Here is a 144,179-nt window from a genome sequence, read left to right as displayed (position 1 = left end):
AGGATAAAACTACGAGGTTTTCTGTATAAATAAAAATGTTAATATTTTGAATTTCACAAAGTCTTTTGTTTTATCAACTGCTGTTTCACCTCATGGCTGTCATCTTCAAATCTTTGTAAACATCTCCTCACCTGTTGTTTCTGTAAGTCAAATTGTTATTTTACATACTACTTGTTATGTCCTGTCTACCCATTGTACAGCGCTATGTAATTTGATGGTGCTATATAAAACAATAAATAATAATGACAATGTGGGTTTATTTGATAGATCTAGGTTAGCTATTGTCTTTATCTTTTGCTTGAATTCTTAGGTAATGTTCCTTTATATATCTTTTATTCTACAGTCAGACTTTGTTCCCTGTTTTATTTATTGTGTTCGGCTCCTGTTAGACAAAGCATTTCTTAGTTATTATAGATTTTCCTTCAATACCTTGCCTTGTGCTTTTATGTGCCTCTGTGACCTGATCTTTTGACCTCTGACCCCTGTTTTGTCCATTGTATTCTCTTTGACTGCAGACTGCCTCAAGCTTTGGTCTCCGTTCACATGTATCCTTCAGTATCCACCTAATTATAAGCATGTCCTTCTTTACCCAGGTTCTTTTCTTGGACAACTGAAAATGATCATACAGAATTAGAGGATTAAACAAACAGTATAGAGTTTGGAAAACTAAGCAGAGGTTGTATAAATCATATTTATATTCATATTCATATAACAACTCAATATCAGTATTCTAAATTATTTTGCCTTGTTAGGATACAAAATCTCTGTAACTGTTTTGTATGTATGTTAAGGTGCTCCCTGCTTTAGCCGTTTTGACATGTCTCCTTAACTGCAATGAGAAAAATTCCTTAAACACTACACTATAAACATATGGTAAAGCTTTAATGAAAATATATAGGAAATATATTTTTTTGAGCTCCCAAGCTCCCCATATAGAATGCTGGACACATCCATATTGCATAAAATATCGATCAGATGCTCATCCCTATCTGTATGTGGCGGTGAGCTAACACATGCACACAAGACACAGCATCTTTGGTTGCCTCTGACCATTATTTTATGCAATATGGATGCACCCAGCATGCTAGATGGGGAATGTTGGAGTTGAAAACTCCAACATTCCTACAATAATGTAATTATTAGCATTTATGGATTTTTTCTCACTATGTTTGTCCTTTAAAAGTAGCTTTTTTGTAACTCTTATTTAATATTATGTAATTAATAAGCAGTGATGATGTAAATAGGTTAGATTATTCATTTAATCTACCAAAACATGATAAACCAGACTAACAACACAATGACCAGCCCTCCTTTGTGGAAAGCGGGCAGAGAGTCGCATTGACACCGGTGTGGGTGGGAGGTGGTCCAGGCATTCCTGCAACCCCAGAGTTTTCTGGTGGGACCCGGAGAGACCTAGAGAACTGGGGGTTCTCCCAGAGTCTCCAGGTGAAACTCAGAAAGTTCCCAGGTATGTTCATGTGTAATCATGTGTAATCATAAACATGCATGTAGTGATGGTAGCCCAAGATAATAAACATAAAAAATAAAGTTAATTTTGTGTGATTGACATGGAGTTCATACCCCAGTACAGGGGTACTATCCTATGTCTACCCTTAAATCATATATGATAAGCAATACATTTGCCATAATGCCACATTATATATACATTCTAACATTGCATTTTGGAGCTGTCATATACATGAAAAAACATGCAGTTCTTAAGCAAAATTTAAATAAACTAATTTAACAAATTATATTGATTTCAGTGAATATTTTACTTTTAATATTATTATAACTATATTTTATTTATGTAGTTCTGCTAACACACTAGTCAATATGTGTCAGCAGGTACATTTAAATCTTGTGCAGAGTGAATAATGGTGGTTAATTATTTTGTATACATACTGAGAAGGGTTATCTGATTGTCATTGCTGCTAGAATCAAAAAAATGGACCTGCAGTCAGGAGGAATTTCCTAATTGACCTAGTAGATACGGTGCATATCCTTTGTAATTTCAGCTGTCTGAAAGTGATTTGAACTGCGTGTCTCTTTGAGTATCTCTTTTTTTCTTTGTGTATCTCTGTTTTCATACTTTGCACCTGTGTTATGTTTGGCACCACTTTCCTCATTACCACCCGAATCCTTACACACTAGAATTACATATATATATATATATATATATATATATATATATATATATATATATATATATATATATATATATATATATATATATATATATATATATATATATATATATATATATATATATATATATGGCACTTGTACATTTTAAACAACTTTTCCATAATGACACTGATAAATAAATGTAAAGCTATGAAAAAAGGCACATTTCATCCCAGAGTACATTTAAGAATTGGGTTTTTTTAAGTTTATTTACTACAAATGAAAGACAGAAATAAATAAAAGAAATTCTCCAGATTCATTGATTGCTATGATGTCCTCTACCATCAGATTCAACCAGACCTGGACCAGTCAGGCAGACCAGGGAAATGTCTAATGGGACAGTGCTCAATAAACCTTCCCACCCCTCCAATACCTTGGAGGCCACTCACATTGTGAAAGTAATGTTGTAGCATCTGTCTATATGTCTTTATCATCTGTTGGACCTAAAGTGCCCTGGGTGATTTGTGGTCCCTGTCTTGTCATTAGGGTAACCAAGGGCGTGGATGCTTGCTTCTTTGAGACATGCTCTCATTAACTTTCTTCCTCCTTGATAAATGGTCAAGGTTTTTCACCTTAATTTTTCTGCAGTAGCTGTATGATTTAAATTCAAATAGCTATTTGTTTTTGCTTCCATGCATCACTTTAATCTTTCACATATATTTTAATATAGTAAATATTTTTGGTATATAATATTTACTTTGAGCATCCAGCACAATGTCTTTTCTGCTCGTATAAATGTTTACCGATCTCATTGAAGACCCAAGATATTAGAAACCCCTTTAAATGTGGTGTTTATATTTGTAAAAGTAAAGACGTAATATATAATTGTGTATTGATGCATTTTTAATTTTTTTTTATTTTTTATATGCAGCGTGTCCTTAACTTGATTTGTTAGACTGGTAAGTTGAACTACTTTAAAAATTGAATGCAAACATTAGCCTCAGAGTTTGGTTAAGTTAATTCCTGTGTTTGCCGTCTAAACAAATACAGTTAATTTGGACGACTTATTTTGCTTTTGCTTTTTTGTAAACTGATTATGAAAGATGTTTCTGTTCAGACGTCGATGCCAATGGTGTCCTGTAATTGGCCAGACATTGTTCTGAAATGCCATTTGACTTGCACTGGCCTAACAAATGCAAAGATAAAACCACTTAAAAGCTACAAAATTCTTCAGACGGCTTAAAATGTTTAAACAAACTGTGATTTAAAAGTAACAGTAATTTTAGAAAAGAATGTTTACCTTCTTCTTAGCTTTCTTAAAACTGTTTTAGCCCAGGGATTTCCATTTCTATTAATGAATTGCAATTTGAGCCATCTTGATTTTGCTCAAAGGTTACATGCTAATTCAAAACAACTATTTGCAGAGAGAATTATTATGTTTAAGCCCTGTGTCTGTTTTTTTTCTTAAGCAATGTAGATTTCACTGCTTGTAGTTGGGTAAAGCTTAATCAGTTTTTAATGTATTTTAACAAACTTATTTATTGAAAAATAATTAATTAAATAAAAATAATAATAAAACTCAATAGTATGTTAGTTGATATTATGTAGTACAAAGTGGATAATATTTCCAAAATTGTATCCTGCTAATAGTGCTAATTTGTTCATTCCTTCCCTTTGTCAAATAAATAAGCCAAATAAAACACAACATTAAATCAAGAAAAAAAAGCAGTGACTAGAACACGGATTCTGGGAACCCTAGTTTCTTTTTATATATGTATTCTTATAATTTTAACATTTTACATATTGATGTGCTTTGTTTTTAACGGCAACTTGAGCTGTTTGTGTCAACTCATGCTGTATTCATATAAAAAAAAATAATATGGTCTACACATGATCACACAGATCTGAGTGTGATGCCACGTTAAAGTAAAATCCGTTATAACTGGTTTATCCAATGTAGGAGTTAGTAATTTGTATGAAGTGCACTTGAAAACACTCCAAAATAAAACTGGCAGGATCAGAAGCCCAAGTAATTGTTCTTAGAATGAGATAAGACTTTGCTTTGCATGTCCTGAAACCAGTGTTGGTTGACATGGTTCAACAGGAATGGATAAAACAAAAATGGTGTCCAAAATGAGACTGTGTGGTTCATCCATGGAATGCTTGATCATAGCCTTGTTAACACAATAAGGTATGGTATAAAGTATATTGGTAACGCTGCCTGCTAAAGGTTTTCTACCTCCGTTAACTGACCACTGTCTTAGGCACACATTTTGGTTTGTTCCACATAGCTCTGTACCAAGAACATTTCCTAAATGTTATCATGTAGCTGCACAAAGCAAGCAAATCCTATGTAAGCACACTGGAGCAGTTTTTGAACATTTCTTACAAAACATATTGTAAGGCAGGGTCCATGATCCATGAGCTCTGTCTTTATTAATTGGCATAACACAACTTCTCTTTTTGCCATATTTTTATAATAATATTTGACTCAGACAAATTAAGTAATTTGCTGCCATTGAACATACATAATTTCACATACACCCATCCATGAAAACACAACAAAATGTCATGTAGAGAATAAAAGATAATCTAAAAAAAAAGAATTAAAAAAATAAAATTATTTCTATTTTGGATTTAATCCCAGAAATATCTGAGACGCCAGGGGACAATTAATCTTATTTTCATGGCTATAATGTAACTCAGCACATATTTGAATTTGGGATATTTCTTGCATTAGCTAATCTATTCTTACTTAAAGTTCATATATCAATGAAGAATGATGATATATATTAAAACGATAGCTTATAAAATATCTATTTTATAAACAGATATAAATTTAATGAATTATGAATTCTTTATTTTACATATCCGCTAAACATGCATGCTTTTCCCAATAAATCTGTTTTGTTTGCAAGGATGAATTAAGATTTCCCAGGAGTCTTTATGTAAACGGAATTATGCACTAATATATGGGAACAGGTCTCTATTTGTCTTAAATAACACAAAGGGGGTTTGGTAAGTGATTAATTTGTTTTGGCAAAGGCTGCGTCAGTAAAAACTTGATTTACTGGCAGAGGAAAAAAGACACACCAAATAACAATGAAAGATAATTCTGTTAATTAACACATATGGAAACAAAGGATATTTATAAAGATACAGTCGGTCTAACGAGCACAGTATTCCTACATGACCTGTCTTTAAAAAAATCCTTTGTTAATGAATCTTGCCAAAACAACAGTTTTTCACTGGGAATAGGACTGAATAATAAAAAGAACATTCTCCTAGGGTGTGCTCTGGAAATCAGTATATGTACAACCACAGTTCAGGTGCAGTACCATTAGTAATCAGATAGCTCTAGTTTTCATATGTTCTTGTACATGCTACATAGCAAATACTGATAAAAGGAACACACCAGTTGAGGCTGAATGTTTACATACACCTAGGGTAAAGACATTTAAACGCAAGTTTTTACAACGCCACAAATAGAGACACCATAATACACCATTAAGAGACTCCTAGAACACCATGGCCTGAAATGCTGTCACATCATTTGAACAAGCTTTAGCATGAGGAAAATGAATGCGCGATAAAGATGCAAGATCTGAATAATAAGAAGAAAACGAAGAAGAAGAAGAAGAAGAAGAAAAAAGACATGATCTTGAACGCTTGTGAAAGTATGCATTATCACATTATATTTAGAGATGAAAACCCTGGTGACTAGATAAAATAGGACATTTTGGGGGTTTTCTCCCCTTATGAGACAGAAAATCTGTAAACACCTATGCTTTATACTGAGATAAACTAGATATCACTTTCTTGGGAGACTAGTTAAATGTTTTTAAAACTAAACAAAGGTATGCAACCCAATTCTAGTTATTCATTAGCTGGTTTATTTTAGTAAACTGCATGGACATGATTATGGCCATGTTTCTCACAAAAAAAGTAAAAAATAAAAAACCTTTCCATGGTCAAATTGAATAATGATGTGCTGTTTTAGGGGGTTCCAAATTCCCATTCTCTCTTATTTTGAATCTTTACAATTAACTCCTAAACCAAGCGAAAAGAAGGGTGACTAGATTTTCCTCTAGATTGCTCCTAAATTGACTTTCATGGCTGGAATAATGAAATATATTTCTTAACTTTAAAACTTCTGAGCCACTGTGAAAAATAACAAAGCATTGTTTTTTTCTACTATTCCTTAAAATAATGTTTTGCCACCAGATCTGATTAAATAGGGGTCTGGTCTTAATTTTGTATAAATTGACTTTTTATGCATGCCAAATTATAACTTTGTTGAATGAGTAGCATTCATTGCTAGCAATTGGTGTTTACTGCAGGGCAGAAATTCTCCATTTATGCTATTTATTCATTTTACATTAAACATTGTATGGGGGCTTTGTAAAAGGGCAATCAGCTGTGGAATATTTCCTTCATTAACAGCTTACCAGGTTCATTTCTAAAATCTGTACAAGAATACCAGAGCTGACTACAGCAATTATGGTGACCATTTTCCCGGTCTATAATCCACCTTACTCCGCACAAAAGACTACACACAGTCCTAGCTCACAGGTTCTGTGGGGACACCATTCAATTAGTGAATCCCTCTTACAATCAAGTGAGGTAATGGCTACATTGCTTTAGCAGTTTAAGGATTATATGCAATTGAGGGTATCGTTTTTATGGCCACATGAACAAATCTGCAAAGGTCATGGTTAATGAGCACAGCGACAGTACCATTAGTTAAGAAACCACACACAGTTTGAGAGAAGGTTTTCATTTTCTCCTTTATACGTATCATGTGTGGAGAATTTCTCATAATGTTTATAGGAAAAGAAGTATTTAGTCTACATATTTCATCACTTTTTGAATAAACAGATGAACATCTCTCTAGTGCTTTTTCAATATTGAATTCATTTACCTTTCATCAAGTTGGAAAGCAGCACTATAATTAATATATGTATATAAGATAAATGATTGAGAAGGGATTTTTAAAATGTAAAAACTTAGCTATGTTTTTCTGTGGCACAATCTTTAAGTATTAAATACTTTCTATGCGTTTCTATTACGTCCAAGCATTCACTAATTTTTCCAAATGCAGATTTAGAGGGAAACTCAAAATCCAATATTGTATTTCTATTATTATGTGAAACGTTTTTTTTTAACCCACTGACTCATGAATGTCTATAGAGTAAAGGACGTAATTAGTATTAATGGTGACCTTCCAAGCCTACAATTAAAGTTTATTGAAACAAAATTATATAACATATATCTCCTTCAGTGCTAACCATTACTATTTATGAATGGCTTAGGCAGTGGCTGAGTGACAGATAACAGAGGGTTCTAGTCAATGGCATATATTCGAAGCAAGGTCTTGCTACCAGTGTGGTACTGCAGGGATCTGTACTTGGACTCATTCTCTTTAATATTTTAATTAGAGATATTGCAGAAGGTCTTGATGGTAAGGTATGTCGTTTTGCTGATGACACAACGATTTGCAACAGGGTTGATGTTCCTGGAGGGAGAAGCCAAATGGCAAATTATTTAGGTACACTTGAAAACTGACATTTAATGTGGATAAATGCAAAGCAATGCATCTAGGGCAGAGTATAGAATATTTGATACTGTCCTAACCTCAACATATGAGGAAAGGGATTTAGGAGTAATTATTTCAGAAGGTTTAAAGGTAGGTAGACAATGCAATAGAGCAGCAGGGAATGCTAGCAGAATGCTTGGTTGTATAATGCTTGGAGGTATTAGCAGTAGAAAGAGGGAAGTGCTCATGCCGTTGTACAGATCACTGGTGAGACCTCACTTGGAGTATTGCATACAGTACTGGAGACGGTATCTCCAGAAGGATATAGATATGTTGGAGAAAGTCCAGAGAGGGGCTTCGAAAATGGGTCATATAACTTGCCAGGAAAGGTTAGAGGATCTTAACATATATAGCCTGGAAGAGAGATGTGAGAAGGGGATATGATAGAATCATTTACATATGTAAAGGGAGCTAGAGGGGCAAATGTTTAAAAGTAACATCAGGAAATATTACTTTACTGAAGGGGTAGTGGATGCATGGAATAGCATGTAAAGCAAACATGGGATAGGCATAAGGGTAAGCTAGATATAAGATAAGGCCAAGGACTAAGCAATGTATTCAGAGGTTGGGCAGACTGGATGGGCCAAATGGTTCTCATCTGCCGTCACTTTCTATGTTTCTATATGCATCAGTATATTTAATGTTAAAAGAAAAACATTTTGTTCTATGGCATACTGCTTACCAATATGCATGTGCATTAACACCCAGCAAGCAACAGTACTGCCTTGTGAGAAATTAGTGCTTTTTTATGTAGGTAAACAATTAATTCTGAAGTAGTTACAAAGTACTTTAATGTGCATTACTCATCGGCAAGGTATTGAACGTTTAAGTGCCCCTTTAACATTAGTCACTGTGTAAACGCTTATATTTATAATTATTATTTTTATAAGACAAATACTCTTACTATGTGTTTCAATTTTATTTAATTTTTTCTTCTTAATACTCACTAGTGCATTGATTTTTGAGTATTGTATTCCTATCTGGTGCTTTAACTTGTACTATGTACACAATAAGTCCATTTCACCATAAGCGTGTGACCCTACCACTGCTCCCATTTAAAACATAGAATGGATCTCTGGGGAAAACAAAACACTCATTATTGCTATTAGACTTTCCTAAATTGCATGCTCACCATTTAAATACCCTGGAAAAAAAAAATAATAATACATTGACCCAAGCTAAATTAACTTCTGCCTCACTGGAGTGAGCTAATTATACCCACATAACACTCTGTAATAATTTTTAGGCAAAGATGCTTGCCTGAGGAGAACTGAAAGCAGGGGCGGGCTGGGCCGGGGGGCAGGGGGGCAATTGCCCCCCAGGCCGCCCTGAATCTGGGCCGGTGGGCTTAGTTTGCGGCTGGATTGAATGCGCCCGTCGTGCCGGTAGCGTACCTGGCGGGGGGGCGGCCCGCCCCGGCTGCCGCTCATCTGAGGGGTGCTGGCGCGGCAACTGTGGCTGTGCGCCGGGATTTGAAGCCACGCCCACCATCTTCCTCACCGGAAGGACAGGACACAGAAGAAAGGAAGAACGAAGAGGAGGAGGAAAAGTGACAGTGACAGAAGAAAGGTAGGACAAGATTCAGGGAGAGTGGATAGTGTGTGAGAGTGATGGGTGTTATGCTGAATGTTTGTGAATGAGGGTTTCAGATAGCATGGATGTGTAAGTGTTGGATGATAGCATGGCATAAGGAGGCTGTAATCACATTCCTTTCATGCCCAGATTCCAGCATATACTGGCTGCCTAGGCATGATAGGAGTGTGATTGCTGTTATCAATTTTTTTTTTGGTCCAACTTTGGTGTGTTAACAACACTTTTATTGGACAGAATAATTATATATATATATATATATATATATATTGAAAACAGCAATCACACTCCTATAATGCTAAGTCAGCCAGCACATGCTAGAACATGGGCATGATAGGATTGTGATTGCTGTTAATTATATATATATATATATATATATATATATATATATATATATATATATATATATAAATTAATTAATATTGTTGTTGATTTTTTTTAGTCTAATTTTGGTGAGTTACTTTTAATAAAGTATTTTAAAGTTTTTTTTGTTTTTTTTTTTGGTTTTGGCCAAGTGAATGCTGAATTTTCAGTTTAGGTCCACATCAATGTTTGGCTTAGTATATAGTGATAGGGGTTGTAGTGCAGTATTGTCAGTGTCTGGCTCAATGTATAGTGATAGGCACACATTGACGTCAATGTGTGCCTCAGTATATAATAGTTATGCTGTACCCCTGTCAATGTTTGCCTAACCATGGAAACTATGCAGTTTTAAAGTGTGTGTGGGGGGGTGCCACATACAGTATATGCCACAGGTGCCAAATACTCTCGGTACGCTCCTGCATCATGCGGCAGTCAGACCCAATGGCTGTGCCTCAGCTCTTTGTCCCACATCTTAAAAGGGGTGGGATGAAGAGCTGAGGCACAGCCATTGGGCGGCATGGTGCGTGCACGCCGGCCACTTTGATTTAATTAAGCGCCGGTGGAGTGACTTCCGCATGACAGCCGCTTTCAATGTTGCTCGCAGCCGCTTTGGTGGCGCAATGGGCCAGTTGACTAGACTTGCCCCCCAGGCCTTGGGCTGCCAGCCCTCCCCTGACTGAAAGTATAACTAATTAAAACACTATCCATTTACAATAACACTAGCTATATAAAGTATAATAAGTAATACCGAGAAGGACAGTTTAATGGTAGCTTAGTCAAATCTCAAGTTCCCATCACTATACCAGAAACACTGGTATAAATTTGCACTGAAAAGCAATGTCAAGAAGTTTTCATTGCCATGATGCTTTTTCAGCATGGACAATAATATGCTTCCAACTTAGTGGGAACAGTTTGGGGAAGGCTTTTTCTATTCAAGCATTACTGTGCCCCAGTGCACAAATCAAAGTCCATAAAGACATAGTTGGATAAGTTTGGTGACTGGCCCCCACAGAGCCCCAATCTCAACCCATTTGAACACCTTTGGTATAAAGAGATTGCAGGCCAGGTCTTTTTGTCCAACATCAGTTCCTGACCTCACAAATACTCTACTGGATGAATGGGCAGAAATTCCCACAGAAACACTCCTGCGTAAAGCCTTCCCAGAATAATTGAAGCTATTATAGCTAAATAAGGGTGGACCAACTACATATGAATGTCTACGTATTTAAAATGCAAAAGTCCCTGTTGGTATAATGGCCAGGTGTCCCAATAGTATTCTCCATATAGTGTATATTACTATGAAAACAATAAAATTAAAATGTAATCATGGCCTACTTATCATACACAAAGTGTATATTATTTTAAAAATGGGCAGATTTGCTAGTTTAACTATCAGGCAACCCAAAAAGTATAAGTTATAAGAACCTACTAATATAAAATACAACTTACATAAAAAGTCCATATCGGTTAAGTTATTTCTACAAATAACTCAATACAAATTAAAGAGTGATTATATAGCATTTACAATGTATATTTGGAACTACTTCTAATTGTTAGTACAGATAATGCAAAAAACTGTGATTTTAGCACATTAAAATAATGATGCTTTTTTGCATTTATTAGGTTTTTACATTTCAGTTTAAATATTACCCTCCAGGTTACTCTGTCTCTTAATCCATAATATAATACGATGGGCTTTTTGATGAAAAGTCATTTTAATTTTCTTAAAATTCTGATACTTTGTTTCTATCTTGACATTTGCTTCCCAAGACTTAAACTGCTGATGTGTCTCTAATGTTCTTTGCACCTTTGTGCTAGAATACCTGAGGGCTTTTCGTTCATCATATTAGATTATCCTTCACCAACCTTGTTCTGAACAAGTAGACTATGATGTATGTTTTACCGAATGATTTACATTCATTTTTTGGATTGGAAGAAAATAAAGAGCATGTTAAAATTGGTTAATTAGACTTAGTTACATGTTTTTGTAGTTGCAGAATCCATAACATATTTCCACAGGAAAGATTGGTTAAAACATTGTAAATTGAAAAGGTTACTATAAAAGAAAATAATTTGCTTAGTAAAACAAACCTCCCAAGTGTTACTATTTTTTGAGAAATAGACTCATCTTGGTACGAGACAGTATGTCCCTCTCTCTTTCCAGGTAGTTTATTTTCTCCCTGAGCTCAAGATGTTGGTATGCATATACGAATCACAACAATCATCTTAGTAAGAATGTTTATTTAAACTAGAGAAAATGTGTTTATAAATTAGGCTATATAATCACAATACTATGATTGTGTTCAGATTGACTCACATATTTATGTAAATAAATAACTATATGTAGGTAAATAAGTCTAAACTGTTACATAGGGCAATTTTTGAAGGGACATTTTTGGATTATCCCCTTGGCTTGATATTTGGATTGCATATCTGGTCTGACCCCAAACCCAGGAATATCTGGTCCAAAAAGCGAGTGATTGGACGAAGGGACCCCTAGCGGCAGTAAATCAAAGTTCCGCCGGAACAAGCCCCGAGGTAGCAGAGCACGGGCTCCACAACCGCGCCGGCTAACCTCCGCTCTCCTGGAAGTCCCGTCGGCCGGGAATCTACAAGCGGCTCCCTCCCCGGACCACTCCTGGTCGGCACCCCCACCACCCATGGGGTATCTCCGTATGATATTGCTTACCTCCCAGCATGTGAAAGTACTTACTACTTTGGAGATAAATAAGTGATACTGGATTGCCTTTAAATCTACTGAGACTCTGCTTCAAAGTATAACTCTCTTTCAATTCCATTAATAAGGCACTTATGTGGTGGGAGGGGTGCTAACCCAAAAGTCTGGTCAGGACCTCCAAATATGCACAAAAATGCAAAACGGAAGCACATTTAACCCCTTAAGGACTGGGCTCATTTTTTCTTTTTGTACCCTGTGGGACCGAGGCTGTTTTAATACTTTTGTGGTGCTTGTGTTCAGCTGTAATTTTCTCCTCACCCATTTAGTGTACCCACATAAGTTATATATATTTTTTTCTGGACAAGATGGGCTTTCTTCAGATACCATTATTTTGATCATATCATCTTACTTACTATAAAAAAAATTAAAAAAAACATGGTGAAAAATTGGAAAAAAAACACATTTTATGACTTTTATTTGAAAAATCTTTTACTCACCTAAAAAAGCAAGTAAAAAAACTAGCTAAATAGATTCTACTACTTGTCCTGAGTTTATAAATACACAATGTTTTTATGTTTTTTTGCTGTTTTTTGTAAGTTATAGGGCAATAAGTACAAGCAGCGTTTTATGATTTCCAAACCTTTTTTAACAAATCTGGTCAGTCTGCCTCCATCTCCTCTTTGGAACATCTTTGAAGCCGGTTAACTCAATTTAACCCCGTCAAACCATATATTTTTGAAAACTAGACACCCCAGGGTATTTCAAATGCTGTTAATTTAACCCTTTCCATGCAACAGTTATACAACCACACTTTGTCAAACTTTGTAATAGTTTTTTTTTTATTTTTTTTTCACACAAATTGTACTTTAGTTATAGATATACAGGTTCTGGTATACGTCACTGTCAAACAACGCCCCAATGTGTGTTCAGGAACGTCTTCTGAGTGCAGTGATACCCCGCATGCATGGGTTTGTCGTGTTTTTTGAGATTTAAAATGCCACATTTGGGAAGTGCGCTTTTTTTCTCCATTTTGGTCAGTCTGTACCTATGCCCTATCTTTGAGCTCGGCCACTCTAATTTACCCCATCAGCCATTTTTTTATATATTAGACACCCCTTGGGTATTTGAAGTGCTTTTATTTTAACTCTTTGTTGAGATTTTTGAGAAATTTTAGCACTTGCTCGAAATAATAAACTTTATTTTTTTATTTTATTTTTTTTAATACTTTTTTTTATATAGATCAAATACATTGTTCTACTTTTTAGCCCCATTTGTTCATTATGTGAAATTTAACCACCAAGCACAATTTGCCTTTATGGCACGAGAATGCACACACACATAAGAAAAATACATCCTTATGCTGAGCATTTTTTTTCTGAGCTTACTTGCACATATCTGTTATTTAAAACTTAGTCCATTAGATTACCTTTTCCATTACACTGACTCTTATTTCATGAAAGAGTCCAGAATTATCCAAAACAAAAACTAAAGTTCTTGTAGGTGCAGTCAATTTAGGGTTAGACAACAAATGATACAATACACATCCAATGTATTCTTTACAGAATGACTTTTACCATGTGTCTCGAACTTGACTCTTATGTCCTGGAAAATAGAAGTGGAGAAGGGGCTCAGCGGGATCACTTAATGTGATGTCAGTGTTTGGCTGGATGTGAGTTCCTAGGTATGTCTGTTTTACTGTATGTTAGTGTGAGTGTCAAGGTATGTAGTGGTGTCAGTGTCAGTGGCTGACTGTGTGTGACTGTCAGTGTCTGTTGATGTGAATGTCTGGGTGTCTGTTGGTGTGAATGTCTGGGTGTGTGGGTTAGTCGCTGGGTTTGTGTGTTTGTGTGTGAGTGTCAGGGTACAGTATGTTTATGCATATTAGTGTAAGTGAGTGTTAGTGTAAGTATTTGTATGCCTGTCATAATGTGAGTGTCAGGCATGTTTGTAGGTTGGTGTGTCAGTGTTTGTTAGTGTCAGTGTTTGTGTGTGCTTTTCTGAGTGTGTTAGTGTCAGGGTGCATATTCGTTTCTGGGTATGTTAGTGTATGCTTGTTAGTTTGAGTGCATGTGTGTTAGTGTGAGTGGGTATGTTTTGTTGTGAGTGGCAGTGTCTGGGTACATGTGTGAGTGTCAGTGTTTGGGACTCTGTGTTAGAAGGACTGTGCGTGTGTCTCTATTCTTTCTCTTTCTTTCTTCTCCTCTTTCCACACACCCCTCTTTTTTTCTTTTCTTTCTCTCTTTTCTCCTTTCTATTTCATTTTCTCCCTTTTCTCTTTTATCACTTCTTTTCTGCTGTCTTCCTCTCTATTCTCACATACAATTCCTTTAGTTTTTGCCTTTTTTCTCCGAACAAAATATAAAAAAATCTATAAATTATAAAACCACATCCATGACCATGCACTAGGGAACGACCCTTCAAAGACTGTACAGGAAATGGCACGCTAAAAGACATTACTTATCTTCTGATTAGGCTACAGTTTGGAGTTTCTAAATAAGCTTCCCAAAGGGTTTCTTTTTTTCTTACCTTCTCAAATACCCAACCAATTTATTTGCCGTATCGATTTCAAGATGTAAACGGTCCACTAAACTGTAGAAAACCTGTCAGCCAATAACTTCAAGATCCAGGATCTCCCTTTACTCTTGTGGAAGGAAAGGTCCTCTTTCAGAAACATCATGTCTCTCCTCAGCCTAATGACCTTGCCCATGTTTGACCCTTCGACTTCCTGCTCAGGACTTATCTCTGAATTTCTTTGATTGACTTCTACAGATTCCTGTATCCATAAAAAAAGTCTCTGAATTGGTGGCTGCTCCCAAAACATCTTTTAGGAGGTCTGCCCTGGCACATTGGAGACTGGGTGGTCATCACTACCAACACCAGTTCCTTCGGTTGGGAAGTGTGCCTAGGAAAACTTTCAGTTCCTTGCTGCCTGGAGAACCCGACAGAGACTAGCTCTTCAGATTCAACACAAGGCTGTGCGTATCCTGTCAGACAACAGGGCTGCTGTGGCTTATTTGAACAATCAACGTGGAACAAGAAGCCCTGTCCTTCTATCATTGACCCTCAAGTTTGCTCATGGGCCGAGCACAACTTACTTCATCTCTCCACTCTTAGCATCAGGGGAATCCACAACACTCATGCTGATTTCCTCAGCTGTTAGACTATCCTCCCAGGAGAATGGAGTTTTTACCTATGTTTGCAGGAACTACAGTTGTGGATGTGATGGCCACCAAGGAGAATGTCAAAGCAGACAGTTTTTTTCTCCCTATCCCCTTGACAGAATCTCTCAGGAATAGATGCCTTCATGAGAGCTTGGGACTTGGGCCAAGCATTATTTTTTTCCCATCTCCTTCATCACAAAGGTTTTCAGAAAAACCAAGGAGGATCAAGCATCTGTCATTTTGGTTACTTCGGAGTGGCTAAGAAGGATGTGGTTTTTCCGACCTTCTCCGACTAGCTTCAGACCGCATCAGGCTGTCCTTACGAGACGATCTTCATCAAGGACCAATCTTGTATCCCAGTCACTAAGATGGAGACTGGAGACTGAGCGCAGACTACTTCAGGCCAAGGGTCTTTCCTTTTCCATCAGACACTTTGCTACATTGTAGGAAGCAAGTGACCTACCTGAAATATATGAAGACATGGAAACATTTTTCCCCTTAGTGGAGGATTCCTGCCTGATTTGTGCCCCCTGGCTAGCATATTGGGCTTTTTTAGCACACGACCCTAAGACCTTATTGATCAGAATCAATGTTCTACTGAGCATGTACAAGAATTACTGACAAATGTTTAGTATTGGCAGCTGGGGAGTAGTTATATGAGTAGTTTCATTTTCTAGCTTCTGTAACAAAAGAATGCATGCTCCAAATGTATGAAGGAAAATGCACTGGAGTAAATGCAAAATGGATTTCAATATGTGTTTAACATAAAAATAGGGCTGGAGGGCACCTTTAGATGGTTGGCATACTGTAAGAAATTGCTCCCTAAATATAGTCAGATGATGTCATATATTAAGAGCTTGTACATGGTTGATGAGGTGTGTCTGAGTTTAAGAGACTCAATTTGCCTGGTATTAACTACTTTAATAATCCAGATTGATATAATTTGTTGTTGGAACTTCATGTCACATCTTTCATTACCTGTTAAAAGTCTACATTTGGACATCTGGTTGCCATAGGTTAGCAGTAAATAAATGAACTGTCTTTAGACTGTCATCACTGATCTACTGAAATTCCAATCACTACTTACACCATGGTGGGTCTGCAAAGGTTATCTTGTGTACTTGCTCCATCATGCTTATTGCTTGTGCAAATAAACATGGAGCTGAGATACTCCTATGCAATATCTGAAGTTTGTTTATTTGGATTTGCACTCCTTATATAACAGTGTTTGGTAACAGTTGAGAGTTACTGTCATGGTTTTGTAAGCATTGTCAATTGACATAATCTGCTTTTGCCATAAGAAAAGGATTCTACAAGTACTTTTGTATCAATTGGGTGGAAATTATTTGTACTTTGTTATAAAGAATTAGAAGGAATCTTGTGGCAATATATTACTTTACATAAACTAATAAAGCACTAACAAAACTTTTTCTGTTTTGTGCTCAGTTTTGAAATGGTTGAAAAGTCTTTAAGGTCTACTCACCAAAGGGAGAGTTGACAAGAGAGTTTGCATGAGAGGTGTGTTTCAATTCCTGTGACTTCCCTATACATTCTATTGGTCCGTCCCCAGTGCTCTTCTGCTGCACATGGAACTTGGCTGACCATGTATAATGAATAGTTAAATCAGTGAAATCTCTTTAAAGTCTTCCCACTCATTGAACTTACATTATACACGGTCAGTTCAGTCTTTCTTGCCGGATTAACGTGCCAGTATTGGCCCTTCATAGTGAACATCGAGTTGGAAACACAACGATCCAGCCTTTTTCCCTTTAATGAATAAACCCTATCAAGATATATTTAATGCAAAAATCACTTTGCTCATAGCTGTATGTCCTTCCACAGCTTAAACATATTAGACATTTATAAAACCAAAAGTTTTTAGCTCTCATTATTACATTGGCTCAGGCAAAGAGCAGAATTTCTTACTTATATGGGGACATTAATAAGACTAATTATCAATTATCATATATTTGTTTATATGCAGTTGTGGCTATATTTATGGAATGCAAATACAGTACTGCCATGATGACCTTGTTTTTTTTTACTTGTTTGAAATAATCAAGTTAATTGAATACGTTAATCAACCTAAATTAACTAAAAACAATGAGATGCGTTGCAGCTTAGCAATGAAGGTAATGTGGTATTGCAGTGAACACAGCATGACTAATTTCATTGAACTGTTAAGAGAAGTGTGTGTGACGATGGTACTAATGTGAACCAGACAATAAGAAAATCTACATCTTCTCAAGTATTAAAAATGTTACTGAGCTGCAATCAATTCCACTGCAGATGCTAGTGTGTGCCTGAAATTTATATTTAAGGGCAACTCTGCTTCCAATTATGGATATGAGAAGAATGTGATATCAATGCTCTTCAAGACGGTCCAGTGTCCTATGTTAACACATTTTAGCATGGTACATTTTTAAATGAAATAGTTCAACTTCAACATTTTGTATCAATGAAGATAGCCAACGATGATATATGCAGCTGATTTAAAATCTAATATACAATTTATGACTACTTAAGTTAAATCAAAGACTTCAGCAGAGGTTATGATACATGTTTTGTGACTTCATTCAATTAAGAAAAAAACTTCTTTGTGGGGGAACAACACATGGTCCTACTTTTGACACCCAATAAAAAAGAACAATATTTCAAGGACTATGGCAGTCTATGTTTTTTAATAAATGTTAAACATTTTGAATAATAGACCTTCAATAATAGTATTGCTCAATCCTGTTATTTTTATTTAAACATTTTGCTTCTAAATAAAGTACTGCATGCCTTATTTCCATGATTGTTGTAAACAAGCAGTGTAACATTTAATGGTAACTTTTCACCCAGAAGTAATCTTTAGATCTGCTTTATTTTATGTTTTGTCCATAGGACTAAATAAACATTGTTCCATTTGACTTAAAGATAAACCACTTGTAGACAATGATTATCTTGTATATTATACTATGCCTTTAATGTCTATAAAAATCTGTAAATAGCCTGAAATTAGGATTTGGCTAACCATGGTAAAGCAGGTAAGTATGGTCTTGCATCCAAGCTAACAAAACGGACTAGTGCAGGAATAGTCAGATTTTGCCAAGACTAGCATTCTTATAATCCTTAGCCAGCAGTGGCAGTCAAGTGATTACTGACCATGATGTGCACCATAGTCTACTGGAAGTACATGACTGGCCTAATGTTTTTTTCTTTTCAAAATCACAAAATGTTTTAATTGCTGTGGGTGGATAATATACCTTATTAAAAGTGGAATCAGTGTATGGGATGAAAATGTAATATTACACATATTGAATATGAAATAGTACTTTGGGTATTGATTCATAAAAAAAACATGAAGTATTGGTAAAAAGTTCAGAGACTGGTACCAACATTTATTTAATGAATGGAAGATTTCACTATGAAGTCAGACTTTCCAAATTGGGCTTGTTTACTTTAGAGAAGAGAGCCTACTTGAGGATTGCTAAATACATGTATACACCTGTCTGAGGATCTTTCATACATAGAACTTTATAGACAATACAGGGACATTGTCTAAGGTTAAAGTAGGTTTTACGATAAGCAAACAAAATATTACATTTAGGGCAGTTAATATTTGAAATATACTTTCAAGTGAAGTGGTTTTGGCAGGTCATTTAGGAAGTTCAAAAAAGGATGAATATAGGCATTCAAGATTCTAGTGAAATAATAATTCCCTTTTTTATCCCTTGGGACAGTATTGGATAAAAGATTCACTAGAAATATTTGGCTTCTATAAGTAATGTTTATGGCTTTTCCGATCCATTTGTTATACCTCATTACCTGGTGTTTGCAGTTGTTGTACTCTTCTGGCTCTAAGGGTACCGTATTCACAAGACTTGTAGAACACACAAACATTTTACATGTTACTAATGACCATAAGTACTGTATGTGGGATTTATTAACTCACAGAATGGAATGCTGTGATGTGGTCACCCTACGTGGTCCTAGCTTTAGCTCCATCACGACAAATGACAGGCTTTTAACAACACCACAAAATATGCAGGAACGCCTACGATAGCTTCTTTCGCTGAGCTGGTGTTGCTGAAATGCCTCTCCAGAGCTACCCCATCTATAATTCCAATGGCATTCAGCCAGTAATGGCTGATTTTATATCATGGGAGCTGGCACCACAATCCCAGTCTATAACTACAGTTCCTATAAAATTCAGCTAGCAAAATGGCTGGCCGAATATTATGGTAGAGGCAATCAACACAAAATATTAGTTACTTTTCCCATAATAATAACTTAGCAATATCGCTAGCTGAACATCATGGAAGTTGCCCTGTGATGCGCAGATAAGGAAAAGAGCAGACTAAACCACTCTGACAACAGGGAGTGAACAGAATTAAATGAAAGCTTTTTTGTTGAACTTCCCTAACTATCAGGTGTTTTTTATGCTCTCGACTACTCTAAACAGCCTACTGATTCTCCCTTCCCTGCTGCTCCAGTCGGGGCAAGTGACCCCCCCTTCTTGCCTCACCCTTCTGATGCCCATGACCACTGGTAGAATAATGTCTATTTACATCCTTCTATACTAGAGCTACATTAAATGCCATCTACATTTCTAAAATCCACATTAGACCCGTTTTTACTGACCATCTGTTCAGTAGTCTGACCTTAATCAGTAAAGTGACGCATTTAAATGAAAAAACAAAACAAGGAACATTCTCATAATACTTATGTAAACATAGTTTGGCGATAAACCGGATTGAATTTCAGAGAAAATGCTTCTAATACCGTATTTGCTCGATTATAAGACGAGGTTTTTTTCAGAGCAAATGCTCGTCTGGATCCTCCTGTCTCACCCCCCCCATCATACACACACTTACCGGTGCTTCCTGCTGTATTGCCGGGGCAGCGGGTTGACGTCTACGCGATTCGCGAAGACAACGTCCGCTGCAGCTGGAAGGAGGTGTGGCTAGCAGCGGGGGTTGTCTGCATCCGTCGCGTAGACCTTCCCCGACTGTCAGAGATCAGAGTTCCCCGCACCGGAACCGCACCGGTGCGGGGAACTCTGATCTCTGACAGCCGGGGAAAGTATACGCGACGGACGCATACAAACCCCCGCTGCCAACTCCACCTCCTTCCGGCTGCAGCGGAAGGCGACGTCAACCTGCTGCCCCGGCTGGAAGCACCGGTAAGAGAGGGCTGAGAGGGGAGAGAGGGGTGAGGGGGGGGGAGAGTGTGTGTGTGTGTGTTAGTTAAATGGGGGTATAGGGTGTGTGTGTGTTAAATGGGGGCATAGGGCATTTCTGGAGTGGCGTTAAGGGGGCATTTAATAGAGCACTCTGCCTCCTGAAATGCCTTATACCTCCCTATATGCCACTCTGCCCCATAATATGCCTTTTAACCCCCTAAATGCCAGAGTGGCATATAGGGGTATAAGGCATTTCTGGAGGCAGAGTGCTCTATACAATGCCTTGTAACTCCCTTAATGCCACTCTGCCTCCTAGAATGCCTTATACCTCCCTATATGCCACTCTGCCCCATAATATGCATTTTAACCCCCTAAATGCCAGAATGGGATATAGGGGTATAAGGCATTTCTGGAGGCAGAGTGGCACATAGGGGGTCAAAAGGCATACCATGGGGCACAGTGGCATATAGAGGGTTAAAAGGCATATCATGGGCCACAGTGCCATATTGGTGTGGCAAGCCTGGGGGCAGATGTGCGTAACTGGGGGACAGGTTGGAAAATACAAGGAAATAAAAACAAAAAAAATATTTTTCTCAATCATAGCTTTTATTAAAAAAAATAGTTTACATGAATTAACATTTACTGGTAAAACTTTTTTCCTTTAGGGTCGTCTTATATTCAGGCTTTTTCTTTTTTTCCTAAGTTAATATTCAGATTTTGGGGGGTCGTCTTATAATCAGGGTCGTCTTATAATCGAGCAAATACGGTAATAGTTGCCCCAGTAAAGGTCACCTGCGATTTTTTTTACTAGTCAGCTATTTTTGAATCCTAATTATGTTATGATGTCTTCATATTCACTTGACAGTTTACTGTTGCTTTTTCTTTTAGCTGTAACACATAAAACACAACATTTGTGGGATCTATGTGATAATTACTAATAATTATATACACCTGATTTGGCAGTGGATATACAAGGGCCAGGGCTAGCCTTTTGTTTTCTTGATGACATATGCCGCTGCATGCTTTTGATTTATAACGTAGGACAGAACCTCATGGTTGTGCACCCCAACAGCACAGTACCCAAGGCAGCCACCTACTTTACCTATAAGACAGGGCCAGCCTTCTCAAAATACGACATTAAAGTTAAAACATTAACTTTACTTTACTTTAATTAGTATGATCACGGTATGATCACTCTTGCAAATGCATGGGGGATTATACTTTTGTTCTAAAATTCTACCTCGCAAATGGAAAAACTAATAAAATTACGTAATACCATAATATTAAAATTATGTTTTTAATTTTTTGGGCAATTATATAATGTATTTGTCACGCACAGCGTAAGGTAGAACCTGTAATCAGGTAGAACAGCGTGTGCAAGTCCCAAAGACAGAACACCAGAGTCCAGTATAGAATAACCAATGAGCAAGCCAGGGTCAGGAAGCCAGAAGTCAGGATCGTTGCAGGGTAAGCCGAGGTCAGGAAGCCAGAAGTCAGAATAGTCGTAATGTAAGCCGGAGTCAGATGCCAGGAATCAATAACAGGAACGCGTACTGGGATGACACTATACAAAATAGGTACAACCATCAGAAGGCAAGGTGAATGGTTTCTGAGGCTCTTAAATAGAAAGAGGAAGTGCAGACTTCAATTAGCATTCTCCCGCCATAAATTCAAAATGCCGTTACGTCACTTCCGGTCCGCGGCCATCTTGGGGTTGGCGAGACCTCAAATTACGAAAAGGACCGGTAGTACCGGCTGGCGCCACTAGGTGGCGTGCGGAAGAGCGCGTACGCGCGGCAGGACCAGACCAGGATTCAGAAGGCGGCGGCTGCCGTGTGGAGTTGCGGGGTCTTCCCCGTCCTCGCGGCGGCAGAAGCTGTCTTGCGGAGGAGGGGGGTCTTCCTCTCCTCCGCGGCGGTTGAAGCTGCTGTGGTAGGGCGGGGGGTCTCCCCCTTCTCCTCGGCAGCTGTGGCTGTTGCGGCTGAGGTTGCTGCGGCAAGGTGGGGGGTCTCCCCCTCTTCCGTGGCGGCTGATGCTGCTGCGGCAAGGTGGGGGGTCTCCCCCTCTTCCGTGGCGGCTGAAGATCCGCGGACCCGGAGGGACCGGCAGCCAGGTACGTTACAGTATTACACTTATCAGTGTATTTCACTGTATGTCCTTTTAAACTTTTGTTGCTTTTTGTCTATAATATTCTTTGAGTAATTTCTGTAATTGGTGACCCTAATTTTAATATTTCAACTTTTTCACTTTTAATACGTTGCATCTTTGTTTTGGCAATTTGAGGATCAATGTACTCTCCCCTAGACATTGATACTTGTTGTGAACATCCTATTTTTTCATTATTAATTAAAAGCTAGCTAAAATTGCACACCTCATAATAATAATATAAAAACACTTTGTATATATTACTAGTCAAAATTAGTGTCAACTAAATAACTTCACACCATTTTACCTCTCACCATTTAATATAACTATAATTGTAATACAGCTATTTTTATGCCCATGGTAGGGTCAATAGGACAGTCTCTTTTTTTCACCTTCTAACACTGAATGCCATGAAATGGCAACATTCTCATTTTGTTTATATAGCTGTTGCATTTTGTAGTATTTTGTATAAGGACGTATTATTACCGTGTAAGGGATATGTGCAGCCCAACAGAGCCTTGTGTCACGCAGATCACATGTTTTTCCTCCTTCTGACCCTCAAGAAGAAAGAGGGGGGACATTAGTTCCACCAGAATTGCTCATGCAGTCTAGGCAGTATAGCACCCATTGTGATGGTCCCAGCAGCCATCTGACTGACTGGCCTTAAGGTAGCATGGGACCTGAGCAATAGTAAACTATGTCTAGAATGCTTATCTGTCCTCATTTCACCCTACTCATTTCATGACCAGAGAAACATGGTTAAAAAGAAATTTATAGCCTTGTCATACCTATGTTGACATGTTATCTTTCCAGCATTACTCACTTATCTTATTGTAACTGAGAATTCAGATTTATGGTTCAGTGAATGAGAACACTTAGGCATCTGCATATACCTTGCGGGTTTCAGCACAAAAGACCACTTGATACAGTACAGTTATTCATAATAACATACCCCCTACCTGTCTGCCTTTATATCTCATATAAAATGATTTAGATTTAAAATCCAAACAAGTATAAACTTGTTCTACCTTTGATGACCAAGAACTGTACTTTATACCGCTGTATGAATACAGAAAAGTAAGCAACTGAGGTAAGGAAACTGAATATTGTAGATCTATTATACAGTTTCACCATCATTTTTAATTACCTGAAAAATTATGGGAAAAGCATGAAATGGTTTAGTAAAATGATATAATTATGGAAATGGTTACCTGGAGGTTATTACCAGCCAAACATTTAGAATAATGTATATTATATATTAATACATTATTCTAAATGTTTGGCTGCTTGCAGGTAGTCTGGGTTAGAAAACCAAAGCAATCCTCATATAAAGTGCAGACCACAATACATTTCGTTAAATCCGTAGACAAAAGACAAAGGGGGTTTTTTGGGGGGGGGGCAGGAAGATGCCTTTATACCTTATGCATTACAAAGTGAATACAACTATTACAAATATTTCTACAGGTATTCTTTCATTTTAGAATTAGATTTTGTTTATAATATTGCACTTAAATCATTGGCCTTTCACTGTACATTAAAAGAAATAAATTTATTTCACAAGATGAAGGATTGCATGTTACATAACCGCAACACAGACATATTCTTGTTCTTTGAAGTACCATATGATTATATTATAAAATATAACCTACAACAGAAATGTGAGACATTTGAACTGCCCTCTCCTCTAAATAATTGAGTACTAAAACCTCAAGGTTCATCCAGTGGCTACAGTAGAAGTAATATAAAAAAAACCCTGACACAGCACGACTCTTTGGCTGGGAGGTCATAAAGTTCTTTGATAATCATTCAGACTCAAGGAATTCCAGAAACATTGCAGATTTTTCATGGCTATTACATGCAGGGAATTACTTATGTTTTATGAGGAGCATAATCGCTTTCTTTATGTGACAATGTTATAGATTACCCTTGAATCCTTCAGATTTAATACTTTCCTACATGTCTAAGGCACATTTTCATGACATACAGAAAAGAATTGTGATGTTGACTGAAAACGTGACAAATGAAAGGCAAAATCCAAGGAATTATTTTTTTTAATAGATAAATTGATACATTTTGTTGTCCAAATGGCAATTAGATCGATTTTTTTTGTCATTTACTGATATACACACGGTGGGATATTTAGGCCCCTCACAAAAATATCCAAAACACAAAGGAATAAAAGATAAATACATTTAAGAGAAGGTTTTAATGAAAATAACAGAAATTATTTATGTTCCAAGTTGTGACGCCCTGCTGCTCTGGAAACGTCTTTTTTTTTTTTTTTTACAGAAGCTGCAAAACCTTTTGGTATAATTTCTATTAACTGTATACATCACAGCGGTACAATACTTAACCATTTCCCCATTATAGTATTTCTGTGCTCAAACAATAACATGCAATAATAATAATATATTAATATTATTGTGAGCAGTTTCATGTTAGAAATAACACAAATCTGGCTTATGTGTAATAAATCAAAGTAGAGGTGAACAAACCATATGTCTCAGTAGCTGAAGGTCTTCTCAGATTTGATTTACCTGTTCAGGATTGGTGAACATCAATGAATACATTTTGTTTGCACCCAGTTTTTTCCCCTCAAAATAAGGTTGTACACCTTCCTATGAATGATGGAATATATCTCAATGTGAATAGGACAATTCTGTTAAATTTTAATTCATCAAATAACTCTTATGCAATATTAAAATATGTATTTGCAGGAAATTGGTTCTACAAGTAACTACAGGGGTTATAACTGAGTCAGCATGTGACTCACAACTGTTTGCTGCTGTCTCCAGGGAGGCATTACTAGGGAAAGATCATTATCCAGTTTTTCTGGAAATTCTCTGCAGACCATGATAATTAACATACACGTAGGCAATGATCTAATTACTAACCAATTTAATAAAATATTTCCTATGTTTCTCTGGTAGCTTGTTGACCCTTTATAGAATGAAACAAGGACCCTGATTCTTTGCTGTTTATTTTGCTATCTGTGACCCCTTGATTACAAAACAGTTCCCTTGCTTTGGCTCCAGCACTTTGCAATCTATAGCTTGTTATGACCTTGCTGATTGCTGGTTGTCTGTCTTTTGGCCCAAGTTGACCACAGTTTTCACACTGTTTTGATGTCTTATTTAGATTGACTTCACATATGCTATGACTTTTAGCTAATCAAGCATCTTTACCTCTAAGCACAGACCAGTGAGTTTTTAACTTAATCGTAGGAGGTCTGTTCCATTGTCAATACATATGCTTGCTATATATTACTGAACATCGGAGCACAATACTATCACAGATGTTTTTGTTTTTGCAGGACATATAACCAGTTTTTCATTGCATTGTCCACACCAGTTCTTCCATATCATCTGGCAGCTATAAAAAGGTAAGGATATTAGCTAATGAATTATGATTGTTTTGGTTATTACGTGTCTATGCAGATGCACTCTGAGATAGATGCCAACTGCCCAGGCACTAACACAATGCAGATGGCAGGGATGGTCTCAAAAGATCAGAAATCACCCACAGACCAGCCTCCACTGTAGTAGAGGGAAAGCAACATCTTACTGATATGTCAATATTTTAGACCTTGTCAGAAATTTGTATATTATGGATGAGTGAACAGGTATGGTCTTGAGCCAGACATGAGCCTAATGGAGCAAGGGAAGTATGAGAAAAAAATGTCATGGGAGTTGAGCCATCACAGCTCATGCATGGGCTTTGCAGGCCATGCAATGGGAAGCTTATTAACCTTTAGAGTATGTTCCGCTTTCAGTAGTAAAGGTTAGTTTTTTACTAATGTCAGCTTGAATGCCTTTCCTATAAGCATGTTACTTTATTCAATGGTTGGGATTTCTAACCAAAGGGGATTGGTGGTCATAGTTGTTTGCTGGTATCTGCTAGTATAATATTATATGCCTAAACAGGGCAATCACAGCACAAATGTTCCCAATACTCAATACCATAGACTGAAATGAGCAAAACCTCAGCTCTTCATGATTCACTTTACCAACACTATTTCCAAACAACTAATAGATGTATTAATTGTATGCCTATACAAAAAAAGGGCTTGAAGAAACATAAATTAAATTGAATTTAATTATAGCCAAATACGTTTTGTGTAGTATCACAGGGTTACTACTTTTGTTTATATATTGTCAGCTGTTAAGATATAACTATATAGTAATTATGTTATTCTAGGTTTAATCACAAAATCAAGACATAGACATAATGGGTAAATCAGATATTGCGGTGCCTTAGAATATCTGATATATTTTCCAATTACAGCTTTAGGAAACAACAGAGTACTGTTAAAGTTATATAGAGACATACCAGAGATCAGAAGGAAGAGATTTTGTGCTAGTTAAGCCTAATTTAAAGTATTTGTAAGCATATGCTTAACACAAAATACTTCTTAAGTTCACGAACTTGATTTAATCACTGTTTCTGACTCCAGTAAGAACATTCCAGCTCTCCTGCTGAAATATTTGGGGAAACTCTAAGACAAATGACCCTTTCTGAGGTGAAACAGGTCAAATGAACCACTGACACACAGTGTAATCCAAAAAGTAGGACTAGACCCCAGGACAGTAATATCTTAGTGGATATGTTTGCATTTTAATGTGTTTTTTAACATAAACAGTGGAAACCATGCTGTGATGATGAATTTCACTGAGCATGAAGATAACCACACAGCTGGTAAATTATTTCAGGAACCAGCTAATTTTACACTTAGATCCATTCACATAGTTTTCTGCGTAGATATGCTGCTTTGATTGAGCATTCAAATCATTCCTTTTTAAACATAGCAAAGTTCCCCGTCTGCAAACCTTGTTTTTATTTAATTTATGTTCAAGGAAAAACATTTACGGTCAGATGCAAAAACAGGAGTACGTAGTGCATCTAATCAAGAAGCAAGCATGATGTAACCTGTAACTGTTTTATATAGTCACATAGCTGCAGAATATGATGGTGATATAATAAAACCATAAATAATAATAACTACTCAGTAGCTGGTATACTGTTTTGTATTGTATATGTATTCCACACTCCATGTGTACAGTAGAAAGAAAAGATTGCTTGATATATTTATGGCCAATAAATGTTCACTAGGTATTCCATAATACTTTAAACACTTATACAGATACATTTGCTGGGCTCCTAAGATGTTCATCTGTAGCTATAGTATCTGATTTTGTTATTTGGCAGCCTATGTCGTGTAAGGTCTCTAAAGAGACTGACTCTCATCCTCTTAAACGTAAGATGTCATGCCTTACATAGTTAGTTAGGAAAATACATACTTTAGTTTATATGGTTTTCTATGGTTTTCTCGTACACACGTACACACATAAATATAAAAAAATAAACAAAATATACCAAACGTGTGCTTAGGTGAAAGAAATCTAAAACATATACCGATATACTGCCTGATCAAAGGCTTATAGGCCGGAAAACGTTGTGATATTGGAGCTGTGCAATATTTTAACTTTTTATAGATTTAGGCTAGGTTTCCACTTGGGTTTTTGTCCTGCGTTATTTTCTTGATGAAAAACCAAGATGCCAAGAAAACTGCCACTGCATTTACCTGCGTTTTGGCGTTTTATCTGGAGTTTTTTCTGGCGCCTTTCTGTGGAAATTGCTTTTTTGACCTTAGGCAGTTTTTCCAGCCTTTACACGTTAGAATTGTCACCCAGCTAAAAGGGATTAGGATAAATGGCAAGTATCTGCCCCCTCCTGATGTCATTTTCTTGGTAGAGTTCTACTTAAGCACGCCCCGGCGGACCCTTTTGTCTCTTTTCTGTGGTTTGTAAGGCATGCTTTATTCCGAATGTCTGCTCCTCTAGGAAGATTGGCCCCAAATAATGGTGCAAATTGCTGTTGCTTTTGGCACGCAGGATCCAGTTGGGTATGTTTGTTTGTAATGGCATGTTTGTTCCAAATGGTGTAAAATTCAATATGAACTTTGTTTTGTGTGAAACTGTTTGTTTCCAGCCTATTTCTCGTAGGACACACAGATACTGGGTCCATCCTCTGCATTGTAACTGTGGGAAAAAACGCCATAAAAAACGCCAAGGCAAAACCCACATGGCTTTTTCATGGCATTTTTTCTCTCCCATAGACTTCTATTGGAGAAAAACGCCAAGATTTCCTTGCAAAAAACACCAGAGTGTCAACATGCTGCGATTTTTAAAAACTGCCACAGAGCCCAAAAAAGCAGAAAAACGCCACAGAGGACTGAAAAAACACCAAACAGAAAAACGCCAAGTGGATATGGCATTGTGCGATTTCCTATTGAAGAACAGCTAACATCTGGCCGCAGCGTTTTTTCACAAAAAAAACGCCGTGTGGCTGAATTGGCGTTATTATGGGCGTTTTTAGCAAAAAAAACAAACCCAAGTGGAAACCTAGCCTTATGAGGATCTTTTCAGATGTGAGATACTGTATTTATGAAAATGTTTTCAAAGAAACTTGGTATTACTCTTGGTTTTGCAATTTTTTATCCAATTGAAAGGAAACTATTCCTGCTGATGTTGAACCTGGGCAAACCTCCCTGGTGATAACCTACTACTACACCTGTGATATGACTACAGCATTTGAGGAATATGTGAGTGCATAGAAAAAGCACAACCATTAATATTCAGCCTTGATTTTTCTTTTTTTGCCGTGTCCAAAAATGTCCATATACAAGAGAAATTTAAATGGTTATTTTTTATATATGTTTTAGATTTCCTGCAGCTAAGTGCACATTTGGTATATTTTGTTTATCATGTTAAGACTGTTTGAAGATGTTACAGCATGGCATTTAGATTTATATTATTATCTGGTGTTAATAAAGCACAACAGTGGCTATGCAATAAAACTAAAACTGGATAAAGCATTACTGAACAGGTATGACACTTTTTTTCTTCAAAATAAACCTGTGAACCGTTTGAGACATCCTGCATGAACTCCTGCCTATGTGGGGACAGTTATTGAAAATGGAAAATAAAACCAAAATAGCAGGCAGCACTGTTGTTTAGAAGAATATTCTCTAGATTGTAAGCTCATTTGAGCAGGGCCCTCATCACCTGTTGTCTCTGTAAGTCAAATTGTTATGTCCCGTCTACCCATTGTACATCGCTACGGAATTTGATGGCACTATATAAAACAATAAATAATAATAATAATAAGAAGAATACTGTTAACTGGAAAAATAGAATACAATGCTAGTTTATATTTTATAAACAAAACTTAAAATAGTTCAAATGGTTTTTTTTTAAAACATATGGTAGAAGATATATATGATAACGATACATACAAAATGTAACTGCTTAAGAAAAAATATGGTATCTCAAATAATCCATCAGGTGCTAGGGCGAATTCCATAGCAATGTTCCTAATGTTTTAATATGCATTCAGCCACCCATTACAAAATCTGAACTTTCTATATAGGATAAGGGCAGACTACAGTAGCTCAAATTCTGTATGTCTACAGCTTAACGTGTTCATACATAGTAGCAAGATTAAAACAATAGATACATTTAAAATAAAAATACATATGTAACATAAGTTTTTAATTTTAAATGTAACAGTAATGGGTTTTTCTTCCAAAAAATATTTCTGCTAAAGTAATCAATGTGTAACATTAGTAAATTCCACCATTTCCTTACCCTCAGTTTAATGTACCATTTGGTGGAGGTAAAAGGCATTATCACTAAACCCAGTGGGTAACCTTGCATTTATTGGTCCCCTCACACTATTAAAGGCACAGTTGTCAAAATTGTAACCTATTGGTGTGAAAAATAGGTCACACTTAAATCCTGGAAATGATGTTTAAAAAGAGTTCAATGGGGAGTGTTATTCAACAGATTATTGACCACCAACAAGTATGTTTCTTTTCTTAGCTGAATAACCAAAAAAGTCACAATGCTTGTTGTAAAGAGTTCACAGGGCAGCTCCCACTGTTTAAAGTCTGTTCATACAGACATCAAAGCGTTATAATGAAGAAATTGGGTCCTCTAGTGATTACTAGTGTTTAAGAAGCCAGTGACATCAGCTAAGAAATATCGGTAGTCATATTCATTTCCATAATGTCCTTGTCTTAGAAATGCACACAAAAAATGAAACAAACAGGTGGTAGTAGGAAATAATTTTGTTAAAAACTCTATTGTTAGATTGTACAAAGACAAAAAATCAGAATACATCAGACACATTAAATGTAAGCATTCAAATCAGTAAACCCTCTAATTGTAGCATTATAACCAAATGTATTTCATTTGTTAAAATAATAAATGTCTTTATCATGTAATAGTTAAAAATATTTTCCTTTCTATCCTCACATTATAATCCCACACATTTTTGCTTGTTTGAGTGGCTATGAGGTGGTTAAGATAAGGAGAATGTAATTTCTCCATGGAGCATGGCACACATATTTCTAGCTATCACCTCATATTTTCCATCTTTCCATGGAAATATTGACTCTTTTCAGGATGTCCATCGTGGTTGGAGATTTTTAAGACCTCTGGGTTCTTACTCTGATTACCTCGTTTCTCAGATGATGTCAGTAAAAGGAGAGACTCTATAATTAAATATTAATTCACAAGGCTCTCTGTTTTATCATTTATATGTCCATATTTTAATTTTCACTTTTTCTTATACTTTTGAGACAAAAGCAATATATTTAATATAAATAATCATTACACAACTAATATTATAAGTCTATATTTTAGAAAATGAATAGAGTTTAATTTCAAATATGAATAAGTAAGTTGGCGTTGAACAGTGCAACATTTTCCCTTTTTATAGTTATATATATATACAGTTTAATGTGAACTAAATTAAAAAAAGTTGTGTGTAGCCCTTGCAACCTACAAAATTGGGTATGAATTATTTTTTAGATGCCTTGGACAAACTAAGAAATCCAAAAATAAGTATCTAATTCCTATTGTCTGGAACTGGATAATTCGATTATTTTTGGATTGATTCCTTATAACTACTGCCAAGTATAGCGGACAAAACTGATTGACAGTTTATGGAGCCAATAAATTTGCTAATTTCACACAGGTGATTTGGACATTTAAACACAGAGGGTTTAGTATCTTTGCTCATTGATTGTGTTGCCTATTTGACTAACTATACATGCATAATATGTCTCATGAGGTCATTGGGGTATCTTCTTTACTCTTGTCTACATATACTGTCTCCTTCAAGTAATACACAAAATACAACTCTCAAATGAATTTTTCCTGTACATTTTATCAGCAGGGCTTTGACTCGTTAATGTACATATAGATTCAAAGATGAAGCTGAGGATAGTAATGACCCATCTATACTGCATTCATTTAGTTGGTTAGAATAAGATTTTTCATTTAATATTTTTTAGTGGTATAATTATGTTTTTAATAATACTGAACCGAACAATATAGTTATATGTATGTGTGCCTAGCTGGGCAAACACAGACATTTTCCTTTGAACAATTATGAACAACTGATATTTATTGTAAGATGTAAAGATGTAAGATGAAAATATTGGGCTGTGCATTGAATGCTCATTTGCTCTAATTTATAGCTAAATGTCAAAGATTAACAGTGCTATTTCTAGTTCAAACTTGTGGTTGCATAAAAATATTAACAAGTGGAATTTTCCTTTTTTTGGATAAAACCTTGTAAAAGGGCACCACATTCTCATTTTAGCATTTCTTTCACATGCTTTTATATCCTTCCTGCCACATCATACCAACAGCAGCTTTCAATATAATTGTTAATAAAGGCTTAAAGAGAAACCAATATCAAAGTATGCACATTAATCCTTTTGCATGTAGAAATGTCCAGGTCATCCAACCAGCTGCCTGGTTTAAGGTAAGTAGTAGTAAGTAACCTTACAAAAAGTGACTCTTCTTTATACAATACTCTGCAGTTTCAGGATTAGGGAGGTAAAGAAGTGAAAAAATAATACATAGTTACAGTTTTATGACTATTGCATTCACAATGAAGCCTATTTATACCATGGTTTAGGTTTTGGATCATGTAAATTGAGAATCCCCAATTCAGGTTAAACATGGGTCAGTCCCAGAGGGTGACAGAGGTTAGCAATAAGTGGTCTGGGGTTCAGTGTAGAGAACTATCATTCAATTAATTATTCCCTAACCCTGTTTGAATGATTGTCACTGAGTAAGAATAAATTACCTGAGATTTTTGCCTTTGAGGGTGCTAAGCATTTTCAGATTACCTACCTAGTATATATTACCTACCTCTATGTATCATAGTGCACAATTTCACCTAATAGAATAATAAAAAGTTCCAGTTTAGTCAATAGTGTAAAATAATACCTAAAATGTTGTATTCAAACATAAAAAGAGTCTGTATATCTGATGGCTGAGGAGATGTGCACTAATGCCAAGGAAATTATTTTGATAGGAGACAATAAGGTTCATACAATATTTCATGAATTATTTTGAAAATATATAGTTCCATAAGGAAGATATAGTTGTATTAACATGGCCTATTTCTCTTTGATCTTTTTTCTAACATAAGCTAAAACAAAATAATTAGGAGACTGCACATTCTGGCCCCAGCATGCAAGACCTGTTCTTGCTATGGATCTATTGTAAAAATGAATTTCTTATATTCAGAACATGTCTTCAAATATAAAGCAGGTTACAACCAAACTGTTCTCTCTTCCGCTAGAGAATTCCCTAATATACTGTATATCTGCTTGTAAACGTGCAATTGTCTAAAATCATCCTACATTGATTTTGGTTTCATATTAATCAAAATAAAGTTTTTTTGTATCCATTTTCAAGACAAGGTTAGTCTCATTTTTAAAAGCTGTTGCAACTGTCCCTTTTAATCATCATTATGACCATCTGTGTCACTTGACCAGTAGCTGATACTGACCCATGAGAAACACCACAGATATCAAAGAACATTCCCATGCATACATGTTCCATATTTTAGGATTATTTAAATTAGATTAATTGCTATGAAATATAACTTCACTGCAAATACAAAAGTTTGTATGAGTTAAATGAGTTTAGTTTTTTAAAAAAAAAAAGGTTTAGTCTAAATTCTACTTGAAAGATAAACATCTGATAAAAGAGTGACAAAAAACCCCAAAACATTAACCAGTAATTTGTGCTGATAGAATAAGATTTCTTTTATTTATACAGAGTCATCAGATTCCATAGCCTCAGTACAATGGTTTTTACAAATGATAAATGTAAAAGGTAACCTCCCACGTTTTTTTGAGATCAAGTTTATAATCTGTTACCAACGCTGTCTCTGTAAGAGGGGGGGACAGGGAGAGAGAAAATGGGAAATAGATTTTTATCACATAATTTCAATGATAGCCACATACATTATTTAATAATAATAATAATAATAATACTTTTTATTTTATCATAACGCCTTGTATGGAGAGCGTAAGCATTATTATAAAAGCATTGCCAGAGAATAATTTGTGAGGCCTATGGTCAAACCATCTGAATTCATTTCCAAATTCAATGTTTCTGTCCTTTTAATATGAAGGGCTCTATCCAGGCCCAGACTGGCCATCTGTGACACTGAGCAAATGCCCAGTGGGCTGCTGCATGGCATTGATCCATATTGATCCTTATGGCTACAACCACTGGTTGGATATGACCAGCAACACAAGACGTGAGATTAAAAATGTAACGTGTGGCCTGTTATATCCAGCCACACTTACGTAATTGCCATCCCTGGGAACTCTCCGGTTCTCCAGGTCAACACCCGAATCCTCTGAGTCATGAGAGCAGGGTCTTGAGATGCCCTCACTCCCCACCCATTTCCCCCAAATGGGGGTGTTTCCTGTGATGTCAGTGGGAAAGCCCACTGACGTTGGCGGGACAACCCACAGTCGTCAGTGGAAACGCCCACCGATGTCATTGGGTAGTCCTGGCAGCTTTCCCAAAGGGTGGGCTCCGGCTCACAAATTCCCAGGTATGGTCATTGCCAGGACCATTTTATTATAACCAGCCTGGCCTTGGCTGTATGACATTTAGAATCATGGTGCAGGGCAGCACAAATTGCTGAATTAACTGTGGAATAAGAGTATAATAAAATAATTATAAGGTAGGGCCACAGAGGCAACCTTCAGATAATATATTTTTATAGTAAATGCATGCTCTGGAGTGCGGGGAAGAATTAGAGGAAAGACAGCATTGAGCAATATATATTCAGAATAAGCTAAAATCTATAAACTAGCAACTAAAGTAAATTTGCTATAATAACAGGCATCTCTAAATACACTCCTAACTGGTCTCTCCGCTCATCCAATAAGCTCCTTCAGTCCTCTCCTCTGAATTCTAGCTCTCATGCACACTTGCAAGATTTCTCAAGGGCTGCCTTCATCCTCTGAAAAGCCCCTTCCCAGCGTAATCGACTTTCCCCCTTCCATCAATCCCTCAAGACCCACTTCTATAAGGACACTTATGAATTTACACGTTAACACATTTCCTCTCATATTCCTTATCTCACCTTTCCTAGTCCCTGTTCTGCAATACCAGTGTAGCTGGTCTATCCCTAACAGTAGCACTTTTACCTATTGTGTAATACACCCTAACGCCCTCCTGATCTGTTGTTACTGTGAGCCAAATTGTTATGATATATACTGCTTGTTGTGTACTGTCTACGCATTGTGCAGTGTTATGAAATATGATGGCCAGGGCCGGACTGGCCCACCGGGATACCGGGAAATTTCCCGGTGGGCCGGAAGGTCCGTGGGCTGGGCGGCCGGCAGACTTACCATGAAGACAGCCGCTGAGCGGCTGCAAATGGCAATGAACGCCTCCCTCGGTGCCAGGGGCGGGGTGGGCAGGGGGGCAATTGCCCCCCAGGCTTCCCGAAATCTAATCAAAGCGGCAGCCGTGTGCGATGGCCGTCTAGTGATGGGAGCAGTGTGAGGGGTGAAAGCTCCGCCCCCTCGCACTGACCTTTCACCCCTCACGCTGCTCCCATCACTATGCGGCCATTAGATTTCTGGGAAAGTAATCTGAACGACCGGTGCGTGCTGATGCCGCCGGCCGCCTCTGCTTCAATACTTTTTTTTACTTTATATGGCAAGCCGATCCAGCTTACCATATAAATAAAAAAAAAGTGTTAAAGTAGCTCCGGCCGGCGGCATCAGCACGCATCGGCCGTTTAGATTACATTCCCAGCAGTCTGATGGCTGCATAGTGATGGGAGCAGCGTGAGGTGGAAGCTCCGCCCCCTCGCACTCAGACTGCTGCAGCACCGGATGTCAGGTCAGTGGCATCCTGTCAGCATAGAGGAGAACAGTGTGCAGCTACCAGGAAGTCAAGAGAAGTAGAAGGTGAGTAAAATAATGTATTTTTTGTACTGTATAATGTTTTTTGTATTTGTTAAAAACAAAAAAAATCGGCATGTGTGTGTATGTAAGTGTGTCCCCCTATATGCCACTCTGCCTCCAGAAATGCCTTATACCCCCCTATATGCCACTCTGTCCCATGATATGCCTTTTAACCCCCTATATGCCAGAGTTGCATATAGGGGTATAAGGCATTTCTGGATGCAGAGTGACATATAGGGGGTCAAAAGGCATATCTGGAGGCAGAGTGGCATAAAGGGGGTTAAAAGGTATATCATGGGGCAGAGGAGCATATAGGAGGGTATAAAGCATATCGGGGAGGCAGAGTGGCATATAGGGGGCATAAGGCTTTTCTGGAGGCAGAGTGCCCCATGATATGCCTTTTAACCCCCTTCATGCCACTCTGCCTCCAGAAATGCCTTATACCCCCTATATGCCACTCTGTCCCATGATATGCCTTTTAACCCCCTATATGGCAGAGTGGCATATAGGGGGTTAGAAGGCATATCATGGGGCAGAGTGGCATATATTATTTTTTATTTAATATGGCAAGCTGGATCGGCTTGCCATATAAAGTAAACAAAAATGTCCCATGATATGCCTTTTAACCTCCTATATGGCAGAGTGGCATATAGGGGGTTAGAAGGCATATCATGGGACAGAGTGGCATATAGGAGGGTTGAGGCATATCAGGGAGGCAGAGTGGCATATAGGGGGGTATAAGGCTTTTCTGGAGGCAGAGTGCCCCATGATATGCCTTTTAACCCCCTTTATGCCACTCTGCCTCCAGAAATGCCTTATACCCCCCTATATGCCACTCTGTCCCATGATATGCCTTTTAACCCCCTATATGCCAGAGTGGCATATAGGGGTATAAGGCATTTTTGGATGCAGAGTGACATATAGGGGGTCAACGGCATATCTGGAGGCAGAGTGGCATAAAGGGAGTTAAAAGGGATGTCATGGGGCAGAGGGGCATATAGGAGGGTATAAAGCATATTGGGGAGGCAGAGTGGCATATAGGGGGCATAAGGCTTTTCTGTAGGCAGAGTGCCCCATGATATGCCTTTTAACCCTCTTTATGCCACTCTGCCTCCAGAAATGCCTTATACCCCCCTATATGCCACTCTGTCCCATGATATGCCTTTTAACCCCCTATATGGCAGAGTGGCATATAGGGGGTTAGAAGGCATATCATGGGACAGAGTGGCATATAGGGGTATAAGGCATTTCTGGATGCAGAGTGAGGGTATAAAGAGAGGGTATAAAGCATATCAGGGAGGCAGAGTGGCATATAGTGGGGCATAAGGCTTTTCTGGAGGCAGAGTGCCCCATGATATGCCTTTTAACCCCCTATATGGCAGAGTGGCATATAGGGGGTTAGAAGGCATATCATGGGACAGAGTGGCATATAGGGGGTATAAGGCATTTCTGGAGGCAGAGTGGCATATAGGGGTTAGAAGGCATATCAGGGGGGCAGAGTGGCAAGCCTGGGGGCAGAGGTGCATAACTCGGGGGTAGGTTGTCAAATGAAAGGAAATAAAAACCAAACATGTCTCAATCATAGCTTTTATTAAATATGGAAAAAATAGTCTACATGAATTAATAAAGAAATAAAAGTTTCTTACCAGAATATCATGAAGAATAATGTGATCAGTGTTTTGTTCCACTAAATAAAATGGAACTCTTTCATCTAAAAATGTTCGCAGTAGTAAATGTTTTGATCCTATTATGTGTAATGTATTTCATTTATTAGGGCCTTTTAACACTTTTGCTTTCTGGCATTTTAATACAAATAATGAGATAAAAAGAATGGCACATAGTGTGACTCGGGTGTGAATAAATGGTGCGTGTGGGTATAAGAGCTTCACCGTGAGATAAACTATATGGGGCTGGTCTCCAAATTTTTCCAGGGCTGCTTTTCAGTCCCAGTCCGGCCCTGATGATGGCGCTATATAAAATGATAAATAATAATAATGTTTAATGGAACTATTGTTGCAGCAAAATCAAAAAGTACTTTCAAAAGGGGGAAAAGAACTGACAATGATCTTGCTTCTTTTTACTGTTCATATACATCTAAGCAGCAACGTAAAAAATAAAATTTTAAAAAGGCAATTAAGCTTCAAAGAAATGGCATGGTGTACAATAGTTCAAAGTTCATTGTACTGGCAATGCACTAAATACACGATCTCAGATCGTTAACAGCAGCAAGGTAAATTGATCTGTAAGGAATGACATCAGCTGGCTAAAAAGGTGATGCTTAATAATTTTTAGATATTGCACAGGCTGTGGTGCACAACTGAAGAGTATCATTTTCTTAAAATTTTAAAGGTCCAGTGACAAGACTAACAATTGGGTCAAACACATTATGGGCAGTGCTGTTTGAAAAGGAAGTAATTTAGATGGTTCTTTAAATTTGTTTTAAGTGGCTAGAGGATTCCAAAAGATTGTTTAAATATGGTTTAGTTAAGACAAGTGTCCAGCTATATAAAGTATCGTATGTTAAAACGAAATTACACTAGTTCTACTGTTATAATGCTAAATGCTCCAAAAACGTAACAATTATTCGCAAGTAGATGTTCCACAATTTAATCATGAAATTAATATATTTACATTGGGTTATCATGGTCTTTTCAACAGTAAGGGCATGATACCTCCCTGTTATGTGTTCTCAGACTGAGGCTTTTACGGATAACATAGTCCATAACTCCATACAGGGACGTAACTAGAAACCACTGTTGCTAAAACTGCCCCAGGGCCCCCAACTTCACCAAGCAACATGTCCCACAGTGCCACCTTTGTCCCAAACAGTTTGTGAGTGCATTTGTTCCAGGTAGCTCATCAGTGCCATGCTAACTCCAGCTTGTCAGTGCCCCCAAACAGCTTATCTGTGCCATTTTCCCCCCAAACAGCTTGTCTATGCCTTCTTTGACCCTACTACCCTTTCCAACATACATGCTGGCACACATATGTAAGCACACTTACACAAATTACACACACTTACTCATACTCACAAACACAAATGTGCGCATTTATTCTAACACACACTCCACCACACCCCACGTACACATCCATGCACACACAATTACACATCCATCCTCACACGCACACACAATTAGACATCCATGCTCACACACACACAATTACACATCCATGCTTACACACCCATAATTACACATCCATCCTCACACACACAATTAGACATCCATGCTCACACACTCTCAAACAGTTACATGTCCATGCTTACACACACATAACAAGATATATATATGTATATATATATATATATATATATATATATATATACACACACACACACACAAATAAGTCTATATTAGAGTGTGCTGGCAGAACAGGAGAAACAGGTCACTAAGCGTGATAAAGGCAGATGCAACACGGCAGGATACGGACTTCGGATAGGGGACCACGTAGTGGACTTCGGATAGGGGACCACGGAGCAGACTTTGGTTAGGGACCATAGAGCGGACTTTGAATAGGGGACCACGGAGCAGACTTCGGATAGGGGACTACAGAGCGGACTTCAGATAGGGCACCACAGAGCGGACTTTGTATAGGGGACCACAGAGCAGACTTCAGATAGGGGACCACAGAGCAGACTTCAGATAGGGGACCACAGAGCAGACTTCAACACTGGAACTCCTCAGATAAGGAACACGGCCAGCACATGGCTGGCACATGGCAGACAGCCCTCAGGCAGGGCACACATAGTCAGGCAGCCCACAGGCAGGCCACACGTACTCAGGTAGCCCTCAGGCAGGCCACACGTAGTCACCAAAAGCCAAGATCGAGGTCAGGGCAAGCCGGGTCAAAACGGGTAGAATCCAACAGAGAATTGCTGGGAACAGCACAGGACCAGGAAGCAGAGAAACAGCAAAGCTGAATACACTTCAATGCAAAGGCCCAGACTGAAGGGCAGAGCAGGTATATAAGGGCAGGCCTAACATCTGGATAATGTGGCTCAGCTGTCCCAAATAATTAGAAAAGGGTGCTCCTGAGAGGGAAGGGTGACCACTAGTGGCTGCGGTGACAATGAATAAGTAATACATAGTCCAGACTGGCAGGGTGGAATCCTGACGCAAACAAACAAACATCCATACCCCCATCTTGCCCACCACTGCTTATCTCTCATTTCTCCAGCAGCTTTCTCTCCAGCTTTTTTTACTGTGGGGTCACATGACACCAGTGTGGTCCAGGTCGAAAGGGCCCTTCTTAAACAATTTTGAACCGGTACTGGAGATAGGAACAAGTGGTCGCAGGCGACCTTGCCCACCAGGTCAAAAGTAGCATATTTATCTGGGACAATTTCAACAGCTTTTTATAGCATCCTTTCGGTTGTGTTTGTGGCCTGTTTTTCTGTACCCAGGGCCGGCCCAAGGCAAAATGCCGCCTGGGGCGAATTTTAAAATGCCGCCCCCCCTTATCTACCCTTCCTCTCCCTCCGTCCCTGCCGCCCCCCCATTATCTACCCTTCCTCTCCCTCCGCTCCCCCCATTATCTACCCTTCCTCTCCCTCCGCCCCCCCCATTATCTACCCTTCCTCTCCCTCCGTCCCCCCCCCTTGTACTTACCTTTCAGCAGTCCTGCGGCGAGTCTCCCTGTTCGGTCTCGGTGCTGGCTTGTAATGCTGAGCGCCGGAAATCTTCCGGCACTCAGCATTACAAGCCGGCACCGAGACCGAACAGGAAGACTCGCCGCAGAGGAGAGAGAGGGGCGCGGAGAGGGTACTGACAGCTTGGTAAGCGAAAACCACTCGGCGCCCCTTTCTCTCTTTCGCTTTTTTTTAAAAAAAGTTGCCCCACTTGGCTCCATTGTCGGGCCGGCCCTGTCTGTACCCTGTTATTCCAAGCATTAAAAATTATCATGAAATAACATCTGTTATGCTTTTGTTAAGATGATTACTATATTTAGTGTGTTACCTTTGATATCATATCTATCTTTTAAGTCGATCACTCGACACTAGACCATATTATTAAGATTTAAACTAATATTGGATTCTAGAACACTGTTATAACATTTTTACATACAAGTTGTGATTAGTTTGGATTAAACTGAACATAGATTCAACCCTCAGGGATCTTCAGCTTGCATTTTTTTTTTTACAAAATCTTTAAAAATAAGGTATGTTAATTACGTTACTTGATAGACCATGAAGAACAGGGATTCAATTTGTATGAATGATATAATATATGGTCTACTTTTTTAGTTTTTGACTTTTTATTTTATTTTATTTATTAGAGCAGGACTTTGGAAAACGGTGCGAGAATAAAAGTAAGAGTGTAAGAGTGAGTGAGAGAGTGTGACACAGTGTATGAGAGTGAAAAAGCAATGAAATGCAAACAAACATAGAACTTATACTGCACCAGTGTCAATGTCTGGTTTCATATATAGTGATAGGAATTATGCTGTACCACTGTCTGTGTCTGGATCGCTGTATAATGATTGGAGTCATGCCATACCATTGTCTGTGTCTGGCTCATTATATAAAATCCAAATGGATGTAGAGTAATCTGTAAATCCACATCTTCGGGTTCCGGCTTTTAAAGGAGTTTCGGTGGCGTCCTTGCGGCTGTATCTGGTGTGAACGCGTCATCGCGTAACCGCGGAATGACGGGATCACGTCCGCATCATTCCCGTCATCCGCACCGATCTCTGTCTTCCTCAAGGATGTATTCAATAAAGTTCGTTCAAGTAAACAGAAAAAGTAAAGCGAACTTTATGTTCTTCTTTCATTACAGGTTTCGGACTCGGATATGTGGAGATAAAACCCCCCGGAAGAAGCCAACGGAGCTTGGCGAAATGCGTTGAGACCGAGTTCTTATATTAATTTGGATATCTTCGATCTGTTGGACGTTTTTATCTTGCGCTTTTGCATAACATTTCGGTTATGACAACCTATTTGTAAGTTTTATGAGCTCTTTCTTTATTAAATATAGTTTCATATTACTGCACCATTTGTGGTTTCTTCATTTGCATTCCAGATTCTAAGAAGAACTACTTTTATCTGATGGGCCTCCTTTATCCATATGCAATACATTGATTATCACTCATATTATTTTGAATTTATTACACTATTGTATTTTATTTTCTCTTCACATGTTTATGCGCCCCAACCTTTGATATTTTTGTTGCTGTACACTTGTGAGGAGTGCTGTTCTTGGGAGCTGCAGACCTTATAGGGGTATTACATATTTGAATTATCACGTGAAGGTGTTTTTTCTGTTTCATTATATAATGCTGGAAGTTATGCAGTACAACCATCAGTGTCTGGCTTCTTATATAGTAAAGGATTTATCCTATACCACATATGTCAGACTCATTATGTGCTTATTTTTACTATGAGTTGCATTGTATCATATCCATTTCTTGCTACCTGTATGCTGATGAGGGCTATGCTATAACACCTGCATATGCATTATGGGGATTATTGTACACAACCTAAAGAATGCAAAACATTACTTTACTGTCCCATTGTCCCTAATGTCCCATTAAGCTCATGCAAAACCCTTGTTCGGGCCCAGATCAGTACAAAACATGAATAAATCATTAGTTTTAGAGAAATTTGTTTTACTATTATTTTTTTAATTCTCTGCAATTTTAACATGTTTAATATCTTTAATGTCTTTAATACTTTCCTCAAAACTGTAATGCTTAGGAGAAGTTTCACTAACAAGCTGCCTGGGCACAAAGATGTCACTGACAAGCTGTTTGGGTGCAAAGATGCCACTGACAAGCTGTTTTTAAACAAATATTGCACTAACAAGCTGTTTGGGCACAAATGTGGCACAGCTGTTTACAGCTTAAAAGATGGTACATATATGCTTTTTGGGGGCAAAGATAGCACTGGTAAGTAGTTTGGGGGGACTGGTACTGGTATGTTGTTAGGGGCAAAATATGGCACTGGTAAGTTATTTAGAGGCAAATATGATACTGACAAGCTGTTTGGAAGCAAAGCTGACACTTTGGAAAGTGGCTAACATCTTACTTGGTGAAGTCAGGGGGCCCAAAGAGGTGGAGTGGTTGCCATAAAAATGTGTGTGGTTATGTGTTATGTTTGTTAAGGGGAGGAGTTATCAAGGGAATCCTTGCACCCAGGGGTGAATGACCCTAGGCTCTGCCCCGAGTTTTTGATATAGTAAGGAAGCATTCCTGCTCAATCATTGTAGTTGTCAGAAATCCACTGATCTTCCTAGAATCGTTTCAAATTGCTTTGGTCAGACATGCATTACTTAAGTATTATCCAGCACTGGCAGAATATGGTACTGAGATGTATTGTAAACCATGTAGAATAATTAAGAAATACTTTTACTTATAGTGTTCAACATTGAGAGAAAACAAATGATTTTTAGTAACCTTAAAATATCTATCTGAATAGATAGAATGCTGGTTTTAAAAAGTAAATGGAAAAAAGAATAAATGTAGTCAGACATTTTCAATTTCACTAATACTATTAAATGAAAACACTAACATTTTTTGGAAGGCCTTAAGACCATGGTTGCTAAAAAACATGTTAAACTGTAGGGAAATTTAAAAGACAGTTCAGTCAGTGTTTGGAAACTCCTTTTCAATGTTTTCTTTGTTAAATGAGCAGGGCCCCAGAAAAACCTTACGACTAATGATCAAAACGCTTTTCTCAACTGAAGTAGAAAAAGGAAAATCTTAGTAATGTCTTAATGTTGTACTTCATTCAACCTTGGTACATGGACCTTAAAAAACACATTAAAGCATCATTAAGAAAATATTTATACCAGACTACTGGAATCATTATGAATAATTTTCTATTACAGACCATTGTAGAAGTAAAAACAACACGTGTATTTCATCAAATGGGAAATCCTGTTTAATTATGTTATTTTATGTTTAAAACCCATACAAAATAAGTATATAATGTATACATAAAATGTGTAGTGTGTTATGTGCAATGTGTTATGTACAGGTTTTTAAATGAAAAAAAACCCATATTAACTATTTTGGTTCCAAGCCTTTATGTCTCTTTTTTACTACCCTTTCACTCCCCCCTTTTTGTAATGCCTCTGAATGTTTTCTGTGCATTACAGAGCTACACTACACCACACAACATTAATATTTATTGACTGCAACTTCCATGATGTTCACCAAGCAACGTTGCTAGTTCATTATTATGGGAAAGTAGCTAATAATGTTTGTTGACTGCATCTACAATAATATTCAACCAGCCATTTTGCTAGCAGAATTTCATGAGAACTGTAGTTATAGACTGGGGTTGTGGTGGCTTACACTACACAGCAACATTTTTGTTTACTGTAGCTCTTATGATATACAGTCAGCCATTACTGGCTGAATGTCATTGGAATTGTAGACTAGGGTAGTTGCGGCTAATCTTTAGCACCCAAATCTATTGTAAACTAAACTTCTCATGTTGGGCAGGTACGTGCTGGTCTGTTAGCTACTACTACCATGGTCATATATTTTTTCCTATTAACATGTTACTAACATTTGCCTCCGACCAGGAAACCTCTCTCTTCACTTCAAAATGTTGTGGAGTATTCATCCCACAATATAATCCCAGAGCAGTTCTGATGTCTCAGAATGATGAGATTAGATTTAAAAAAATAATGTATATGAAAAGTAAGTAGACAGACATTTAGTGTAATAGTGTCTTCAATGTATAATTATTTTCCTTCAATATTGCACTTACATTTGTAGAATAAAATAGAGGCACATCAGAAAGCTGTAGGTTACTACTCCTATAGTCCACAGGCAGTACTCCAAAAGTCCCAAAACAAACAAACAAAAATAAATAAAAATAAACAATAAAAATGGATCAAACAAAAAGGATAATAAGATAACAGCTCACACGTGCACTTTGATCATTACAAGTTTTTTTTATGTTAATTTTTTCAATATATTCTACAGGTTACATAAAAATAGTGTATGTAGTTGTGAGAAGAATGATGTTGCCGTTTATGTGCTTTACCAAGACATATTGTGTGTATGTCATATTTTAGTACAGCAGAGTAAAAATAGTGGTTAAGGACTGGAAATGAAATGTTTTTAGCCAACACCTATGAATGAGATTTTTCCTGGCGTTTTGTAGAAACCACATGGAAAAATAGTGTATGTCCTGTTAATAAAATCAGACATCATTTATTAATTCATTACAGCTGACTAGTTGCTGTAATTTATGCTATATGAGTCAAATCCATTTAAATACACAAAGGATGAGCATAGGTATGTTGTTCTGAATGCTCTAAATTTATGATGTGATGTGATAACACAGGATTTAATGGGTGGAGGAGTAGATATCAGGGTGTGCATTCTTCACTGATGAAAAATGTATCATAAACTATAAATAAAGTTTGAAAGAGTTCTCCTTGTCATCATGAATGAAAGTGCAAGAAATGCATAAGGGGATCACATTGTCTTAATGTGTTCAAAAAAATGACATCTATAACAACTTTAAAACCAATCAAGATAGCATAGTAAAATTGTTTTACAGAGGAGTATGTTGTCTTATCTTTTTAGAGGGGAGTATGTTGTGCTATCTTTTTAGAGAGGAGTATGTTGTGCCATCTTAATCAAAAGTGATTGTTATAGGCTTATGTTTAAAATAAGATGTGGCATTTTCAACATTAAATTGAAAACAGATTTTAACTTTAAAAATCAGTATTCAGAACTGTCAAAAGAACCACTTGATGCTGAGGTGAAAGGTTTAATAAACAGAGCGGAAGACCAATTTTTGAAACAAAGGCCTCAAGTGTGTTGCTTATTTACAACGTTGTCAGTCTGCAAAAGAATCTATAACTCTCGGGGGAGAGCAATTAATTGTAGCAGGGCCCATTTAATTAAGCATGAAACAAAGAGTATTCTAAGAGCCTTTGTGTGACTATAATATTGCACAAAGCTGCTACTGAAAATGACCTGATGTCAACAATAAGCAGTGAGTTCTTTACTTCCAAAAAACTCAAGCTTTGACAGATGATATAATAATTTTTAATACCTATTTTTGTGGCAACAACTTTCCTCTCAGGGGTCTTCAGATAGTTACATGACTATGGAAGAATTTCTGCTTAATTATAATACGTAAGAGCAAAAAAGTCCATATTACTGAATATTTAGTGATTTATTCTTCTCCATTCAAATATATTCCCCAGATGTATATATTTTTTGGTAGGTTTAAAATCTTTGTGGTAATCTTGGTTCACATTTTAAATAAATTTCATACACTATAGACAGATGGCACACAAACCAAGAGTGGAATTTCATATTGGTCATTAGCTTATGTGGCTTTTTGCCTACTATGTGATTACAATCTAAAGTATGTTGTTATTCATAATGTATTTTTAATCACCCTAGTACAGGATATTGAATTGTTTCCTGGTTTTGTTAACGTAAACCACTCGCCCTGTGTTTTACAGTTGTTGATGTTAAATTGGATGCCTGCAAGCTCCAGTAATTGCAGGTAAGCATTTAAGTTAGGATGTTCTACACTTATCAGTGTGGATGTTGACATACCTGCAAATGTGAAATGTGCAGTGTAAAAGGACAATTCAACATGTTACCTGCAGTAAGAAACCATTACCTACTTAGTTAACAATTAGTCCACCCTTGCAGCTGTGTTTTTCGTATCATAGTATGCATCACATCTCATGTTCTCTGGGATTTTCACTAATTTATTTAGTGTTTCCAAAGATGTCAGCATTAACACTACTAGAACACAATGCCAGAACAAGTTTGGAATTCAGGCTCCAGTTAAGTGTATTCAGCGCTTGTGAAGAGCACAATCACACTTTATCAGTCATCAAGAAGCCAGCAATGACCATAGGTAGCCATTGGTAGCCTAATCTCTTGTATGCAAGCAGTCTGAGTGGTTGTTTGATCAACTTATTTTAGTGTACAATAGTGCATCCTAAAATTGTTAAAGTGCTAAGTGTCACATTTGTGCCACATGACAAGCGCATAGTTGAGTTTGTGCCCAGGATGACCATACCCTATACCCAATAATGACACACACACTTTATTAGGTGCAAATATAATTTCCACAGCTTTATTAACATTTACAATATTTAAAGGTCATTGTCAAAACAGACCACCACGGTTAAAACATTAATAACAGATTTCCCTTTTATTAAGAATGCAATGACCCTCCATAATAAATACATTAACCGTATAACAATGGCACCAACACGTACCAGTAGGGGCATACCGAGACACCCCTACACCACCAACTTAACCCAAAAAAACAATGCAGGGGCATACTGAGACACCCCTACACCACCCCAGGTTCTGAGCCACAGGCCAGCTCGAAACTACCAAACTAACTTGAACCAAGTCAAATTAGTAAACCGAACCAAAAAATCCACAGTACTAAACAATAATCCCCAACTATCCCCGCCGCTGTGACAAAACGTTGTAGTCACCCCCACAACCCACTAGTAAATGGCGGGAGGGTGGACAACCAGGATTTGGAAAAGCAGTTAAGTGACCGTTTACAAAATGGTTGCCACTTATATACCCTTGATAGTGACCCCACCCATAACAAATTTGAACCAATTAAATGAAATCACTCCTTATGCACACCACCTAGCTCTGTCAAGGCCCACTCCACCTAAATTGCGCTGTTCCATGGGCTTCATCCTGCATTGTGGATATTAATATTGTACACAAGACATGACAAAGGGTTGCATCACACATCCTGTGGATGTGACAGTTTGTCTTTTTTTACAGATATCATGGTGGTATGACCATTGCTCCTACCATATTGACACTGAATATCCTCAGTTTTGTGCTGCTTTTGGTTATGTTCCCACCATCCAAAAGTGTTTAAACCTATGAGTGTCCTATGGCAAGTTAGCCCGGACTTTACACTTTAGCACAATGGATATATTTAGTGTTTAGTGGCTTTTTCATATATGTAGGGAGAGATTGCTTATTTAATTTCATCTTTAGCTTTATGAATTAAAAGTTGTTTTTTATATCATTATATGTACATTATATCAGGGTTTTGTTTCTTGAACTCTTTTCTCTTCTTTTGTTTTGGACCCTTCCTACAATGCCTCTATAATTTCTATATTTCTGCTGCTGACTCCTACATTAGATATCTCCCATGGCTCTGGAAGTCCCTATGGTCTACTTTCTATATTTCTGTCCAACGTTGCAAATGAGCTGCTGACAAAAAATGCTTTACTATTCCAGTTTTTCTTGTGGGTCATTTGGTTTGGCTGGTCACTTGCAACCTGATATTTGCCTTCCTTGTAGCGTGACCATCTTCAATGCATTCCATGTCTCGTGACTGAAACGCTAGTGATCAGCTATGTGATTCTCTACTCATCTGCGCACCATGGTTCCTGTTGTAATTCATAGACTAGAAAGACCAGGAGTTAAACAAGCTTGCTTGGTAATGTAGCTGCACTGGCCTCATCCCAAGTGGACTCATCATACGTGGATACAGCATTCCACAGAGACCGCACCCCTAAATTACAGACAACCTCTTCACCACTTCTCACTACTTATACTATTGGACCTCTCTACAGCCTTCGACACCCCCTTCTACAAATCCTTCATGCCCAAGGTGTCCATGACATAGCACTTTCCTGGTTCATTTGCTACCTCTCTGACAATACCTTTAGTGTCTCATTCCCTGGAACTTGTTCCTCCACACTACTGCTATCTGTTGGTGTTCCTCATGGCCTCTACTCTTCTCCATCTACACCTCTTTACTTGGTTTCCAATACCACCTATATGCAGATTTCCCCTTCCTCTCCCGACCCTCCACCCTCTCTTCTAACACACTTCACTGACTGTATTTCTGGAATCACCCATGGATGGCATTGCATTAGCTGTAGCTTAACATCTCAAAGACTGAGCTTATGGTTATCTCGCCATCCCTTTGTGCTGCCTCTGTGCAGGCCAGTCAAGTTCTTCCACACGAAATTCATCCAGTCATGTCTTTATGGACCTTGGGCCACAGTAAAGGAAATAGCATTGTCCAAAATGTTTTGGAATACTGAAGCATTGAGATTTCCCTTCACTTCAGTCCAACCCCTGAAAAACAACCCCATACCATTATCCCTCCTACACCAAACTTTACAGTTGGCACAATACAGTGAGGCAGGTAATGGTTCTACTGGCATACACTAAACCCAGACTCGCCCATCAGACTGCGAAACAGAGGAACATGATTTGTCACTTCACCGAACACGTTTCCACTGCTCCAGAGTCCAGTGGCACAGTGCTTTAATCACTTAATCTGACGCTTGATGTGAGACTCATGCGCAGCTGCTTGGTCATGGGAACCCATTTCATAAAGCTCTTGATGTACAGTGCTTGTGCTGATGTTACTTCTGTAGTGGGTGATGCTTAAGAGGACAGACAATTTGTATGCACTGGGTGCTTTACCACTCAGCAGCCAGGCTCTGTGAATGTGCGTGGCCTACTGCTTAGTTACTAAGCTTTTGTTACTCCTAGACAGCTTCCTTTCACAATAATAGCACTTACAGTGGACCATTGGCACATCTAGTAGGGCAGAAATTTCACAAACTGACTTGTGGCAAAGGTGGCATCCTAGCACAGTGCCATATTTAGTCACTAAGCTCTTCATTATGACCAATTTTTCTATGGAGATGACATGCCTAAGTGCTTGATTTTATGTGCCTGTTAGAAAAGGATGTGGCTGAAATATATAAACTCTTTAATTAGAAGGGGTGTCTGCATAATTTTTGTGATATAGTATATGTTACTGTATGTGAGAGAGAGTGATGTGTTATATGTGTAAGGAAGTTATGTGTGATAAGTGTCATGTGAGATAGGTGTGGGGGAGTTATGTGTGATATATGTGATAGCTGTGAGGTGTTATGTGTGAGGGAGTGAGGAGTGATAGGTGTAGGGGAATGTTGCGTTACATGTGACAGGTGTGAGGGAGTGATGTGTGATAGGTAAGATGTGTGATAGGTGTGAAGGGGTTATGTATGATTGGTGGGATCTGTGATGTGTGATAGCAGTGAGGTATAATGTGAAAATTGAAAACACATATGGCACATGACTGAATTCTCCCAATCTTAAAATATTGTAGGGATTGATTCCCCAGGGTAAGGAAGGAAATAGAGCAGTAACAGTAGCAGTCAGTCACATGGCCTGGGCAGGTACTAGCGGATAGGCCCACGTAGCCCCTTAGTATAGGACAGAATTTCCCTAGTATGGAAAAATTATCACCCCACAGTATGGAAGGAGATAGAGGAGGAGCATTAGGACACTAGACATGTCAGTATCACTTTATTTGACTGCTGCTTTGATATGCCACTTGAAAAGAAAGTCCTACAGTGTTCTAGGGTACGCTGGTGCTGTTGATGTCCCTGCCCCACCTGTATCTGGGAACCAGTTACACACCTACCTCTGACAGCTGCTAGCTGTTGGGGCTTTGCTGTTGGCAGCAATGATGCCAGTTTTCCCCTAATGCAAACCTGCACTGTGTACATACTGTAGGTGTTGGTTCATACGAAAACTGGTAACACCTTACCTCGACTCTTTCCTCATGATTCAGTTTGCACCTTGCAGTGCATTTATCTCCCACACTGTCCAAATGATTCCATGCTTAACTATGATGCAGTACAAAAGATCTGGTTGTATTTGTATTTTTTGGTGGTGGTGCCAGTGCATGTAGGGGAACTAGTGGCATAGATGCTGCAGCTTCTGCAGAGTAGAAGGAGCGACACATGTAACAGACAAATTACTGAAAGACGTGTTATTTGACAACTCATCCTCTGGCTCATAATCAAAATTCAGGTCATCATCGACATTGTTGATGACAATATCCTTTTTCACATTTGCACAAGGCAGAGCAAGATCTACTTTTGCTGCAAGGGTTATCTTTCCCTTGCTTTCCTCTGGCCCAAAGACAGATCTGCTGCTATCATCTGACAGTGTCTGTCCATCTTTACTATGGGGCGTTCTTGTGCTGGCAATGCTTAAGGTAGAATAGCTTACAAGCAATCGTTGCCTTTGATCCCTCCAAGGCAGCAGAACATGACTTGTGAGACCTTCTTAGCAACTAAAATTGCCCTCAGTTTGGTAGGTTTCTTATTTAGAGTGATTTAAGAGAATGAAAGATATTGATTCAATTACGAATCAATTCTGATCTCCAAAGTACCTATAAATTCGAAACTTCAAAAAAGTAAATGAATTCCCTGTAGATAGGTTTTATGTGATGATTTTAAAGTGTCAGTAGACATCAATAATAATCAATACACACAATTTAGTCTAAAAATAAAGCAGTGCCTATTGCTGTACTAAACATGATGGCAAGAAGCACATTCATGTGTATCCATTACTTACTGTGGATACAAATTAAGATAGCCTTCATAAGACATTACAATACAGGGAGAGAAACAAATTAGACATCCAATAGGACTTTAAATTTAATTCCCATATTTCATGTTGTTATGGTTCTGTTAAGAGTCATTTAGAATTTTTACTAATGGCCATATGTCTCCTCTTGTTTCTTGCTGCTATTTCAATTGACAATGGATATAAATGAACTGTGTGTTCCAAAAATGACATGGATACAACCAACCTTGTTTCAGTAAACTTCCAATATAACTTTTACATTTAATTTCCATATTCCTACTTAATTAACAATCTAAAAGTCTAGCTATTTATATTCTTATTCTTAAAAGCATTGTGTGACAGAGGCTTTACAGATTCTAAAATGTGAAGTGTCGAGCCACAGATGACCTCCCTCTGTTCGATTATGAGATAAGTATAAGTAAAGAATAGATATTCAGATTTACAGTATCACAGTGAAGAGAATTAGCAAAGTTAATGTATAGCTATAACCTGTTATATATTTCATTTATATCCTGGATAAGAATTACAAGTTGATGTAATTATGTTTTTGAATGTGTATAATTGATGGCGAACTATTAAATCCAGATTAAAAGCACAAATTGTTACATATATAATGTTTAAGAGGATGTCAGTTGAAGCCAGCCATTACAAAGAGCAACTTCAGACAATCCATCTTTGTCTTCCACTTCTAAAACATCAAAGAATAAGTCCATTATATCAGTTTTCACCAAGACGTTGTCTGTGCTCCTCTTGCCCTTCCAGCCCTGTCTCCTCCCAACACTAATGAAGATGCATAACATTTTAGAAGTGAAATGTCCTTCCTGAATTGCCCATCTAAATGTTTTTTAGTTCACTTAACATTAAATTAAGAGTTCCTCACACTTAAACCTGAACAAAGGAACGGTTATGGAAAATCTCACGCTAAAGTTATAGCTTAGAGAACACGTAACAAAAAAGTCTCCTATTTAGACAGATGAAAACAGACAGATGATCAGTCAGCTAACCCATTTTTAAATCTTTCTATATTTTGTACCAACAATTTACACCCTATGGACATTCTTTAACATAATTGTATACAGGCAATGTGCATTGATTTTAACAGAAATTTTAAAATACATGACATATATGTATAAATGACTCTAAAGGTTACCAATCTTAACTCCCTTTTGAAAGAATGGAATATAAGATATGCTAAACCAAACTGGTATATGTCACATTTTGTATATGTACACATGCATCAAATAATTTCAGATATTGCAAGGACACTTCAATATTGGATTTGTTGGCAAGCCAATTGCTCTTGTTTTAAACAGCACATAACAAAATTAATTACTTATTAATCTTCTTGTTGGCCTAATGCAACATTGATAAAGTAAATCTGTGTTACCCCATTACTAATTAACCAAGAACAATGCTAATATGTCATGAGTCCCCAATGAAAAATCACACACAAGAACTAATAATAATGCATTCTTCATCTACTTGTTTCCTAACTCATGAGAGAACATTGCCCACCGCCAGCTAACCTCACTAGACAGCCACCTTGTTCACCCTTGATTTGAATGATCACCACTATTTCCACCACCTATTAATCAAAATATTTGTTAAAATAAGAATACAGCTTTGACCTTAATTTTCCAAAAAAGTAACAATTAATACTATATTGAATACTAAAATTCCTTGTAGAAGCACCACCGTACAGTAACAGTACTTAAAAACTATATGACATACCTTAAAACAGATGTTAATATAACCCTTACAGATAAAATAAGTTTGCAACATTATCTGTTGACTATTATTTGTGTTGTAAATAAGAATTGTCACATAATAAGACTTATTTTTTTATAGCATGCAATATTTGTGACTTTACTTTTTTGGCTCTTCTTTATAAGAAAAGCTTTTAGCTAATATAGTGCCAGCTGTTTTTGTGGGAGTGCTTGAACACAAGCAATTACAGTCAGAAATGAAAGAGTTTTGTTATATCCATCTGTCAAGTATCAAAGACACTAAAATTACCACAATAATGTTCTATCTTTTGCAGCAGAGTCATTATCTGACCCACAAGATACAGCAATGTCAAACCAAGCTTTTATGGCGGCCTTGAAGGAAAATTAAATTAAAAAGTTCAATAGCCTAACAAACTTTCAACTCCTACTTAGCCCACTCTGACTGTTTACAAAATAAAGAGGAAAAGGCAAACACAGTGAAGGTATCAACATCTCTATCTACACAGTTCCCCCTCTAATAACATAAGATAAACGTATTGGTTTTCATTAAATAATGTTATATATGTTCGTTTCCAATGTTGTTTTTTTAAAAATGTGAATAAAAATAATCACACAGGATACAAATTGCTTAAAAGATTGAAACATACTTCAAAGGAAAGTATACTCATAAAAACCAACATATAATTAGTGTTAAAATACCTTTCCTGATGTGCTAATCCACTAATGCACTACAATTTAATAGTACTTATTATGTCATTTATTATATTATAATATTTCTTATGGTATTAAAAATGGTTGGTTTTGTTCATTTGGATTGTATATCTATTTGTATTCACAAATTAATTACCAAGATGGGGAATTTAGACTATTAAGACTAGATTCATTTTCTACTCTGAAGGGGCTTTGGGAACAGTTGTATTATAATAATAGCTTTGTGTATTTGCATACATGTAAAGAAATGTGCATGTTTAAGTATAGGTATCCTAGAAATCTTGCACAGATATGTTTTTCTTTTTTTATATTAACTAGAATAAATGTTGGTTATAACACACATAACCAGTGTTCACCTTTTACCATAAGGGATATTATTAGTAAAATTATTGGTGGGATATTACTTTACACACTTCACAATTGTCCATGTTATAAAGATACTTTCATCACTACTACTACTACCTCCCTCCAACTCCTGTGGTCAAAGTAAGCCCCAAAGTTTCTAGTTCCCTTGAAGAACTGTCTCTAGTGACCCATACTAACATAGGAGGGAACCTGTGGTGGTGACGTAACACCACCTCAATGCTATAAGCGGCCATTTAGTGTGTGTGTGTATGTGTTTGTGTATGTATACATCTGTAAAGCACAGCCTGTCCAACCTGTAGTTTTACCAATGCACATGAACCTTTATTTTAAAATGCTTCTCAAAGGAAACTGTTATGGTCTAGCTGCTTTTCTGCTGCATTGCTGGAGGCTGATACAGCCTGGCTGGGTTGCCATGGCTACACTCCTGTCACTCCTGTGACTCAGCCCATTGTCCAGCCCACAGCCAGCCCCTTTTGGCTATTTAAGCAGCTAGACCTCACTTCCTCCTTGCCCTTGTGTTGTTTCTGGCTGCAAGTGCTATCTCTGTGTTCCTGAATTCCTGTGTATGACCTGGCTTTCTCTGACATCTCCTGATTCCTGTCTTGTTCTTGACTTCGCTGATCTCCGTATTCCTGACCCCGGCTTGTCTGAGTACCCTTCTTGGTTCCTGACCCCGGCTTGTCTTTTGGTATATGCTTTTGGATCACGATTTGGCTTTGTTCACTATTGTCATTACAATAAAGGTGATTACATTTTACGTTTTGTGTCCGTCTGGTTCCTGGTCCCTAACAGAAACAAACTTTTACCAATTTTAAAGAAAATCTATTTCATTTTAAATTCCTAAATAAAAAGGCTGCCTATATGAAGATATTTTAGTTCGACCACTGGTCATGTGGGTTTTATTCTTGAAACTTGCAAACATTTACTGTATTACCATACTCGATTAGTAATAACAGTTGTGGTATATGATATTCTGTCTAGACTTGTCCATATATAAATGTACTCTTTAAGTTAGCTCTTTTCCAAAACCCTTCGCTTTTATCTATTTTTTTTTTTATACGTTCCCCTTATTCCCCTTAAAAATTCATGCTTTAATTTTACATCATGCCAAAATATTTCAATAGGAAGAATTTTAAATAATACCATAACTATTTTGTTTGGTCTGATCATATTTTTTGCGGCACTGGACATTTAAACCAAATGTATTTAACTGTTATTTGTTTTATATCAAAATGCAGGATATGTGATACCTGAAGCCAAGTTTAGCAGCAGGAAATCAGTTTCCATTCAATTTACATGTTATAGGAGTGGAGTGGAATTCTTGTAAAATGTATCTCACCTCATTGGAAATTTTTCAGAATTTTTTCTTCACTTGGGTAGCATTGCCAGACTTTCATTTGCATTGATAATAAAACCAGCATAGAGTTTGTTTAGAGAGAAAAAAAAATGTATATTTTTTCTTTTCTAAAATCGGAGGAAACTTTTCAAAGTGTGTATAAAAAAGCCACATTTTATAAAAATACATTTCTCATTATCATAACACAGTTATAACTTTGAAGAATGCTATTAGATAGAATGCCAGAACTGGAAATGAATGATTAGCCTACAACTGGTATATCCTATCTATCTATAGCTTGAAAAATTCAGGACAAAATAATAATCTTTAATGGAAATATATATGCATACCTGGGAATTTACCAGGCTGGGCTACCAGAGTTCTCCCTCTTCTTCGGGAAGTAGCTTTGTATAGAGGCAGTATGTAGTAGCAGGGCCAGCCCCAGACAGCCTTTAGTAGAGAATGGGAGGGAAGTGGGCATGGTCAAATACCACTCTCTTTCCTGCAGAAAGGACAAACTAATCTGGAGACCAGGAGAAGCAGTCCTTCACCCATAAGACTCTTGGTCTCACCGGGAGAGATTTTTTAGGTATGGGTACATGTATGGACACTAATCCTCCACCTAATGTATCGGTAATACCCCTTTAATATATGTATTGTATTAAGCGCTGTGTAGATTGTTGGCGCTATATAAATAAAAGATAATATTAATCCTAATACAGTACAGGAAAAAAAATGGATTTTTGTATATCTCTTTTGAAAGCTTAATAATTTATTTAAACTTGATCATTTTTATAAATTTTGTTTCCCATTTATGTTTCTGTTAACTTGAACCACAAATAACTTCAATGTCATCTGTCTTGTTTGTAAGTTCAGCCTTTTACTTTGATTTAAAAATGTAAGGTGTGTAAAAGTGTTATTGATATTTGTTTTTACTAGGAATCATCTGATCTCTTAAATCTCTAACTGTACATATTCATATAGGCATTATTGAATTACATTTTAAGAGGTTTTAACTACATTACAGATGGCATTGATTGTGGCTGGAAAAAACACTGTTAAAAGACTAGGCCTTGCAAGAGGGCAAGGTGGGCAAGTGCCCCCTTGAGCTGCTCTGATTTAAAGGGTTTCATAGATGTCTGTCTAACCGTTCCTTCACTGTCAGCCTCTCTGGCAAGCCATCATCACCCCTTCCACTCTTGGTTGCTGTTCCCCAAGGTTCAGTCCTTGGCCCTCTGCTGTTCTCTCTTTACTTCATCAACTAATCAACTCATTTGGCCTCCAGTATCATCTATATGCAGATGATACCCAAATCTACCTGTCTTCTCCTGATCTCTCTCCATCTCTCATGTCCCGTATTACTAACTTCATGGATGTCACAAACCTGCCTCAAGCTTAATCTTTCTAAAACTGAACTTGCTATCTTCTCTCCTTCCATCTCCACTCCACTACCTGCATTCTCTATCACCATTAACAACATGTCACTATCCGGAAGTGAGCTGGTAAGTGAAAGGTTCCTAATAGCAAAAAACTCCAATACACACAGGACACAAATCCAGGCGAGGTACAATAGGGCACGAGCGGAGGCAGAGTCAAAAAACAAGCAGGGGGTCAGAGGCAGGCAGCAAATAGATAATGGTCAGTAAGCGAGAATAGGGTCTGGTACACAAAGGGTCAAAACACAGAGAACGCTTCGGTATAGGAATCCAACTTCAACTGATACTTCAGCAAAGGATACTGGGACTGAAGCGTCTAAATACGTTCGAATTTGGCGCCAAAATGACGTCAGTATTTGAAACGTGTTGCTATGGCAACGGTGGAGCGTGTCCTGCGTCTCACTGGATTCTGCCGGCAGCTAGAGAGAGACGCGTCTCCCTGGCAACGGAGCGAGCGCCCCCTCCCTCCTGTTAACCTCCGGCTGCAGCTGCGTGGGAGTGTAGCTGGAGAGGCCCTGCTTGCTGCTGTGTCAGTAAGCCGGGAAGGAGCAGAGATGTCAGCGTGGGAACGATGGCTGGGGTAAGTACTTGCTTTATGACAGTACCCCCTCCCGAACGGTAACCTCCGGGAACCGATAGGACCAGGTTTAGAGGGGTAACTCCTGTGAAACCGACGAACCAAGACAGGTGAGTGAACTAAAGAGGCCGGTTCCCAGGAACGGTCAGCAGGTCCGTAACCCTCCCAATCCACTAAATAATACAAACGGCCTCCCCTAAGACGGGAATCCAAAATGTCTTGAACGATATATTCAGGATAACCTTCAACAATGACAGGAGGAGGAGGTAAGGAAGACCGTGTGGCCAGTCTATTGGCAATAACTGGTTTGAGCAGAGAGGTGTGGAAAACCGGATGGATTTTGACAGATGGCGGTAACGCAAGTCGATAAGTGACTGGGTTAATACGGTGAGTGATGGTATATGGACCAATAAATCGGGGTCCCAACTTTAAAGAGGGTATGGCTAGTTTCATATTTCGAGTAGATAACCATACTTTATCCCCGGGTTGATAGTCAGGGCCAGTACGTCTATGTTTATCCGCTTGACCCTTATATCGTTGTTGAGCAATCGTCAGATTTTGTTTTGCCATACGTAATGCTTTATGTATTATTCGCAGTCTTTTCGCCGCCTCTGGCACCATTACTGGGGTTATGGATATAGGTAGGTCAGGAGGATGATAACCGTATAGCAGAAAGAACGGGGTTTCTTGTGTTGATGAGTTCTTAATGTTATTGTGTGCAAATTCTGCCATAGGTAGCAAAGAGGACCAGTCCGATTGGAGGTAAGATGTGAAACAACGAATATATTGTTCTAGACTTTGATTTATTCGCTCCGTCTGACCATTAGTTTGAGGGTGATAACCAGAAGATAGGGCTGGTTCAATCTTCAACCCTTTACAAAATGACCTCCAGAATTTTGAAGTGAACTGAGAACCCCGGTCAGTCAGTATTTGAAGAGGAACTCCATGTAAGCGAACAATCTCTCTTATGAACATGTCAGCTGTCTCAGTTGCTGATGGGAGGTGTTTCAGTGGTATGAAATGCGCCATTTTGGTCAGTCTGTCTACAACAACCATGATGGTATTATATCCGTTAGATAAAGGTAATTCCACTATAAAGTCCATTGATACGGAGGACCATGGCGATTGGGGAGTGGGAATAATTTGTAACAAACCCGGAGGGCATTGGTGTGAGGTCTTGTTCCTTGCACAAACTTGGCATGAGTTCACATAGTCTTTTGCATTCATTGCCATGTTAGGCCACCAGAAGCGACGGCGAAGCAAACTGAGCGTTCCTGAGATCCCTGGATGCCCTGCCAACGGGGCGTCATGGCAGATGCGGAGAGCGTCGGTCACAAAAGGTGGAGGTATTATCAATTTATTTTGATGGTAAAAGAGTCCTCCTTTCCTCTGCAACGGTTGAACTGTAGGACGATGAACTCTGAATTTGAAGTAGTCCCTCAGGGAGCTAATAAAATCTTTCTTGGTGACCAAAAAATGTCTCGGGGGAATTATTGGTTGGGTGGTGTTGGGGTCATCCTGTTCATTGACGTATTGGCGAGATAAAGCGTCAGCCTTGCCATTTTTACTTCCTGGTCTGTAAGTTATGTGAAAATTGAATCTTGTAAAAAAAAGAGACCAGCGCGCCTGACGAGGTCGTAGTCTCTTGGCTCGTTGAAGATATTCCAGATTGCGGTGGTCGGTAAAGATAACAAACGGATGTCGAGACCCCTCGAGATGATGTCTCCATTCCTCTAGTGCACACTTTATTGATAGCAACTCACGATCGCCTATGTCGTAATTCTTCTCAGCCGGTGAGAGTTTGCGAGAGAAAAATGCTATAGGGTGAAGTAGATTTTTTAGGTCCTTGTCTTTGAGAAAGGATAGCCCCCACCGCTACTGTAGAGGCGTCTACCTCCAAAATAAAAGGCAGATCAGAATTGGGATGTACCAGTATAGGAGCAGAGGTAAATCTTTGTTTAAGCGTGGCGAAAGCCTCCTCGGCCTTTGTGCTCCATAAAAACTTGGTATTTTTGGATGTTAGGGTTGTGAGAGGAAGGACGACTCTGGAAAAATTATGAATGAAACGCCTATAGAAATTAGCAAATCCAAGGAATCGTTGCACATCTTTACGTGATTGAGGCTGTGGCCACTGTTCAATGGCCTTCACTTTAGTTTTGTCCATTTCGATGCCTTTGGATGAAATGTGAAATCCCAAGAAGTCTATATTATTAGTTTCAAACTTGCATTTTTCTATTTTGGCGAACAAACGGTGGGCACGAAGACGTGAAAGAACCTGGTGTACATGGCTGCGGTGCTCTTGGAGGGTAGCGGAAAAGATCAATATATCATCAAGATAGACAACCATGAAAGTATCTAATAAATCCCGGAAAATATCGTTGACAAAGTTTTGAAAGGTAGCTGGAGCATTACATAGTCCATAGGGCATCACTAAGTATTCGAAGTGTCCATAACGAGTACGAAATGCAGTCTTCCACTCATGACCGTCTTTAATACGCACAAGGTTATATGCTCCTCGTAGATCTAGTTTAGTGAAAATAGCGGCTTGCTTTAAACGTTCGAATAATTCCGGGATGAGAGGAAGAGGGTATCGATTTTTTATGGTTATAGCGTTTAGTTCTCTGTAGTCCACGCAGGGCCGTAAACCCCCATCCTTCTTTCCTACAAAGAATATTCCTGCCCCGGCCGGAGAGGTGGATGGACGAATAAAACCCTTGGCTAGGTGTTCGTCGAGGTAATCTCGTAGTACTTTCAGTTCTGATTCCGACAAGGGATATATACGGCCGTAAGGAATTTTAGATCCAGGTATGAGGTCTATAGGACAGTCGTATGAACGGTGTGGCGGAAGACATTCAACTCCCTTCTCATCAAACACGTCCTGGAATTCCATATAGCATGAAGGCAAACCCGGTATGGAGGTTCTGGATACAGTAGGGGACGTTTGAAGAGAAATATGTGCAGTACTGAGACAATGGCGGATGCAGAACGGAGAGGAAAATGTTACTTGTCCTGTAGTCCAATGAATGACGGGATCATGTTGCTTGAGCCAGGGCAGGCCCAAGATTAATGGAAATAAAGGGGAATTGATGACATCAAAGGTTATTCTCTCTGTATGCCTATTCCCTATAGAACAGGTGAGTGGGACAGTTTCTAAATGCACTGGTCCGGAAGACACGGGTGAGCCATCAATGGTCTGGATAAATACCTCATGTTTCTTAGAAGAGGTAGGGATCTTCTGTTTGGCGAGGTATTCTTTATCAATTATATTGCTGCTTGCCCCGGAATCGATGATGGCTTGGAGATGAAGTTGATGAGATCCCCACTGTAAACGCAGAGGAACAGATAGGTGAGTAGCGGTCTCCAGAAGTATGGACGAAATACAATAGGATCTGTTTCTGGACTCACCTCTAGGTGATTTAGGACAGATAGGGCAGGCCGACAGGAGATGGGAATCCGCTCCACAATATAAACATAAATTATTGTCCCTACGTCTGTTCTTTTCCTGAACGGACAGAGAAGATCTGGCTAGCCCGATCTGCATAGGTTCCACCTCCGATAGAGGTGAGGGTGTAGGAGTAGGATCCTGTGAACGAGGCATAGATGTTCTCCATGAGGGAGTCCAGGGACGTTGTTTCTCGGCCCTACGTTCTCGTAATCTCCGATCAATAGAAAGAGCCAAAGCCATCAGAGGTTCAAGTGAATCGGGAACTTGGCCATGAGCCAATTCGTCACGAACAGCATCCGAAAGACCCAGGCGAAATTGGTCAGCAAGGGCGTAATCGTTCCATTTAGTATCTGCAACGAGGCATCGGAACTCGGTAATGTACTCCTCCACTGGACGGCGGCCTTGCGATAAGGTACGGATAGCTGAACATGCCGAGGAGTGGAGGTGTGGGTCATCGTATAGTGAGGACAAAGTAGCAATAAAGGAGGTGTAATTATGAATAACAGGATCATTTGAAGATAATAAACGATGTGCCCAACTTGCAGGTTCACCCTCCATTAACAAAATCATTGAACGAATCTTCACGGAGTCAGAATTATAAGTACGTGGTTTAACAGAAAAAATGAGTTCGCAATTAGTAATAAATGCACGGAAAGTCTTTCGGTCTCCGGAGAATTTGGTTGGTAAAGGAACTTGGGGTTCAAACGACGGTCCTAACTCTGGAGCTGCAACGGAGGGAGCAGGTGGTGGAGAAGGGTTAATAGGAGCAGCAACTTGGTTTTTGAGGTCAGCTACTTCATTATGAAGATTTCCATATTGAGCTTGCATGTCCATCATCATTTGGGCCAGCTTCTCCATCTTGTCGTTCATATCTGAAAGTGTGGCTTGGAGTCCTGCAGGAACCATAGTAATGGCTGAAGTATACTGTCACTATCCGGAAGTGAGCTGGTAAGTGAAAGGTTCCTAATAGCAAAAAACTCCAATACACACAGGACACAAATCCAGGCGAGGTACAATAGGGCACGAGCGGAGGCAGAGTCAAAAAACAAGCAGGGGGTCAGAGGCAGGCAGCAAATAGATAATGGTCAGTAAGCGAGAATAGGGTCTGGTACACAAAGGGTCAAAACACAGAGAACGCTTCGGTATAGGAATCCAACTTCAACTGATACTTCAGCAAAGGATACTGGGACTGAAGCGTCTAAATACGTTCGAATTTGGCGCCAAAATGACGTCAGTATTTGAAACGTGTTGCTATGGCAACGGTGGAGCGTGTCCTGCGTCTCACTGGATTCTGCCGGCAGCTAGAGAGAGACGCGTCTCCCTGGCAACGGAGCGAGCGCCCCCTCCCTCCTGTTAACCTCCGGCTGCAGCTGCGTGGGAGTGTAGCTGGAGAGGCCCTGCTTGCTGCTGTGTCAGTAAGCCGGGAAGGAGCAGAGATGTCAGCGTGGGAACGATGGCTGGGGTAAGTACTTGCTTTATGACACAACATGACTATCTCTCCTACTAACCAGGCCCGATGCCTTGGGGTCATCCTTGACTGTAACCTCTCCTTCATTCCTCACATTCAGTCCCTCTCCAAATCCTGCTGCTTGCGCCTAAAAAACATCTCTCGCATCCGCCCATCCCTTCATCCCTTATCATTTCCTGTCTTGACTACTGCAACAATGGTTGGTATTCTACTGGCACGACTCTCTCATCTACAGTCTGTCCTAAATGTTGCTGCTAGGCTTATCTTCTTTGCACGCCACTCCTCTTTTGCATCCCCACTGGCTCCCAGTTACCTTTAGAATTACATTTAAAATTAAATTTAAAATCCTGGTACTAACATATAAGGCCCTCCATAACACTGCTCCTCCATACATTTCTGCCCTCATAAGCAAATACTCTCCTACTCAATCCTTACGTTCCCATGGGCTAAAGCTCTCCTCACTTATCACCGCTTCCTTTTCCTTTCTAAAAGTTTTTCATTTATGTTGCCCCATATCTCTGGAACCTACTTCCACCGAATCTTTAGCTTTCACCCTCCCAACATTCCAAAAAATCTTAAAACCCACTTCTTCAAAGAAGAATATGACCTTAATTGTTAGAACGTCTTTGTCACTGATACATCCATCCCACTACCTCCTACCTTTCTCTGTTCCTTATGTTTGTCCTCACCCCGTTCCTTCAAGATTTTAAGCTTGCGAGCAGGGCTGTCTCTACCTAAAGTATCGTTTTGTCTTAGTCTGTCAATTCTAGTCTTGTCATACCTCTTGAATATATATATATATATCATAAGAAGCGCTGCGTTAATTGTTGGCGCTTTATAAATAAAAGATAATGATATATATAATAATTATAGTAATAATAATAATAATAATAATAATAATATTATGTGAATAGAAAGATTAAACTATACTTGTTGAATACCATTTATGAAATTAATGTATATAGGCATTATAGGAGCACCATCTATAGTTCTACTGTCTACAATACTCCATTACATTCATGCCTAGCAAAGCAATGGTTTCATTTTACATATTTTTAATCATATGTAAAGTATTTTAGGTTTGCTACCGTTCTTCTGCCATGGATAATACTTGACTTCCAATACATAAATCAAAATGTAACGTATCATGTTTTACATAAAGTTCTGATATAGTCACATTGGCACTATATTAATATAATTATGTAATTTAAATCCAGAGAGTTAAATATTTTGGCCTTTGTAAAGTGGGCACATTCTCACATAGTCTATAGAGTGGAATGCAAAGAATAAGACATGTGATTGGCACACTGACAATCAAAACTATTGTTTTGTTTTTGTAATAGTAGGAGTTGGAAATAGCTTGGTCAACTAAAAAACTTAAATACATTGTATATTATTTTCTGAGGCAGAGTAATAGGGTGGCGTTCTTGTAAAGCCCTGAATGCTGAGGAAACATTAGGGAGATATATTGGAGACTACATTAACTGTCTATGATAATGTCACTGAAGAACATACTGAAAGCATCTGCAGACTCTGAAGTACAAGTGTCAAGCTTAGCTCGCCAAAGAACATAAGCTCACTAGTTGTATGATACCTTAATTAAGTATATTTCTCTTAACAAAGTGATTCAAATGTGGTTTCTGGGCTATACAGTGATTTCCCATTTTGAGTTTACTTTTTTTCATTTAATAATGAAGCAATGCTCTCAAATTATATATTATGTATAGATTGTACTCTGATTATTATAGTCAGGGTAACCAAACAATAGGTTTAAAAAAAGTGGAATGCCGTTTTAAAAAAGGGACACCATACCATTGAATGGCATTTACAAGAGGTTTTGAATGAATAATTATTTATTTAGTAAATAAGTTTATCTATGCAGAGCCGGCCTTAAGTGTTCTGACGCCCTGTGCGGACTACTCCTCTGGCGCCCCCTTCTCACTACCCCCCCTCTGCCCCTTCTCACTATCCCCCCTCATGCCCCTTCTATCTACTCCCTCTCCCTACTTCTGATTATCCTCACTTACCTTGTTGATGGAGTTTTGCGGTGGGAGTATTCCGGCGGTCAACATGAAATGCCGGCACCGCAACGGAGTCACGGAGAGTGAGGGGGGCCGAGCGGTTGCTGAAAAGAGACGGTCTAGTCCACAATAATTTTTTAATGCATATTGAAATCCATGTTGATAAATGCAAACTGGTGCACAGGTTTTCAGTTATTGGATTCAGAAAACTTCTGTACCATTTTTCTCCTCACCTTTTATCAGAAGAACACTTTGTACACAAGCACTTTAGCTCTCAAACAGGCCAAAAATTATGTGGGGCTTGCCTGAAAACATACATCTGTAATTGAGATACCTAATGTTCAACATGTTAAAAAATGTGGCATCTTTACAGCACTCAAAGACTGGAGTTGTGTACCATTGTACTATATTATTCCTTTAACATGCTAAAAAACGTCAAATATTATTTTATCTAACTGTGGCAGAATCCTTAAAAGGTTTCTTGAAAATTCACAATTTATGTAATTGGGGTTAAAGTTAATAACCCATAAAGACCAATAACCTCTTTTCTTCACAATATAAAACAATAATATGGTACATACATAGCCAGAATGTTATTCAGGGCCGGCCCAAGGCAAAATGGCGTCTGGGGCGAATTTTAAAATGCCGCCCCCCCCTTATCTACCCTTCGTCTCCCTCCGTCCCTGCCGCCACCCCCCATTATCTGCCTTTCCTCTCCCTCCCTATTATCTACCCTTACCCCCCCCTTGTACTTACCTTTCAGCAGTCCTGCGGCGAGTCTCCCTGTTCGGTCTCGGTGCCGGCTTGTAATGCTGAGAGAGAGAGGGGCGCCGAGCGGGTACCAACAGCGCCCCTTTCTCTGTCTTTCGCTTTAAAAAAAAATAAAAAAATAGGGCCGCCTGGAGCGGTTGCCCCACTCGGCTCCATTGTCGGGCCGGCCCTGATGTTATTCACATATGATATTTACAAATGACAAATGAAATATCAATGCTCATTTTAAGATATGCCATGTGTACTTATTCTTGTCTGTAACATCCACCTGCAGTTAAGGAAAATGTCTTTGTTTATAACCATTATGTGACATAATTCGATGTGGAACATGTACGCTTCAGTAGGCTAAACTTTGGTTGTCATCATTGCTGTAACAACCATTCAATTTCCCTAAATGAAAGGATTATTGAAATCGTGAGTCAATCTCTATAAAAATAAAAATCAATTGGTATTTTATAACTCTTGGTATGTTCTTTAGACTGTTAGAAGTATAAACAAAAACTATGTAATTTAAGCATTAGATACTGTGCTGACCATAAACCATGCCTCCTAAAGCATTGTATGTATATGTATATGTATATATATATATACATATATGTATATATATACATATATATATACATATATATATATATATATATATATATATATATATATAGATAGATATATATATAGATATATATATATATATATAATCCCAATAACAAAAGTTATGGTTGGTAAAGGTGATGGAAAACCTTTCCTTTTAAAACTAAGGGGGTAGTAGAAGCATTGCTAAACACTACATCTACAAAACACCAGACAAGCCAGAAGGCTTGTTTTTTCTCAGATAAATCTCATGGTGCTCCCATGGTGCTCCCACAGCCACAAGGGATTCTGACAAACAGACAATATAATTGGATCAGGAGTATAATCCCATCAACAGCCTAGAGGCTCCTATGGCCAGCAATGCCACCCAACAAAAGGGTCACTATTCAGGAGCGGTGTCAATTCCAGGGAACCAATGGAGAGCTCAGGGTCTGAGGATGTTCAGACTTGTTCTGAGTGTTGCCCACCACGAGCATAGTGTACCTCCAAAAGAGCAAAGTGGCGGGACCGCACAGTTCCCTGGATTCGCAGCTAGGTCCCGGTCAGACGTATGGAGTGTTTCCGGCCATGTAGACCGCCCATAGCTGGCTAGTTTATGGGAGTCTGGTTAGGGCAGACCGGACAGAGTTTTCCAGTCACTGGACCTGTGCCTCTAATAACATAAGAGGGGACTGGGGAGGCAGGCAAAGAGTGTCCACAGGAATCCATCAGTGCCCCCCTCCCAAACTCAATTCTACCCCCATGTATCTTCAGCCTCAGCCTATATATATATTCAGTATATATATATATATATATATATATATCTGTTTAAATGCCAAATGAATACAACTAGCAGATCTTCCTGTGTCCCATCCACTTTCATATCAGTGATTGCAGAGCATATGGACAACACAGATGTGCCTATTTAATTCATGCACCCTATTGCAGGGCCTTAGGTGGCTGGTTCTGAGCTGGCTCTGGTAACAGGTAGTGCAGTTTATACAAGAGCTCTGCAACTGTAGCAGGTGGGCTACAATTAACTATACTATTAATTCATTCCATTACCTCTGTGGCTGGTGACAAAATGCGTACATTCATATTGTAATTCTTTAAATTGGCAATTCGGTCTGGAAATGTGAAGCCTCCTGTGGTTGCTTAAAGCTTTTCTTAAACCACATACACTGAATATGGATTACACAATTTACACCCCTTTCTGTTAAACCACAATTAAACAGATCTTTTGATGAATGTGGGTACATCTTTATCTTCATTTAATTTTGTTGGCAAGACACTAACCAAACATAATATCCAGTATGGTTTCTCGTGGCAGAGGTGTTTTAGACTTAAATAGGAAGTATTCCAATCCCATGGTTTCCAATACTTGCATACTGAGTGCATTGATTAAATCAGGACTGCACAACTTCAGTAATTGAGGAACGTGAACAGACCAGGAATGCTGTGTATCATTGCCTAAAAACAAAAAATGTAATTATATTTTTTTAATATGCCTGTTATCATTTTGAATGCCAAAAAGTTGTGGTCTGTTTGTGTTTTTTATTTAGAAAAGGGAGGCTTTGTCTCTCTAAGTGTGTTCCCACAGGAAAACCGGGCCCCTTACAACTGTAATAATTATAACCCCTGATGGCGACCCTGTGTGACAGAGCACAAGACAGGGAATTTATTAATGATGATATAGCATAATGGATGTGACCGTGGTTTTGGTGGGAGGTAGGCAGACAATCCGGGTCGGTACACAGGAATCATGGGCAGAGGTGCAGAATCATAAGACAAAGAGTAGTCAAGAAATGCAAGGGTCAATATACCGTTAAATACAGAGGCGTATCTACCGAAAATAGCGCCTATGGCAAGCACTGAAATTGCGCCCCTGTCCAAATACCCAATCTAAAACCCATTTATTAGCCCCTGCTGCCCATATATATATAAATATTAGTCCCTGCTGCCCATATATATATATATATATATATAAATATTAGTCCCTGCTGCCCATATATATATATATATTTATTAGTCCTTGCTGCCGATTATATATATATATATATATATATATATATATAAATAATTAGACCCTGCTGCCGATAGCAGGTATAGATCAACACACAAACCCAGATCACTTGAAATTCACTTGATCAAATAAATACCTGGAAACAGCATTGCAGGTATTAATCAACTGAATAAGACATATTAACCCTATATTTGCAGGTATATATAAATAATGTACATAGCATAGCAGATATGGATCTACAGAAGAACACAGAAACCCAGCTTTGCAGGTATAGATCAATTGGAATTCACATAAAAACACGGCATTAAAAGGTATATTTAAAACCCCCTAAATTACAGACATAGATCACAGGTTGCACACCCCAAAGCCAGCCCTGGCATCCACACTGCTCGCATACAACCTGACCAGCACCCAAATTACACACACATAAGATTTGCCATCTTTGTCCCCAAATAGCCCAGCACAAGTCAACTTTGTCCCCAAACAGTCCGGCCTGTGCCATCTTTGTCCCATATACACCCTGCCTGTGCCATCTTGGTCCCCAAGGCTCAAACCTCCTGCTAGTGCCATCTTTGCCCTTCCACAATTATACATCTATGATACACACAAACACTTTTACAGTCACTCACTAATTCACACTTTCATTCAGACAACTCATCCACACATTAACTCATGCTCTCCCTCATTCAGACAATTCATCCACACATTAACTCATGCTCTCCCTCATTCAGACAATTCATCCACACATTAACTCATGCTCTCCCTCATTCAGACAATTCATCCACACATTAACTCATGTTCTCCCTCATTCAGACAACTCATGCTCTCCCTCATTCAGACAACTCATCCCCATATTAACTCATGCTCTCCCTCATTCATACAATACATTCACGTATTAACTCATGCTCTCCCTCATTCACTCAATGCATGCACACATTAATTCACTCTTTACTTATATCACTTTCTAACCCCTCTCCTTCCCTTATCACTTTCTAACCCCTCTCCCTCCCTTATCACTCCCTTACCCTTCTCCCTCCCTTACCCCTCTCCCTCCCTTATCACTCCCTAACCCCTCTCCCTCACTTATCACTCCCTAACCCCTCTCCCCCTTTTCAGTTCTCACCTTGAGGTCCAGCGACGGGAGCACGAGGCTTCAGCGGCTTTTAACGCTGTCTTTTTTTTTTTGATGCGGAGGAGAGAGAGGGGCGCCGAGCAACCACGTTTAAAAGCCGCTTGCTGGTGCCCGCTGCTTCACTGCTGAGCGCCGAAATATGACGTCATATTACGGCGCTCAGCATGAAATGCCGGCACCAGGACGGAGGCAGAGGCCTCGTGGAGGAGAATGAGGGGCACCGAGTGGTTGCTAGGGGCCCCTCTCTCTCCTCCGCATCAAAAAAAAAAAGACGGCGTTTGAAAGCCGCTCACTGGCACCCCTTTGCATGAGCCATAGGTGCCATACCCTAGATACGCCTCTGAGTAAATAGCAGCAAAACTCACAGGAACACTAAAGAAGACCACAACAGAGTGCCTGAGAGTAGCACAGACTGACTTTTAAATCTGGCGCCACTCTCAGGCCCCACCTCTACAGACGTCATGGCCGCGCCTGCAGCCGTCCATCAATTCCCCGGGTCCTGCCTTGCCACACAGCAGCGCCTCTAGAGGAGCGATGGACGACCGGAGGAGAGGTGAGTACACTACTCTGGGAACTCCAATGCCGGCGAGCAATCGTAAGATTGCTCGTTGAGGAGTTCCCTAAACTGCTCCTCCTTCTCCCGTACCGGTGGTCGATCCACTGGTGCCTCGGGCATCCGTGCGCAGCGAGCAGGGAAACGTCCGTGGCCCATAGACCCCGGCGTGATCGTATCGGGTCTCCATGTACCGCGGGCAGACCCCCACCTGCTGGCAACGGAACCCGAGGGCGTGACACCAATGAAGACACAGGTCTAGCTATGACCAATTGTAATTGTGAAAAATACTGTATTTGCTCTGAAAAACAACCATCGTCTTATATTCAAGGTCATCTTCTAATCAGACCTCAAAAAGAGGTCTGACTACAAGTCTAAGATCCAGATCCCCGCAGCATTGCAGGGGACCTGGATCCTCCCCTCCTGCAGCCGGTGGAGGTCAGATAGTCTCCACTGCTGCCGACAATTCCTCTGAGGCTTCTATGACGGAACCCCGGCATCACATGACCTTCCGATGCTCCACCGTAGAAGCTCTGGCAGAAGTGCCGTCATCCCGCACAGGCAACCTCCGCTGTTGCCGGCACTTCTGCCGGGGATTCTATGACCGGCGTGACATGAGTAGCTGAGGTTTTTTGCGCGCATCCCAGAGATCTCCACCGGCTGCCCCACTAGACACCAGGAAGTCTGAAGCTTGGGGGACAAGTCTAGGGATGCACTGGTAAGTCGGGGGGAGGTAAGAGTGGCATGGGGGGTATAAATGTTTTCTGCAGGCAGAGTGGACTATAGGGGGGTTAAAAGGCATATCAGGGAGGCAGAGTGGCATATAGGGGTGTATAAGGGATATCTGGAGGGGGCAGAGTGGCACATAGGGGGTTAAAAGGCATATCAGGGAGATGGAGTGGCATATAGGGAGGTATAAGGTATATCTGGGGGGAAGATGTGCATAACTGGGGGCAGAATGGCAAATAAAAGGAAGAAGATAAATAAAGTGCAGCGCTCAATTTACAACATATGTATTATTAAAGAAAAAATAAAGTGCGATACAATCTTTGTGGTTCTAACAATTTGAATATATCTCTTCTTACAAAGTAACACCCATATGAATACTCATTTATTTTATTTGTTTACTATTTGGACTTATAGGACAGAAATAGGTTTTGTTACTGTGATAAATGCATTACATTATGTAATATATATATCATATATATAAACTGCTGTCATGTGTGTTAGTTTACTTTTAAGTAAGAATCTCAATTTCTCATGGGTCCCTTCTTTCCACTGTCACCTAATCTTGAAACACTTTGACTCTTAAGTCAACCAAATTCATTTACATATGTCTATCATTTTATCACACTGGTCCATTTTGACCTTTGCAAATAAATAGAACATTTTTTAAAATTTAACCCTGTGCCTTTTTTGTCAGTCATTTTTGCCTTACACCTTTTTAATTAACTTTCCGACAATCATTAAAAGATATCAGAAGCAAAGGGATTGGAAGTTAACCTTTCAATCTTTTTAACATCTCACTGTTAATCACATTATATTCTGAAACTAGAAATAGCTAATAAAAAGTTTATTACAAGTTGAACATTTTGTAATACATATACAAAAATAAACCTCATTCTCACAAATGCTATTCAGCATATTAAACAAGGAACAAAACAACTCTGCCCTCCTCTGATTTAGAACCATACACTAAATTCCAGTTTTATTATGCAGTAATCATCGGGAAAGTTTGCTTTGTAATATGTTTTGTTTAGATCTTTTAATTTGAAATAAATATATAGGTTAAGGAAATTAAGACTAAATTAGATGTTAAGACTAAATTAGATGTTAATTATGAACAATGTGCTGAGTGACTCAAATTTTATATCAAAATGTCAAAAAAATGGCGTCCTGGCAGAGTCTGTAAGTTTGAAAGGTAATTAATTTAAAATTCTAATAATATGTTTTAAAAATAATCCTGCTTTACTGTAAATAATTACTTGCTTTACCTACCAGTATTAAAGTAAAAGGTACACTTAAGACAAGTTTATACAGCTTCAGAAGCCACATGAAGGCAACTTAGGTCATAAAACCAAGCATAGCCCCTGGAATAAAAAAAATAAATAAATGGGTGGAATTTGAAAAAGCATCTTATCAAAACCGTAATAAATTGTAATAATTAAGTTGAGAAGGAATTGCGGTGGGTCTTGCAATACAGTTTTACTATTTATTCTGGTAAAAAAAAAAACCACATGTTAAACATTAACTGACTCCTATGATCATTCAAACCACCATATAAGAATGAAATAAAAAGGTGCACATTGGGATTTTGTAGGAAAATGATCTATAATATATCAGGGTAAGAAGCAAAATAGCTTGATGTTTCAATCCCTATTCAGTACTTTTATAAAAATGTTCAGAATAGTTATTTTGTTTCTTGTCATGTATAATATATATATGTTCTAGTTTGCATATTTACATTGAGAATGTACTAAGCATAACTAAACAAAAGCTGAGCACTTTAACTTGGTCATGATTTGGGACATTTTCGGAACTACTTATAATGTAAGTGATTTTCAGCATCCATCAAAGAGATGATCCTGGCTTAGTTCCCAAGAGCATGTCTTTAAGGGGTCAGTCCTTTTCTTGGTCCCAAAACCCCATGCGCCTCCTTCCACCCCTAATATCCCTCTTTTCTATCATCTGTGCATGAAAGAAAAGAGGGATATTGTGTATGAGTGTATCCCAGTGTTCCACAGCCGTAAATGTTAAAATAATGGGTTTAGCAACAGCAGAAAATGTATTTTTAAATTAGATTGTTGTAAATAAAATGAACTATTCTTCTTTGAAATACATTACTTATTTCTAAAAATATATAGAGGTCCCAAATTTACCTTAAAAGTCTTGGTAACACTGAGCTATGTTACATAGTTTGCACCCTACTGGTTAAACATAGGGGTTCAGCACGCCAAATCAGGAAAAATACATCATGGAAGATATTATGTGAACCAGGGGTGATCCTAGGCAGGGCCAGATTAATGGCCACGGACACCGAGGCCCTGTAGAAATTGCTCAGGTGTTCTGACTGGTCCATACCTCTCACCTGTCACACGAAACAGCAATTGGAATCGGTCCACAAAGTGTGGCAATCATTCTCCCTCACTGACACTGTACATTTGGAAATGTGTATACATATATATATATATATATGTGTGTGTGTTTGTGCACTCATAATCAGTGCACTTACATGTGCATACACACATTCTTTATCTTACCTCATGCAGAGCTGTCTTCACTGCACCTCAGTGTCCATTTTGTGCTGCTTCCTCCTACTACTGCAGACTCATATAACACTTTCTAAGTGACACAGCTGGGCACATTGGTTACAGGAGCACCCGGATGCTTCAAAATGTTGGCTTTGTTAACTTAGGTGTATGTATTATTTTATTAAAATCAGGGCAGTATATTGTTTGGGAGTATATCCCCTAGCATATGGAATTCTTTTTCAAGTTGCTTTTGCATTTTTCTTATTTTTCTCCATATGTATTTTAGATTATTATATGATAGATTTCAAAAGGAAAGCAAGGTAAATTGGTCGTGGCCTGTTTAGTTCTGTTTCTGAAGGGATTAAAGAAATGAATGGATTTAATCACTCGGCACATTATACCTTGAAAATGGTACAATAGACTGTATGGATATATATAAAACAAATTCAACTTTAAAGAAGTTCATGTTCACAAGACCGTTTTCAATGAGAAGTGGAACCTATGTGTGTCCTTTTCCTGATTTCTACAGTATCTATGGTTACAAAAAGAGGGAATAGTAATTATTGCCTTTAATCATAGTTGGGCAACGTAGAATGAAGCGGAAATGTACATTAAATTACACATTAGGAAGCAAAATGTAGACCGTAATATAACTGCATCTTTAGTGCTACAATTGTATGACAGTGGAAGGCCACACAGGAATGATTCCATAAATAATATAATAGTCTGTTCTAACAATAACTAAACCGTAAAAAGATGCAGAAATATTCCCATACTCAAAACCTTTATATTGTTCTATAGAGATAATTCATCATCTTGCATATACAGTATCTTGAGTATTTTTTTAGCAAAGAGAAATCTCTCAATCCTCAGTTGAAACTTTCAGAGGTCCCTACTTACAACACCAACACCATTAAAACTATTCATTCATGTTACTTAATTTTAATCTACTTAATTTCAATACTTCATTTGAATCCACTAAATGTTGGATTGAGCGTTTAATTTCAGTGTATCCTTCCGTGTCCAAAAATGTTCAAATGCCTTAAATAGATACTCAAGAATCTCCAAAGCATTTAATGTTCTGTAGGGGTTGATTTTATTATTTAGCAGTGAGTTAGGCAATAGACATGTTCGATTTTTTTTGGCCCATTTATTTTCAGACAACAAATTCCTTTCCTGACCATTCATTTTGGATGAAAATCGGGGGTCGTTTCAAATCTGAGTTACATAATTCATTGTCAGACTCTCTATCACACTCTCACACTCTCATTTTCGTTCACTCTCGCATGCTCTCTGAATGTCTCCGAATTATGGCGAGCACTTCCTCTTCCGTATCTCACAATTCCACTTCTGTGTTTCACATCTTCTTGTTCTCCTTTCTCATCTCTTCTATCTTCTCTATTCCTTCTTCTCTCTTCTTTCTTTATCCGCATCTCTTTGGACATAACTTCCGAGCGAAAAATGCCAGAGCTTCTGGTTACATCCTATCTTCTGACCCTCCAATCATGGAAGAGAAGGTCATCAAAACTTGAATTTTATTTGAATTAGTAAAAAAATATCTCTACTTAATATTTCTGGGTCCTTTTGGCAATGATCTGCAAAGCGAAGGGAATCACTTTAATCAAAATTGTTTTCCCTTACTATTATATTTTCAGTAAGAATATATGGTGATACATAACTTGTATGTCACACAGTTTATTCAATTCTATATTTCTTGGTGAGATATTAGTCCATTGTAGGTTTTTGATGCCCTCATTATGATGCCAGAAAATTAAAAGATGATCAGTTGAGCATTTGGAGAAAGGAGACCTTTCACCATTTCTACGTGGATTGATTCAGAGAAATGCGTCACATGATACAACAGAGCTATGATGCACAGTTGGGATTGTAGAGATGATTTGCAGACTATGTCCTCTTATGGGTTAAGGTAGTTCTAATACTTCATTGTGGAATTAGTGTATATTACTGCCCTCACATGGCGATACAGCTGTGCAAACATTCATTGGCAGCCAACAGTGGTCTCCCATAGAATTAAGTTTAATATACTGTATGTAATGTGCTGGCATTAAGACACTGGGAGGGGAGGGGAGGGGAAATGTCCTGCTCTTGTGTACTTAGAATCTGAAAAAAAACTAGGTTTATATGATTGACAAATCTAAGGAAGAAAAACATATATGTTGCATAATTATCTCCTTCTGTTGGGATGCTGTTGATAAAGTCCAGATTCAACTATGACAATTTCCTTCTGTGATTTGACAGAATGCAACTTTGAATCAACAAAGATATCTTCTATATCACAAAAAGTCTGCAGGTCAGCTTGACACAATTATTGAAAACTTCCACATAAAAAAACGGACACTGCAGACGTAATTGTGCATGATTTACAGAGGTTAGAGGTTAATTAACAAGCATGGTTCATTTAGGGATAGCATTACAAACAATTGCACACGCAAACTCTGATCTGTTTGAGAAAAAAGTCATGCGATATACTTCATGAGAAATAAGTAACTGGTGTTTTTATCAACAAATCAGTGTTTATTTAAACTTCTAGTTTCTATTTTTAGATTTATTTATAAAATAAAGAGGAAACTACTAATCAGGCACTATGAAAACAGATCTCTTTTCCTTCTTTTTCTAAATATGTTGATAGTTGTCCCTCACTCTAGCATGAAATATGAAAAATATGGCATGTGGTTATGATGTTTAATATGTTACTTCTAGGATTGTACATTAAAATAATGCTTCACAATTTGATGAATTGTAGGAAGAAAAATGTTATCATTGCAGGCACAAAAAAGAAAGTTAAAGGTGTAAAGTTATTTTTTTTAACACAGCAAAAAGGGCTTTAAAAATTAATCTCGCAATGCTGGTACCTTTTTAAATTGTGGATTATGATATTTATTAAGCCATTTAGATAATTTGCTTTAATGTCCCTCTTTTTGTTACTTATTAAGGTTAGTTATTGCAGTTATTAATAAAATAGTTTTGTGGACACATCAAATTTTGTTTAAATATTTCATTTGTCTATCTTAAAGTGAATTTATACTTGCACTGAGTGTCTTGTTTTTTACTGGTACATTGAGTTTGGATCTGGCTACACATTTCTAGATGTGGTTTTTGATCATTGAGAAACACAATGTATTGAAAATGTATTGCTTATGCGCAGATGTTTCCATTAGTATTTACTGTAGCATTTTGTTATTGTTTGTTGCCTAGGATTTTCATTTTAGACAGGTCATTGAATCACAATCCATGCATTTTTCAACTGTGTTAAAACCAATTAAGGTTTAGATGGGCCATTGAATCAAGTTCTATATCTTTCCTCTACCACTCTTACAAAACATATGTGTACTTAGCACAGTTTTACTTTTGTTCTACCGTGCTCAGTGCACATATTTATTGCCAATAATATTCAAGGCAATTCGTTTTAGAACTCTCTCTAGTATGGCTTTTTATCAGTCGATTTTTTTGACTGTCACCTATTTGTAGAGCAGTAAACAGGTGACAATCAAAAGACAATGGTAAAAGCCTTAACAGACTTTTCCCATGGTCTATTCTTTTTCCTACTATTTGTTCCATTGGTCTTTCTATGGCATTAAGTTGTTACACATTTGAAATTACATGGCTCAACTTCATACAAATATGACACGGTTTCCAGTATAACCATTTCCTTTTCAAACAGGAAAGGATGTTTCTTTAACCTAATGCTGCCTCTCTGGATAAAATAGGTGTCTAAAAATGTCAGATCGTGTTTTTTTCCTTTGTTCTAAAACTCTTACCACCATGCACATGTAAAGTTGTGTTTCAAAGCATGGAAAAATAAGTACACCCATTGGAACTAATGCTAGTGTAAATCTGAGACCATAGTAATAAAACCAATATATTAAATTATTGTACAAATACAGGTTATAGGGTTATAGGTCTATAAGGGCAATTACTGATCACATTTATAACATGTTTTACCTTCACTCATGTCAAAAGAACATGAAAGAAAATATGTTTGTCCAGAGAAGGCTTTAAAAAAACTTGAGAGTCTCTTTGGGTTAAAATGAAAAGCAGCCCCACTGATTAAGCTCTTTGGTGAGCAATATTGCCATAAAAATTAGATTGGACTCTGAAAACTTGGGGTAAGCAATATATAGTCATATAGTGTGACGGAGCCCCTAATATGTATGCCTTAGACAGGTTTCGTATTTGTATTCACTGGGTATGCTCTGAATTCTTGCTATAATTTGCAATGTCCCTAATTGTATGTTTGTGACCAGAAATATATGTATATCTAGGAGTTTACAACATTTATAGTTAATTGTTTTAGCTCTCTGGTATCACAGTATGCAATATATAGTTTTCTGCATATTTCTTTTCTTTTTGTCCTTTACAATGTTCAGTGATATCAGAGTTTAAACGTATATCTCTGCTTCAAACACCTGGGTTAGTGAATACTATCTCTACTCATACAACCCATTAAAAATATCCTCTACATAATAAAAATGTAAAAATTAATGTTTAAAACTAAAAAAAAAAAGTGTTAAATCAATATTCAAAAAGGCTTAGGTGTATAAAAAAAGAAAAAAGAAATGTTCATGGGATTTTGCAAGCACGTTTTTTTTTGCAGAGATAACACTGACAGAACTTGGCACAAGCCAAGGTGATAACATCCCATGTGTCTTGGAAAAACAGTAACACGTATGCTATACTGACAGATCTTTGGTTTTACTTCCTATCTTTCGGACACATCTGTGGACTATTGCTAATCAATTATCGTGATGAATGACATAATACCTTTTGAATCTCAAAACTAGGTACATGTTTTCATGCTCTAAACACGGCAAAGGATTTTAATTTATAAAGCTCCTTAGAGTATTAAGTTCAAAGACTGTTATGAAGTTAATATTACACTTAACAACACACCAAGTCTTGAAATGAAAATTGAAATCTTTTATTACCCTGTGTGTCATGCAGTTGCTTACTAGTCTGTGCCTTCTGCTTTTTCATCCAATTAAATAGGTAATAATTACCTTACCTGTGTTTCACATGTTAAAAACATCTTGATTGGGCACAATACACTATCTGAGATATTCCTAGCAATGCCAGTCCTTGTTGCTAGATCTTGATTGTAATGATAATAGGTGTATTTATTTGCTATATACTGATTAAACTTGTGCACATGGACCAACAATGATTCAGACACTTTTGGTGAAAACATTTTGTATTCTGCCCTTTCAGTTTAGATGACATTTGGAGGGATTTTTTTAATTTGCAAAAATAAATTGTTACTCACTTACACTCCCTCTCTCAGTATCTCCCTACCTTCTCTACAACTCTGCTTCTTGTTCTTTGTTTTCTGTTTCTTCATTCTTCTTTCTTCTCTAGTGATCTGCTCCTCTTGGTGATCCTCGGCATTACCCTGGCCTCTGTAGCGCCTCGGTGCACAACACAGGGACAACCTATCCCCAGATAGGATTTCTGTGGAGCAAGCCAAGACTCCAGTTGATTAACGGAAAAGAAAGAAGAATGAAAAGGAGAAAACACAAAGACGCAGAAGAAGCAGAGAACAATAAGTGGAGCTGTGGAAAATGAGATGGAGAAGGTCGGGAGAAATTCAAAGACGGTGAGCGCTGAAAACACAGCTTCCTCTTTTTTTTGCTTCATTGGGTCCTTCCTCATTTTGGGGCGTTTGTAAGAATTAACAAAATTGTGTTAAAATTTAAATTCATACAAATGGATGTTTTATATATATATATATATATATATGAACATGTATTGTTTTATTAGATTTCAATCATTACATTGGTATACAAGTTATCTTTGTTCCACAGAGATGTTCTTATCTCAAGAAAAACCTCACTACATGCCTTTCTATAACCAACTTATTGGTTCAACAGTTTTATTAGACCTATTCTTATCTAGTTTGTCTAAAACAAAGCAGAGTTTACCCTAGCTAAAAACACATTTTTCTTGGAGTTTTATATATGCTTTTGGGTTATTATAGTGCTTGATTATTATTAACGGCCTCCATCTATCACTACCAATTATCACACCAGTTTATTTAGCCTTGTTATTTTTTTATACTGGTTTGCAGCTACCTTCTGGTACTGTATTGCAATTATAGCCCACTTGTTAGATTTCTGGGCTTACTGCCAATACTACTTAGTTTCCTAACAGTTCCGTTTTAATTTATTAGCAGTTGCAGGCAACACACTTTAAGTGTAATTCCTTCAGTGAGCTCTGGAGATACAATTTTTTTAATTGGTTACTTTTAGGACATTAACCAGTGAGTTCCCATGGTAGGTCTCTTTTTTGGGGCTTCATATCAGAATTTTGCATATGGATATGTCATGGATACCTAGCTAATCCTTCTTTGCTGCTGCTGCTGGAGTTTAAATGTTTAGCTTTCTCTATATGTTGGTGATTCTTGTGGTCTGTTGAGATAACATTGGGCTTCTTCTTTTTATTTTTAAGTATGTGTTTCCTCAAGGGCCTCAAATAGTTCAATATTTCTAACATTGTCATTTCTTTCCAGCAGGTAAATATTTTAAAAAGTAGCAACAAGGATAAACCTGACCAGAGAAAGTTCCCATCCATTCCTCTGAAGCATTCACTTCAATAATTAACAGGCAGATGGGGTCAGTATAAGACATCAAAGTTGCCGAGGCAAATGCCCTTTTGTAGTTTTTTAAAGGCCTTTTAACCCCTTCGTGACAAAGGCTGATTTTACTTTTTGTACCCTTCGTGACAATGGCCGTTTTAACATTTTCTTCTTTCCCGTTTACTGAACCCACACACATTAGATATTGTTTTTTTCAGGACAAGAAGGGCTTTCTTTAGATGACATTGTTTTGATTGTATCATTTTATTTACTATTAAAAAAAGTATAAAATATGGTGAAAAATTTTGAAAAAAATGACTGTTTCTAACTTTTAGTTGAAAAATCTTTTACTCATCTATAAAAGGTAATAAAAAACCTGCTAAATAGATTCTACTATTTGTCCTGAGTTTAGAAATACCCAATGTTTTTATGTTTTTTGCTTTTTTCTGCACGTTATGGAGCAATAAGTACAGGTAGCGTTTTGCTATTTCAAAGCCATTTTTTTCAAATCTGGTAATTCTTCCCCCCATGTGCCATTTCGGGTATCTTTGAAGCCGGCCAATGCAATTTACCCCATCAAGTCATATATTTTTGAAAACTAGACAGCCCAGGGTATTCCAAATGCTGGTATTTTAACCCTTTCCAAGCACTTATTCTACCATCAGCCTTTGTCAAACTTTATGGTAGTAATTTTTTTGCATTTGTTTTTTCACACACATTTTACTTTAGGTATGAATAAACAGGTTCTGGTATATGTCACTATCAAAAAACACCCCAATATGTGTTTAGCAACATCTCCTGAGTACAGCGATACCTCACATGAATGATTTTGCCTGGCTGTTTGGGGGCAAAAGGGCCACATTTGGGGCATGCACATTTTTCAATGTTGAACTTTGGCATTTGGGGATCCACTGCCCATGCCCTATTTGGTACATCTTTGAGCCGGGCCATTTCAGTGTGCCCAACAAAACCATATATTTTTGAAAACTAGACACCACAGGGTATTTTAAATGCTGGTATTTTAACTCTTTGCATGCACACATTTTACTACCAGCATTTTTTCAAAGTTTGCAGTAGTATTTTTGTGTGTGTATTTTTCCCACACACACACCTACTTTATGTATGAATTTACAGCTCTTGGTATATGCCGCTGTCACACGACACCCCAATATGTGTTCAGCAACATCTCCTGAGTACAGCGATACCCCACATGCATGGGTTTGTCATTTTTGGGGGGAACTAAAAGGCCACATTTGGTACGTGTGCATTTTTCTAATTGGAAATTAGATGTGTGGCCATCCTTCCCCCCGTGTTAATTGGGACCTTGTTGAACCCGGCCAATTCAATTTACCCCATCAAATCATACATTTTTTAAAAGTAGACACCCCATGGGCATTTAATATGCCAGTATTTTAACTCTTTCCATGCGAGAATTGTTTTAAGCTAATATGCTAATTTTAGGACTTGCTCACAAAAATATATTTTTTATATATATATATTTTTTTTTTGCCTTTTTTTTTATTTTTTTAACATTTTTTTCAACTTGAAAGTTCCCCTGATAGTGACATCAGTGGGAAATTATTTTTACATTTTACTGTTTTTTTACTATTTTTTTCTAATTATTATTAATTTTATTTTATTTTTAATTTATTTTTTCTAATCACACTGTGATTAGAAAGCTGAGCTCCATTGACTTGCATGGTTGAATGCAGTACCTGTATTCAACCTGCAAGTGGAGCCAGAGTTCTCTAGAGGGTCAGGAGACCGTCTAGCGAACTTTTTAGACTTTATTGTTTTTCTTTATTGAATTTTCCCGGACCGCCGCCATCTTGCTGATGGCGAAGATCACCGGCAGCTGCGGCTGTGACCGCTCTCCGGAGCGGTCACAGTCCATCCCCAGGTAAGTGTTTGGTGTCGCTGGATGCCTCCTGATCGAGGCATTCCAGCGACACCATTTAAGTTTAGGAGGCGATCGTTTTAAAACGGGCGTCTGCCGCCATACAAAGTATGGCGGATGTTGACGCCCCGGGGAGGGGCCAGAGATGGCCCCTTTGTGCCGATAATGGCGTTGCTGAATGCCTCGAGGTCGAGGCATTACAGCAACGCCGTTTCGGTGCAGAAAGCAAAAATAGATCGCTTTCTGCACCCGTTTAATGACGTGCCGGTCCTGGCACGTCATTTGTCGTTATCGACTTGAATTTCCGTGACGTGCCCGGACCGGCAATTGTCATCAAGGGGTTAAAGCTTCAGTTAATTTATTTACACGTTAGAGTAGTGATAGGTACTACTACTTTAGAGAAATGATTTAATTATCAGCAGTAATTGTTGGTTAAACCAAAAATATACTGTAAGAATTTGAAATCCTTAGCTAAAGGCCATTTAGCAACAGCATACACCAGAAGCAAACAATATGTACCATGGATAAGAAATGCTTCATTTTTTTAAAAAATTTGCACTTTTCATCTCTAACATATAATTGATTATCCCAAAGCCACTTTAACATTTTGCATTTTCATTGTACATAGAAACAGACTTAAAGTAAACAAGGATGTCACCGAAGTAAACAATGATATATTACAGCAGTTTTCCCTTAAGGTGATATAACGGCAGATGACAAGCTTGAAATGGGATTGCAATGCCCCATGGCACACAAGATGTCACAGAGATTGTGCCCTTGCACAATGGAGAAAGTTATGGGAAAGACTACACAAAGTTGATTTACATACAGATTACCATGATATTAAGCATTGAAAATGTAAATGATTAATAATGGCACACATTTAATCCCCTCCACCGAAAGCAGGGTTATTTTACACTAGGTCAAAAACATGTCTGAATGCTTATGTTCACCATACTTGCATTACTTGTCAAGTAGTGCATTACATTTTTTTGTTGCCATAATAAATACTTATAGGTATGTGTTATCCACCAAAAACTCCACACTCAGCTTCTACTTCCCACAATTTACAGCATATAAAACAATATTTTCCCCCTTTTTAGAAAACTATATTATATAAATCATCAGTGTATTTCCAGCTATACATAACATTTAATCAAATGGTATGAATCAAATGTCCAATGACAATTTATATACAACTAAAGTAGCCAAAAGTGAAATAAAAAATACATGTATTAGTGCTTCAAAACGACATAAAAAACATTAATGATACTAATAAACCTCATTTATTAGTGCCATTAGTGATTTTTAATATTCAAAAAACACAGACACTTTTAAGAAGCATTTTCTGTTTCTATGGCAGCAACCTAGCAATGCTTACTTTTGTAATGTGTGACAATTAAGTAGGAACAAGTTTGAAAGAAGCCAAATTTTAGAAATTAACATGTCATTTACGTAAAATAAAAAGATAAGAAACGTATTTTGCATTCAATAGTACTAAGTATAGTGTTTCTAGTAATACATTACCTGTGGCTAGCTTCATCCTCCCAAAGAGGGAGAGCTCTGGGTAGCCTACACTAAGATCTTCCCAGATATGACTATGAGCCCCAGGGATCATCATTCCTGCCAGAAAAATCAGCCATGACATCACTATAGCAATGTGGAATCATCATTCCTGCCAGAAAAATCAGCCATGACATCACTATAGCAATGTGGAACATTTTGCTAATTTGAGCATTACTTACAATAAAAACAAATGTAATACCATCTGACAGAGCGGGAAATGATCATGATATTATGGGTCTTTATGAGCACATCTGGGAACTTCCCATGTCCGGCTACTAGAGCTCTCACTCTTCATGGGTGAGGTTAGCCCCAGATAACATAGAATTATATGAGATTGGGATTGGGAAAAAAGCAGAGTGGCATAAAGATGTGGGAAAAATTTCCAGGGATATTTATAAAGCTCGTTACCAATAGTGAAAGCATTAAACTCATTTGTGGTATACATATAGTATTCTTTTCATTTTCTTAAAGGCACTTTTAAACAGTTTGTTTCATTAACCCCAATCTTATTTTGTCATATACTTTCAACGGTTGGTTCAATTGAGTATTAGTGTACTGTGGTATGGTTGTGATTTAAAATTGAATGTACACCAATTACTTATTACTAGTGACAGATTAAAATATATTTTCGAGAGCATTGTGCTGTTTTCTGTTTTTTTTTGTGAACATTTCTAGTTTTTACATGATATCATGTTTTTATACAGCTGCATATTAGCCACTGATATGTATTCTATGTGTTATCTAAACCTAATCTACAAAACAAAAACCCTGACTCCTGATCAAACTGCCTTGTGGTTAGCAATAGCATGACTCAGCCTTAATCGCCAACTCTGGTTCTCTGACTACTGAAAGTCTTTGGAGGTATATATTTCATTGTACAAGCAGGGCTTTATTAACATTGCCATAACGATTCAGCTCAGTGTGGTGTTTGAAAAGATAAAGTCTACTAAATTATCACATGACTAACAATAATGGCAGCCTCTATGATTGCAGATAAAGTAAGTTTATTGGAACTAACTAAATAAAACCAAGTTATTGTTTCAATGAGACTTCTCTCTGAATGATTATTAATAAAAATCAGTGCATCTAAAGGCCATTGTACAAATGCAGACTTTGTACATGCTTTGTGATTACTATTTGTTCAAGCTACCACTATAAGTTTAGGGATTCCTTTTCCATAGAAATGTCAGTTTTCAAACTTCTGATGTAAGGTAACTTACATTTTGTTGAGTGTTGGGATCTGTTTTAAACATATGAAAAATATGACTAAATCTCCTGTGCTTTTACAGCTGACAGTGGAAAATGCTGTTAGTCTTGTCACTGTAAATCTTTATTGGGAAGTTTATAAGGAAATGCCAGGGTTCACTTTGTATATTTGACTTGGTAAACAGAAACTCAGCCATAATATTTAGGACTTAAACCAGGATGAAACGAAAACCTAAGCAAATCCAAAAATCTCATAAAACATATGTTGGTTTTCATTAAGGCATTTCCCTTACTGAGATAAATCCTAAAGGAGCTACACTATATAAAGTATTGGGACACCTGACCATTACATCAACAGGGACTTTGATGACATTGCATTCTATAAACATTAATATGTAATTGTTCCCCCTTTTGCAGTTATAACAGCTTCCACTCTTCTGGGAAGGCTTTACACAAGATATTGGAGTGTTTCTGTGGGAATTTTTGCTCATTCATCCAGCAAAGCATTTGTAAGGTCGGGCACTGATGTTGGACGAGAAGGCCTGGCTTGCAATCACCATTCCAGTTCATCCCGAAGGTGTTCGATGGGGTTGGGGTCAGGGCTCTGTGCAGGCCAGACAAATCCTTCCACATCAAACTCCATGTCTTTATGGACCTTGCTTTGTGCAGTCATGCTGAAATAGAAAAGGGCCTTCCCCAAACTGTTTCCATGAAGTTGGAAGCATACAATTGTCTAAAATGTGTTTGTATGCTGCAGCATTAATATTACTCTGATGTTTTTTACTCTAAATGTGATTGATGGGTTGCATTTAATCCCTTGCTCCTCAAATGGCTGAAACCTGTTTCTCAGGTTTTTCATTAAAGCTACATACTTTTTCCAGTTCATTTACCTGCCAGCATATTAAAGATTAGCTGTTCAACTCCCTGTAACATTTACATTGTCTTGGCGACCACAGGGTAACAAAGTGAAGTGTAAAATGATTTCTTAGTCAGTACGTTAAGAACAAAACTTACATATAGACATACTGTATACATGGTATAATTAGATCTTAACATTGTATGAATTAATATTGCTTCATTATGTTTGTACTTTATTTGAGGATCAACAGTTCTTTTTAGATAATATTACAAATAAAACAGTGTTAGAATTCACATTCGGGTTTTTGGTCTACTACTGAGATTAATAATTACTACTGCAGGTCGCAGTCACTTGTTCACTGCAAAATGTTTGGCTAAAAGAACATTAACATTGAATAGGATGCCAGTTTTCCATCCCCTTAGCAATTCTCTGTTCACCCAAAAGTTAAAAAGTAAGCAATCCTAAAATCAATGGCCTTGATCTAAATTTCTTATCATACTGAAAAAACTGAGTGTAGTAAATTTGTTTTCTGAACGTGTCTGAAAAACAACCGAATACACAGTACAGGCATATAATTTTTAACTTTAGATGTTTGTATATATTCTAAATATAATCTAATAAACATTACTTAATGCTATAAATATCACAGGTTGACTGACCAGACCTAAAATGAATATGTAAAAAAAGTTATTATTGACACTGAATCGGTAAGTTTTTAAAAAACCTTAGCAATGTAGCAAACACAACTGCGTTTCTTGTTAGAGTCGTTTCACAAAGATCTGTGAAGTTATGGAATCTCTTACCCTCGGCCAAACCTCCATGATTTATTACATACAGGTGCTGAATATGCTACTGAGGCCATAGAAAATAAAACCAAATTGACAAAAAGCAAAAGTAATATGAGCATTTGAAAAAAATGGTAAATATTTATGATAATGTATGAGATAAGAATTGATAACAGGTGAGATTCATCTTTTTGCTCATCTAACAGTTGTCACATATGTTCTAAAATGAATAAAACAACTTAAAATTCCTCTAGAACTTCTCAAGGCAAATATTGTTTCTCAACATGTTTTAGGCTTGAGTATATATTGAACATGTTCTGTAAGCTTTGTACAGTGGCCCCTAATGGTAGTGTCATGGGAATTACCCCAAAAAAGCTCATAAATTGAAATTGTAACAAAAAAAGGTTAGTGAAGACGATCGGAATGCAAGCTAGAAATGGGTGTAAAACATAACTTTTAATCTAAATTCCCCTTCAAGTAACCAGCCACTACAAATTAAAATTCCACTGCAAATGTAACTTTCCCCTGACCTCCTAAGAGGGCAAAACACCACCTTAAACTAGTGACAGTAATCAGAAGGATTTGGGATTTCTACTCACTCACTGATGGTAGCCCCTAAATTAGCAAGAGTACGGATGGTCCAATTAAAACCAGCACTGCTGTCAAGTCGGTACTCCCTTCCAGGGGAGCGAATGAACGGATCGCATCTGTGACAGCTGCACGAGTATGTGATTTTATACCTAGTTTATACTGAGTTTACTTAATGTGTAATCTTCAATAAAGTTATAGAGGCAAATCCTCAAAACACCATAAATCAAATCACCTGGCAAACGTTTCACCAACTTTCCATCTTCTTCATCAGGGACAAATGGTTACAAACTCACCGAAACAGACTATAAGTGCCAGGAGCACTTAGTCCTCCTGAATAGGGGCTGGCCGATTGGTCACCCCTTTTGTGTCAATGTGTCAGCTTTTTCAGATGTAGGGGATGTAAATAAGCCAAGGTGCTGATCACACCTCCCTTCAGCTAGATATGCAAAACAAGGGAATATAATTTCTAACTATACACAAACCCATATAGATGTCTCAATCCCATAAACCCGAATGATTGTACTACATTCTTGCTACAATATAAAGGCTAATTCTGTGATGGTAATACCTGAATAGATACTTCGGGTGGATACAGCCAAATCATGCTCCCTTTGCCACAAACTCAGCACTGCCTGTGACAGATCACGCTTTTTTGGACAGTTAACAGGGGGGGGGGGGGTCTGGTGCTTTCAAATGACACCTTACTTGTGGGGGAACTATAGTTTTCCACCCAGGGGAAATAGATTCAATCTCCCTGGAACTCCTCACTGGGTTACTTTTTACCTGCACCCAGTAAAAGAGGTGTTGCTTGGGGATCAAACGCCCAATTCGGGCCATATTTGAACTGGAGACAGTGGAGACCACGAGCTATAAAAAAACAATCGTTCAACCTAGAATTGTTTGTTTGTGTATTCCCCTTTGTTGGACCTGAAGGAGGACTTTATGCGTTTTTGTATGTTAATTGTGCTTGCTGTTTATAAATACCTGTGTGTGTCTAATAAAGTCCGTTATCTTTTCACCATCTTTTCACCATCTTGTCTAGTGACTGGGTGCATTGAGCTATACACCTTGTTCCTGCTCCAAGCGTCAAATGGGACCAGCATTGGAGTAAAAGCAAGAACAAAATGTTTTTATATTATCACCCCTCCTAGGTGAATTTAGGAGTTACAAGGAGAATATTATTAAATAATAGTCTGGATAGCAGTATTGGCCAGAAACAGTGCATACTTTCTAGTACTTCTTCATGTTCTATGTCATCATCAATTAATAAGCTGAATTCCAATGAAGATGTATGATAGACATGCTTAGGGACTCAGTGAGGATATTCATTTTCTCTACTGTGGGATCTAAGCATATAGGCTGCCTGTTTAAGATCCCTTAGGCTTGTGCAGTTTTGTCTGGGCTGCAGATATTGTCCAACTGGAAGAGGGTAATAGCTCTGCCATTTTGTGTGATGTGAGATCCAAAGGCAATTTTTCAAAAGAACTGAAATCAAACCAATTTTGTTGGTATTAATTGTCAAACCAATTTTGTTGGTATTAATCGATTCAACAAAATTCTTGAATGAGATGTCATCCCCATACCACTAGTGAATTTAAAATTAGACAGAGTAGAAATCCCAAATCCTTCTTATTACCGTCACTTGTTTAAGGTGGTGTCTTGCCCTCTTAGGAGGTCAGTTAAAAGAGTTACATTTGCAGTGGACAACATTTAGGTAATTGATGTGGCTTTATGATGAGCCTATAAGATTCTAATTATTCAACATAATAATAATTTGGTTCCTTTCCTTTTTTTTTATTATTTTGAAATGGTCTTATAGGGTGAGTAAATAGCCACAGATAACCTTAAAGAGTCCACCCAAATCATTACTACCTGGCAGGATAATAAAGCGTATATCTAAGCCAAACAAAATATTTATGAGTTCAATAAAAGTACAAATCTTCCAGACACAGAATTGTTGGGAACTATGTAAAGCTGTATTGGATAAGTTAGTTATTAAAATAGCACAATCTATGTTCATTTGATGCACTTTTTTATACATTTTGCTGCTTCATACTGGAGCTTAATCAAGTTCCATTAATCAGGTTTTCAACTCTGTATATATATATATATATATATATATATATATAAAAAGCTGAATAAGCGCATACTGATTAAAAACATTTTAATCAACTTCAGATAATTATTTTCATCTGTCACATGTTCAATACATAAAATATGTAATGAAGCAGCAATCAAAGGAGCATATTTTTTCTCATGGTTATGTTTTTTTTATTTTGTAGTTACGGAAGTATTATATAGACTATTTTGTTTCCTGCTCAAAGATTTATGATTCCACAATACATTTCTTATAATTTGTTCATATTCCAATCAATCCATGTGAAATACTGTATGTAGGATAAAGGTTTAATCTTGCACATTTTATTTTTACCCAGCATTCACAAAAAATAGTTTTCGTATCCACAAAAGCCTTAGTGACAAAAAGAGAGCGATCTATAGAGGGGCAAAAGATACATGATCAACAACTTCAAACTAGTTAAATTTATGTGGTCATAGCTGGTGACATAGGATGCCCTGATTATGCTTTTGTACTTTAGGAAATAATTTTGGTGGACAGATGAATAAAGTGGATTATATTCTTGGCTGCTATCATTAAAATAGTTGACTAGTGACAACCCAAACTTTCTTTTTATGGTCGTCCAGCTTTTTTTAAAAAGTTGTATTGGACTGCACAATTAGTATATTGTATGTCTGGTACAAGTATTGTTGTCAATGTTTTTGCCAGTTGAACTCTTCCTGTATCACATGATATGTTAATTAAGACACACCTCTAGTGATCTCACAATATATATATATATATGTATATATATATATACATATATATATATATATATATATATATATATATATATATTATCCTTCCCTAAACTCAGCATCCATGGATAGATTAGCTTTCTATTTATAGAGTAGATTCTGTGGCACTGTTAAAAAAAGCGAAGTGAAATAGTAACATTGATAATATAGAAGACAATAGTGATGTGTACGCTTAGTGTTATCCCAAAAATATATGTAATAACCTTTAAATCTTGTTGAAAAATGTAAATATGATATGTGCATAAAAATAAAGAATAAAACAAATATATAAGTGTAATATTGTAATGTTCCGATAATTGGTGCTATTTTATATTACACTCACATATCCATGGAGATGTATCTTCAAAATTGATGTTCTTTTGATGTGATGTATGATGCAGTTAGACTTCCAGATATAAATTATGCATGGAAAGGGAAAATATCATTATACTGTAATATTGTAATAGTATAATTATTGATGTTGCTAAGTAGTACACTGACATATAGATGAAAACCCCTACAATTAGCTATCATGATGTTCAGAAGTCAGGAAGAATGTCAGAGAGTCAAGACGTATTAACGCAAGAATGCCCAGCATTAAACCCGGAAGTACACCGATGGAGGAATATCGCTATGAAAGAATATCATAATGCAACTCAAACACGCCAGGTGGAAGCCCTGTATATACTTTGAGGATTTTGTTCTTTTTATTTTTTGACCTTTATTTAATTTGAATTAGTTATTTATCCATTTACTTTTTTTTTTTGTTTTGTTTTGTTTTATCCTTATTCTGCTTGGATCTTTTCTTGAAACATTGGAATCTGAATGCTGCATTTTTTAATGGAAGCTGCTGTTTGTATGGAATACATTTTGGAATTTTGGACAAAATTATTGGGACACATGCTCATTATACTAACTAGGACTTTTATGACATCGCATTCTAAATACATAGAGATCAAAATGTGGTTGGCCCCCTTTGAAGCTATAACAGCTTCCACTCTTCGGGGAACGCTTTACAGATAGAGGGTATTTAAGTTGTCATCATGGGGCATATGAAGATATAAGTTTAATGTTATTTTCAATTATGTAGTATAATATACTTCATATTTTGTGCAGTTATTGTTACATGACATGCATGAAAATACCACACATTAAGGAGATTGTTAACCTGATCCAAGGTCCTTATATTTCTTAGGTACTGCATGTGTAATGTAATCTCTGCTGGTTGTGCAATGTTTGTGATTCCTTTTTTTCTTTTAAATGCGGTATATTGAAACATCTACAAAAGTAATAAATAAGATGTTATAAAAGTGCAATCACATTTTATTCAGTACTCATTGTCTACAGAAAAAGACATACGGCATTAAATTAATTAATTAAGATAAGTATTTTAAGTCATTTGACAGTAATTAATATTGGCATTAATGATACAGTTAAACAACTATGACATTCCTGACTGGGCTTTGTCAACCAGCTCATAAAATAGCAGGTGTAGTTTAGGGTAAATTGTGCCTTTACTCTTCTAGGAAATAATCCTGTTAATGAAGGAAATGAACCGGAAACACTGATAATATTTCAAAGCATTATTATTACGTACATATTCTGTCTGCTTTATTTAACTGGAAATATGTTTCTTGACTCACTTGTATTTTCCATAAAATGAATTTAAAGTATTTGCCCACAATACAAAATGAAGGCCTAAATCACAACATGGGGCTTATGAAGTCTGACTGATCAGTATGGAAAAATGTAAACTACTCTTTTATATACAAAGTTGATAAACAATTATGATCTTTTTTCAGCTTTATGGTCAAGAATTATATCTATAACACACTTTTAAAAATACAAAAATACCTGTAAGGATGTTCATGTGTACATGGTAAAGTCCTCAACTAGTTTTATGATGTATCTGCCTATTACATAAAAAGAATATATTTATTGCAAAATAATAGAACACTCAGGAAAGGCAGCATGGCCAATTTGGATTCAAATGATAGATTGAAATTACTTTTGCTTCCTGCATGTCTATTGCAGCCAAAATATTATCTGCAAGTCTGACATGGTAGTGTCTGTCTAGCAGCAATCTGTGCTAATGATCTATGACAGTTGGATTTGCCCTAATCATTTTGCAATAAATAAACATGAGCATTTCAGTGTGTAATGTTATGACAAGCTAACGATGCATTTCCGATAGTATATTCAAAGATGAAACAAGAGAAATGTGTTTATTTACAACTTACTCTGCCAGTTACTCAGGGCAATATCTTTAATTTGTTCTGAGTAGTCATCTGTCATACCAGAACTTCAATTCACATAACTAGAAGCAACTTTGACATCATAATTGACACAATTTCAAAACTTTCAGTCACAAAAACAAGACACCTACTGTAGATGCAGGACAGTCTGTTATACCATTACACACAAATAAAATGTATGTGGTCAAAAGGAGAACACTACAAGGCAAGGTGATCAATTTACCGTATCAAAAAGTGACATTATTTCCTATCCTTGTGTGCATGCAACGTCCATATTGTATAATCTGTTCACTATATGTCCAACACCAATGTTGTAACATAGAGTTCTGGGAGTTCATGCAACATGGAGTTCATGGTGTTTTCGATGAGTCTGGGCATTCTGCCTAAATACAGATATTTTGCTATCTTAAAACGCATGAGTTCAAGTGTATTTGAAGTAATATCCTCAACTCTTAGTTTATTTTGTCACTTACTCGCTCACCTGCCGGGTTCTACTCCTCTGGTCTGCCAGTGGGGTTGTCCTAGTTCCAAAGTCCAATGCCGGGCGGGGGCCCCTCTGGTGGCAGCATCTGCCATGTCCTCCTCGCCTGTCCCAGCTCCCGCCCCCTACAATGGCCACCACTCTCAAGATGTCAATGAGTAGATTTGTACAAAATGACATAATTCCTTTTAAATATTGGCCACAAATTCAAATTAGGTGTCATTTTGCCTTCCTAAGCCTACATAAACCCCAGTAGTCCACTACACCCACTGATGGTCTTACATGTGTCTGCCATAGTGTATTTGATCCTAGTGTGTGGTCTATATTGTTGTTCCTGTGTTTCTTCTGGCTATCTGACCTCTGCTTTGCTACACTACTAACTGAACTGAAATAAAACTACAGTTCCCTTGATATTCAAGAGTTGAGTCAGTCAGCAAGATACATTGGCTGTTTCACCAATAAACTATTCTTCAACTGTCCTTAAACAGAGACAAAAGATTATGCTGTAATGGAGATTGTATAATTCCACAATGGTGATAATATTTTTACAAAATAGTCTGTCAAAATAAAATAAAGCCAGATACATGAACTAAAAAAAAACTAAAAAAAAGGCATTGCTCTATTGGGCTAGGACATGTACAAACAGTGAATAATATGAAAAACATGTTGAAATAGTTTTCACGTAGGAAGGGCGGTGGAAAACTTTATATGTCATATCCACAGATACTAAATTATCTTTGCAAAGTAATTCCAAATGTTGAAATGTAAGTTGTGAATTTTATCATAATTCTAATGTTAGTGGAAAGTCCAGTAACACATATTGATATATATTAATCTTTTATATGTAATCATAAACTGGCATTACTTGAATTTAGAGAGGAGCAACAGATGCTATTTAGTGGAACCTCTGGGGTGTTTTTGCAGTGATAAAACGTTGATTGTCCTGTTCTGATGATATTGGATCTTAACAGGATAATGCACCAATGCAACCTAGCCATGTAAAGGTGAATATCTCTATCGACCACTTACAGTATTGTTTACTTTTGATTCCAGAAAGAAATATTTTAGCTTTGCATGGAAATATGTTAAAATCTGGAGCGATCAGTCAAAATTTAGTAAGAGTGGCAAGAAACATACTTATCATACATATCATACCTTGTCTTAAACTCATTAACACAAAGAGAATCCGTAAAAGCGCATACAAGAAACAAAAATACAAGTAACAAAAAAAGTGAATTCTTCTTAAAGCACTCGTTACTTTAGATAATAAACTTATTGGCTATTCAGATTTTTTTAATCATATCAGCAATAAAAAATAACATAAAATTATTAGTGTAATATTAAAATAGTGCAGGGTTGACATTTTAGAATTCACACAATTTTCAGTGATTGCTTTTACATGCAGTGTACCTTGGCAACATTTTTTTTCCGTAGTATAAACCAATAGATTCTTATGAAGTAGTAGGTTTCCCACAAGTATTGAGGATGGGCCTGAATGGAACTTTGTTTCCTACTTATTTCAGTGACATGGGACTGTTTGTTAACTGTCTGGATCTTGCAGTAAAAATTATATTTTGAAATAAAAAATAAACACTTAAGGTTAATAGTTAAAGAGAGTTAAAAATCAATTTTATGTGGTTGCAAGAAAAAAACCCAAAATAGATTGTTTGAGGTTACTGAACTGAGCAGAAATATCATACCATTTACATTTGCTTAGTGTGATCTGCTAAATATATTTACATAAAGGATAGTTGTGCATATGTTAGGTGTGGTATATTTCCAACATAACCAGTACTTATGTCAAGATGACTCAAGGGACCTCATAAAAAATGGGCTCTTCCTAAATCTAAGTACATAATACTGAATGATATGGTGTGGGAATGTAGAGCAAAGTTTAAGCATTAGCCAATGCATTTAAAGTAGTATTAAGAGTATAGGGGTAGTAAACTGATAACTATGTTGAATTTTTGTGCGAATCATTCATTTTCCATAATTAGGAACATAGTTTTGTTTGTCAGGAACGTAATATGTATTTTTTGTGTCGGCAGGCCGTATAACTAAGCTTATCTTGTAGAGGCAATTGTTTTTACACTGACAAAACTATGATGAATAAGTGTGGCAAACATGCTGAATGCATAGGTTAGCAAAGTTGAACTATAGTTAAAGGCTGGCCTGTGGAATATAAATCTGCAAGCCCTAATGCTGAATAATAGAACAAATGCACTAGTCAGATGAACAAAACACCTATGCAACTTTTATGACATACATTAGAAAGGTCTTAAAACGTGTTCCTATATGAATGTAATGATTCCTTGCCATTTCTAAATTGTTGCTACTTTCTCAAATGAAAAAAACACATGGAAATATGTAAGTTTCGTCTTTCAAAAACCTATATAATAGGGAGTTTTATTTTAATGGATCTTATATGTTATTATGTTATTCATTATGGAGCATATTTATAGCCTAGTAACCCCTTGAGTACAGAGTATATACACACTGTATATATTACTCATTGGCAAGAAACATACCTTTTTATATTAAAAAAAAAAGTATGGCAGTTGTTGAAACAATTATTTTGATACACCTTTATCACATTGACATATCCATCTGGCAACGCTCCGCTGAAAAGAAAGAGAAGGAAAATACAGACTTTTAACAGTCCGCTTTCTTTGCACGACAGGAAATAAATGGGCTGTCAAATGATGAAGGTTTCAAACCATGAATACTTTCTTCTCAAAGGCTCCTTTCAGATCTGTACGATGGGTGAAAAGAAAAAAAAATATCCACTAAGTTTATGATGTACAAATCATAAAACTAAGGCATGTCAGCACTCATGTTTAATTCCAGCAGCTTAAGAACATGTTGCAGTGAGGCAGCGTTACAAACCTTTAAAAAGGAACCTTTTTTTACCTCAAGTATTTTAAATAATTTGTAGGATCTTTAACGGATTCATTATTCATAGTGAGTGACTAGCATTTAGTTGGAAGCATTGAATGTGTAGGGTTAGAGGCGTAGATCAATGGGGCATCGCAAAGCTATACCTGTTAAGACAGTTCAGTAACACATTTTCATTTAAAAGGAAGCTACCGCTATTACACCAATGTTGCCACCATTAATGGACATTCTGTAATATTAGGAGATATGTTATGGTTTCAGGATCCTTTACTTAAAACTTACAAACTGGTTTGTACATGTGTAAAGCAAATAACCTGCAAATATTTTTGCAAATAATTTGTGATATTCTTTTGTCAGGGCCGGCCCAAGGCATAATGCCACCTGGGGACGAAGTTTAAAATGCCCCCCCCCATTATCTACCCTTCCTCTGTCTCCCTCCCTATTATCTACCCTTCCTCTCCCTCCCTATTATCTACCCTTCCTCTCCCTCCCTATTATCTACCCTTACTTACCTTTCAGCAGTCCTCGGTGCCGGCTTGTAATGCTGGGCGCCGGAAATGACGTCATCTTCTGGCGCTCAGCATTACAAGCCGGCACCGAGACTGAGCTAAAGGGCTCGGAGAGGAGAGAGAGGGGCGCCGAGCGGGTACTGACAACTTGGTAAGCGAAAACCACTCTGCGCCCTCTCTCTCTCCTCCGCTTTAAAAAAAAAAAGTGCCGCCTAGAGCAATTGCCCCACTCTGCTCCATGGTAGGGCCCTGGCTTTTGTGATACATACTTTTTATTTATCTGTACATTTTTTACAAATAGTCTAGGTCATGAAATTTTCACTTTGGAGTATAAAAAATTTAGAGAAATTCCTGTGTCTTATATTAAATATGAATATGAAAATCCCCATACAGGGAGTACTTAGTTTTTTTCATAAAAGGATACAGATTTCTCAAATTATAGTATTAATTACATTATTATGTAGATGCATTTTTATTGCATCACTGTATAAATATTTTCTGTGTCTACGTCCCATGCAATCAGTGTGCAGATTTTATTACTAAATATATATGGGGGGATTCCGCATAAATCTTTTTTTAATGCATTTCCAGAAGACCACATATAAAGGGACCACACAGCTATTGCATGCATAAGTGCATATTGTCCTTTTGAAATTAATGGAGGTCTCAGCAGTTAACAATGCAAGCACATTGGTTAAATACATATTTAATAAAAATGCAGATATCAGTAGAAACTTCAGCCTTTTACAGGTCCCGTACCTCTGTGATCACCATCCTGAGCATCTAGTGGGTGGTTTTTTTGTAGGCATATCTTCCTAAGGCTAGGTTTCCACTTGGGTTTTTGTCCTTGGGTTTTTTCCTTGATGAAAAACGCCAAGAAAACTGCCACTGCATTTTCCTGCGTTTTGGCGTTTTTTTCTGGAGTTTTTTCTGGCGTTTTAGCCTTTCTGTGGAAATTGCTTTTTTTGACCTTAGGCAGTTTTTCCAGCCTTTACAAGTTAGAAGTTTCACCCAGCTAAAAGGGATTAGGATAAATGGCAAGTATCTGCCCCCTCCTGATGTCATTTACTTGGTAGAGTTCTACTTAAACACGCCCCGGCGGACCCTTTTGTCTCTTTTCTGTGGTTTGTAAGGCATGCTTTGTTCCGAATGTCTGCTCCTCTAGGAGGATTGGCCCCAAATGATGGTGCAAATTGTTTGCTGTTGCTTTTGGCATGCAGGATCCAGTCGGGTATGTTTGTTTGTAATGGCATGTTTGTTCCAAATGGTGTAGAATTCAATATGAACTTTGTTTTGTGTGAAACTGTTTGTTTCCAGCCTATTTCTCGTAGGACACACATATACTGGGTCCATCCTCTGCATTGTAACTGTGGAAAAAACGCCATAAAAAACGCCAAGGCAATAAACCCACATGGCTTTTTCATGGCGTTTTTTCTCTCCCATAGACTTCTATTGGAGAAAAACGCCAAGATTTCCTTGCAAAAAACGCCAGAGTGTCAACATGCTGCGATTTTGAAAAACTGCCACAGAGCCCAAAAAAGCAGAAAAACGCCAAAGAGGACTGAAAAAACGCCAAACAAAAAAACGCCAAGTGGATATGGCATTCTGCGATTTCCTATTGAAGAACAGCTAACATCTGGCTGCAGCGTTTTTTCACTAAAAAAACGCCAGGTGGCGCTATTGGCGTTTTTATGGGCGTTTTTAGCTAAAAAAAACCAAGTGGAAACCTAGCCTAAGAGATATGGGCTCATGCTCATCAGATGTTTCCTTTAATGTACAATATGAGAGGATGACAACTTAGTACCACACTATGACAAAAATACCTAATACAAAAATAAATCAGCAAATAAGGCACATCATTTAAAGATATTTAGGACCTATAATACTATCATTGTTTTCTTCTTTTTTTGCAAAAGCATTTAAGCTGCTTTTATTACAACTGTGAGCTTATTAAAACGTGAATATGGAAATAATACTGTTGATTAGGTCTTCAGTTTTTTGAAAAGTATTTTCAGATAAGAGTTGAGTGCTGTGGATAGCTTCAACTGTGTTGCTGGAAATGATGTTCTATTTACAACTGCATCATGATAATCCTAAATATACAGTGAAGTGTCTGTAGGTTGCAAGGAATTTGCATTCTAAGGTTTTTGATGGATTTGTTTTTACAGTTGCAATTTATATGGAACATTTAAAAAAAAAATCAGCTCACAGAAGCAAAAAAATAGTAGAAAATGTTTGAAATAAGTCATCTTAAAATATCATTCATATTCAGCAGTGAGGTTATGAGGTAAAGTTAACTCTGCAAGTCAGATGAGGATAACAGTGTTCAAAAAGCTAACAGAAAATAAGTGATACCTTAGTTAAAATAAGTTGTCTTACTTGTTTTTAAAGTCATACCTTGCTTTTAACCTTTAATACAAATCTGCACATTAATCATTTTAGAACATGATACGACATATATGTATATATATATATATATATATATATATATATATATATATATATATATATATATATATATATATATATACTACAAATTCCATGCCATCACCCTGATTCACCCTTAGTTATGCATTGCATAAAAGTGTTAAACTTGAAAACAACAAAAATACATGTTCTCTATTGTGTTTCTGAAGGTGAAAACTAAGAAAAAAACCTTTTTGCTGATTTTTCCAAGTTTATAATTATATCTAATTGAATATAAATGAATTCAAAATTAACTACAATTAACTATAATAACACTGCATAACAAATGCACATATATTTTTAAATATATTTATTTATTACATATTTATATATTTTAATACAAAGTGTATATTTTTTCCATAACATGTTGTAATGGTATGTAAAATCATTTACATAGCTTTTCATATTTTTATATTAGCGCTGTTCATTTTTAATCATAGTTCTCTGGAGATACTTAACTTCAGGAATGAATGAAAACCATTGAAATATGAGGTCCTAGACTTATGCCAGCTTACTTAAAATAATAAAACTTTCAGTAATTCATACTAATGTATAGCGTGATTTTATTCTAGTGATTATTAAGTGATGAATTTTCTATGGTATATTCTAAATTTAGATGCACTTTTGGCCATAATTCTGGTTTTACCCAGTGCCAAAAAATGTAAATGAAAATACTAGGAAATTGAAATGAAATTGCAGTTGAGTAAAAATCCTGACTCTAGCGTATCTGCATTCATTTGCTTTTGAGTATATAGATATGTAGTTATAGCTAAAAAACACAAAACCTTTAATTCTTAAAACATGTGTTTTGTTATATTTGCATACCTATTTAAGAAAAGCACATGGAAACTATACATGGTTTTATGTTGTGAATAAGTGAATAAATAAAAATGTAGCTTAACATGTCCAAATGATTTCTTTGTATGTGAGAATAAACCAGTAAGAGGTGCACTCATGCATGTTCCAGGTAATTATCTGGGTCAGGTGCTAAGATATGTTCATTATAGTCCACTTGCACACACACATAGTTTTAAACCATACGAACAGATAAAAAAATTGTGTTTTGGAATAGAATAGAATAAATATTTTAGGCACAGGAGATTTTGCTTCAATACTATAGATAAATCAAAATACTTTTACTAAAATACTTATTTTTAATTTGGGATATTCAGTTATGTATTTATTATACTATTTAGCTCAGGCATTGAATAAAACCAGTGCATTCTGTTATACTATTTATCTTTAAGGATTTCAAAAGTTCATTATAAACACATTCTAGCCTCAGAACTTCAGTCATTTAACATAAGCACATATATTGTCATATATACTTATACTTTTGATATGAAAGGACTGTGGAATAAAATTTTGCATAACTCAAGAACAAAATGAAATAGGTTGCTGATTTCAATATTATGTGAATGGAATAAGATACTGGCAAAATAATGGTAGTAAACATTAACATCAATGTTAGATTTTTGATTGACATCCAAAAATAGCAGTGGATTTCCTTATTTGACTTGAAATGTGGCTTTGGAAAAAGTAACTTATTTTGCTAAGAAAGCAAAAACCGCAGTGTTCCAATAAAGAGCTAGTATAACATTTGGAATATTTTCAGCAACTATGTATTCAGAGAATATACTGAAACTTAGCATATGTGTGTTATCATGTCCTTATCACATTACACAAAAAACAAGTATACATTACATTACATAGAACAAAGTATAAATATGTTATTTAGCAATTTTTTTACATTTTATAACCTAACTTGACTTTCTCATAATACTGCTTTTTATATTTTGTGTAATATTAGTGAAGGTTTGTTAAGGTGGTAAACACACTTATAAGAAGTTAACTGATAATAGTCCTACCGGAAAAACAAAACAAACAAAAAAAACTGGATGCGAATTAACGGATGTCAACACAACTAAACGATGCAGAGACTTTGATGTATACGCTAAAGCTGGTAGAGCTACTTAGTTGTCTAAGTTTGTCATTCATTCATCTCTCATCAGTCATGTTCTATCTACTAAAACACCTAACTAAATTCCCCTTGCCTTCAAGGCAATCCTCAAACCTTAAACATTATTTACTGTAAATAGTTCGGTTATCTCGATTATAAAAGCCAATAACAAAGGCTTTTTTAAAATATAAAAAGCAAGAAAATAATGTTTAAAATCAAAGTGTAATCTATTGCTACATATTCATATTTGATTTGATTTCATTCCCGCTTTAAAAATATTTTTTTAGTTTACTGTTTTTTCCCCTTGCCATCAAACATCAGACAAGACCATTAAAGGAGGGTACATTGTTCCTTGTAAGCAAAATCAAACAGAAATAGATGCAAGCAGGTCTGCCCTTAAAATGTTTAAATAGATAAATACATAATAACAATGCAATTTCCAAAAGCATTTTTACTGCCATGGCAATAAAGCCTTTTAACCTATTGGTGCCCTCTTGTCTCATGACAGGCTAAAAATAAGACTTTGCAAAAATGAAAAATTTAACATGCTGGTAGTTGTTATTTCTGGGTAGGGTTATGGCACTCAGATGTATGAACGTGTTGTATTTGGCAGAATGTATAGAAAGGATACTTTAAACAAATATAACATTTGCAAATAGATTATTGCCCTAAACAGATAGCAAATAACAAAGCTCCAGGATTTGTAAATTTATTTTATGATGTTATGATCACAATGCAAGCTCATAAAATATAAAGAGCCTCCGTTTTTTAAAATCTAAGGGACCTTGGTGCCAATGTGTGGGTAGCTTTTGTTTGTGGTGAACACTGGCCACAACAAAACTGCACATTTATCAACTTGCATTTATCAAATTTTAGAATCAGCAAAGGCCTTGTTATAATTGCTCTTGTAAGCCATGGGAATTTAATGTTATAAAATTGTACATTATAGTAAAATCAAAATAAGTAGGTGGTTCTAGAGTGTTCTATGAAGACCGCTAATTTATTTTATTTAATCATTGTTTTACTTACCTACATCCCAAAATAAATTGAATGGGGAAACTACTTTACTTTAATGAGATGCTAGTGAATACTGGCACTTTTGCATACAATCTATTGTTTTTCATATTTTACTGATCTCTATATTATATGTTTCAGATGCCATAGCCGGTATTACAAACAGCCTTTTCTTATGTGCGAAGTAAAATTCATAGTGAAGTACTAGCACCTTCTGGCCTGAGGACAGGTAAAGCAGAGTGGACCACTCAGCCCCTTATACTTCTGCTCCTCCAGTAACTACCATATGCACTCACATGCAAACGCACATACAGTTATTCACACTAACACATACACACTTATGCACTTGCATTCCCACTAACACACTTACTCACTAATACTAGAACACCTCCACAGCCTTACCTTGTCCAGAGTCATCTTCTTTATAGCTGCTCAGACACAGTATGCCGCTCTATTACCACAGGGTCACGGACCATCCCGTTACATGACCCAGTCTTATTTCCACCTCCACAAGTGAAAGAGCTGAATAATTTTTTTGACTTGCCCATTTTGACATATAGTATATGACAGTAGAGTGCATAAATTAACTAATAAAGCTAGCTGTGCTGTTAAAACTAGAAAAGAAAAATCTGTGATACTTGTTCTTTTTAACTCAACTTTAAATCCTCAGAAAGATGAAGGGGTTAACTAACTAAATTATGCATTTGTATGGAAACTGTTGTGCACAGGGCACTCTAATGTATCGATTTGTCTTAGTCCATCAATTCTAGTTTTGTCATGTCCTTTGAATATATGTACTGCAAGAAGTATTGCGTAAAATGCTGGCACTGTATAAAATTGTTATGCCTCACTGAATTTGACCCGGGTTCACCTTAGCATTACCAAAGAATTTACCAACTGATGGTTGTACGTGAGCTAACTCAGCCTTAGGTCAATACATCTGCCCCATGTGTCTTTTTTTACCTAGACGCTTATAATAGAGGCACAATTGTTTAGGATCATTCTGGTATCTGTAAAACAAATGTCTACAATTACATTCAAATAACCACTCCACGGATTTACACATTTCTTTCAAACTAAACTATATCTTGCTCTGGCGTGAACTTGTCTTGTGACAACTGTAAGTGTGGCGTGGAAATTAGAAGAAGAATAATAGTGGTAAATAATCAGATGAAGTAAGCTTGGCATTTTAGTTTAAATGAGAAAAGATGTGTATTTATTAAGTGCATATTGGAACATGGACAACTGTACTGTGAAAGCTTCACATAACACCTCTTATTGAGAATCATTCGCTATGCAGGAGGCTGTCTGCAAGACAATGCACATTAAAATAAAAGGCTTGGCACATTTTCAAGCATTTCATCAAGAAAAACAGCTAAAATTCTGATACATTTTCATATGCGAGAAGAGACTCTTTTCTGATGTGCAGTTCATAGCCTTAGAGAATATACTTAGAAATTCCATCCTCAGACGTAAGTTGGGATCTCCATAGATACAGCAGTGCTTGGAAATAATTACTACATAGTTTTTTCCATCTTTGAAAGCATCCAAATTTTAGTTAAAAAAATGACACATATGACTATATATATTTTATCCAGATACTAAACATTAGACTGATCTTGGAACAAAAGGAATCTAAACATTCTACTGGCTTAAGGCTATTTGGACAACCACTTTTGACTTTTTAAATTCATCATGCCCACTTCAGTCCACCATATCGGATGGCGTCCAGATTGTATACATCTGCTGTATTGTAAATATGTACTGATCAGGTTTGCTCATAGTCTGATTCTTATCCATAAGAATTCATTGGTTCCATTGAAGTTGTGAATATACATGTTATGATCTAAAGTAAACTGTGTTGCCTAAATTTAAACCATCAGCACTGGACAATACAGCAATGCTTGTGTGCGCCATTCTTATGTTTCGTACATGATTGCAAGCATTACACTTGATGGTGGTATGTGATTGCCTAATACATATTGGGTAGAGCAAATAGATTACCCAATTTTTCAAATTGTGGGTAAAGCAACATATTAGTCCCCTTCGCTATAGAATTGGCCAATTCATATAGGTTTGGCAAAGACCAGACCATACTAAAGTCCAAGGAGTTCTGTCTAGAGTTACTTGACAAATAACTAAATCACCCCCCCCTTAAGAAAAAAAATAAATAACAGAGAAAACATATATGCTATTGGCTATTATCAGAACCTACAATTTGCATTATATTTCTATTCTTCAACATATTTATAATAAATCAAACAATGGTATATTAATATATTTTTGTTTTTGCAATTGTTAATATAATTATTATATTCCATTTTTACAAAATGGTACATATATACTCAAGTTTTAACTACAGATATCATTTATCTATTAGCGAAATGTATGAAAAGACATGTTATTTTGCTGAGTAGGTCTTATCAGTGAGAGATGGAAAAAAGCTTTTCATATGGTTCAAAACAAATGCATTTTAAAAGAATGGACATGCATATCAACTTTAATTTTGTTTAACTTTTGTAAGTTGAGATAAGCTGTCTTGGCGATATCTTAAATTCAGTTTATAGTTCCCTCTTCTCTGATAAAAGGATAATTTATTGTTATAAACCTGTTCAACATCTAGATAAAGTTTTAATGGCAGTGATATCAAGTAACTAAGTGTAAGGAATTCCAAAATTAAGATGGATAAAAATTTCGCTATACACAGAATGTTGTATTCATGTTTATGCAAAAACTGTCCCATTTTTCCTAGGACAGTCGAAGGGGGCCCAATCTTGTCGCTTTTCTCCATCCATAGGATGGACTGTGTAGCAGGATGATCTCAATTGAATGGGGATGTGTTTTTGACAAAACAGACTGCCTACACTGGTATTTTCAAACAGGTCAATATGAGCTAATAAACCCAAATGTGCCACAGAAATAGAAAAGTGTATGGCATGTACTCTGAATTTAACACCAACATTGCTTTGTTAAGCCCAACTTCCTGGTAAGAAAACATCAATTAAAGTGCAAAAAGCAATTCAATGAATTTCTTTGTAATAACATTGCTGGTTAATGCCCATTACTCTTATGGCATGTGGGTTATAAATCAAGCTGTGGTTTGCAGGATATAAGAGGTCTTGCAGGCTTTTCAAGGTGCTACTTGTGATGATATAAGAGGTGTGAAAGAGAAGGCAGGCATGTTACAGAAAATGTGTGCACACTAATTAGAAAGAGAGAAGAGACGCATATGTGGTAATACTGCTCCTGCTGCACCTCTTTGACGGTCCTTATTCTGGGGGAACCTTTTTTTTATTTTTATAATGAAAGGTGAGTCCAGAAGGTGTCAGGGACCACCCTCTTTGGGAATGCCCCTCAAATATTGTTTGGAATCAAAAACACCCCCAGAATTTTGTCTGAGCCGAACGACTGTGAAACTAAATTTGTTGGCCAAAAACTAATGCAGCAAAAACAAAACGAAAATTTCATCCGAAGCAACTTTGCTCGCCGTGCAAAAGTCTATTATCAAATGTAATTTAGGGAAGAGTAGATGGTCCCTGTGTTTCAATAGTTTTCCAGAGTCAGACAGAGTTAGAAATACATAATGGGAACTTACCGCAGTCAGTTATACTATAGTTCATCCTTTCAATTTATTTCTTCAGTTTTTGATTGATTTTTCAGATAATTCATATATGTTGGCAGCAGATAATAGCCATTTGGCCCATTGAGTCTACCTATTTTCTAGGTGTCATAAGACGATAATGGAAGAAGAGTTTATACTATCAAAACTAGGGGCTCTAGTTACCCTTTAAATTAATAGTTTTAAAAATAGTAAAATATGTAAGTAAAAAAGTTGTGCAAGATTTACTGCAACACTGAAGTTTGAAAAATGTGTAACTTAAAGTAATCGATATTCAGATTTATTGATATGGTATTTCAGCAAGGTGCATTGTTTTAATGATCTAGAAACTGTAATTACTAATTTAATACAAATTTCTACATATATATTTTTTTATTTTTTTCCCCCACAATATGTTTTATTCAGAACAATACAACAATATGCACAATGTAAACTCTAATGAACAGCATATATTACAGATCTCATTAACAAGAAAGAGATGAGGTTAATTACAAGCAAAAAAAGAAAAAAGAAAGAAAGTACATGCAGCCAACAACATTAAATGTATTGTTTTTAACAAATGTGTCAAACAGTGTTTATTTTTTTTATTTTTATTTAACTCCCTTTATTGAAAACAGTCCATGCAGAGTTTCAAATATAACATGGGTGTACAACATATAAATAGGGAATCTGCGACAGTCAGGTAGAAGTACAGAATACAGACATCATACCATCGTTCAACAATAATTACAGATGACTGAGGAAAAAGCAATCTACACAACAGGGCTGTGAAAAGCGATGTGGCAAATGGCGTTTAAAGATACGGTATGTAATACATCGAGATCAGCCTAACAGATCGCCTTGGTACAATGCTACATGAAGAGAGCGCGTAAAGCTGCATGGTTACAAAGTCAGATAACAAATCAGAACCACAAAATCAAACATAAAAAAAGGAAGAAACGTGTGCCGCTACCGCTCCATCCAACGTATGATCAAGAAAAGTCCCAAACATGCTACCGCTCGCGTGTCAGCGGGCTGAAAGTCACTCTGGGCAAGGGGCTTAGTGGTCAAAGTGGCGGTATAGACTAGGGCGCAGGGTTCAAAAGCTCCGGGAAGGACGGGGACGAAATCAAATCCCTCCACCAGAACCAACGACGCTCGTATTGAGGAGCCTTGCCCCGAGAGGTCCAAATCAAGTCTTCCATATGGGAGATAAATTGCATTCTCTGAAGCCAAGCCTGTATCGGTGGAGTGCAAGGTTGCCTCCAAAAGCCTCTTGAATTTTACTCGCTAATGCCCCCTTATGTATTGATTTGATGATGGCATCCCAGGTCTCATCAGTAAAAACCTCAGAGAGGTCTCTTTCCCACATGGCTAAATAGTAAGGCTTAGAGACCGAGCGGAGGGAAAGCATGAGAGAATAAATCTGGGACAAGAGGTAAGCAGGCTCACGGAGGGACGAACATAGCAGTTCAAATCCCGTCAGCGGTCTCTGAGACCTGACATCCCGTGAGAGGGAGGACACAAAGTGGGTAAGTTGCGCATAGAAAAAGGAGTCCCGGAACTGAGGTGTCGCAGAGCCCAACAGGTGAGCCAGAGGTTTAAGTACACCAGCAGCAGAGACGTGGTGCATTCGCAAGGCGCCCGCAGGGGGGGGGAGAGTTTAGCTGTTGGAGTTTACATCCCTGTTGGAATGCAGGATTATACGACAAGGGGAGCAAAGGGGAAGGGGATTAGGTCAAAAGCCCCTTGGTCATATATGTCCGGAGAACCCTGAGGGTCGGGGATATAGTAAGGTGTTTCACAGGGGAGCCCCGACTATTCGGATCTGGTAATCAGGGGAAAACATGTATGGGCTGGGGAAGGCAGGCCTCTTCCATCGCAACCCACTGCTTGGGAGCACTCACTGAACATTCCACCACCCTTCGCAAAAGCGCAGCATGGTAATAAAGTTCCATGTCAGCGATCCCCAAGCCCCCCCTCAATTTAGGACGTGTAAGGTGAGTAAATGCCAACCAGGGGCAGCCAGCCGCCCATATGTATGAAGAGAAGACACGGTGACAACTATGAAAAAACGACCGAGGAAGGAAGATAGGGAGGGTTTGGAAAAGGTACAGGAATCTCGGTAAGATATTCATCTTTATAACCGAGACCTTCCCAAACCAGGATATATGGGGGTATGCCCACTTGCGTAAGTCCCCCGTGACCCGGTTGAGAAGGGGTAAAAAATTTAAATCAAAAAGCAGTTTGGGGTCCCCAGGGATCCGCAAACCCAGGTACTTAAGGGAGGTCTCGCACCAACGGAATGGGAAGCTCGCTTTCAGGAGCTGTGTAGTCCGGGCCGAGAAGTTAATCCCAAGTATCTCAGACTTGTCCATATTTATTTTATAGTTAGAAAGGTGTCTGAATATGTCTAGTTCCTCAATAACATGCGGCAGAGATGCCACCGGGTCCGTGAGGAGACAGAGCATGTCGTCGGCAAAGAGGGACAGTTTATGTTCCCTGCCGGCTAAGGAGAACCCTTTAATAGCGGGGTTGAGGCGGATAGCATTCGCCAAAGGCTCCAAGCTTAGAATGAACAGAAGGGGAGACAAGGGACAGCCCTGTCTCGTGCCGTTCGACAGGGTGAAATTTCTACATATATTAACACTAAAGTCAATTTCCAATAACTTAAAATGGATCAAACATTGCAGTTGCAAAAAATTGTGGCAAGATATATGCACAGCTCATAAAAGTAATTATATTTGTTGATTATTAGTTATCAAGGTTTTTCAAAGTTCACCAATTACTTAAGTAATTACCAACTTTTTATTAGAATACCGATTATGTTACATTACATTACTGAGAATGCTGTAACCATTACCAATGTTACCTTAGAATTATTTTAGTGTGATAGTCTCCATATTAATCATTTTGGTGTCCTTGACTCTCATTAACACAAGTTTAGCACAGACACCAACGGCAGTTCTTCCCTATGTTTATTCTCTCCAGTAATCAAGCTTAGTTAGTTCATTGAGCTTAAATCTATTCAGCCTGCCTAAAACTGGCCTGTTTTTTACTACAATTTAAGTTTGCCCCTAGAGAAGCAGCAGTCACAATATCAGGAGGTTCAGCTGAAGTGGGTGTGAATTTTATAGGCAGAAAAAAGTTCTCTCTTAGGTATCCCTTAGTCACCTTTGACTAAAGGTCCAATTCTTTACAAAGCATTCATAACACCTGGTGAGATCTAGACATATCTATATCAATTTTGTACACTTTGCCTGTTTGAATTGCATATGCAAATAAATATATACATTTCAAGGATCTTAGTCTGAATTTGCCTGTCATGGGTATAATCATGTCAGTTCAGTAGTACAAGGGTCTAAAACTGTGATCTTAGTATTGCCCAAAAAAGATCAGTGTAGACTTAAACACTTGTTAGAAAATAAAGAACCATTTAAATAGCATAGGAACAGAAAAGGAAGTGTGCCTGTTGTACAATTTTTGTTGGCATTTAGTAAATTTGAAGTGTAACACTGCCACTATGTGGATACAGCAATACACATCTCACATCTCTACATGTAATTACAATTGAAATGTTGTTATTATTACTGTGCGTAATATAAGTGTTCTAAGAATCACAAGAAAAAAAACAGACATGCCTCAACTACAAAACTCCTTCTTGGCAGCATTTGTTAGCAGAATTGACCTGCTGTATTAAACAAGCATCATGCTGAGGTATGTGACTGCAGTGCATCACACCCTTAAAAACTTCCTGGTAAGTTGAGCACCACAGGAATTAACATTTTGCATGCATTATTGTCTTGTTAGAGTGCCCTGATGGTGTGAAAAAGTGCTGTGTGCTGTGAAAAAGTATTCATCCCTTCCTAGTTTCTTCTACTTTTGCTTAGTTGTCACATTTAAATGTTTCAGAACATCCAGCTATTTTAATATAAGACAAAGACAGAATGTGAGTAAACACAAAATGCAGTTTCTAAATGATCACTTGAGGATATCATTGAAAGCGCCATCATTTTGCCCTAACTTAAACTCAGGGCAATATGCCGGCGATGTCTTCTCCCTGATCCTCCCAGAATTGCCTTGAGTTCAAGTAAGGGCAAAATGAAGGTGCTTTCGTCACTGCAAGCGCCACCATTTTGGTGGAAGTTCCCACCGGGTTATGTCCGTGGAGATGTGGACAAAAATAGCAGATTGAAGATAGCAGATTGAAGATAGCAGAGAAAAGATAGAAGATGAAGAAAAGACGAAGAAGATGCGGAAGAGGTTGGCAGAAGTGGAAGTGGTCGGCAGAGAAGATAGGGAAACATTTCAAAAGCGTAAGAGAGAGTAATCCGCAATGAGAGGGCGAGAGAGTGAGAATGTGAGTGAATGTGGGCCCACATATTTCATTCGATTCGTGGGGGGTCTTGCCTAATTTTCGTGGCCTCGTACAAATCGACAAATATACCAACATTTGGTACATTTGCAATTCATCCGAATCCAAATGCATACGTCTAATGTATAGTGATATGTGGCACAATGATATTGTGATATTATGGTAGTGATAAGCAAGTTATTTTGCCAAATGTTACACAACACTTAATGTATATATTTAAAGAAGTGGGCAAAACTCCAGCTGTATGTTTTGTGTGGACATTTTGTGATGCTTCTTTAGGTAATTTAAATTCACCTGCTTATATTTATGAACATTTTACTGAATTTATCTACATGCTTTTAGACTGGCAGCAATGTTGAAAACACATGTATAAAAAAAGCACAGGTAGTTAAATAGTATCATTCAGTTGATAAAAAACAAAAACACAAAATACAGTTTGAGCTTGAAGGCGTGTGGAAACCCACAGCATAAAAATGTGTAGCAATTCTCATTGAATACTATGAGTTAATGTTTTGGCATTCATTTGACATATTTTTTCAATATTTCCCATACACATATAGAACACAACCTGGCTCAATATTCAGGTTTAGTGTCACCACCAATAGATAATACATTGTCTTGGCAAAGTATAAATAGTCAACCCAGAATATGTTCCACCAGGTAAAATAACTATTTCTAATGTTTATATCTGACAGGTTGCCAAGAATAACTCCAAATAATGACAAAACCTTTTGTAATTTTGTACTTGAGGAAAATAGTATACAGTATCCAAGTTTAACATTGTTGCATACTATTTATAATAATATAAGTTAGTAACAAAGTATTTTCTACAATTTTTAAACAAAATATAGATTATTAGGGTTTTACACATTCCTATATTTAGCACTTTGCACTATAATTTCTTTTTCAAAGTATTATGCCTGTGTATGTGGCATATTTGCTTCAGGAGCTGACCCAGTGCAGCACTCCTATCCACCCCTTACACAGCCGCTGTCCTTACTGCAGTATGCTGGGGTATGATGTCAAATTCTGGTGCACAGTGCCTTTTAGTAAAGTAAATGTGCAGGTTGAGGAGATAAGATATCTCACATGTAACTGGCTCAATAAAGAAGAGTACACATGGGATGGGGGCTGATCTAGAGGGAGATCTGCCTCTTGGCATTGCACCAGGGGGTCTGCCATCCCCTTGATTCACCTCATGGTAGTTGCTGCCTATACTAACTGAAAAACAACACTTGAACATTCTATATTTCAATGAACATTTAACCAGAGAGAAACACTACCTATAATATCCTTTTGGTATAATTGAATATATTTTAAAACTAATTGTAAGAAAATATAGTACCAGTTTGGTTTTATATATATATATATATATATATATATATATATACAGTGAAGGAAAAAAATATCAGATTCCAAACTCTCCACCATGGCCAAGACCAAAGAGCTGTCCAAGGATGTCAGGGACAAGATTGTAGACCTACACAAGGCTGGAATGGGCTACAAGATCATCGCCAAGCAGCTTGGTGAGTAGGTGACAATAGTTGGTGCGAATATTTTCAAATGGAAGAAAAACAAAATAACTGTCAATCTCCATCTGTCTGGGGATACATGCAAGATCTTGTAAGGAACTGGGTCCATGCTGATGACTGAAAGGACCCAGCGCGCCCAAAGATGGAGTTCAGGAGTCATGGCGCGGTAGTGGAGATGGACAGGGCCTGATGCAGGGTGACTGCACTCACCTGGGTGTTGAGTATCTAGGGTTGTGCAGCCAAACGCCAGTGCCCTGATATAACAGTGGATGTAGTCCAGAAAAAAGTGAAATCCTGCAGGCACCCTGGAACAGGCATGAGACATCACACAAGACTCACGTGCGGGATGCTGCAGGCTGGGAGTATGGAAGCTAAGCAGAGAAATATAACAGAAACATAACAGAGAGACCAGGCACAAAACATAACCAGACAAGATATATATGTTACAGGGCACAACAGTGAACAAGACAGGACACCCCGCTGCTGGGGACACAGGACAGGACACCCCACTGCCGGGGACACAGGACAGGACACCCCACTGCCGGGGACACAGGACAAGAACACCCCCCCCGCTGCTGGGGACACAGGACAAGAATACCCCGCTACCGGGGACACAGGACAAGAACACCCCGCTGCCGGGGATACAGGACAAGAACACCCCGCTGCCGGGGATACAGGACAGGCTGACACACATAAATACAGAAACTAGCCTAAGACTGTTTGATAACTATTGGAGATTCCGTGATATCTTATGGCCATAGTATGCTTAGCCCACCACTACGCCAAAGTACTCCAATGACGGTGGGTCCTAACGCTAATCCCTGCTGACAGTGGTACGAAACAAACCAAACATGTAATCAAAACACATAGCACTGAGACACACCTTAGACTGCAGACTGAGACAAACAGAACACACGGGAGGGGCACACCTTATAAAGGAAACAGAGCTGAAGCAAAGAGCTGAAGCAGAAACAAGGAATGGAAGATCAGAACAGAGCAAAAGGAAATCCAGGAATGGATTGAAGCAAAACAGGTAAACTCCATAGCCTGGGTAGAACGTGACAGATCTCACCTCATGGAGTCAATGATCATGAGAACAGTGAGTAATCAGCCCAGAACTACATGGGAGGATCTTGTCAATGATCTTAAGGCAGCTGGGACCATAGTCACCAAGAAAATATTTGGTAACACACTAGCCTTGAAGGACTGAAATCCTGCAGCTCCCACAAGGCTCCCCTTCTCAAGAAAGCACATATACAGGCCTGTCTGAGGTTTGCTCATGAACATCTGAATGATTCAGAGGAGAACTGGGTGAAAGTGCTGTGGTCAGATGAGACCAAAATCGAGATATTTAGTCTCATCTTTGAAGGAAGATGAATGCTGCCTATGACCCCAAGAACACCATCCCCACCGTCAAACATGGAGGTGGAAATATTATGCTTTGGGGGTGTTTTTCTGCTAAGGGGACAGGACAACTTCACCGCATCAAAGGGATGATGGATGGGGTCATGTACCATCAATTCTTGGGTGAGAACCTCCTTCCCGCAGCCAGGGCATTGAAAATGGGTCGTGGATGGGTATTCCAGCATGACAATGACCCAAAACACAAGGCCAAGGCAACAAAGGAGTGGCTCAAGAAGAAGCACATTACAGCCCTGGAGTGGCCTATCCAGTCTCCATACCTTAGTCCCATAGAAAATCTGTGCAGGGAGCTGAAGATTAGAGTTGCCAAACGTCAGCCTCAAAACCTTAATGGCTTGGAGAGGATCTGCAAAGAGGAGTGGAACAAAATCCCCCCTGAGATGTGTGCAAACCTGGTGGCCAACGACAAGAAACATCTGAACCCTTTGATTGCCAAGAAGGGTTTTGCCACCAAGTACTAAGACATGTTTTGCAAAGGGGTCAAATACTTATTTCACTGAGTAAAATGCAAATCAATTTATAACTTATTTGAAATGTGTTATTCTCTCACTGTTTAAATAAACCTACCATTACAATTTTAGACTGATTATGTCTGTCAGTGGGCAAACTTACAAAATCAGCAGGGGATCAAATAATTTTCTCCTTCACTGTATATATATATATATATATATTTATGCGTGTGTGTGCGGCACTTTCAGTGTTCCCTCTGTTAAAGTTCAAGTAGCAAGTGTCCATCTTGAAGGAATCTGAAGAACATGCGTTTATTGTTTTGTTACCTGTCTTGTACAGCGGGCAATTACTTTCAAGGGATCCATGTATAAAGATATAGAGGCAAAAGGTGATCATTGTTGACCTTATTTGCATGCGCCTACCCAGAATCCCTTGTGGTTGTGGCAGCACCATGAGATTTCTGAGGGAAAAAACAAGCCTTCTGGCTTGTCTGTTTGCTAATGCTTCTACTACCCCTTTAATTTTAAGTGGTGGGGTCTTCCATCACCTTTACCTGCCATAACTTTTGTGATTGTTTTGAAGTTGTTATAATGCTATATTAAAGAGACCTTAATTGTTTTACCATGGTTCCAAGTGGTACTCCAACTTCAACCAAACATGATAGCTAGGTCCCCTTCTTGTTTAAATACCACCCAACCTCGGCCAAGAAAACAATGCCCTCTTGTTAATCTAATAGTAATCTAAGAGTAAAAGTTGATAACATTTATTGGGTCATCAGACAAAACAATCAAAACTTACATCAGTTTTTGCGTTCTCTCTTGGATTAATATGGCTAAATCCATATTTGTTATCATGGTAAAAGTTGCATCAAGTATATTATCTGAACAGTGGCGTCGGCAGGGGAGGGCCAGAGGGGGCCATGGCCCCCCTAAATCATGCTGTGCCCCCCGGTGTGCCCCCCCAATTGAAACGCCGTCTTTTTTTTTTTTTTTTTTATAGATCCGGAGGAGAGAGAGAGAGGCGCCGAGCGGTCGCTGAGGAATAAGTTCTCAGCGACCGTTCGGCGCCTCTCACTCTTTTCCGCGACCGCGAGGCCTCTGCCTTGGTCGCAGTGCCGGCATTTCAAGCCGAGCGCCGGTATATGATGTCATATCCGGCGCTCAGCAATGAAGCCGCGCACACTGCGGCAGAACCAGGAAGACAGAGACCTCGCGATCCCGCCGCTGGACTTCTACAAGCCCAAGGTAAGTGAACTTCAAAGGGGGGGGAGGAGGGTAGAAAGTTAGGAGGGGGTTAGAGAGTGAAAAGAGGTAGATAGGAAGTGAGAAGAGGTAGATAGGGATACATTGGGAGGGAGAGAGGGGGTAGATAGGATAGATTGGGAGGGAGAGGGGGTAGTTAGGATAGATTGGGAGGGAGAGGGGGTAGTTAGGATAGATTGGGAGGGAGAGGGGGTAGTTAGGATAGTTTGGGAGGGAGAGGGAGATATTAACATATATTGGCAGCAGGGGCTAATATTAATATTAATTGGCAGCAGGGTCTAGTATTTATATTCATATTGGCAGCAGGGTCTAGTATTTATATATATATCTATCGGCAGCAGGGGCTAATATTAATATATATTGGCTGCAGGGGCTAAGTTTATATATATATTGGCTGCAGGGACTAATAATATATATTGGCAGTAGGGGCTAATATTAATATATACTGGTAGCAGGGTCAAATATTAATATATATCGGCAGCAGGGTATAATTTTTATGTATATCGGCAGCAGGGTATAATATAAGTATATATCCGCAGCAGGGGCTAATATCAATATATATCCGCAGCAGGGGTTAATATTAATATATATCAGAAGCAGGGTGTAATATTTCTATATATTGTCATCAGCAGGGGCTAATATTAAAGAATGAGAAATAACTGCCTAACGTGTGTGTGTATATGTGTGTATATATATATATATATATATATATATATAGTGTATATGTACCGTTTTATAATTGGCCCCCATACTTTGGTTCCTGGCCCCCCATGTGCCCCCCCTAAATATGAAAGCTGGAGACGCCACTGTATCTGAACAATATGTTTTTTGTATATTATCTAAATATGAACCATAAATGTCAAGCTTTCAGTACTACCTGAACAATATCCGGTACCTATAGACTGTACAGAAATCACCACGAATCCAGATTAAGCCATACACATTTACATGTATTATATTATGCTGACACCTAGCTGTAAAATTATTCATTGCATTTCAACTAAGGGCATGCTTTTTTTTATTTTTTACATACGATAGAGAAAATGTTGATTATTTTGCAGACTTCTCTGAACGATGAGTTGCAAATTTTGTGACCTCTTATGCAATTTTAGTGACTATTTAGTGACAATCATAAATCATGGTGGCAAGTGTTCTTCGTGCCTTCTCTACAAGAAATAAAGGGGATTACTTTAAACTTAAATCAAATTCTGTGAATGATACTGTGCCAGGGTACAGGGCCGGCCCTACAATGGAGCAATTGCCCCAGGCGGCACTTCAGAAGGGGCGGCACTTTGCCCCAAGCGGTTTTGTTTTGTTTTTTTTGAAGCGGAGGAGAGAGAGGGGCACCGAGTGGTTTTCGCTTACCCGCTCGGCGCCCCTCTCTCTCTCCTCTGCGGCGAGTTTCCCTGTTCGGTCTCGGCTTGTAATGCAGAGCCCTGGAAGTGACGTGAATTTCCGGCGCTCAGCATTACAAGCCGGCACCGTGGCAGCACAGGGAGACTCGCCGCAGGACTGTTTAAGGGTAAGTACCGGTGGGGGGGGTAGATAATGCCGCCCCCCCCCCGGCGTTGGCGGGGGGCGGCATTTTAAACTTCGCCCCAGGCGGCGTTAAGTCTTCGGCCGGCCCTGCCAGGGTATGATAAAATATGGCCTACCTAGTCTTTGGCCCAAGAGGGGATTCAATCAGTTGAGCACCAAATATAAAGAGCTTTTTGGTTAAGGAGCAGACAGATTCAACTGAGGACTTAAATCTATTTTTGGAGCTGATGAACATTCTAGAATTATGCACAAAGCACAATTATGTTGCAATTGTGCTTGTAAAAATAAAAATGACATTTTGATCTCTAAATGCACTGTCCTGTTATTTTTATTCCGATATTTTATATTAGGATATATTGCATATTAGGATAAGTACATTTTTGTAGAAACAAATGCTAGATCACATCATGGGTGGAAAAAAATAGGAAATAGAAAGTTTAGGAAACTAAAATTTGACAGCCAATTATTCCTGATTTAAAGACTCAGCCTTAATCAGTCCTTGGCCTTCTTTTATATTTAAGATGGCCTTATGCCGAGCCCATACATATTTAATAACCTTTACCCCACAAAGCCACTGATACATACAAAAGTTTCTGTTGCTAAATGGAAAACTAACTAACCTTGAAACAAAAGAAAAGATTATCTTTGAACTACATTGATAGATCTTATTCGCATTGATTAAAACAACCCATTTGCAATTTGGTCATGCTTCAGTCTGGAGAATGGCCAATGGTCTGAACAATGTAATGGATTTGAGACAGCAGAGCACCCAAAATATTTGCTTGAGAACTCTGTTTTCTGTTAAACTCAAAAGACAAAGTTATAGGTAAAAAAGTCAATCTGTCGACTACAACAGACAGACACAATTACTTAAGCTCATGTTAAAAGTTAAATTGGGTAATAAAAGCAATCCAAGAGCATCCTACTTTGAATAATATATGTTTAAAAACTTTGCACTGTGTATTTTCTCAAACGATTACTATTAGTAGAATACTAGATTTACAAAAGGAAATGTCACCCGTATAACACTAGCAAGTACTTAATCATTGGGGGAATTTTTTTTTAAGGTGAACTGTAATGGTTTAAAGCTGTTGTATGTTTTGGATTTTGAGTAAAATTTTGGCTGTTTAAATTCATGTAAGTGAATGTGTATGTGTAAGTGGTGTGAGAGGGAGTATGTGTTGGCATGAATGTTTAAGGGTGTGATAGTGAGCATGTGTAAGTCTCTGTTGGTGTAAATATGTGTAAGCATGTGTATGTGTGTTAGCATGACTGTATACGTTTCTGTGTGTGTACATATGTGTGCCAGTGTGTATGCAATTCATTTTTTGCTATATGAAAACATGTAAATCCATCTGCCTTATGCTGCCTCATAGTTCATAATTCTCCTGCTGAAAAGGTTACGCATCTACAATGTTATTTATAGAGAACCAGATTTCATAGTTATATTAAAAGAATTTAACAGTAAATCACACATTTAATAATGAATACTGGTACAGAAGGAAAAGAGGGTTCCTGCCACTGCAAATCGTTATGTTGTGCAGATGTTCTACAGGGAGTGGTATTTGTTATTACAAAAGGTGTTACTTGCTTGCCTTTATTATTTAAATATTTAGGGCACCTGGCACTTTATATTGGGGACTGTTTGTGGGTATGTAATATAAGTATTGTTGTTTATGGTAATTCAGATGTGCCAAGGAAAAATTTGTCCTTGAGTATAAATGACTGTATACAGGAATATAGGTTAGCTTTGACAAAAAAACAGGTGTATCTGTTTTTTTTTGTTCTGCTCTTATGTCATTTTGTTCCAATAACCAGACATCTAAATTCATACAAAATAATATATCCTACCAGTAAAAATTGTATCCCCCAAGGTTCCTACGCCCATGCATATGAGGTACTTCCAAAATTAGCATAAATACTTAAATCCATGTCTAGTTTTTATAGGCGAACTCTGAAAAATGTGGCATTTTTTAGATTTTTTCATACTAAATGATGGTTTATGTATATGATTATTATTTCAAAAGAAAGCCCTACTTGTGCTGAAAAAAACAATATAATTAATGTGGATGCACTAAATGAGTTAGTGGGAAATCACAGTTGAATACAAACATAACCAAAACATGAAAATTGCTCTGGTTGTTTTTGGAAAATGTAAAATAACCCAATTCTTTAAGGGGCTAAACACTGAAAATGAAAGTTAAGGGATTGATACATTTTCTAATGTCCACTCTGTTTATCAGATCATTGAGTTCCAGACATAGAGGTAGAATGGGAAAAAAGATTATTGGCGATTGAATGTAAGAAATTATTTCTAGGATATAGTGAGTATTTCCATTTAAGTAACATGAATGTGAAGAAAACTTGCTTGGCCAAGTCACAATTGCAATCCTACCCTGGTAGTAGTTCTGCCACCCTGTATTAATATATTATTCTTTGTACGCATGTGAAACATAAAAACATTGAATTTGACAGTGGATAATAACCATTCAGCCCATCTTGCCTGCCCATATTTCCTAATGTAATGCCTTTAATCGGTCATTGATCTTCTCTTTTGGATTTAGTATAGCCTTATGCATGTTTCAATTCTCTCCTTGTATTACTTCTAAGTCTCTGACCCTCTAATTTTAGATTATAAACTCTTGTTCTAACACTTATCTTCCTTTGAAATAAACATCCCTGCTATATTTTTTAAAATTCCTTTACGTATTTAAATGTTTCTATCACATCTTCCCTCACTTCTTTCCACCAAGCTATACACATTAGGATCCCTTAATCTTTCCTATTTTTTATCCTGCAAACCACTAAGCATTTATCCTTCTAAAAATTAGGTCTCCAGAACTGTTCTATAAGGTCTGATTAAAGGTTAAATATAATATATTTTTAAAATTAGTCACCACATTATCAGTATAAGAAAACTGAGAATTTTGTTGAATCTAGCATCACTGATGTTTATTTTTGGGTCCTCATCCCAGAGGATAACATTTTACTACAAAATAATACTTTTCAGTTATATCAAAACATAACTAGTTAATTACAGAAGTCCTAAACGTATGGCTGAATATTGCACGTCAAGACTGAGTTTTATACTGCTGTCCCCTATCTTCTGTCTCAATCTCCATCAACCTATTAGACTGTATGATTGCCAAGGGCAAGGCTCTTCTTGTTTTTGACCAGTGTGGTCAATGTGGTCTTTTTGTCTCTTCATGTTACTGTTAGTATTGCATATTGTTAGTTTTAGTGCTAAACTTGTATTCTACACTGTTCTATATTGAGCTAGAATTTGTGAGCTTTTCTCTGATCTAATTTTGGTGAGCAAATATATTTTTTTCTAAACTTACAAATTAAGAATTTAGAAATGTAAATTGTTAATTCCCTTCAAGTAAAGCACACCCATCCATAGCTAAAGGTTACGTTAAATGAACTTATTGTACGTAAATAATATAAGCATATTCTAGTTTTTCCTTCATAAAACACATCAGTTTGTACTCTGTAATACCAGTAAAATGCATTTAAGAGAACAGCTTTTATGACAAGGGGCATTATACTTCACAGATGTTGCTTTTTAAATGTTACACATTAAAGAATAAGCCCCAGTTGCCCTGATAGAAAACTACTGAAATAATATTTTCCCTTGGGCAGATAGATTTTACAAAAGACAATTCAACATTTATATTACCAGTGCTATACCAGTTTGGAAAAGATACATGTGAGTAACAAGATAATATTACATGCATATCTTTATCAGAATTTGAGATCACTTTTTATTTTTCTAGGGAAACTTTTTAGGCATGACTTAATTTTACTTACTTGTATAGCAAGGAAAAATAGAGCAGACGTATAAATTAATTTTCAATATCCTGAAGTACCGAAGTACTTAAGTAACGGAAATGAATGTTCATGAAAATTTAAAGCTGTGAGTTAGAGACTATATGTTTGTATGTTTTTTGTCTTCTTTGCAAGTGATAACATTTCCTTTTTCCTTCTTGTATCTGCCTCTTTATTGTAATCTGTTTATAGAGTGATTCTGACATACTTCAACCCAAAATTTTGCCCTTGGCCCTTTGAAGCCTAAAGTATCCCTTTAATCATTGTATCATTAGCATGAAAATAAGTGGATTTATTATTTTTGAAGAAATTTTAAAATATTTTAAGTTAGTCCAGAACTTCTGGACTAATGTAGAGTCATTCTTCAGCCCTCAGGAGACAGCCGTGATTGACGCGGAGGAGAGAGGCGCCAAGTGGTCACTCATGAATCAGTTTTCAGCAACCACTCGGCGCCCCTCAGTCTCCTCCACAAGGCCTCTAGCCCGCTCGTGGTGTCAGGATTTTATGCTGAGCACCAGAATATGATGTCATATTCCGGGCTCATCAGCAAGCAGAGCAGCGAGACAGAGGCCTCGCACTCCCACTGCAGGACTTCTGCAAGGTAAGTAAACTTCAAAGGGGGAGGGTAGATAGTGAGAAGGGGGGAGAGGGTAGATGGTGAGAAGGGAGGAGGGGGGTAGATAGTGATAAGGGGAGGAAAGGGGATAGAGAGTAAGAAGGGAGAGAGAGAGGGGGAGAGATAGTGAGAAGGGAAAGAGAGGGGGTAGATTGTGAGAAAAGGGGGGGTGGGGTAGATAGTGAAAAAGGAGGGTAGTTAGAATATTGAAATAAAGAGTCAGAATGAGTGAGATAATTATTAATGTGTGGATGCATTGTGTGAATGAGTGAGAGAATAAAGGAATTAATGTGTGGCTGAATTGTGTGAATGAGTAAGAGTATGCATTAATGTTTGTATGAATTGTGTGAATGAGTGAGAGAATGAATAAATTAATGTGTGTATGAGTTGTGTGTATGAGTGAGAGAATTAATGAATTTGTGAGAATGCATTAATGAATATGTATAAATAACTGGTATGAAAGAGTAAAAGAATAAATGATTGTGTGAATGAAAGTGTGAATTAATGAGTGACTGTAAAAATGTGCTTATCATAGATGTATAACTGATTTGTGGAAAGGCAAAGATGGCACAAGCAGGGTGTCTGAGCTTTGGGGACCAAGATGGCACAGACAGAGTGTTTATGGGACAAAGATTGCACAGGTAGCGTGTTTATGGGACAAAGATGGCATGGGGGGGCTGTTTATGAACAAAGATGGCACGTCCTATGTGTGTAATTTGGTCAGGTTCTTTGTGGGCAGTGTGGATGCCAATGCTGGGCCTTGGGGTGTGCAGCCTGTGATCTATGCCTGTAATTTAGGGGGTTTTATCTATACCTTTAATCCTAAATTTTTATGTGAATTCCAGTTGATCTATACTTGCAAAGCTGGGTTTTCATGTTATTCTGTTACTCTATATCTGCTATGCTATGTTTCCATACATTATTTATATATATATATATATAGGGTTCTCACCCTATTGAGAGTGTGCCTTGACGTGGCGGGTGAGCTTAATTATGCTTTGGCCAATTCATATAACCAAAACCTCTCATTTATATTATGTTTATATATTTGTTGCCAACTTTATTAGGGTAAGAAGCGCAGACAGTTTTTGTTTTTTGTATACATTGTACAGCCAATACACTGTTTTTGCAGCATGCTTACACCTGTTTGGTAGGCCTCGTATTATACATTTGTATTATTTGAGCCTGTGACTAGCTTAGCGCACTGACATTTCTTCTTTTCCCTTTTTGTACGTATTTGAGGTTGTTGGCTCCTCATCAGTCTGGTTGCAGCTTGCTGTCCAGAGTTTAATAGGGAGGAGGTTTAATTGCACCTCCCCCAACACATTAATAAGGTTTTGGTAGCAGTATAAACTGCTTTGTGTGCCCACTATGTAGGAGGTGAGAGTAGGTTCTCACCCTATTGAGAGTGTGCCTTGACGTTGCGGGGAGTTTAATTATGCTTTGGCCAATTCATATAACCAAAACCTCTCATTTATGTTATGTTTATATATTTGCTGCCAACTTTATTAGGGTAAGAAGCGCAGACAGTTTTTGTTTTTTGTATACATTGTACAGCCAATACACTGCTTTTGCAGCATGCTTACACCTGTTTGGTAGGCCTCGTATTATACATTTGTATTATTTGAGCCTATGACTAGCTTAGCGCACCGACATTTCTTCTTTTCCCTGTTTGTACATATTTGAGGTTGTTGGCTCCTCATCAGTCTGGTTGCAGCTTGCTGTCCAGGGGTTAATAGGGAGGAGGTTTAATTGCACCTCCCCCAACACATTAATAAGGTTTTGGTAGCAGTATAAACTGCTTTGTGTGCCCACTATGTAGGAGGTGAGAGTAGGTTCTCACCCTATTGAGAGTGTGCCTTGACGTGGCGGGTGAGCTTAATTATGCTTTGGCCAATTCATATAACCAAAACCTCTCATTTATATTATGCTTATATATTTGTTGCCAACTTTATTAGGGTAAGAAGCGCAGACAGTTTTTGTTTTTTGTGTATACCTGTAAATACAGGTTTTGTATATCGTATTCAGTTGATCAATACATTCAGTGCTGTTTTCATGTGTTTATTTGATATATACTGTCAGTGCTGAGTTCACATGTGATTTCCAGTTGATCTATACCTGCAATGCTGGGTTTGTGTGTTCTGCTGATCTATGGCTGCAGTGCTATGTTTCCATCTATTACTTATGTGTACCTGCAAATACAGAGTTTTCAATGTGTTGTTTATTTGATCTATACATGAACTACAGGAAGCAAGTAAAAGAGAGGCATGGCTTAGTGAATGAGGGGACAAAGGGACACTGGGGATGATTCCGGGGGAGCGGACCTCTCAATGTCTTCCCCTAATCTATGGTCAGTGTGGCAAATATTTTTTTTGGGTGTGGTAGCGGAGGGAGTGATTGTATGCTAGGGAGTGTGGAGCGGGGCCCAAGGAAATGCTTTCCTGGGGTCCAATTTGTTCAATATAAAATATATTGGCAGCAGGGGCTAATATTAATATATACTGGCAGCAGGGGCTAATATTAGTATATATCGGCAGCAGGGTCTAATAATATATATCAGCAGCAGGGGCTAATATTAATGAATGAAAAATAACTTCAGCTGTTATTTTGATCATATTTCAATCATGGTCTAAACTTCAAAGAGATAAGTACATATTATGTAGTGAAAAATGCATATCTAATGCGTGTATATATATATATATATATATATATATATATATATATATATATATATATATATATATTGGATATGTAACATTTTATAATTGCCCCTCGTACTTTGGTCCCTGTCCCCCCACCTGCCCCCCTCCAGCTATGAAATTTGTTGATCTGTGATGACTCAATGTTCATATTCTTAATTGTGCATTCTGATGGACCAGTTAGTTCTGCATTTAAGGTGTAGCTGGTCCTTTATTTATCTGCCCCTCTCATTCAGCGGCTTCTTTAAAGTCAGAGCACCAGATGTCACTGACACATTTAGTGTAATGCTGTTTGGATGGCAAATTTGTCACTGATGACCTGTTTGGTCCTAAAATGGCACTGACAAGCTGTTTGGAGGCAAATCTGGCACTGTGGGCATAAGTGACCCTAGGCTCGGCCCTGCGTTCATTCATTTATATTGTTTGTTTGGATACATCCTGAATTGCTTGGTATGTTTATCCAACTACCTAGTGACCTCTTAGACTAAAGTGTTCAAAATTCATTGAATAAGACAAAACAGCCTTTGGTCTTAATCCATCACTATATAAAATAGGATTAGGCAAAACCACACTCCTATTAACAATAAAAAATTATATTGACCGATGATTTTTAAAATAGAACAGTATTCTTTTCTACCGTCTGAGCTGAGCTGAAAATTACACTTGCAATCAAAAATGTATACAATGCGTGCTTTCTTTTTTTCTACCATTGGGACCATTATTTTAACCTATGTTAATCCTCTAAACCTTAAGTGATTTCATTATTGACACTGTCATTTGAGACCATCATCCAATGTAGTTTTTATGAGTGTAGATGGTGTCTAGCCTCTGGGCAAGTCACTAAAAATCCTGACAGTAAGCTGTCATTCAAAAGCTTTTAAAATTCAATCGAGCTCTCCCGTCAAGAAATAATAAAACTAATTAAACACAAATGGAGTATTCTTTTAAAAACAGGATACTTATTGAGGACAATGATCATAGGCATAGTGCTTACAATGTATTATTCCATATGAAAAGCAGAATGTGTACCTTGTTAGTGTATTATTGTGTTCCTGTCTCTATAAATTATTATTAGAGACATTTTCCAAGTACTAGCAAATACAGATTCTTGTATATCACGCTTTGCCAGTGCTACTAGTAATAGTACTGTTTAATCAAATGCCCCACATGCACTGGATGGAAGCACACATTGTTTATTTCTGTCCTTTTTGTCCAGATGGAAAAAAACAAGGCTATTCATGTTTCATGATTCATGCACCATGATATTCATGATTTATGCACCATGATATCCAGTTACTAATGCGCAATATAGGTAACATGGGAAGACAGATCTGTTCCATAGAATCAGATAGGCTAGCAAACTTTTCTGTGGGGCTGTTAATGAGTGGTCCATTAATTGTACTTTTTTTAATTAAAATAGTCTAGAGGAGTTATTTAGATACTCTTGCGCTTCTTCTACCTTAAGCCAGTCTCTGTTTTACAACAGATCTCTTACTGGCCCCCTCTGTTCCCAGAATGATATCCCATCATCAAAATAAAATTATCACTTTCTGCATGTTTTTCAAGGTAAACCTGACAAGTCTTTGTCTTTATGTAATTGTGTATCTAAATATTACTACAATCTACTGAAATGTTCCATCAATATTAAAATGATTGTCTTCACTAACGCTTTTATCGCACGTTATCTGGTATTATCTGGTAATATACAACTGATGAATGTTCTTGTAGGCTTTTTTGTAGATGTGTGTGTGTGTGTGTGTATATATATATATATATATATATATATATATATATATATATATATATATATATATATATAGATATATATAGAGAGAGAGAGAGAGAGAGAGATATATAGATATAGATATAGCTATAGACAGGGCCGGACTGGGACAAAAATAGGCCCGGGCATTTCAGACTGAGCAGCCCATTTTTATGAAAAAACATATATGTACATACATATACATAATACTTGGTAATTCAACATGGGAAGCCTGAAGCCACAATTTAGGACAACTAATCCTTAAAAAAAATATTAGCGTAAATAACACAATACCTTATCTTTTCAACTAAATGATTTCAGGGCCTTGAATGTTTTGTCCCCTGAAGTCACTACAAATTCAGGAGGGCATTTTATCTCTGGATAAGTAAAAATGAAATAGTTCCCACTGTAAATTAAGGAAACAGATAAGCAAACACACACACCAGGACAGGCTTTTCCACACCGACACCCAGACACACACACCAGGACAGACTCTGCCCCACCGACACCCAAACACACACCAGGACAGGCTCTGCCACACCGACATCAAAACACACACACACCAGGACAGGCTCTGCCACACTGATATCCAAACACACACACACCAGGACAGTTAAAAAAAGAAGAAATGGTTCAGCACTCAACTCCCAGGAAGCTGGGAGCTAGCAGGAAAAAAGGGCAAAACATAAAACAGAAAGCATAACAAAAATAGCAACGTTTGGCCGAAACGTTGCTTTTTTTGTTTTGCTTTCTTTGAATAAAGTAACCTAAGGATTGGAAGCTGATTGGAGTGCTGGGGCTCTTTTCTGTGTTCAAACACACCAGGACAGGCTCTGCCACACCAACACCCAAACACACGCCCCAGGACAGGCTCTGCCACACTGACACCAGAACACACACACTAGGACAGGCTCTGCCACACTGACACCCAGACACACACACTAGGACAGGCTCTGCCACACCGACACCCAGACACACACACCAGGACAGGCTCTGGACAGGCACACCGACACCCAAACACACCAGGACAGGCTCTGTCACACCGACACCCAAACACACACACCAGGGCAGGCTCTGTCACACCAACACCCATACACAAACACACACCAGGACAGGCTCTGCTACACTGACACCCACACACACACCAGGACAGGCTCTGCCACACTGACACCTAAACACATACACAACAGGACAGGCTCTGCCACACTGACACCCAATCACAAACACCTGGACAGGCTTTGCCACACTGACACCCGCATCCGGAGGGTTTCCACAGACGGTTTCACTCAGCCTGCCTGTGGGATCTTTGCCCCCAAAACAGCTTGCCTGTGGCAACTTTGCCACCAAAACATCCTGCCTGTTGCATCTTTGCCCCCCTCTTACACATCCATGCTATCACACACACATATTCATTCACTCTTTCACAAATATTTATTCACTAATTCACAGATAATCATTCACTCATTCAGATATTCATGCATACATTGATACTCATTAATTCCCTCATTCAGATACTCATTAATTTCCTCATTCAGATACTCATTTACATATACTCATTCACAAACATTCATTTACTCAGTCCTTCACATATACTCATTAATTCATTCTTTCATTCAATCTCACATACTCCATACAGCCTCCCTCACCCCCTTACCTGAACTAATGATGTACGCGCCGCTCGCACACTTCTGAAGATCTGCACAGGGGAAGCAGACACGCAGCAGGGTCATGTGATGTACGTGACGTACGTCACATGGTTCCGTGGGATTCCTGCGTCCCCCTGGCGGTAGAAGAGACGCTGCTCACGCGCGTCTGCCAGGTAAGTAGCGGGCCCGCTGCTAGAGTTGCAGGCCCGGTCGCAGTTGCTGCGAGCTTAAGGGGCAGATGCCCCTTTTGCCCTGCATTAAGGATGGCGGCATAGGCCAGTTGATATATACCTGCAATGCTGGGTTTGTGTGTTCTGTTGGTTTATACCTGCAATGCTATGTTTCCATACATTATTTATGTATACCTGCAAATAAGTTTTTTTATCTCATTCAGTTGCATGTGCTGTTTCCATGTGTTGTTTATTTGATCTACACCTGAACTACAGGGTTTAAGTTAAAGAGCGGTATGGTTTAGTGAATGAGGGGACAAAGGGACTCTGGGGATGATTACAGGGGAGAGGACCTCTCAATGTCACAGTGCAGGACTGACTCTCACGGTCTTCCTCTGATCTGCAGTCAGTGTGGCAAATATTTTTTTTTTGGTATGGTAGCGGAGGGAGTGATTGCATGCAAGGAAGCGTTGGGTAGGGTCCAATTTTTTCACTATAAAATATATTGGCAGCAGGTTCTAATATTTATATATATATTGGCAGCAGGGGCAAATATTTATATATGTTTTGGCAGCAGGGGCTAATATTTATATATTGACAGCAGTGTTTAATATTTATATACCGTATTTGCTCGATTATAAGACGAGGTTTTTTCCAGAGCAAATGCTCTGAAAAATACCCCTCGTCTTATAATCAGACCTCAAATAGGTCTGATTATGAGACTAAGATCCAGATCCCACGCAGCGATGCAGGGGACCTGGATCCTCCTGTGTTATGCCCCCCCAACTTACCGGTGCTTCTGAGTCCCCGGTGCTTAGTCCGAGCAGCGTGTAGAGCTCTACGCGATTCGCGTGGAGCTCTACATGCTGCCCGGACTAAGCACTGGGGGCTCAGGTGAAGGGGACCTGGATCCTCCTGTGTTATGCACCCCCCCAACTCAGAAGCACCGGTAAGTTTGGAGGAGGGAGGGGGAGTGTTAAATGGGGGGTGTAAGGCATTTCTGCAGGCAGAGTGCCCTGTGAAATGCCTTTTAATCCCTTTAATGCCACTCTGCCTCCTGAAATGCCTTTTACCTCCCTATATGCCACTCTGCCCCATAATATGCCTTTTAACCCCCTAAATGCCAGAGTGGGCATTTCTGGAGGCAGAATGGCACATAGGGGGTCAAAAGGCATATCATGGGGCACAGTGGCATATAGAGGGTTAAAAGGTGTATCATGGGGCACAGTGGCATTTAGAGGGTTAAAAGGCATATCATGGGGCACAGTGGCATATATGGGGTATAAGGCATTTCTGGGGCAGAGTGCCAAGCCTGGGGGCAGATGTGCATAACTGGAGGGGCAGGTTGAAAAAAAAAAACATTTACTGGTAAAACTTTTTTCCTATAGGGTCGTCTTATATTCAGGCTTTTTCTTTTTTTCATAAAAAAGTCGTCTTATAATCAGGGTCGTCTTATAATCGAGCAAATACGGTATATTGGCTGCAGGGGCTAATATTAATATATATAGGAAGCAGGGACTTAAACTATATATATCGGCAGCAGGGTCTAATATTAATATATATTGTCAGCAGGGGCTAATATATATTGCCAGCAGGAGCTAATATTAACATATATTGGTAGCAGGGGCTAATATTAAGATTTATTGGCAGGAGGGTCTAGTATTCATTCATATTGGCAGCAGGGTCTATTATTTATATATATATCGGCAGCAGGGGCTAATATTAATATATATTGGCTGCAGGGACTAATAATATATATTGGCAGTAGGGGTTAATATTAATATATATTGGCAGCAGGGTCAAATATTAATGTATATCGGCAGCAGGGTATAATATAAGTATATATCCGCAGCAGGGGCTAATATCAATATATATCCGCAGCAGGGGTTAATATTAATACATATTGGAAGCAGGGTGTAATATTTCTATATATCGGCAGCAGGGTCTAATATTTATATATATTGTCAGCAGGGGCTAATATTAAAGCATGAAAAATAACTGCCAGTTTAGCTTTTATTTTGAAATCATATTTCAATCACGGTCTTTACTTCAAAGAGATAAGTGCATATTATGTAGTTAAAAATGCACGTCTAATGTGTCTATGTATATATACATATATATATATATATATATATATATATATATATATATATATAGTGTATATGTACCGTTTTATAATTGGCCCCCTACTTTGGTCCCTGGCCCCCCATGTGCCCTCCCTAAATATGAAAGCTGGAGACGCCGGACCCGGGCTGCGTCTCGGCACCACTGCCTGCGGAAGAGACAGGACAACGGAGGAGGTAACAGTTGGAGGCACCTGTATAGCATGGCAAGCTTAAGGGTTTTTTTCTGTTTTTGTTATTTATTCATCTTACTTAGTCATATAATTTGTTATTTAGTGGAGTTCAATTTGGTAGTCATTGCCCTGTTAACGCAGCTAGGTTTTTATTTAAGGTTGAGTGGAAATAACTAGGTTAAAATAATATATCGGCTGTGACCTTTTCAACCTCAAATGTTGGTGTCCTGGTTTTTTTGGGTAGTTTAACCTGGGTGGGATCATGGTCCTATGGAGTGTACATCAGTAAGTTTGCTTATGCTCTAAAAGATTCCAGGTATAGTTAAGCAAGAATTCCCAGTGCTGTTTGAGCATATTTTTCATATATATTATCAGTCTCATCTATTATATCATTTGAATCATTTGGCTTTTTTCATCAGCTGCTTTGTGGCTATTTAAAGGCACAGTTTAAAAAAGTTCAATATTCCACAATATTTAGAGTCTGTAAGAAAGGAAAACACCTAAAACCTCTTAGGTGTTTCTTAACCCCCTGCCAATTTTTCACACCCACGACCACTGGCAGATCCAATAAAGAAGAGACAGTATCATTCAGCAACTCATGGTTTAATAAATACCCAATATTTATTTGCAACTTCATGCAAAAATGAACAAATATTCAGTGAAGATGGCATTTGTAAGTATGAAACTTGGGTGAGTGAGTTGCTAAAAACACACCTTTGTTCAGTACGTTTCTTAAATTGAACCGTGTGTACAGTCACTCATTTTGAGAAAATTCAAGCTCCTATGTTCTAGAAACCCTGGCGTCATTGGCGTAAGGGGAACATGAGCCTGCCAGCACTACAGGACGGTGCACATGGTATAAGGGCAGGAAAGGGTTAACCCAGCAAGGGTCAGCACGATGAAGTAAGGCACAGGGAACGAGGGAGGAAGTCACGGGGAACGTGACTGTAGGGGGAAGGGGACAGGGCTATAAAACCCCTCTAAGCACAAGTGCAGGGGGCAATTACTGAACACCACAGGAGCAGTTTCCCACCCGCTCTCCCCCTTTTGTTTTTTGGCTATGTGTTTCCATGTTGGCTGGTGTTTTCTTTCCCCCTTTCCCTCTTTTTCTGCTTCTTTCGTTAATCTTTGCTGATGGTGGAAGAGTTCCCTGGAGAAGTTTGAAGGATAATGGGAGTGACGAGTTGATTGTTTTGGTTAGAGGTTAGAGTTAATGCCCTCCCTGTGCAAGATTAAGCCGAAACTTAAGGTGGAGATCCCCCTATCCGACCCGCGGTCGCTTGGACGATTGCTGGTATCTGGCGGAGGGGGTAGTGTGCCATTATCTGCGTTTAGGATGGGAACCCTCAGTTGACTGTTTGCACACAGATGTACAGAAGACTGTATAGTATTCATACAGAAGTTATTATTAAAGTGGTTTTAAATAATTTATAAGATGTTAAATAAATGTCAAGACATTTGGTAAATGTCTCAGCCTTTTCGAAATCCAATCCTGCTGGTGTCTGAGTTTTTTTTCGGGTTTGGGAAATGGGGAACCTCCTGGGTATGGGCAGTGCAAGGGTCATGTATATAATGACAGGCTGTTGTGTGATTACCATGGGTATCGGTAGAATTCTCATAAATTCCATAAATTGACTACCATGCATAGTATCTTACCAGCACTGATCTCCTGGCGCTCACAGGAGCAAAGATGGCACCCAATATACAGAAAAGGTAGTGGGGAGTTGACAAAGCAAAATTCATCTGTAGGAAACAGGCAGCCTCAGATGCATAATGTCCAGTTTCCCTAAACCTGTGGACAAAACCTGGAGAGTTCCCAAGTATGCCTTACACATACTGTATAATAATTTGCACTTTGTTACCAGATGCATAAAAGAGTAACTGTTTAACTTGTTGAAAGAAATATCTCAAAACTCACATAAATCTCCTAAAATTATTTAAAACAATTGCTATATTTCAAGTCCTAATCTATAAACACAGTCCATGTGGTGGAATGAAGAGACAGGTCGGATATTTGCAGTCATATGTATTTTAGTTCATTTAGGCATCTGCGTTTGTCTCACAAGGATAGATTTTGTAATACTCACTTTATCCCTTTGTATGCTTTAAGTAAATACACAGGATGCAGATCACGGATGTTTTATTACTAAAAATATGAAAATTAAACTTGTATAGTATATTTACAGTATATTGCTATAGTCATAGCCAGATAACAGTGAGTTTAGTTTGATATTTAAACATAGAATGGCATCTGAAATAGATTTCACCAAATTACTTGCAGATCAGGAACACGTAATATATCACTAGAAATAGCTATGCGGCTTCAAATAGATGCATATTCAAATTTCCAGTGGTTTTCAACTTCCTACATAATCTATTTTTACCCACTGCGTATGTAGTCTTTCATTTCAGTGCATCTGCTATACTCTTCAATCAGTTAGACAAGTCAGAATCTAAGATGTGGTTACTACATATACACATATCTGAATTAGCATCATGGTTAAGAGAAAAATATTTTTTCACGCAGTCTGAAAGATGAGTAGAGCTAAAACAATTTAGTATTTTTATATATTTTATTAATCACATTGTGATTAGTAAGCTGGGATTCAAAAACTTGCATGTTTGAATGACATTACTTGGACAGATCCTCTTGGAAACTCGCTTTTTTAGTGGGTGCCACCACCTAGCAAGAGGCAACATGTCTCTCGCTATGGTCACTCTCCAGAGCGAGAGGCATTTCAGCAACACCATTTTTTGGTAGGAGGCCGCTGCCAAATTGTATATGACACATGTTGGAGCTCCTGCAGCAGTTTTTGATGTTGCTGAATGTCTTGATACTGAGGCTATATAGCAACATGTTTCACTTTCTAAACCCACGTCAACTGTCATTAAGGGGACGCATTTCCGTGACGTGTCTGGCATGTCAATTGTCCACAAGGGGTTAAAAAAAGTCCTTCCATCATTAATATGCTAATGATGGGATTCACACTAAGCCAAAATCTTCACAGAAGAGATGAGAGCACATATAACTGGATTGTGGTTTTGCAAGTTTTTTAACCACATTTAAACTTCTTTGCTCCTATTATTCTGTGGAGCACACTCGGTACCCCTACAGATCACCAGCGTGGTGGTTCCTGCTCCTATAAATTTTTTCTGCATATGATGGCCAAGTCAATAATGGAAAAAATAAAATAAGTACCAACATTTTAAAAATAATAAAATAACAGATTCAGTTTATAATGTAACTCACGGGTCCTGATATAGAGACAGGGCACCGTCTACATGGTTATAACCCATATCTCTTAGATGGATCCATAATCACTTGCAAGTCCACAATGGTTAGATGATACCCAAATATCATCAGCATTCAACCACCGCCGGCAACGTGCATGCTCAATGTGTATAACGTCATACACATACTCCAACATATATTTTAGCAATTAATGCTTCTTCCCAGCATCCATTGTGACAAAAAATCATTTCATTTTTTAAATCAGCAATATAATGTGTCCATAAATGAATAAAGCTATATAACATTGTTAAATACCAAAACATCTGAAAGCAGAGTAGAAAAGAGTAAATAGTTAATTATTCCTTACCATAAATGGTTGCATATAGTTACTCATAACTCATATTTTTTTTATCTTTTGAGCAGCAAAGAAATTCTTGCCCCAAATGAATAGTCAAATAAATCAATGCAATCCTTATTCTGTTTTGACCAGGAAATCTGGTTTAGTCTTGCTCTTTTATTGGCTTGTGCCCTTAAAATCATCTTAGAGGAATGTTTAATATCCTTTACAAATAACATGAATACATACATCAATTTCAAATCTTAATGAACTTTACTATTTCTTGTAAGAACTTCAAAAGTACAGATAATCTGGTTTGCTATGCAAAGTGGGTTCAGGTAATGATTCATAGGCGTGATAAAAAATGTTTTTAAGGTTTCATTTGTTTCTTGTTAATATTTCTATTCAAATGAAAACAAATAAGACAGGGACAATAAAGAACAACACTTGAAAAGCATTTTCATCTAAGCATATATGTAACATTTCATTAGAATGCACATAAAAAAGGTATAACATGGAAAAATAGAAGTGTTGTGATTCCAAAATTAACCTTTTATGCAGTAACCATTCACCATATCAGTTGTGTTTGAATCCCTCAGATAAAATATACTATGACTTTTGTATAATTCTGGTCTGTTAAATGGCTGCTTGCTACCATGGCAGCAAGTGTAGAAAAAAAGTTAAGATAACAGCATGGTGTTTCTTGATTTTGGAATAGAAAAATGTCTGATCTTCTACCTATTTTTTGTTCCATATATATATATATATATATATATATATATATATATATATATATATATATATATATATATATATATATATATAATATTAAGGTTGGCGTAGGTGTAGCTGTTACTTTGGCTACTTAGTTTGGCATTTATGGAGGAATCAAAATTGGCCCAGCCTCGAAAATAGAAGGTGTGCTGACCAAGCACCCAAAGGGTTAAATATGTAATTTTCCTCAAATTGCATGCCACTGATATAAAAGAAATGATCTTCAATATAAAAATAGTCATATTTGTGGTGGTATCACAAAAAAGATGTAAAGCCACAAAGCTTTAGGGACCTCAGAAGAAGACCTGTGATCCTGACAGCTTATGTGAATTGGAATCTTTTTGTACATTGTACCAAAAAAGTATACATTTTGACTAAAAACTCCATCTTTTCTGGGACTAATATGGCTGTATACATTTCAATACATTAAATATGGCTTACCTATGTGCGGAAGGGCTGAGTGAAAGGGTATTGGGACAACTAGTTAACACGATCAGTTAAGAAGGCTCAATTAGGGGACTGGAAATTAAAACATCTGGCCAGTCACAATGGTTTGTAGTCAGCCTGAATAATTATGTTTTAGGAATGGCAAGCTCTTCTAAGAAAATAATTAGAGGACATTTTAAAACATATCTCACCTTTTTTGTTACTGGTATCAGATTAATTATACATTTTCAGTTCTAGTTTTTCTACAATATAATTTTTAAGGCATCTGCATATGAGCCCTTTCTTTGATTATGGAGCTGCAAACGCTCTAGATTTTGACAGGAGGCTCCGGGTGAAGCGCTGCTTCTTCAGCGCTGCGTCTTTACATCACAGGAGCATGCCCACTTCCTGCCCATTTTTCCTCTCACCAATATAATACGTTTGAGGCTAGCACTTCCACATATGTGGCTAGCACTGCCCACACACTGCATCAGTTCTGACCATACATCATCAGTCCTGGGGTAGATAAAGCCACCCCTTCCAAAAAGCGAGGGCTCTAGGTAGCTTGGAGCCTGGAAGTTCCCAGGTATGGTTCTACACTAGCACCCGCTGACTCATCAAACCTGGGAACTTTTCATGGGGGCTACTTGAGCTCTTACTCTACGGAGCTTAGTGTGATGTTTGATCAGAGAATGTTTCCCAAAATATTGCAGGGTTGAAAACAAGGTCCATGGCCTGCAGAACAAGGAAGTTTGTTGGAACAAAATGAAATAAAACCAGGTTTTTGTCAATGCTAGCCTATATTAGCGTACAGCATTGTATTTTACACTGAAGGAGAAACAATCAATGCGATGTCCCTATTTGGTTTTCATTAGTGTCAAATCACAGTAATAATTGTAAGTAGAAGAAAAAATGTGTGGCTTCAAAATCACAAGATCAATTACAGGATAGATAATCCAAAGATCTGTCTTTTGTTCTGTGATATATGTTAATAATGAAGTGCTAAGAACAGTGAAAGAAATTCACTGTCTGTATGGTTAGCAGCTGTTGTCAGACTAAATATGTAAGTAGGTTTTATCAATAAGTATATATAATTTTAAACATTTCCATTTCATCAATGATGTCATTCCAGTTTTATTTCCAAGTTTGCTTAAGGTTTAATTTTATATTAAGATATGAATTAATTTTGGTTCAGCAATTGATTCACAAAAGTCATAAAATTATCTAACAACTAACACAGACAGTTGCATGAGTAATGTGCTTGAAGAAAATCTTGGCACTGTTTAATGTGATTTAAAGATTTTCAGAGTAATTTCTCAAAGGCACACATGATTCAAATCTGTCAGGCTTCTGGGAAGTTTTACAGGCAAGGCCAGCCAGAGTTAACAGGGCGTCCTATGTGAACTCCACCCAAAAACTCTCTTTATTAAAAGTTATGGTATATGGTAGAATTAAAGAAGCACTGAACATTTCTGCAGCTATAAGGGTGCTGGATTTCTTCACTAATTCTCCACATCTGTGTTACCAACAACTATATCCTCTACGAATTCTATTCAAATCAGTACAGTTACTATTAACATTTCCATGTCGATACAAAAACACAATGTGTCAAGGATTATGAAAAATTTACTTTTAAATGCAGTAAAAACTAATAATAATAATAATAATTAGACTTGTGCATTCGTCTTCGGGCGAACATGAAAACGAAGAGTGCGTTTTCGTGTTCGTTCCGAAGACACGCCGAAGAGAAGACAGCGGCGGTAAAACGTAGGCGAAGACGAAGACACACACCACGAAGATCTTCGTGATCGTCTTCGTCTACCATTCTTCACCCCCCCCTTCTAACTTACCTTGTCATCGCGGCAGTTCCCGGAAGGTTCGCCGCCACGGGTTACAGGGCAGTGCGAATGAGCCTATTGGTCGCCTACAGGGACCTCCTCTGGCATCAACCAACACTAGCACGGCCTTTGTAAGTTGTAAGTTAACCCCTGACAGCGAACCTATGGATTTCCGCTCCCGTTAACCCTTTCGATGCTGAGTTAGATAACGGCAGCGGAAATCCGTAGGTTAAAGGGCCGTGCAACCGACCAATAGGCTCACTCGCACGGCCCCTTAACCCTTTAAAAAAAAAAGTTAACCCCTAATAAAAGTTAACCTCAATGCTGCAACTTACCCGGCAGATCCCACTGGTCTCCCTGTTCTATCAGTTAAATGTCCGTACAAGCGACTTTATTGGTCGCTCGTACGGACATTTAACTGATAGAACAGGGAGGCCAGTGGGATCTGCAGGGTAAGTTGCAGAATTGGGGTTTTAAAAGTCTGTACGAGCGACCAACAGAGTCGCTCGTACAGACTTTTAAAACCCCAATGCTGCAACTTACCCAGCACATCCCACTGGTTTTCCTCCCTGTTCAATTAGTTAAATGTCCGTACGAGCGACCAATAAAGTTGGTCCGTACGAGCAACTTTATTGGTCGCTCGTTAAAACCCCAATGCTGCAACTTACCCTGCAGATGCCACTGGTCTCCTTCCCTGTTCAATTAGTTAAATGTCTGTACAAGCGACTTTATTGGTCGCTCGTACGGACATTTAACTAATTGAACAGGGAGGGAGACCAGTGGGATGTGCCGGGTAAAATGCAGCATTGGGGTTTTAAAAGTCTGCACGAGCCCCCTGCTGACGACCAATAGAGTTGCTCATACGTACATTTAAACTCCTGGCGCCAGAGCTGCGTTAAACCCGTATTAACCCCTTAACCGGGAAAACGAAGAAAAACCGAGCACGAAGAATGTCCATGAATATTTGCCCGAAGAGAAGAAAGGAACAGGCGAATATTCGCGGAATACGAAGATTTTTTTCCCCTCGAAGACGAGCACGAAGACGAACACCGAAGAGCCCCCTGGTGCCCAAGTCTAATAATAACTATGTATGTGATTATCATATCATATCTTATGATAACATTATATAAATATATGCAGGGCCAATATAAAAAGCTCCTTAGTGACCCCGGTCATTAACAGAAATGTACAAAGAGTTTCTTCCCTGTGAGACTGGAAGAGCAGAGATTTCATAGACAACAAAGGAAGGGATTCTTTACAGTAAGGACAGTAAAGGTATGGAATTCACTGCCAAGAGAGGTGGTGTTATCAAATACATTAGATGTCTTCAAAAGGGGTTTGGATATATATTTTTTTAAAAGGCATGACATACAAGGCTATAAATAGAATTAATATTTTAGAGCTTGATCCAATGAGAAATCCGATTGCCTTTTGGATTTAAGAAGGAATTGTCCCCCCTGATGGCTGAATTTGAAGTAGTTGAATTTGGGTGTTTTTGGAAGTACGAAGTTTAGGTAGAAGGGTTGAATTTGATGGACATAGGTTGTTTTTCAACCTCATGTACTATGTAACTATGTATATGTATATAAAAAGCCCTGTCTGCTTACTTGACGACTGCTAAACTAAGTGCTACCTTCCTACTTCTAATGGCTAAGCAACTCTATTTGTAGGTATGCCCCCACAAAGGCTAATCACTCTCTCAACTGACCCAACCCTGCAACACTGTCTTTGGAAGGCTTATCCCTGGGCTCAGAAGCCTGAGGCATATACTTGGTTTACTGTGGCCTTGGTTGTTTTTCAAACTAGTCATAGTTATGTGCTTGAGTTAAGTATTTCTGCATAAGTTGCTATTCTTAACTGTTCTACACAATTCTCTAGCATTTATAGTGTCTGGTTTTACATTCTCAGACTTTTTTGTTACTTAATGCAGTATCCTCAATAATCAGATTTCCTGTATTAGAGAGCAAAGGCAATATACTCTACATTATGCTCTCTAAATCGGATTATGTGGCCAATAATAATAATAAATAGGCATTTGTCTAAATGAAATTAGATATTTATCATCTAAGCTGTGTGAAATATATTATCTTTTTCTTGTTTACATAACACCATCCTTAAATTTTCTTTCCTGATATTTAAGTTTTGTAACTAACATGGAATAAGTTGTTAGAAAAGGTAGGAAGACATTGAGACTATGAATGAGAGTGTAAGAGTGCATGAATAAGCATGAGATACCATGAGAGAGAGATTTTCTCTCCTACTCATCTTTTTTGGTGACAAAGATGGCACAGTCAGGCTGTTTGGGGGCACTGACAACCTGGAGACACAGATGGCGCCAACCAGCTGTTTGGGGACAAGGATGGCATAGACAAGTTATTTTTGGGACAAATATGTCACTGATTAGCTATTTACCTTACCTAATTTGCAGCATTTTACAACAACCTTGCTGCCACTCTTGGATCATATCCAAAAATCACATCCAGTCCCCTTCTCATTGGTAGTCCTGCAGTATCGGGATCACAAGCTCGGCGTAGCTGCTGTCAAGTTTTTTATTCTTTTAGTAAAAATTGAGGGAGGCTTTGTCTTCCCGAGTGGCCCTAATATGTCGGCAGGTCCCCTTACAAGTATACCAGTTGTAGCCCACTGATGGCGGCTCTGTGTGAGCATGACATTTTATTGTGAATTAATGATTAATAATGATTAATATTGTGAATTTTTTAATCATGATATAGCATAATGGATATGGGTGTGATTTGAGTAGGTGTGGTTTTGGGGCAGCATTTCATCCTTGGAACAAGGCTGCACATTGTCTTAGGCCAACCCTGTTAATTATGTTAAGCTGCTAACAGAAGCGTATTTTATGAAATATTCATGATAAATAACAAAAAAACATGTTTCTTATAAGAATTTATATCTAACACAGAGTGAAACATATGCATTTATTCATTCCTTTCTAGTGTGCTTATGCATATATCTTTAGATACTGATTATCAGATCCATTACATATGTTGTGAACACATATGTACTTTTTTATAAAGTTACATGCACCAATGTGAGCATACATCTGTTATAGATATACAAAACCTGCTTCTAGGAGATTTCCACTCATCTGGTTGCAATGAATCTATTTCACTGGCAGGGATTGGTTTTAAACCACTGCTTGTCTATGTTACTGATAATGTTTGCATTATACTTACTGCTGACATTCTCATACATTTAGAAACAAATTAAAACCTGTATAAGAAGTTGTATCATTATTTTGTATAGCCAAGTGATTATATAGTTTTTATATAAAATGTCATGATTTTTAGACATGGTAATATGTTGTTGGATTATTTACATTAATTATAACTGGATATCACAAGGTTAGGAACTAGAATGTTTCAGCTGTTGTTGGATTGCAGTCCCTAACATACTTAATAATTAATTAGGCAAACAGCTAACGCCATGTTAAAGCTAAAAGATATAAGGTAAAGCCTGGTTTATTGGGAGTCCACTAATATATTACTACAGTTTAATATTACCAGTTCAAGGAAAATATAGCAGATTAGAGTCTTTAAGAAATGCCCTATTCAAAACAAGCTACATGGCTCCAAATGTGTGCCCTAGAGCTAGGATTTGGGTATTAGATTCATTGAGTGAGAATAATTCACTGTATGGAATGTATTAAACCGAGGCTGAAATTGATAACCATGGTCAAACATAACTAAACATCATATCATTTTTAGTGATCAAAACACTTTGCAGGCCTTCTGACTTAATAATTCTTATTTTCTCAACTATTAACAATAACATATTGAATATTTATTTTTATTTTAGGATATTAACATATCATTTAATGTTATATTTAGAATCTATTACAGACAAAGTAATTTCAGTATTACAGGAAATGTGACAACATTTTAATGCAACAAGCTAAATACAGAGCATGAATATCTGAACATCTTTATCAGGATTCTCGCTTGTTATACTCGCTAAAAATGCCACAAAATATTTTATATACAAACCTAAAACACATTAAAGCATAACGTTTATCAAATGCGCACTTGTTTTTTAACCCCTTAAGGACAATGTATGGTGAGCCTGTACATGTACAGGCTTTGTCATGAAGGGGTTAAAACAATCTTTGTTTTTGATAGATACTATATAGTTAGATTTAAAAATAAAAAAATATCTCAAGAAGTGTAATGGAGACATATCTTCTCAGCTCTCTCTTTTCTTGAAAAAAGGAGAATAATATTATCTGGCAAGATACTGCTTTTAAAATTACTCTTCTGTTTAAAATCTTCTCTAATTGTGCATATTTGTTGGTGGGGGTACACAGAAACAATGAAGTGATAGAAATTTCAGAAAAATATGAATGTATATCATTCTAGGGCAAGATAAGCTATTTTTTCTTTCAATAATGTACTCATTGTATTCTTCAATTAATTATAACCATTCTTTAGATGTACTTTTAAAGCTTCCCAAGACAGATGCCAAATCAAAATGGTTCACCATGAATACTATTCTTTATTTTACACAGTTCATCAATCACCCCAAGACAAGAAGATCACTTCAAGGAAATGAAAATGTAAAATAGAGTGTCATTATTGTTCTTTTCCTGCTCATATTTAAACCAGATGACATACATATAGGATGTTATATAAAACTGGATGAGTTCACCTTTATATATAAACACAAGACTTCAGCTTCCAAAAAGTTTCATATTCATATTTTTGGGAATCATAGCAAAAGATGACACCCATGTGCTTATAAAAAGTGTTGCTTCTCTGAAACGTACTGTCAGGAACCAATATTTCGCTGCCTGAACCATGGCTTTTTTAATACCTGTGGTGTTTACATCTGCAACCACTAGTGGCCACCCTCCACCCTCTGGAGCACTCAGAACTCAGGTGTGCCTTGTTACCTGGGTTGAGCCCTAGTCTACATCCAGCTGGGCCTTATTACCTGGATTACCCTGCCTTTATGAACCTGCCCTGCCCTTTAGTCAGGGCCTTTGTATTGAAGTCTATGGACCTTCCTGCTGTGGCTCTGCACCTGTGCTGTTCCTGGTTCCCTGCTTTTGTGTCCTTCCAAGTGGACTCCCTGCTATTGTGTCCTTCCAAGTGGACTCCCTGCTTTGTGTCCTTCCAAGCGGGCTGTGTGCCTTTCGTACCCTTCCAAGCGGGCTGTGTGCCTTTCGTACCCTTCCAAGCGGGCTGTGTGCCTTTCGTGCCCTTCCAAGCGGGCTGTGTGCCTTTCGTGCCCTTCCAAGCGGGCTCTCTGTCTGTCGTGCCCTTCCAAGCGGGCTGTGTGCCTTTCGTGCCCTTCCAAGCGGGCTCTCTGTCTGTTGCGCCCTTCCAAGCGGGCTCTCTGTCTGTTGCGCCCTTCCAAGCGGGCTCCCTGCCAAAAGACTTATTACCTGTATTTTATTTTGCCATACGTCCGGTTACTTGCTTAGACTATATTACCCTTATTTGCTGGCCCTGTTATATACATGAAATACACTGCATTACCTGGATTTCTGTTTGTGGTGTCTTTGTTTGCATAATCATGCACCGTGGGTTACATACTGAACCCCAAGTATCCCCTGCGCATGGGCTCCTACCCGACCTGATCACCCGAGTCCTGACAGAATACAAAGGCCATTACAAGGAGTCAGCGGGGTTACTTTCAGTCATCAAAATGATAGGAGAATGCTTGCTTGAACTGTGCAAATCATTAATGCAAATCTGGGACTCCAACTCCAATCACTCTCATGAAGACCATTCACCTACACCTGCTACATCACCTGAGAAATCCAACAAGCCTGTTACCAGTGTTAAAAAGGAATCTCCTAGGAAATCTAGGAAACGTGAACCCCTTACCACAACCGAATTACAACAAAGGCGTGATGAGGAATCTTGCTTTTACTGTGGCAAAAAGGGACACTGGATCACCCAATGTCCTCTGAAACCTCCTAAACCCTCTGTACCGATTGAGCAGTCTACGTCACAACCACAGAGCTCTGCTAAAAGGGGAAGTAGCTTTATTCCCCAGGATAGTGAACCCATGGAGTATATACCAACCCTGGTGATTCCTGGTGCTTCTCAAACTCCGGTGGATGTCCAGCTGAAGCCTGATGATTGTTCTGTGATGGAATGCAGCGTCTGTGATCCTACAGTCTGTGGCAGTGTGGGTTGCTCCCATATGGATGAACTTCCTATTGCTTTCTGTTCAGCCGTGATTGCAACTCCTATCACTGCTACCTCAGCAAAGTGTGATACACCAGAGACTACCATAGCCCCTAGTATCACCTCTGGACTGATAGCAAAGATACATGACCCTATTCCATCTCTGAGGAAGAAGGGGCCTTCCATCAGTGCTTCCCATACCAAGCCTGCTTCTCCCGTTTTGACCCAGTGCAGTTCTGGTACTACCCCCCTGCTCCCAGTAGTGCCCTGGGTACAGGGCAGCTATGTGACCCCTGGTACATGGAAAGAGAAAGCACTGAATCATACCTTCTCATCAACTTCTTCAGCATCCAGTCCTAATTTGACCTACGATTGCACCACAGATAACCTTTCCTTTGATTGTGTTATTACCTCTAATGGCAATATAATCAGAAAGGAAGACCTGGAGATCTGTGAACAAGCTTTACCGAAAAAGAAGAAGAAGAAGAAGAAGAAGAAATCACGTTAAGTACACCCTTCTGCTCAGTTTATTAAAGGTGTACAGATTTTGTTCAGTCTGTTCGCGTTCAGTGACCGCTCCTTGGGGAGGGGGTACTGTCAGGAACCAATATTTCGCTGCCTGAACCATGGCTTTTTTAATACCTGTGGTGTTTACATCTGCAACCACTAGTGGCCACCCTCCACCCTCTGGAGCACTCAGAACTCAGGTGTGCCTTGTTACCTGGGTTGAGCCCTAGTCTACATCCAGCTGGGCCTTATTACCTGGATTACCCTGCCTTTATGAACCTGCCCTGCCCTTTAGTCAGGGCCTTTGTATTGAAGTCTATGGACCTTCCTGCTGTGGCTCTGCACCTGTGCTGTTCCTGGTTCCCTGCTTTTGTGTCCTTCCAAGTGGACTCCCTGCTATTGTGTCCTTCCAAGTGGACTCCCTGCTTTGTGTCCTTCCAAGCGGGCTGTGTGCCTTTCGTACCCTTCCAAGCGGGCTGTGTGCCTTTCGTACCCTTCCAAGCGGGCTGTGTGCCTTTCGTGCCCTTCCAAGCGGGCTGTGTGCCTTTCGTGCCCTTCCAAGCGGGCTCTCTGTCTGTCGTGCCCTTCCAAGCGGGCTGTGTGCCTTTCGTGCCCTTCCAAGCGGGCTCTCTGTCTGTTGCGCCCTTCCAAGCGGGCTCTCTGTCTGTTGCGCCCTTCCAAGCGGGCTCCCTGCCAAAAGACTTATTACCTGTATTTTATTTTGCCATACGTCCGGTTACTTGCTTAGACTATATTACCCTTATTTGCTGGCCCTGTTATATACATGAAATACACTGCATTACCTGGATTTCTGTTTGTGGTGTCTTTGTTTGCATAATCATGCACCGTGGGTTACATACTGAACCCCAAGTATCCCCTGCGCATGGGCTCCTACCCGACCTGATCACCCGAGTCCTGACACGTACACTGAATTGCTATGTAATCCACAGATATTGGATTCTACATTATTTTTCAAATGCGTAGTTTTTGGATAACAATATATTTCATACATGCATAACCATTGATACTGGAGTCAACTCACATGGGATTTCAGCCTATTATTTGCCTTGGATTATATGAAGGTCAAGTGCGCAGCTGCATTTAACTGTTAACATTTGCTTATAAAGCTAATCAGATTGATGTGATCACTACAAAAGTCAGGCTGTCACTACCAGGCACACTATATGTGTTTTCACAACAAACAAACAAGCTACTCATATATATTCAATTGTTATAATATGTTATTAATATTAAATATACAATTCATCATGAAGAATTATCTACATTAACACGACAGCAATAGCCACAACCCAGTTGTTGGTCACCAAAATAGAAACAAGCCATAACTTTATATTTTATTATGTTTTCCCCCTGAGGTGTGAGTGGTTGGTACTCATTAATAATATTATTATTTTTATTTATCCTTTATTTTTGTAGCTCTAACAATTTACACAGCCCTACATACAATATATATATATTTAGGGTATAGGACAAGACTATTGTTAATGGGCTAAGATAAACAAATACATTAGGTAGAGAGGGCCCTACTGACAAGCTTACAATCTTTTGAAATGTTATCCATAAATGTTATTTAATTACCCTTAAATAGTAGTCCAATATAACCAGGGCCGGCCCTATAATGGGGCAGACTGGGGCAATTGCCCCAGGCGGCACTTTTGAAGGGGTGGCACTTTGCCGCCCCAAGTGCCGCTGTTTTGCCATCCGATGCGGCTACCGGCGCCGGTTTTAACATAAATGTAAAACCGCCGCCGTTTAATTACTTAAAATCTTGCCTGCGTGCATCGTGCCGATCGGTTCGGCTCTTCTCCTCACGCAGAGCAGTTGCCCGTCACCGCGTGACAAGGAGAAGATCTCGAGCGAGAAGAGGCTGAAGAGCACGTCGGTGGAAGAAGAAAAAGTAAGTATTTAAAAAAAAAAAATTGAGGTGATAAGCGGACCGATGGAGTCGCGGACAGACATATTCATGCCCCTAGAGGGTTGCTGTGGAGAGGGGACATTAACAATTGAATATTATTGAAACATATTTGCGGGCCTACAGTGCACCATGTCTGAAATGTGTGCAGGTGATGTTCACTCCCCTTCTGTTCTTCCATATTGGCGATATTCTATTTAATATGAAATGGGAACCAAAATGGGTGGACTGGTAGGTGGTACAAAGCAAACAGCAACTGCTCAAAACAGCACAAATGTATGACCTTAATACCTCAGCACATGAGAGGTGAGCTGTCAGCTCAAGTGTTAAGCCTGTTAAAATGGCTGTTTATGGAGGTTATCATGAACCTCTGAAATCACTGTTTTTTCTTCCAAATATGTATAGGATTTTTTGTAATACATATGTAGAACCTTCTTGGCCTTGGAGCAGGTTTAATGTTAACATACACTGGCTGTGCCTTCTGTTTTTGAGGTAACTACAGCTAATAGGGCTTGTGGTTATCTGTCTTATCTGGTTATCTAAAGAAAGGCCTAATTTTAAAGGGTGGGAAGGACATAATTTTAAAGGACATATTCATGCCCCTAGAGGGTGGCTGGGGAGTGAGGACACAACAGGGTGGTTAGGACGATCTATACACAAAGGGGGGGGTGATACACATGGGTATAGGGGGCATTATAATTAACCAGTACAAAAGGGGGGGCATCAAAACACAAGGGGGGCATCAAATAAATCAATGCACAAAGGGGCCTGGCAGGGGGCACAGTCAGATACACACAATAAGCAGCAATGTGGAAAGCATTTTTTATGCTCTTGACAGGTGTCAGTGCCTGTCCTGGTGTGTATTTGGTTATCTGTTTCCTGGCACTTTACTTACTGTAGGGATAAATAGAACTTTGTAATTTTTATTTATCCAGAGACAAAACGCCTTCCTGAATTTCTAGTCACGTCAAAGGACAAAACTCCAG

This window comes from Sceloporus occidentalis, unplaced genomic scaffold (genome assembly GCF_023333645.1).
Source record: "Sceloporus occidentalis isolate IW3139 unplaced genomic scaffold, rSceOcc1.0.p SCAF_31, whole genome shotgun sequence".
Classification (NCBI taxonomy): domain Eukaryota; kingdom Metazoa; phylum Chordata; class Lepidosauria; order Squamata; family Phrynosomatidae; genus Sceloporus; species Sceloporus occidentalis.
The sequence above is the reverse complement of the archived record's forward strand: the minus strand, read 5'-3'. Positions refer to the sequence as shown.